The 130,945-nt window shown below is 66.7% G+C and overlaps 12 protein-coding genes and 2 long non-coding RNA genes across 14 annotated transcripts in view; 7 read left to right on the plus strand and 7 right to left on the minus strand.

Annotated features, from left to right (window-relative positions):
• Positions 1 to 1,980: 1,980 nt before the first annotated feature.
• Positions 1,981 to 9,232, plus strand: LOC120411224. Its single transcript, XR_005603608.1, has 2 exons — positions 1,981 to 2,579; positions 3,862 to 9,232. It is a non-coding gene; the product is annotated as an uncharacterized LOC120411224 (long non-coding RNA).
• A 14,879-nt stretch (positions 9,233 to 24,111) lies between these two features.
• On the plus strand, positions 24,112 to 25,815 carry LOC109143376. Its single transcript, XR_002043497.2, has 3 exons — positions 24,112 to 24,216; positions 24,830 to 24,916; positions 25,592 to 25,815. It is a non-coding gene; the product is annotated as an uncharacterized LOC109143376 (long non-coding RNA).
• Positions 25,816 to 34,036: 8,221 nt separating this feature from the next.
• On the plus strand, positions 34,037 to 37,384 carry DLX4 (distal-less homeobox 4). The gene is given in 4 exon segments (XM_039564507.1): positions 34,037 to 34,386; positions 35,299 to 35,492; positions 36,743 to 36,856; positions 36,858 to 37,384. Coding segments are annotated over 4 exon segments (726 nt in total). The 5' UTR covers positions 34,037 to 34,109; the 3' UTR covers positions 36,999 to 37,384.
• Positions 37,385 to 39,784: 2,400 nt separating this feature from the next.
• Positions 39,785 to 43,952, minus strand: DLX3 (distal-less homeobox 3). The gene is made up of 3 exons (XM_039564505.1): positions 43,480 to 43,952; positions 42,911 to 43,101; positions 39,785 to 41,115 (listed from the first exon to the last, which is right to left on the minus strand). Exons 1-3 carry the CDS (start codon positions 43,796 to 43,798, stop codon positions 40,789 to 40,791), a joined length of 837 nt encoding a protein of 278 aa, XP_039420439.1. The 5' UTR covers positions 43,799 to 43,952; the 3' UTR covers positions 39,785 to 40,788.
• Positions 43,953 to 47,730: 3,778 nt separating this feature from the next.
• Positions 47,731 to 60,777, plus strand: ITGA3 (integrin subunit alpha 3). The gene is given in 30 exon segments (XM_039564502.1): positions 47,731 to 47,962; positions 53,361 to 53,482; positions 53,567 to 53,649; positions 54,088 to 54,337; positions 54,541 to 54,624; positions 55,088 to 55,095; positions 55,097 to 55,296; positions 55,591 to 55,784; positions 56,073 to 56,161; positions 56,331 to 56,467; positions 56,566 to 56,652; positions 56,733 to 56,800; positions 56,890 to 57,026; positions 57,202 to 57,348; positions 57,426 to 57,523; positions 57,629 to 57,794; positions 57,881 to 57,949; positions 58,038 to 58,117; positions 58,195 to 58,272; positions 58,438 to 58,540; positions 58,617 to 58,787; positions 58,886 to 58,922; positions 58,925 to 58,998; positions 59,127 to 59,157; positions 59,160 to 59,239; positions 59,535 to 59,633; positions 59,729 to 59,854; positions 60,300 to 60,320; positions 60,322 to 60,456; positions 60,687 to 60,777. Coding segments are annotated over 29 exon segments (3,123 nt in total). The 5' UTR covers positions 47,731 to 47,768; the 3' UTR covers positions 60,412 to 60,456; positions 60,687 to 60,777.
• A 1,400-nt stretch (positions 60,778 to 62,177) lies between these two features.
• On the plus strand, positions 62,178 to 67,891 carry PDK2 (pyruvate dehydrogenase kinase 2). The gene is made up of 11 exons (XM_039564504.1): positions 62,178 to 62,343; positions 63,468 to 63,609; positions 64,415 to 64,486; positions 64,714 to 64,898; positions 65,350 to 65,439; positions 65,702 to 65,779; positions 66,116 to 66,192; positions 66,273 to 66,371; positions 66,457 to 66,564; positions 67,088 to 67,201; positions 67,275 to 67,891. Exons 1-11 carry the CDS (start codon positions 62,322 to 62,324, stop codon positions 67,413 to 67,415), a joined length of 1,128 nt encoding a protein of 375 aa, XP_039420438.1. The 5' UTR covers positions 62,178 to 62,321; the 3' UTR covers positions 67,416 to 67,891.
• Positions 67,892 to 67,967: 76 nt separating this feature from the next.
• On the minus strand, positions 67,968 to 73,063 carry SAMD14 (sterile alpha motif domain containing 14). The gene is given in 15 exon segments (XM_039564576.1): positions 67,968 to 67,985; positions 68,444 to 68,584; positions 68,982 to 69,137; positions 69,213 to 69,256; positions 69,259 to 69,420; positions 69,612 to 69,674; positions 69,677 to 69,745; positions 69,748 to 69,761; positions 69,840 to 69,914; positions 70,123 to 70,210; positions 70,282 to 70,446; positions 70,449 to 70,539; positions 70,728 to 70,885; positions 71,920 to 71,971; positions 72,966 to 73,063. Coding segments are annotated over 14 exon segments (1,284 nt in total). The 5' UTR covers positions 71,960 to 71,971; positions 72,966 to 73,063.
• A 1,046-nt stretch (positions 73,064 to 74,109) lies between these two features.
• On the minus strand, positions 74,110 to 82,700 carry PPP1R9B (protein phosphatase 1 regulatory subunit 9B). Its single transcript, XM_039564503.1, is given in 11 exon segments — positions 74,110 to 75,229; positions 76,528 to 76,624; positions 77,242 to 77,471; positions 77,674 to 77,727; positions 77,809 to 77,990; positions 77,993 to 78,180; positions 78,451 to 78,555; positions 78,666 to 78,786; positions 78,878 to 79,010; positions 81,008 to 81,495; positions 81,498 to 82,700. Coding segments are annotated over 11 exon segments (2,451 nt in total). The 5' UTR covers positions 82,297 to 82,700; the 3' UTR covers positions 74,110 to 75,175.
• Positions 82,701 to 83,887: 1,187 nt separating this feature from the next.
• On the plus strand, positions 83,888 to 87,785 carry SGCA (sarcoglycan alpha). The gene is given in 10 exon segments (XM_039564718.1): positions 83,888 to 84,352; positions 84,886 to 85,035; positions 85,346 to 85,485; positions 85,563 to 85,635; positions 85,719 to 85,819; positions 85,821 to 85,918; positions 86,089 to 86,251; positions 86,317 to 86,522; positions 86,677 to 86,703; positions 87,416 to 87,785. Coding segments are annotated over 10 exon segments (1,182 nt in total). The 5' UTR covers positions 83,888 to 84,312; the 3' UTR covers positions 87,600 to 87,785.
• A 1,183-nt stretch (positions 87,786 to 88,968) lies between these two features.
• On the minus strand, positions 88,969 to 104,735 carry COL1A1 (collagen type I alpha 1 chain). Its single transcript, XM_039564632.1, is given in 56 exon segments — positions 88,969 to 90,617; positions 90,695 to 90,937; positions 91,015 to 91,205; positions 91,727 to 92,009; positions 92,096 to 92,203; positions 92,371 to 92,424; positions 92,540 to 92,647; positions 92,774 to 92,827; positions 93,102 to 93,209; positions 93,296 to 93,349; positions 93,498 to 93,544; positions 93,547 to 93,604; positions 93,700 to 93,794; positions 93,797 to 93,806; positions 93,922 to 93,965; positions 93,968 to 94,082; positions 94,259 to 94,312; positions 94,631 to 94,684; positions 94,776 to 94,883; positions 94,984 to 95,037; positions 95,151 to 95,204; positions 95,305 to 95,412; positions 95,756 to 95,863; positions 96,021 to 96,119; positions 96,219 to 96,263; positions 96,517 to 96,570; positions 96,678 to 96,731; positions 96,835 to 96,888; positions 97,346 to 97,399; positions 97,517 to 97,587; positions 97,590 to 97,614; positions 97,695 to 97,748; positions 97,914 to 98,012; positions 98,200 to 98,253; positions 98,499 to 98,587; positions 98,590 to 98,605; positions 98,697 to 98,750; positions 99,007 to 99,105; positions 99,186 to 99,230; positions 99,318 to 99,416; positions 99,673 to 99,726; positions 99,875 to 99,919; positions 100,027 to 100,080; positions 100,330 to 100,374; positions 100,472 to 100,525; positions 100,630 to 100,683; positions 100,793 to 100,846; positions 100,971 to 101,024; positions 101,236 to 101,289; positions 101,519 to 101,563; positions 102,159 to 102,227; positions 102,309 to 102,401; positions 102,485 to 102,520; positions 102,620 to 102,654; positions 102,799 to 102,993; positions 104,524 to 104,735. Coding segments are annotated over 56 exon segments (4,347 nt in total). The 5' UTR covers positions 104,606 to 104,735; the 3' UTR covers positions 88,969 to 90,470.
• Positions 104,736 to 112,369: 7,634 nt separating this feature from the next.
• LOC120411204 (basic salivary proline-rich protein 1-like) lies at positions 112,370 to 117,426 on the plus strand. The gene is made up of 3 exons (XM_039564633.1): positions 112,370 to 112,706; positions 116,724 to 116,976; positions 117,209 to 117,426. The coding sequence occupies exons 1-3, from the start codon at positions 112,459 to 112,461 to the stop codon at positions 117,305 to 117,307; spliced, it is 600 nt and encodes a 199-aa protein (XP_039420567.1). The 5' UTR covers positions 112,370 to 112,458; the 3' UTR covers positions 117,308 to 117,426.
• A 333-nt stretch (positions 117,427 to 117,759) lies between these two features.
• On the minus strand, positions 117,760 to 121,882 carry LOC120411185 (all-trans-retinol 13,14-reductase-like). Its single transcript, XM_039564474.1, has 11 exons — positions 121,604 to 121,882; positions 121,311 to 121,493; positions 120,750 to 120,979; positions 120,369 to 120,564; positions 119,847 to 120,044; positions 119,634 to 119,759; positions 118,976 to 119,114; positions 118,785 to 118,894; positions 118,482 to 118,648; positions 118,207 to 118,366; positions 117,760 to 118,007 (listed from the first exon to the last, which is right to left on the minus strand). The coding sequence occupies exons 1-11, from the start codon at positions 121,767 to 121,769 to the stop codon at positions 117,862 to 117,864; spliced, it is 1,821 nt and encodes a 606-aa protein (XP_039420408.1). The 5' UTR covers positions 121,770 to 121,882; the 3' UTR covers positions 117,760 to 117,861.
• Positions 121,883 to 122,738: 856 nt separating this feature from the next.
• Positions 122,739 to 130,293, minus strand: MPP2 (membrane palmitoylated protein 2). The gene is given in 13 exon segments (XM_039564703.1): positions 122,739 to 123,747; positions 123,887 to 124,015; positions 124,095 to 124,297; positions 124,653 to 124,814; positions 124,919 to 124,987; positions 125,191 to 125,296; positions 125,699 to 125,830; positions 126,699 to 126,926; positions 127,297 to 127,400; positions 127,403 to 127,445; positions 127,612 to 127,770; positions 128,357 to 128,475; positions 130,191 to 130,293. Coding segments are annotated over 13 exon segments (1,662 nt in total). The 5' UTR covers positions 130,222 to 130,293; the 3' UTR covers positions 122,739 to 123,570.
• Positions 130,294 to 130,623: 330 nt separating this feature from the next.
• LOC120411217 (pancreatic hormone-like) overlaps positions 130,624 to 130,945 on the minus strand; it is an 879-nt gene continuing 557 nt past the window's right edge. Inside the window, exon 3 of the mRNA XM_039564704.1 lies at positions 130,624 to 130,752. The gene's annotated coding sequence lies outside the window, so the exon portion shown is untranslated. The remainder of the gene's footprint in view (positions 130,753 to 130,945) is intronic.

A 130,945-nucleotide genomic window follows, 5' to 3' on the forward strand; every position in this document is an offset into this window, starting at 1 on the left:
GCTGCTCTGCACAGACCCCCGCCGTGCTTTGGGCAGAGCAGGGCCTGGGCTGGACGCCGGGATTCTCCAGGGGAGTTCTCCCCGTGGATCCGGCTGGATCAGGAAGTTTTCCTGGTGATTCACCGGGAGCTGCTGCTCCCTGTGAGTCACTCCAGAGGGGGGAGGGATGGAGGGAGGGATGGATGGATCCATGGATGGATCCATGGATGGATCCAGGGATGGATGGATGGAGGTGCTGGGAATGCTCCCAGCCAGACCAGGTCCAAACCTGCTGGCTCCGGGCGTTCTGTGCTGGGACAGCTCAGGATCCTCACCCCAAACTGATCAGGGGAATCACTGCTGCGGCTCCTGGGCTCCATCCTGGGTTCGTGGGAGAAGGAAGGAATGGGAATTTGCAGACAGAAGGCCTCAGGATGAGTTTTTTCCAAAAAAAAAAGCACCTCCCAGGCCAGGCCAGGGGGGTTTGGCTGCCCAGGGCTCTCACAGGGCTCTCTCCTTTCCCTGACATCCCCAGGAATTCCCCGCAACCACTCCAGGGATTTTGGGGCTCAGGGCATCGAGGATCTTTCCCAAAATGTTCTGCCCTGCCCATCCCACAGGAGCAGAGCCTGGAGCCGCCGCTGCCCCAGCCGGGCCCGAGCCGGGCTCCAGCCCCTTCCCTGTAATTACGGGATATTTTTGGTGTCCCTTCCTCTCCCTGTTCCGGGCCCGCAGCCCCCGCAGGATGAGCCGGGGAAGGTGCCGGGTTCGGGAAGCGGCAAATCCCGGCTTCCAAAGGGCCGGGAGGAGCAGGAGCCGCTGGCAGCAAGCCCCTGGCCAGCGCCGACCGCAGCGATCCCAGTGCTCCCAGTGCCGCCAGCGCTCCCCAGGCTGGGAGGGACGGGGGGAGCTGGGCTGGGCCAGGCCGGGAGAACTGCGGGGTTTGGGGGGAGCGGGGGTGCCCGCCCTGTCCCTCTGGGATCGAACTCCCAGCTGCTTGTCCCTAAAACACTGGATTTGATACTGGAGGTGCTGCTGGGGGCTGTCCCTGTTCCCGGCGCTGCCCTGGGAATGGGATTTCTCCTGGATTAAAGCTGCTCTTTCCTGAAATCGTTTTTTCCAAGCCCCTCTTAATTTTAGTTTTGTATTCACAAAATTGGAGTTTTTCCATTGAACAAAACCTGGGATTTGCTGTCACCTGTGGGAGCTGCCTGTGGGATGACACCCATTCCCTCAGGAGCAGGGCTGGAACCTTGGATCCGGAGGTGGAAAAGCAGCGCGGAGGCTCCTGGCTCTGGGATGATCCCGCCGGGAACGCTCGGGCTGAGCCAGCCCCTCACTCCCAGACTGGATTCAAATCGTGGGATCGCCCCGGGTCATTCCCGGCTCCTCTAGGACGCGGCGGAGCCTCTGCCCCATCCCTGGGCCCATCCCAATCCCGCTCCCGTCTGTCCCAGGCCGCTGCCGGCTCCGGGAGCTCCGGGAGCCGCCTCTGGAGCAGAATTCCCGGCGCAGCTGCTTCCAGTTACGGCTCCGGCACATGAAAGGAGCGCGGGGTTAAATTTAGCCGGGCAGGAAAAGCCTTTTATCCTCCTGCTTCATCCCGGCCCCAAACCCATCCCGGGGCCCGGCAGCCACCGGGAAACCACAATTCCCTCTGGGAGCACCCCGCGGAGCCGCCGCCGCCGCCACCTCCGGGCTGGGCACGGGACAGGGACACAGGGACATGGGGACAGTGACAGGGACACAGGGACACAGGGACACAGGGACATGGGGGCAGGGACACAGGGACACAGGGACACAGGGACAGGGACAGGGACACGGGGACAGGGACACGGGGACACAGGGACACAGGACATGGGGCAGGGACACAGGGACACAGGGACACAGGGACACAGGGACAGGGACACGGGGACAGGGACACGGGGACACAGGGACACAGGGACACAGGGACAGGGACACAGAGACAGGGGCATGGGGACAGGGAAAGGGGCATGGGGACAGGGACATGAGGACAGTGTCACGGGGACAGGGACATGGGGACACCACCAGCGCAGGCAGCGGCGGGAGCCGGGAGCCCGCGGGATCCGGGGAGCGGCGGGGGAGCCGCCCCGGAATTTGTTTGGATCCCGCTCCGCGGTTTTCCAGAGGTGCCTCCAGGTCTGCGGGAGGAGCCTCGCGCCGGGCCCGGGGTGGTGGGAACGGAGCTGGGAGCGGCTGTGGGGTCGCTGCCACCCCTTGAGGCTCTCCCCAAAAACCCCAACACAACCCCGCGCCCAGCAGGGGCCTGGTCAGGACCAGGGGAGGCTCTCAACTTTCCCAGTAATTGTGAAATCCCGCGGGGAAAGTGGGAAGAGCGGGAATGGCCCGGGCTCCAGCACCACGGAAGTGTCAGGCCGTGTAAAGTCGGACTCGGTGATCCCAAATCCCGGGATCTGGGGCCGGGGGCCAGCGGTGGCACCCCCGGAGCGCGTTCCGCCCCTCCGGGGGGTTTGGGGGCTCCGCCACCCACGGCGCGAGCGGCATCGCCCAGGATCCCGCGGCAGCATTCCAAGGAATCCGGGGCTGGCTCCGCTCCCTGTGCCCGCTCCCGTCTGCAGGTAGGAGCAGGCTCGAGAGAGCGGGAGCGGGGCTTGGAATGAGCTCAGGGCCCCTCTGCCCATCCCAGATCCCGGGAAACTCGGGGAAGGCACAGCTCGGCCCCCGAGGGCTTGAAATTGGATTCTCGGCCTCATCAGCCGCACGAACTGGGAATTTTGTGGAAATGGGGGCTTAGGAATGAGAGTGGGACGCTGCAAAGGGAGGGATGGTCCCAGAGAAACCGGGATGCATCCCGGAATGCGGGAACTGCGCCAACAAAGCCCAGAGGGGGCAAACGGATTCTCCCAGGGCAGTGCAGGAAGCCCGGGAGGGATCCAGGGAATCCCATCCAGCCCCATCCCAGCTGTTCTCCGCATCTGGAGCATCCCTGCGTAGGGAGGAGCACCGGGGGCAGAGCCCTGACCCGGCTTTGCCCCTTTTCGCCCGGGAATGCCGCTGGAAGGAGGTTCCTGCCTGGAGCCCTCCCCGGCTCCACGCGAGGCTCCCGGGAGCCGAATTCCCATCTCCGAGCCCATCCCGGTGTGACCTCGGGGCCGGACCGGGGATGATCCACAGCCCATTCCCAAGCCACGGACTCATTTCCAGCCGTCCTGGCCGCCGTTCAAAGCCGGGCAGCGCAGAAACCTCTCCAGGCTCATTCCCATTCCCTTCTCCCAGCCGGGCCCGGGCTCCCGGAGCCTTCCCTGCCCGAGAGGAGCCCGGGCCCGGCTCCTTGTGGGATCTTCCCTCGTGCCAGGCCCGGCTCCGCTTTCATCCCGCCGTGCCCGCCCCCTCCTCGCCTTTGATTCCCGGCCCTGGAAGAGGCTGGAGCAGGGAATTTTCAGCTCCGGCCCCTCCCGCTGGCTCCGTGCGGTGCAGACGGAGCGGGAGATCAAAGCCCGGCGCCTTTTTTTTTAGCTGGAATGCGGCGGGCCGGGAGCTGCGGCCAATTCCAGCGGCGGTTCCTCTCCCGTAACTCGATCCCACATCCCTGGAGGCGGCCCCGGCTCTGACAGGTGACACTGGAGCCGCTCCGGGCGCGCCGCTCCTCGGGACAAGTCTGATTTTGCAGCGCACGGAGCTTTTCCGGCGGGATTTGGAGGCTGCGGTCGGGATGGGATGAGTTCGGCTTGGAAAGGACTCACCTGGATGGGATTAACCCTTTCCAGAGCTCCGGGATTCTTCCCTGCTCCGGTTCTGAGGGATGCACGGCCTCTCTGTGGGATTTGGGAGCGGCTTTCTGTGTCTTTTCCAGATGCAATTCCCACCGTCCCGGTGTCCCTGTTTTTCCACGCTCCCCAGGTTCGCTGCGGTGGCACCATCAGGAGGCAGCTCCAGCCGGGATTTTCCTCACTGGAAGCAGGAAAATCGCTCCAGCCTTTCCCACAGCAGCAGGAGGCTCCGGGAATCCCCTCTTGGAAAAGTTCCTGACCCAGTTTGACCTCGGGGGGGGACGATAAATCCCAATAAATCCCGCTCGGCTGGGAGAAGTGCCCGGGACACACCCGGGATCCTCTCTGGGATCACATCCAGGCGCGGGGGGATTTTTCCCAGCCCCAGCACCGGGGATGGCTGGGATCCTCTAGGGAGCGAGGATGGGATTCCCTAAACCCCGGAGCAGGTTTGGTGTCCCCGTTCCCGACGGGGAATCCTGGGAGCTGCCAGGAAAACGCCGATAAGGACTTCGCTCCGAGGGATTTAATGGAATAACTGAGCCCGGGATGGGGAGGATGGGAATTCTCGGCCCGGATCTCGCCCTGGGAGCGGAGGCCTCGGCCAGGGGAGGGGGAAGAGACACAATCCCAGGGTTTGGGATGTTCAGGGATATGGTCAGGGCGTTTTTCTTGGATTGCTGGGGTCAAACCACCCCTCTGGGATGTTCCCTTCAGGAAGTCAGGGAGTTCCCTCTTCTCCCCGGATCCCTGGGTCTGTTTGGGGTGGGGAGCTCTTGAGACAGGAAAAAATCGCTCCAGTGGGATCATTCCAGGATTTCCTCCAGGACGGGAGCTCTGGGCACATTCCGAGCCCGGCAGAGGGGCCCGGCACCATAAAACCCTGGAATGCCCGTGTTGAAGGCAGGGAATGAGTCCTGGAATGGGAACAGCTCCCATTCTCCACCCAAAGAAGCCTCCGGGGTGCTCGAGCCCCACACGGCAGATCCTCCTTCCAGAGGGGAAACCGAGGCCTGGAGCAGCATTCCAGGGCCGGCTCTGATCCCAGGGAATGCTCCCAAGGGCTCCTTTCCCTGCAGGGGCTGGGCTGGAGCTGCAGATCCCAATCCCAGCCCAGGGCCCCGGCCGGGTTCAAAGGGCTCCGCAGACAACGGAGCTTTGAACTCCTCCTCATCCCGGGGAGTGCAGGCGGGGCAGGAAACACCTTCCCGAACTTAGCCCCCAGCCAGGGAATATCCTGGGATTCCGTTCGATCGGGCCCGGGGAGCAGGAATCGGGGCTGAAGTTTGGAAAAGATCCTTTCCTCGCCAGTGGGGCTGAGGAGCAGGACAGGGATTGATCCCGGCTGCACCAAAGCTGGGCCTGGATCCTGCCCCATCCCAGCTCCTCCTGGGATTCCGAGATCCTCCTCTTCAGCGCTTCCCCGGCCTCCATCCCTGGGATTCCTCCGTGGGATGCACAGAAAGGGCAGGAACAGGGGAAAATGGGGCCACGGAATTTTGGGAGCTGTTGTTGTCCCAAAGGCACCCACCCGGGAGCAGGAAGGAGAGGATGGAGCCCATCGGGAATTCCAGCCCTTCCCGCCAAGCCCTGACAGGGTTTTCCCAGCCTGGAAGTCATCCCTCATCCACAGGCTTCCAAGGGACTCTGGGGAGCCCAAAAGTGCCGCCGGGGTGAGGTGACAGACGCAGGGACAGCACTGGTGGCGGTGGCAGGGCCGGGAAACGCTCTCCCGATATTTGTTCCCTGCTTTTCCCCGCCTGGCAGCCGAGGAAGGGGATTTGGGTGGGAAGCAGAGCCCGGCGCGTGCTCAGGGACGCTTTCCATGATCCCACTGTGGATTTTCCGAGCCAACACCCGCGGAGTGCCAGGTGCCATGGGACTGTTGGAGGGAGATCCTTGGGGAAGTGACGCTCCCAGACTCCCAGATGAGATAAGGGCTCCAGGGATGAGATAAGGGCTCCAGGAGGTGCCGGCGGAGTCTGGAGCGGTGTTTTCCTTCCCCACGGAGCGCTCCATAGGTGGCCTGGCTGGGAGCGGGATGGTGCCTGAGCAAACAGTTCCAAGGGGAGAGGAGCCGGGGCCAATTCCCTGCCGGCTGCGGGCTGAACCCTCATTAACAGCCGGCGCTAATTGCGCTCCCTGCGCGGGCCGGGCCGTGCCCGCCTTCCCCACGCGGAGCTGGCAGGAAAAGCTCCGGGCTCGGATCCCTGCGGAGATCCGGATCCCGATAAGGAGGTGATTTATCCCCCTCCACTTCCTTCCTCGTGGGCATGGACACATCCCGGAGGAGGCCTCGGCTTCCCGGCACGTTCCTGGGTGAGCTCATCCCGCGCTGGGCCGGCACCGGCAGCACCAGGGAGCTCCACGGGCGATCCCCGCTCTGGGAGCCGGGCCGGGAATGGGAGCTGTCCCTGCCTTAGCACGGGGCTGGACCTGGATGGAGTTTAAGGCCAATCCTTGCTGTGATTCCCTGATCTGTGGTGGTGGAGTCGCGGGAATGAGGTCACACAACGAGCGCTGAGCCAGGGTGAGCTCACGGAAAAGCTCCCTCCGGGATTTTCTCCGGCTCCGGATGAGCTGCCGGGACAAAGGGGAACCCGGCTGCTCCCTGGCTCTTCCCACACCGCGGAGCCGGGAGCAAGGAGCTCCTGGAGCTCCACTCAGGGCCGGGAAGTCGCGGCGGATTCGGCGCTTTGGGAATTCAGCTCCAGGCAGCACAGCTTGGAAAACCTTCCGTGACCTTCCCAGAGCCCCTCTGGAGCGGGGGTGCCGGGAATAACAACATTCCCTGTTCGGGAAGGCTCCCGAATCCCTGGGCTTATCCCGGCCCTGCCCTGCCAGGAGCGGAGGTGACACCCCAGGTCCCCCCGCTCCCCTCCCCTCTTTCCCAACCCCGTCCCGCAGCCCCGACCTGTTCTTCCGAAGTTCTCCCAACCCACAGCGCTCTGGCACCTCGGGATTGAGGAGCGGCCTGGCCCGGGGCATTCCCACTTCACAGGGCACCTCTGGAATGCGGCGGATCGGGAATGCTCCGAGCTGGGCCCTGCCCGGCCCTCCCAGGGAGCTGCAGGAGAGACCCCAAAACGGGGGCTGGGGGCAGACCGGACCCTCTTGGGGTCATTTCCAGGGAACGAGGCTCAGAGCTGGAGTTTCCTGGGATTCCTGGCCAGCCCGGTGCTCACCAGAGCAATTCCAGCCCAACCAGTGCCTCCCGTTCCCCGCGCTGCTCCCGCAGGAGAGGGGCAGCTGTACCCGGCTCGGGTGACACCGGGATGGATTCGCTGCTCCCGGCCAAGCGCCCCAGAGAAATTCCCGGCTGCTGATGCAAGGCTGGGCCATGGAAACCCGCGGGATTCATCCCGCTGGAATGAGGAGCAGCAGAACGGGTCCCCCTGGCCAGGGTGGACACGAGGAGCTGCTGGACACGAGGAGCTGGCCCAGCTCGGAGCGGCCAGACGGGATCCATGGGATGGGATCCATGGGATTGCCATGGACAACTTCCACTATCCCAGGGTGCTCCAAGCCCCGTCCAGCCCGGCCTGGACACTTCCAGAGATGGGGAATCCACAACCCTTGGGAAGCCCCAGCTCACAGTCTGGGATGGGGGAAGGTTTGTGGCAGGAATTCCGTGTGTATCCCAAGGAACTCCTGATCCCTGTGGGCTCCCGGAGCCCCTGCAAGGGGCATTTATGGAATCAGAGATCTTTAAGGGTGGAAAAGATCTCCAAAGTCACCAAATCCAGCGGGATGGGAGGAAAAGCTGGCTCAGGGTTGGAAACCCAGCCCGGAGCTGGATAACTCCTGGGAAGTTCTGACCTCACCGGGGCTCCAGTGCAGGTCAGAAACCGCCCCGGCACCTTCGTCCTGCTGGGATTCCTCCTGAAAGGGAAAGGGAACGGGATTGGAGGCAATTACCAGGAATGGGAGCCGTGATTTGTGTTTGGGGTGAGGACACAGCGCCACAGAATCGCTCCCGACCTCGGGACAGGGGAAGCTCCTCGACACCAAGCCCGGCTGAGGGAAGGGCCTGAGCCTGAAAAATGTCCCAGGAGAAGCCTCTGCTGCCCTTGGAAGTGTCCAGGGATGCCCGGGTGGTGCCTCTGGAGCAGCTGGAGGTCGGGATTCCCTGGAGAGCCCCACATCCCTCCCCTCCGGCTCCACATCCACCCCCCCGGGCTCGGGATTTTCAAAGAGCTCCTTCCTTAAGCTCGGGGCTCCCGGGATGTGCCCGGCCCCGCATTCCCGGGATCCCAGCCGGTGCTGAGCGGCGTTATCCCTGTAGATGGCATCCCAGGATCTCCGCTGGCCCCGCGGGGATGCTCCCGGATCCCTGCGCTGCCCCGGGGACAAACCCGCAGCGGGATCCAGCCGATCCCGACATCCCGAGGGTCCCCGGAATCCTGGATCCCGGCCGGGTGACAGCGCGGAGTTACCCGGGAGGGAGAATTGAACCAGGGCTCGGTCCCAGCCCGGATCCCAGCTCCAGGTGGGATTTCCCGGGGGATTTAAATCCCTTCCTCGGCAGGGTTTGTGTCCCTGGGGACATCCAGGGAAGTCGATCTGCGTTCCCTTTGAAAGGGGAGGAATGAAACCACATTAAACGCGTTTATTGGGAATTAACCCCGCTTTGATGTGGTCGGGGTTGATTCACCCCGGGAGTGCTGAACTCAATGGAATTAAACCCAATTCCAGGCCCAGATCTGAATCGGGAGCTGAACGGGCTTTAACTGAGCAGCTTCAAACCCGCACTTTTAATTAATCTGAGGTAATTTTCCGCAGTGGCTCCGTGTGGTCCAGCCTGGGAGGGAGAGAAAACCCCGGGACACGGCCGGGATCTGCGGGATCGCATTCCCTGTCCCGGGAACGGCCGGGGTCAGGCTCTGGAACGGGAGAGGGATGGAGCTGGGGGGGTTCGGAGGGTCTGGCTCGGCACCAGGAGCGGCTCGCCCGAGTTCTGCCCGCTGGAGCCCCGGGCCGGCTCCGGGGAAGCAAAACACAAACCCCTGGAGCGCGTCCAGGCCGCCGGGTTTGGGGGTTTGGATCTCCCCCAGGAAGTATTTCTGGAAGCGCCACCCTCTGCTCCTGGTGTGGGCAGGAGAGCGGCCCAAAGCCGCTGGCAGCGCATTTCGGGAGCCTTTCGGCTCTTTCGGAGGGTTTTTTTTTTAACTCTTTGTCCCTAAATCCAGAGGGTTCATCCCACTCTGGGGCCTCTGGACGCTGCTGCATTCCCGGCTCCAAGCGTGGCCACCACGTGTCCCCTGCGCCACATCCCAGCGGGTGGCACCGCGGAGGCTCCCAGTAAACAGCGCGTCCCGGGATTGCGACATCCCAGCCCCAGAAATGCAGGTCACGGAGCTGCGGACGTGGGCAGGGAGCGGGACAGCGACAGCGACAGGGACAGGCCACCAATCCTCGGGATCCAGCACTGTCGCGTTCCCCATCTCCAGAGGGAAGACGAGGCTTGGACGGCCATTAAAGGAATTAATTAATCAAATTAACATTTGATTAACGTCTGATCAGCGCTGTGGGGTTACACAGCCCCAGATAAACCACCGGGGCTCGTTACACCCCAGGCTCCCTGAGTGCTCCTCAGCACCCGGAGCTGAATCCTGTCAGGATTTGTTCTCTGGGTTTGTTCTGGATTTGTTCTGCGCTTCCCTGCAGGGAGCTCTGGGCAGAACCTGCTGCTCTGGGTGCTCTCCACGTCCCGAATTATCCCGTCCCGTGTCCAAACCTCCACCGGAGCTCCTCTGCCCCATCCCGGCGTTTCCGCTCCCCTCCCGCTTCCCCGCCCTCCTCCTCAGAGCTATTTCCTACAAAAAACTCCCGATTATCTTTATTTATTCATTGTCTCAATCCCTCCCATCCCTTTTGTCAGTCCCGGAGTTCTTCCTCTGCCTCCCTGGGATGACAAAACCCTTCCAGGCAGGAAATTTTCCTTAATCTCTCCCAAACCCCAAACCCTGCCGGCAACGCCAGATAAATGTTTAATGACAATAATTGAACTGCGAGGGAGCAGCGCTCAGCCGCACTCGCGTTTCCTCAGCCCTCTCCGACACGGGCTAATTAATTAACTGCAAATTTACCCGCGGGATAATTAAAGGATGCCCCGGCTGAGAGGGAAAAGGCGCTGGAAGCAGAGCAGGGATTTCGGAGGGATCCCCACAAATCCCGGCAGCCCCGGGCAGTGGGAGGTCCCAGGCCGTTCCCGACCTTTTGGAATCCAAACTGGATCCAGTTGGAGCTCCTGGGTCCCTCCATCCCTCCCTCCTGTCGCTGCCTCCCTTCCCTCCCTCCCCTCGGGGAGGCTCCATTAAAATCGCTGGGTTTGATTTCTTTTTATTTTCAGTTCTTTGAAAGTTCTTCTCTTTTCGTTTTCGGCCTTTGATTCGCCGGGGAAGTTGTGGGATCTGGGCAGGAAGAAATCCCTTCGTGCCCCTCTGGATGAGCAGAGTCCGAGCTCTGCCCCGGGCAGGGAATCCCAGCCCGGATCCCTTTATCCCAGCACGGCCCCGGCTCCCGGAGCTGCCCCCAGGAGAGTTCCTGTCCCAAATCAAACCCGGGATTCAGGAGCTCCCAGGCCCCGGGAATGGTGGGAAGGGGTCGGGCCACACCGAGAATTCCAATATTTCCCCGCAGCCTCTCCTCTCACTGCGAGGCTTTTCCTCCTTAATGTTTTTATCCCCATTTCCCTGAATTTTTGGGTGGGAAGACTCCTAGTCCGTGAGAGTCCCGTTCCTTTTCCCTACAGAACAGGAATGAGAGGGAACTCCGGGCCCCCGGGAATCCCTGGAACGTTTAAACCGATTTAAACTTTTAAACCGATTTAAACTTTTAAACCGAGCCCGTTCACGAACAGATCAGGGGATGAAAGGACCCCGAGCCCGGAGCTGCTGCGTTGTTGTTCCTCCGCGGGATCTGGACGTGGATCAGGAATTTATGCAGATGTTCCTCATCCCTGTTGTTTTCCCTCATTCCAAAGCCGCTCTCTGCCCGCTGGAAAATCCATTCCCGGAGCGGAACGGGGGAAAGCGGAGCCGGCCCAGGGCGGGCTCGGGGCGGGGGCAGGGCCGGGAGCCCCGCGCTGCCTCCCCTCTCCCGGGATTTAACCGCAGGATGATCTCCATGGATAACGAACCATGGAAACGCGGGGCTCGTCCCGGAGCGGGACTGGCGTGGAACCGAAGGGGGCCGGTGCCGCATCCCGCCCCGCGCGGTGCCTCCCCGGCAGGAGGGAGAGGGGATGGAGGATGGAGGATGGAGGATGGATTCCCTCCTCCCTCCTCCTCCTCTTCCCTGTCCCGGCTCCCCGGGACGAGCGGGCATTCATTATTATTTTTAAAATAATTTATTTTATTTTAAATGTTTCTATTTATTTTAAATTTTAAATTTTTTTTTATTCTTTATTTTTTATCGGTGTTTTGGCAGCCCCGGCGGGAGCGGGGTCAGGCTGCTCCAGGTGCCCTGAATCCCGCAGATATCCCGGAGAATTCCCGAGCAAGCGGGAGGGTGGCGACAGCCCCGGGACGTGGCAGCAGCTCCCGGGCCCCGCTCCAGCTCCCGCGTGGCACCGCCCGCGGCTCCCGGGGACTTTTGGCTCCCCATCACGGCCCTGCAGGGCCACCAGCGCTGTCCCTGTCCCCTCCGGCCACCCCGGGGCTCGCCAGGGCCGCGCCGGGCCGGGCCGCGGGTTTTTGGGAAGACAGAGGCAGGAGAGGGGAGGTCACGGGGCCGAAAGCGCCGGGCTGAATTCCCATCAGGACGAGGAGCTCGGGAAAGGCTCAGGGACAGCGAAAGGGGATGAGCCGGAGCCGGGGGGACTCCGGGAGCTGCCCTGGCTCCCCTCTCCCATCCCTCAGCAATCCCTGCAGCCCCTGGATCCGCCCGGGATCTTCTCCAGGTGCAGGAATTCCTGACTCCCGCGGCTGGAGCCAGCCCAGGGGCCGGCGGGGCCAGTCCCGGGTGGCACCCGTGTCACATCCCGCTCCGGCCGGGAACGGGCACACGCCAGCGCTGGGAGCCAGGGAGCCTTCCTGGGCTCTGGGACAGCTGGGATGAGGCATCCCGAGCTCTGCAGAGCCCACGGAAAATCCAGGCCAGGCCGGGGAATGTTTCCATGAGCGCTCACGGGTTTGGGGCCAAGCCTGTGATTCCGGAGAGAGCCTCGGACTTTTCCGGCTTTTCCAGGTGCTTGAGGAGGGAGTTTTGTTCCAGCTCCACTTCCAGCTGGATTTCCTTGGATTTCCCTGGAGATGGCCACCTGGACTCGCTCAGAGCTCCCCCCGGTCCTGGGGACACGTGGGGGCACCCCCAGCATCCCAATGGGAACAGATCCCCCGTGGGGATCCCCACCTCCGGATCCACTTCGCAGTGCCCAGCACGGAACATTTTTCCGTGGAAAAAGGAATCTCAGGCATTCTGGGACACTCTGAGCACAGCCTCCAGGTCTCCTTGGGTCCCTGAGGATGCTGATGATTCCAGAGGGGCTGGGGAACAACAGGGATTGAGGGAAGCCTGAGTCATGCTGAGGGCAGGAGCCGGGCAGGATCTGCCTGGATCCCAACACGTGAAGTTCCGTCCTCGTGGGACGCAGTGCCAGGGGTGTTTTCCTTCCCGGATCCATGACCTGGGCCAAAGGGATCTGTTCTGGTTCACGGCTGGGAGCTGGATTCCGTCATCCCTGTGGGTCCCTTCCAGCTGGGATATTCTGATCCTATGGAAAGGCAAAAGATCCCAAGGATCCCTCCCTGGTGCTGAGCTGTGCTCGGTGCATCCCCAGCTCCCTGATCCAACTAGAAATTCCCCCTTTTTGTGTTTACCCATGCCAGGGCCTGGATTCGAGGCTCTCCCAGGTGTTTTTGTCCCTCTGGAGCCAGAGGGGCTCAGGCTGGGAACGCTCCTCATGGTGGAGCTGAGGCTCCATCCTGGAAATCTGGGTGGTGACCACACTTCCCGGGACGTGCAGGTTCCTGCTGCATCCCGGGCCGGCAGGGAGGGGGCAGGGAGGCAGAATTTACCTGCAGGAACCTCTCAGCCTCTGCCTGGATGGAGGATCCGGCTGGAGCCAAGGATTCTGCAAGCTGGGCAAAGCTCCCGGCCCGGGACGGCTTCCTTGAAACTCCTGGAGCAGGCGGTGCCTCCCTTGGCTGCTGCCGTGGCCAGAATGTCCGGGGGCTGTTCCAGGGCAGGACTGGAGCCTCCCGTGTTTTCTGATGAAATCCTCCCACCCCAAACCTGCCAAGAAATCAAAGGCATCGCGCCTGTCCCAGGGCTACACACTCAGCACTCCCAGCGCCGCTCCAGCCCCGCGCCGCCGCTGCGGGAATTAAAGGCGCGGGCGGCTCTGCCTCCCCCCGGCCCAGCCCGGCCTCCCCCAGCCCAGCCCAGCCCAGCTCCCCGAATCCGCGGGATCGGAGCGAATCCAGAGCTTTTTTCCAGCCCGCACCCAAATCCCGGCCCCTGGAGCCACGGCTGGGATGGATTCCCTGGCGCCAGGTCCTGGGATGAGGTTCTCCCACACGAGCAGATTGAGGTTCTTCTCCCTCTCCAGGCTCGGGATTTGGGGCTTTTTTAAGGACCTTTGGCTTCTCCCTGAAAATTTCCATCATTCTCGGCATGGGGACACGAGGGAATTCCTCCCCAGTCCGCAGAATTCCGGCCTGATCCTCCCTGGAAAAGGGGTGCTGAGCATTCCCAGCGCTCCCGGGCCGGTTCCCACCTGGAGGGCTCCGGTGGCTGCGGTGGAGCAGGTGGAAAGCTGCCCTGAGCCAAGGGATTGGGAAAGAGGAGGGGAAATACCTGCATCGGGATTTTCACACCTCGGGCTCGCTGCCGCCCAGGTTCCCCCACGGGGAGCAGGGGCTGGATGGGGACGGCTCCTTCTGGAGGCTCCTTCCAGCATTCCCGGCCGGAAAAGGGCACCTCAGAGGGCGGCTCTGGATGCCAGAGGGAGCCTGGGGATCGCCTGTCCCTCTGCTGGGACAGATCCTGGCTCCCTTTTGGGGACTTTGGGCTGCCCTGTGCTGCTCCTGCCCCTTCCCGGGAGCCTGGGCCGTGTCCTTCCCTTCTTTTCCCACACTGGCCGGGATTCCCGACTTTTCCTGCCAGAGAAGCCTTCGAGGACGCGGCCGAGCTTTCCTCACGTGCTGGAATTGTTAATCCTGGGTAATGCTCCTTGGGATTCAGGGGAGGATCCAGCCGGGCCTCAGGGAGCGATTCCCACTTCAGGATTCACACATTCCCTTGGGATCCGCGTTTGCTGGACATCCCAAAACATCCCGAGCTGGGAGGGGCCCTCCAGGATCATCCTGGGCCCCCCAAAAATCCCACCCTGTGCCTGGGAGAGTTTAAAAGTTATAAACCAATGGAAAACTTGGAATTCTGCTCCAGAGGGACACCAGGGGTGACACTTCTGCCCTGTCTCGGCACAGCCCAGGAGGGTGACAACGATTCCCTGCTCCTGTTCCCAGCAGGGCCTCCAACAATTTGATAATTAACAACAAAAAAAAAAGGTAAAAAATAATTAAAGAGAGAAACCTGGGAGTGCCACGAGGGGGGAAGATCCTGGGAGAGCTGGGCTGGAATTCCGGCCTGCTCCTCATCAAAGGATGCCCCGAAACTTTACCTGGCCGGGGCCGCCCCCTCTGCCTGCTGAGGTGACCCGGGTGACCTCCGGGAATGTCCCGATGGTCCCGGGCAGCCCCGGGACAATCGGGATGGGAGCAGAGGGGAGGGCCGGGCAGGGGCACAACAAAGGGACCCTCAGTGGGGCCCGCGGGCTCGGGATTTGAACGGGGGGGCTTGAGGAGCTGAATTCCCAGGAAAAGGGGTGGGATTGTCCATCACAACGAAAGAAAAAAGAACTCAAAGCCACCCCCAGCAGGTGAACAGAGCCCCAGGGGGACAGCCCGGCCCCGGGGTGGCTTTCGGAGCGAATGTCCCTTCTGTCCCCTGGCTCCAGGTGACACCGGCACCACCCCGGCCTGGCAGCCCCCGATGTCCCCCAGCAGCAGCCCCGCGGCTTTAGGAGCCAATCCCGGCTTTTGAGCGGGAGGATCGCGGCGCTGCTGGGACGGGGATGGGGCAGAGCTGTCCCGTCCTGCCGCGCTCCGGCCCCGGGGCGTGCCCGGTGCCCCGGCGGGCGGCGCTGGCGCTGTGCCCGGGACGCGTGGCAGGACCGGCTCCGTGGGCCCGCGCTGATGTCACGGGGACACGGCGCTGTCACCTCCCCCGGGACCCGTCCTGCTGACACAGCGCGGTGTCCCCAGGGCCCCGCGCCGGGACGGGGCCGCTGCCAAGGAGTGGGAGATTCGCTGGATTTAGGGTTTTGGAACCCCCAAACGCAGCCGGGTTCACCCCAGGGGGCTCCGAGCTGTCCCCAAGTCCCCTGGGAGCTGAGCTCAAGGTCCCTCTCCCTCCCCTGATCCCTCATCTGGGATGCAGGAACACAATTTCTCCTCCCTGGGGTGGAACATCCTGAAGTTTTCCCAATATTTTCCAGGGAAACCTGGGTTTGGAAGTCCTTAAAACCGGGGCTGTGACCTGAGCTCGGCGGAGCGGGAAAGGATTTGGTTTTCCCGGGGTGCTGCCGTGACCTGGCACCGTAAGGCAACGACTTTGGAGCTGGGATTAGGGTTCCTTGTACAACGTTCCGGGCAATTATCTGCCAATAATTACGGCGCTGGGTAATTCCAGAAGGAGTTTATTTAATATCAACAATCTGGAAGGGAGAGAGGCTGGGATAAGACGGAGCCCAAGGGCTTGGGAATGCCGGCTTTGTTCCCATGGCAATTCCCAGATGTGGCTCCTGCAAAGAACTCGACTTTGGCCAAGCCAAACCAGGAAAAGGGTTGGGATTGGTTTGGGGAATTGCTGCTTTTACCTCCCGATCCCGCTCTTGGAGTCTCAGGAGGGTTTTGTTGACTGGGAATTTACAGGGATTTTACTGGGAATTTACTGGGAATTCATTGGGATCTCAACCCATCCCACACCAGCACTGAAGGTCCTGAGGGGCCCATCCCAGGCCCTGCTGGAGCCCTGACCCCCTTTCCCCCGGATTTCCGTGGCTGCTGCCGGAGTTATCCAGGTTAAACCCTGCCGAGGCTCTGTTCCCGAGGGGAATTAGGTCAGGAATGGGATCTGTGTCACCGGGGAGGCTCCGAACGTCCCCAGTGTCACCGGGCAGGAGCTGCCAGCGGCTGAGCCACGGCTGGGATTCCCCCACTCCTCACCGGGGTGAGGGCACAGAAGGGTTAAAAATGCCCGATCTTCCCCCAAAACCTTCCCGGGAATTCCCTTCAATCCCTGTGCCGATCCCAAGGGACAGAGGGGGCAGAGGGCTCCGTAGTTGGGTTTGACTCCCGGGGTTTGGTCTCTCCGGGATCCGGGCAGGGTTTGTTTCCTTGCTGGGCCTCCTGTCCTTGTGGGAATTCTGATGCCATGTGGGAATCTCCTGTTTTCCTCCTTCTTCCCCAAAGTAAATGTCAATTTTTGGGGTGAGAGGAGAAAGAATTGGTGTTTTTGTGCTTTCCCAGGCTGTTCTGGTTGCCAGTTTGAAACAGTCTTTCCCACAAAAAATCCCGGTTTTTTATTTAAAATCCAGAAACACAATGGAGTTTTCCCATTTTCCTTTTAAATTGAACTCCTGATAAAGCCTCTCTGCTGCTCCCCCTCTCCCGTCCCCATCCAAAAAAACCCAAACCAGGAAAAGACTCCTTAAAATCAGTGATTAAACCCGGGTTTAGATTGATTCAAACCAGGGATTAGGTCGGCTTTAAGCAGAAATTTCATCCCCAAAACAATCAATTCTGTTTTTCTTTTTCCCCAAATTTTTTCCCAGAGGTTTGGAAGCTGCCAGACATTCCAGGTGTCCTTCCCCAGGTGGTTCCCGACTCTCCCATTCCCACCCGGATCCGCAGGGCCTGTGCTGCTCCCGCTCTCCACACAGGGTCTCCCTCGCCCTGGACAAGGCAACCTTTAATTAATCCTAATTAAGATCCCATTCCCGGCCCTGCTTCTCCCACAATCCCTGGACGTTCTGCTCCCAGCCCTGGTTGTGAATTCCATAATAAACTGCAGGATTCCATTGGTGGAGTTTCCTCCTTCTGCAATCAGAGCTGTAAACCGGACACTGCTCCCTTTTCCATGGGATTGATGGGAATTTCTCCTCCTTCCCAAAATTCCACCTGGGCCTGGCAGCCAGAACCCAGAATGGGAAAGATTTGAACCGGAAATACCTCTGGAAAGCAGGAAAAGGAACAATAAAATCGGTTATCCCAGGGAATCCTGCCCGGACATGGAACCCTCTGCAGCCTCCAGGGATGGGATGTGGAGGATCCCAACCTTTCCCATCCATCCCAGGGATGCTCTGCCCCTTTTGACCCCTGTAGGGAATTATCCCAGGCCAGGAACTCCTCCAGTTCCTTTGGCCTCATGGTCTGGAGATGTCCCACATGTCCCAGATGCCTCCAAAGGTCCCTTCCCACTCAAACCGTTCCAGGATTTTACTTCTCTCCCGTTTATTTTCCCTGCTCTCCACAAGTCAGGACAATTCCCTGCTCTCTTTTCCAGCCTCGTCCTTGTCCCTCCAGCTGCCCCAGCTGTCCCAGCAGGGCCTTTTCCAGCGGGATGTGCCCGGCTCTGCAGTCAGGAGGGCCGGGAGGAGCCTGCTCCAGGTCCCTGCAGCTGCCGGCTGACTCCGGGCAGGGATCCAGGAGCTGACGCGGAAGACGAGAGGGCCGAGGAGAAACCTCGGGATGAGCCGGCAGGGACTCACCGGGCTGGAATTGCAGCTCCCGTGTCCCCGCGGAGTCTCCCTGTGCCCATCGCTCCCCGTGGCATTCCCACACCCCTTATCTGCCACCCGGGAATCGCTTTTTGGGTTTTTTCGGGATGGGCTTTGGCGGTGGAATCCCGGCCGGGAGACGCGGGGTCCAGACAGGCGGCAGCTGCCTCGTGGTGGCTTTGTGGGGACCAGATTTTCAGGAGATGGGAGCTGGTTTTTCCAGGTGGGACCAGGTTGTCTCGAGCACTTTGGGCCCCAGCAGTTCCCAGGGAGCTTTTCCAGCGGCACCCGAGGAGCTGCAGCTGCTCCGGTGGGAGCCAAAGGCCCTGGAATGGTTTGGGGGAGACTCCCCTTGGTCACGGGGGTGAAACCGGGATGGAAAATCCATGGAATGAGTCCCCAGCCCCCCCCAGGCAGGGATTTTGGGTGCTGCAGGTGGTTTGGGATCCCTGTGCAGGGCGCTGTGATTAACGACTGATTAACGAGATTAATTTGTACTTAATTAACCCGACATTGATGGGATTTGGTCCTTGGGCAGAGGCTCCCTCGGCTCTCCCGGGGTTGCGGCTCCCATGGTTTCTGTGGGATGAACCAGGGATCGAATCCAGGTCCTGATGCTCCGGAATCCGACCCCAGGGAGTTTCTCCCGCTCTTCCCAAACCCTTTGGGATTCTGTTTGATGAACTCAACGTGACTCCTCGATTTCCTGATTTCCAGGTTTCCCGATTTCCTCGGCTCGACTCAGAGAGGGCTTGGACGAAGCCAAGTCCGTACCCCTGAGCTCTCCAGGTGTTGGCAGCAGCAACCTCCGGCTTTTTCCAAGGACTCCGGACCCACCACCCTTTTCCCAATCCTCAGCTCCCTTTCTCCGAGGAGGAGGAGGATGTTGTGGATCAAACCGCAGGACCTGCTCCCCACACACCTCACCCACGCTGGGCCCTCTCCCAGAGGCCTCCCCGTGACTCCATGCCCAGGAATGCTGCACGGATCCAGCGGGAATTGCATCAGGAATTGCATCAGGAACTCGTTGTGCACAGGATGGGGCGGCGGTTGCAGTGACACCTGGGCAGTGCCACCTGCGGAGGTGACACCTTTGCAGTGGCACCTGTGGCAGTGCCACCTTTGCAGGGCCACCTGGGCAGTGACACCAGGGCAGTGCCACCTTTGCAGTGACACCTGCACAGTGGCACCCTTGCAGTGACACCAGGGCAGTGGCACCTTTGCAGCACCACCCTTGCAGTGCCACCCTTGCAGTGACACCTGGGCAGTGCCACCTTTGCAGTGCCACCCTTGCAGTGCCACCCTTGCAGTGACACCTTTGCAGTGACACCTGGGCAGTGACACCCATGGCAATGCCACCCTTGCAGTGACACCTGCACAGTGGCACCTGGGCACTGACACCAGGGCAGTGCCACCTTTGCAGTGCCACCTGTGGCAGCGCCACCCTTGCAGTGTCACCCTTGCAGTGACACCTGTGGCAGTGGCACTCATGGCAGTGCCACCTTTGCAGAGCCACCTTTGCAGAGCCACCTTTGCAGTGCCACCTTTGCAGTGACACCTTTGCAGTGCCACCTGTGGCAGTGACACCCATGGCAGCGTCACCTGTGGCAGTGCCACCCAGGCAGTGTCACCCTTGCAGTGCCACCTTCGCAGTGCCACCCAGGCAGTGCCACCCGGCCCTGTGCGATGTGGCCCTGCTGGGGGACAAGGGGGGGCCCCACATCCCCCTGGCACGGGCGGGGGGAGCAGTCCTGCCAGCCCCCGCCGGGATTTGGGATCTGTTCCCGCTCCTCCTGCGGGGCTGGGATGAGCCCTCCGCAGTCTCCAGGGAGTCTGGGATTTTTCCGGCCCTGCTGAGCTCATCCCACACAGCCCTGGGCCCTCGCGGACTCGCAGCTCCCAGCTTGCCCTGCTTGTCCTTAAAAAGCTGCTCCTGCTCAGCGTCCCCGGGCTCTGTCCTGACCTCGAGCTCCCAGTGAGGCTGATCCCAACGCAGGGATTGTCCCAGGGATATTTCCCAGCCGGACACGGGGGGTTTGTGCTGCTCCCTCTCACCCGGGCAGTGCCTGGGTGACCCCAAACCTCCCTTTTCACACATCCCTCGGTGTCTCCTACCTTTCCTTCGGAGCTCAGCCCTTCTGGGATGGCCGGGCTGGCCCAGGGAGGCGCCGGGGGAATTTGGGGAGCCCCATTGCAGGCCTGGAGCACAGACAGAGCCCCGGGAGCCGTCAGGGACAGACATTCCCTGCTGGAACATCTGAGGCCGGAGGAGCCCCGGCGATTCCCACATACATTAGAGCTTGATAAGGAACCTGCTCCATTCCCACCCCAATCCGAGAACGTCCCATTTATCCCAACCTTGTCCTGCACCTTTGTGCTGCTTCCCAGCCCCGGGTGCTTGGGCTGGGCCTCTCCTGGCACAGAGCAGGACAATTCCCTTTCATCTCGGGAACACAAGGCCTTCCAGCCTCTTCCTCGTCCCTGCTGCTCCCTCCGAGGCCTCCTTCACCCGTTCCTTCCTCAAGGGGAGCTCGCTCTGAGCCAGACCGAGGGAATTCTCCTCTATTTCTGCTGGAAACGTTGATCCCAGGATTTTATCCCCTGTCCCACCTGGATCGGGTTACCCTGGGGTTGGATCATGCATCCTGGAGTTTCTCCCCAGCTGCTGGAGGCAATTCCCATCTGCTCCAGCCTGGAGTGGTCAGGGTTTCTCCTGACCTCGGCTGGACATTTTATCTCCAGGTGGGAAAAGCGTTCCTCAGGAATTGCCCAAAACATGCGGAAAACCACCGGGACTCAGGCAGCTCTGGAGCTGCCTTTGAGAACCTCCCGATGCAAAAAATAAAACAAAAAATCAAAGAAGGAAGGGCTGAGAGGCTGAAAAGAAAATGTTTTTCAGACCCGTCTGACTTTTGGGAGGAAATAATTCCAGAAAGGAAAATTTATGGAATAGAAGGAACCAGGCCCTGAGTTTGGGCCAGACTTGGCTGGAATAAAGCCAAGAAAATCCTGTGCCAGCCCCTGGGTTGTGCTTGGCACTGGGACAGGGATTTGCCCTTTGCTGTTTATCCAGCTTTGGATTTTTGGGAAACGCCAACATCTTTTTTTTTTTTTTTTTTTTTTTTTTTTTTGGGTGGTTGTTGTTGTTTTCTTTCCGAAAGAGTCAGAAATTTCCAAATGCTGAAACTCTTCCCAAAAGGAACCAGCTGGGATTGCTCAACTCGCCGTTCCTGCCCCCGCCCTCCCGATGAGTTACGGAGGGTGTGACATCCCCGGGCCGGGTGTGACATCCTGGGATCGCTGATCCCAGCGGCTCCACGGGGCCCCTTCCAGCGGCTGCTGCTTAACGAGGGCTCCATCCCTGTGCCAGCCGGGAACCTGGCCCTGCCGGAGCGGGAACATCCCATTCCCTGGCTCCAGAGCCATTCCCAGCAGAAGCAGCTGCTCCCGGCCCCGCGGGATTCATCCACGTGGGATTTGTCCACGAGGGTTTGCTCCTCGTGGGGCCCGTGGAAGGCTTCCCCTGTGGAATGGGATGGGCTTTCAAATCCCTTCCAATCCCAGTAATTCCGTGATTTATCCCAGTGTCAACAAAGCCAAATCCAGCTACTGCTGCTGCCGCCTCACACCTGAGGCATCCCGGCTTTCCCCGCACTCCTAGAAAAGGCCGAGGTGATTCCCAAGAGCTGACAGGGGGATAATCAGGGATGTCCTGGGCTGGAGGGATTCCCTGTTCCAAGCCCAGCATCATTCCCTGGTGACTTTTCCCCAGAGCCTGGTGCCTTCCCAGCACTTATGGCAGATGATTATGGAAAATGCAGCAATTAGGGAAGAGCCAGGGAGGTTTGGCCTGGGAAAGGGGAAAATGGGATGGGGCAGGATGAGCTGTTCCAAACGGTGGAGGCTGATTGATTTCACTTTCTTCTCTGGAAAAGCGTCCAGGGATATCGGGAAGCAGGAGGAGGAGGAAGGTTCTCCCAGGGGAATTGATCCATGGATTGGAACCAATGGAAGCACCTGGAGTGTCCCAGGGACACGGAGCAGTCCCAGTTCGCAGGGCGGGATATATTGGGGATCCATAAATCACTTTCCAGATCCATGGAAAGCCACAGAGAGGCCTCGGATCTGGCTCCAGCAGCCGGGCACTGCTGCCTTTCCCTTTTTCCTGCTCCCCTGGCTGTGGAACAGCTGGAATTCCAGAGGAAAAGTCATTCTTGGGAACACCTGTTTGGGACATTTTTGTGAGGGGACCTCTCCAGTGGAAGTGGGGAATGTCCCTGCCCACGGAAGAGCTTTGGGATCCCTTCATCCCAGGCCATTCCCTGTTTTCTGGAGCCCTTCCCCCCGTGTTTTGCCTGCCCAGCTGCTCCCAGCAGAGCCCGGCCGGGCTGGCCCCGCTCCCGCCGCAGGACAACCCGCAATTATCCCGGCATCCTCGGGATGCCATCCCGGCCGGATTCCCTCTGCTGCCGCCCGTATCCAGGTAACCTGCTCCCAATCAAAGCGCCGGCAGCGCAGGGAAGGCGCTGGGGGCCGTTCCGGGGGATCCGGGGCCGCGGGGGGCAGCGCAAACAGGAAACGGGGCCGGAGCCCCGGAGCCGCCCCGCCCTGGCCCGGGGCGCTTGGGCAGAGCCGGGGCTGCTCCCGCTCCCGTGACGCGTTGTTGTTGTGGATGAGAAATTCCAGGAGCGTGGATGTCCCTCGGCTTCGGGGACGGAGTCACCGCCTGAGGTTTTTGGGGTTAAATCCACACAGGTGCCGACCTTTGAGGCCCGATGGGATTTGGGGCCAGGGTTTGTCCTACACGGGGACGCCAAAGGATGGGGATGGACGCCAGGGATGATGGAAGGAGCAGGAATTCCAAACCACGGGGAGAGCAGCAGGAATTTCAAACCGTGGGGAGAGGAGAGGGAATTCCAAATAATGGGAAGAGCAGCGCTCCCAAACCATGGGAGAGGAACAATCCCAAACCCCAAAAAAAGCAGAAGGAATCCCAACCCATGGGGAGAGGAACCATCCCAACCCATGGGGAGAGGAACCATCCCAACCCATGGGGAGAGCAGCAGCAATCCCAAGGCCTGAGTCACCTCCCGGTGCTCCCAGCCCGCAGAGGGAGCTGCTGGAGTTCGGATTCACCGGGCCGTGACAAATCAATAAACCCGGCCCTGGTGTTGCATAAGAGTGGGATGCTGGAATTCCTGCATGGAATGAGCTTTGGGAGCCTCCCGGGAGGCCTTTGGTCCCTCCTGGCCCCGTGGCTCCGGCAGCTCCCGGTGCTGCGGGGTGGGCCGAGGTGACCGGAGGTGTGGAACAGGTGACGCTCAGTGTCCCTCAGACCATCCCGGGGCTCCCGGCTCTCCCTGGGTTTCCTTCCCAATCCGGGGATGAATCCTTGACTGAATCCCTCGGCTCTGAGGAGAGGAGAGATCCCAGCTCCCGGGAATGGAGGGACGAGCGGACCCGTGCTTCCCGGCCCCGCGGAGCGTGACGGGATCCCCTGAGCCGTGTGGGAAACGCTCAGGTCCAGACTTGATCCAGCAATCCCGGGAACTCTCCCGGCTGATCCCTCCTGGGCCGTGGGGCAGGGAATGGAGAGAGGGGGAACGGAATGAGGGATGGAACGAGGGGATGGATCGGGAGCTGTGGGGCAGCAGCAGCTGAGCCAAACCAGCCCTGGCTGCTCCCGGGCTCTGCATCCCACCCGGGACCAGGGACAGTCCCTGGGATCCTGCTCCCCCAATCCCTTGGGATCGCTGCTCCAGCCCCTCTGCTGTGCCAGGAGGGAAGGGCCGCCATCCGAAGCCCCACGGGATCACCCCAAAGATCCCCTGGAGTGGGCAGACCTTTGGGATGGGAAGCTGGGGAGGCTTCCAGCTCTCCCATCCTGGCTCCCGACGCTGCCGGCTCCGGTCAGGGCCAGGCACGACCACAGGGAGCGGCTTTCTCATGGTGCTCTGGCACATTTCCTGCATCCTGCAGAAAACCGGGAGCACTTTTGAAGTCAGGAGGAGGTCGAGGCTTTGTGGCTCCTGATTGGAGCTGGGCACGGGCTCGGAGTGCTGGCAAATGGCTGGGAATTTGTTTTCCCGAATTTGTGCCACCAGCGACCCCCTCCCCTGCAGGAGAAGAGCCAATTCCACCCTCTGGAGAAATCCCGGGATGCTCCAGGAGCCCTGGATGGAGTTTTTTTCCAGTGCAAGCTGAAGTTTGTCTCTGTTTTCCCGGGATTGCTCCTGTCGGGACAAACATTTGTAACCAAATTAAATCCAGCCACAGCAAAAGGAGCCAACAGGAAACCCTTCGGCTCCAGTCACCCCAAATCCTCGGAGGATCCGGGGATGGGAGCCTGGGAAAGCGGCTTTTGGCTGAGAAAAGGGACAACAGGGACTCGCTGCCACCACGAGCGGCGACCTGAGTCCCTGCAGGCTTCCAGCCACATCCCTTCATCCCATCCCATGGATGTATCCCATCCCATGGATTCAGTCTGGGGTCTGTGGAGAACCCAGGAACCATTTCGGGGGTGTTTTGTTTGGGATTTGGATCCCCACGATCCAACACTTCCATTTATATTTATTTTTAATTTTTTTTAGGATTAAGAAGCTCTGCACCAGGGAAGTGTGAACATCCAGCTGGGACAGCCAGCAGGATCAAACCCATGATCCAGGCTGGGACTGCAGATCCTGGCCCTGTGGAGCACAGGTAGGGGTCCTTTTCCCTGGTTTATCTTCCCTGAGCCTTGGAGCTGCTGCAATTCCTGCCAGAGGCTGAGCCAGGGGAAATCCCCAGGTGGAAAAGTGTCTGGATCCAGGGAGGATTCCCACATCCCACCCTCCTCCCTGGAGGGACTTGGAGAAGCCAGAGCCCCACGTTCGACTCCGGCCGGGAATTGGGGTCCGTGTGGTCAAGGGTCCATTGGGGTGGGTGGAGAGGGCTTGGAAAGACCCCTGTCAGGGATGGCAGCGAGGGAGCTGTCCCTGATCCTGGGATGGGATGTGCGGCGTCATCTCCTGAACTCCCCTGCCAGCCCCATGTCGTGGTCCCGTCCCTCAGCTCTGACAGCGCCGGGATCTGATCCCTTCCCTGGGGATGGAATCCCACTGGTCCCTCGGGTGCCCCTCTCCAGGAGCCTCTCCTCAGCACTGGGACGAGCTGAGGGAACACGGCCCAGCCCCCCCAGCCCTGCCTGGAGCACATCCCAAATCCCGGGGGAAGTTTCCCGGGATGATCCTTTCCCGATCCTTTCTTCTCGCCGCCTTTTTCTTTGCTTTTCCTTTTTTTTTACTTTTAATTAAACGAAATTAAATTTCTGCAGCATCCCTGGTTTCATTATCCCAGCTCTCCACCGGAGGCATCGCTCGCAGTCCCTCGGGACGAGTTGGACAACGCCGGGAATGCTCAGGTTGAGGCTCTTCCCACTTTTCCTCCCTCCCTTCGCTCTCCCCGCTCCACTCCGGCCCCAGAGCGGCTCTGGAGTCTCAGCACTGCCCAAACCGCACTTCAAAGGCTCCGGGAGCTTCCCCGCGCTTCCCTGGCAGCTCCCGGCATTAATCACCCGGAGCCGGCGCGGCCCCGTCACCCCGGATTGTCCCGGGGCTTCTCCCGGGTCTCTCCCAGCGCAGGGAATGTGGGTCTGGTCCCCTGGGATGGGACATTTCCATTCCGGGGGGTTTTGGGTCCCCAGACACGGCTGGAGGTGATGAACAGGGACAGAGCAGAGCTGGGAATGTTCTCCTGGAGAGGAGAAGGCTCCAGGGGGAGCTCGGAGCCCCTTGCAGGGCCTGGAGGGGCTCCAGGAGAGCTGCAGAGGGACAGGGGACAGGGCATGGAGGGACAGGACACAGGGAATGGCTTCAAACTGGAATAGGGCAGGGATGGGTGGGACACTGGGGAGGAATTCCTGGCTAGGATGGAATTCCCAGGGAAGCTGTGGCTGCCCCTGGATCCCTGGAAGTGTCCCAGGCCAGGCTGGAGCACCCTGGGACGGTGGGAGGTGTCCCTGTCCAGGGCAGGGGTGGCACTGGATGGGCTTTAAGGTCCTTCCAACCCAAACCATTCTGGAATGCCTTTATTCCAGGAGGGCTCCTGGCAGCTCCAGGTGAAGCCAGGAGAGATCCTGCGGGATTCAGGGAGGATCCTGGCAGGTGACGCCACGTGGGATGATCCTGATCCTGAGCTGATTTCCAGCTCCAGATTCCAATCTCCTGCACTTCCTCTCTCTCTGGGGGAGATAAGGATCCTGGGCACGAAGGGCTGAGCTGCCTGGAATTGCATCCGCTCCCACAGCCCGGCCAAGGCGGGAGCGAGGCCTCTCCTGGGGAATGGGGAATGGGAGGGGATGGGGAAGGGGCAGGCGCCGCCTTCCTGTGGGTGTTTTCCAGAGAGAAACCAGGATGGAGCCGGCACCTGCCAGAGCAGGTGACTCGGGTGTGAGGAATGCGGGCCCGGGATGTGGGCTGGGATCAGGGAGGGCATGGAGGGAGCTGGAAATGCTCCTGAAAGGAGGCGGGGAAGGGTCAGTCCCGGCATCTCCGTCAGAGCAGGATCACCTGGAAGTGGTGCAGGACTCATCCCCACAGACCCTGGAGCTGCCATTGGCTCAGCAGGGATAGCAAAGCTTTTGGAGAGGCTTTGGGAATTCAGAAGTGGGAAAAGGATGAAGGGGTTGAGCACAGGGAAAATCCTCACCTGGGCTGGGAATGGTGGAGGAGGAAGGGCCAGGCAGGAGTTATTCCAGGTAATCCCCAAACCACTTCCTTTAGGGCCAGGAACTGGAGGAATCCCAGGGCACCCTGGAATGGTTCCCCTCCTCCCTGAGACTTTCCTGTGGGAATGTTGGGTTTGCTCTCCTGGACGGGGCAAGGATCCTCTCTCTGCTTCTCCAGGATGAAGCTTGGGTCATGACAAACAAAATTCCCTCTGGGATTGGGGAAAACCGCACATTTGAGCAGATCCTGCAGGAATTTGCTGTTGGGATGGCTCCCAATCCTGCAGGTCTGGCAAGGGCACAGCGAGGTCCCTTCCCTCTGGAAGCCAAACCAACGCTGTGTGCAGAGCCAGAGGGATGGGGCCTGCTGGGAATGACCCCGCTCCTCCCAAAGGGGGTTTGGAGCAGGAATTTTCCTTTTGGGGCATCAGGCAAGGCCTGGTCTGATTTTGGAGGAGAAGAGATGGGGATGGGGAGCAGGAGAGGGGATGGGGAGCAGGGTGCAGAACCCCCCCCAACATTCCCGGCCCTGCCCCTCCGCTCCGGCCGGTGGAACCGGGACAGCCCCACGTGAGCGGAGCTCACACATCCCTGTCCCACCGCCTTTGATCTCCAGCCCTGGCAGGGAAGGTGTCCCGGCAGGAATCCGGCCCGTCAGGTCCCATCGGAGCCGGTGGCACTCGGTGACCAAGCCCTGGCAGCTGAGGTGGCCCCGGTTGGAGCCAAGCTCCGCCTCTGCCCCGGGGCTGCGGGGAGGATCCTGCCCCGGGAGTTCGGGGGGCTCGGCTGCTCCCGAGGATCGGCACGGCCTGGAGGGGCTGTGCCGGCCGTCCCCGGCCCCGGGGGGCTGTGCAGGCCCTGACCCCGGTCCTGGCAGGGCACAGGAGCTGCTGCTGCTTCTGTGGCCTTTTGGCGCTGGAAAATAAAGGCGTAAAAAAGATGGAAATTTTTTCCATGGGCAGACAGTGATGGAACAAGAGAGAATCTTCCTCCTCCTCCTCCTCCTCCTCCTCCTCCTGCTGCTGCCCAGGGTGGCCCTGGGTGGCCCCGTCCCCGCTGGAGCGGCCGCTCCCGATTACTCACGGTGGGGGAAAAGCGGAGCCAATGGAAAAGATGGAAAGCGACTGGAAAAGATGGAAAGAGGGCACTGGGTCCTCCCGCGGCCGCAGCTGGAGCTGAGCTCAGCCAGAGGGACAGGGAGTGGGACATCCCGCCCTGGGTGACTGGGACACACTGGGGGGGGCTCTGGCACCACCGGGGAATGTCCTGGCACCGTTGTGGGGTCCCTGTCACCCCTGTTGAAAACCCAACCCAGCCCAACCCCACCCAACCCAACGCCCCCTCGGTGACCCTGCCCGGGGTGAGGCGGCAGCTGGACCCGAATCCACAGGGTGGGAACAAAGTGGGATGAAACGGGACCCCTGGGGAGCCCGGCCGCGTCCAGGTGCGATTTTCCAAAGCAAAGCAGACAAAAGCTCGGCCCGGGACGTTCAAAGGGAGCCGCGGCCGCGGGCCCCCCCTGCCCCGGCCAGGGAGGGGATCCGACCCCATTCCCGGGCGGCTTCCCGGCTTTGTGCCCGGCGGGATTGGGTTACGGGGCCGGCCTTGGGACCCTCCCCCGCGGGTCGCGGGTGGATTAAGGAATTCCAGCCCCTTTCAGTGCCCGCTGAACCACGAATAATTCGGGAGCTGCAAAGGGCGGGAGGGGCGGGAGGTGTTCAATGGGAAAGGCACCTGCCGGGCAGCTGGAATTCGGGGAGTGGGAGGAACCGTGGGATTTGCCTCCAAACCTGGGATTTTTGGCCTCAGCCTGGGATTTTTGGCCTGGGTGAGGGTGGCAGGGTGGCAGCGGGAGGTCCGTGTGTCACCTGTGCCACGGGGATGCTCCCAGGGACAGGAAAAGCCATCACCCGGTGCAGGTGGAGTTTGGGGATGGGTCACCCGCTCCCAGCATCTCTCGGGAGCCGGATGGGACAGGATGATCCTGCCTGGCTTTGGGAGGGGTGTCCCGGTGCCACAGCGCCCCTGATGATGTCGCATCCCTCGGGGCAAGTCCCCCGATCCCTCCCGGCCGTGCCCGGGGGGGACTTTGACACCCAGGAGCCGTCGGGGTGGCAGCGACTGCGCCCGCCCTGGTCCCCCGGGAGACTCCTGGGCGCCTCTTAATGGCACCTTAATTACACATTTACCGTCCCCGTTCGTCCCTCCCTCTCCTTCCCTCCTCCCTCCGTCCCTCCCGAGCTTCCCCAGGATGGAAATGCCCGGCGCGTGCTGCCGGGATTGTCACCGCCACTAATGACCCCCTGCGAGCCGGGGCGGAGCGCGGCGGCGTGGGGACACGGGAGGTGGCACTGCCCCGACCGGCTCGGCTGCGGCTGCCCGCGCTGGCCCCGGGGCCCGGCTTTGCCTCCGGCTCCGCAGGGAAGCGCTCGGTGGCTCTGGGATTTGGGGACACGGCTGTGGGGGTGTCCCTGTGCTCGCTGCGAGCTCCCGATGTCACCGTGCCAGCCCTCCCTGGAGCCATCCCTGCCGGTGTCTGTCACCCATTCGCGGGCAGGTGGCTTTTCCAGGCTTTCCCGTGCGGGGTTTTGCAGGGATCGAGCGCTCCTTTGCAGAGGGAACAGTCCGGGAAGAGCTCTGGGATGCTCTCATCCCCCGGGATCCGGGAATGGAGCGTCGGCCTCTCCCTTCCCGCTCCTGGGCGAGACCCCGGCTCCTTTATCCAGGGAAAATCCGCACGGAGAACTTTGCTGGAGCCCGGGAATTCGGCCCCAGAGGCTCCAAGAATTCCTCGTACCCGGCACACGCAGAGAACAAAAAAAAAAACAACAAAAAAAAACCCCAGCCAAAAAAACCAGAAACGGCACGAGGAGAGGAACAATTTCCTCCACCGCTAATTGTCCCTCTGTTAATTAACGCGAGTGTGGGGGCGCTGATTAGGATCTCCCCAAAGCCACAGGTCCTGGCTGGGGACAGAGCTGACCACACGGGGCTGAGCCGCGCCAGGCCCCGGGGGATGGGAGGGGGTCCTGGATTTAGGAAGCTCTGTGGGGCTGGATTTGGGAATTGAGATTTGGGATTTGAGATTTGGGATCTGGGATTTGGGATTTGGGAATCTGCCCTGCTGCCACCCCTCGTGGGTAAATCAGGGACTCGGAGGTGTTTCCTGTGGCTGGGGCATGGCTCGAGTGATCACAGAAGGATCCGGCTCCTTTCCAAGCTCTCCAGCTCCCAGAGTTTGGGGAGATGGGAATTAGGGTTCTAAAGCCTCTTTAAGTGGTGCCCTTGTCAAATTAGCGGGGCCAGGCCAGGGCTAATGAGCGGAATAATTGATTAAATCTGTCCCACTTCTGCCTCGCAGCCTCGCACCTTCCCCAAAGGTTTCCAGATGGGGAATAATTAATTATCCCCCAAAGTGGCTCTGCGCTGAGACAGGGATGTGGGGAATTCCCACAGCGCAAAATTGCCCCCGCAATTAATCCCAGGCTCTTAATGAACTCTGCAAAGAATGGCCGGGATGGGGAGAGACCCTCTTGGGGCTGGGCCTCAGCGCTGTTGGCCAGGAATGGCCGGGAATGGCTGGGAATGATGGAATGGTCCCCTCTGCATTTATGGGGCAGCAAAACCTCTTGAAACAGGAATTTGGGAATTCTCCCCTCTTCCCTGCTCCTCATCCACCCATGAAGTCCAGGAGACCATTTCCTCCCGGGCATTTCCTCGTCGTTCTTTCCACCAGGGCCCTTTGATGCCTTTGGTTTCCAGCCACGCGTCCCCGGGAAAATCAAACCCAGATCGGCGTCCTGGGAAAGATTTGGAGGTTCTGAACCAAAATATCGGCTCTGGGAGAGGGATGAGGCGGGGCCGAGGGGAGCAGCGCTTGGTTTGAGGATTTTGGTCGCATCTCAGTGGTTTCATCCAGCTCCAAGCGGGGATGGGGCAGGGAAGGGATCCTGGAAGTTGTGGGGTTCTGACCGCGGTTGTGGCAATGGGGAAATGCTGATTTACACCCCTGGGTGGGGGTTTGGTGGCACCAGGCTGCCCCACACGCTCTGGGTGCTGGAAATCGGGGCAGGAACTCCCAGTTGGAGCTGGGGTTCACCTTCCCAAGTCCATCGGGGCTCCAGAATCTGGGACAAGCCACTTTTTGAGCTTCTTTTAGCAGAAAATTTCAAATCCCGGACTTGTTGGAGCTTTGCAAATTAAACGGGGAGAAAAAATATCACTGCGAGCTTTCCCTTCCCGCGGGTCCCTCTGCAACTGTCCCAGACCCTGCTGTGACATCGCTGTCACCTCCCACGTCCGTGTGTCCCCTGGGGCCACCTCTTCGCCATCAGGTCACCTCCCCCCGAGGTGATTCATTCCGGGGGGAGCAGGCCCTGGGTGCTCTGGGGGTGTCTGGCACCATCCGGGGGACAAACCCCGAGTCACTGCAGCCCCTGGGACCGGGAATTTCCCCTCTCTGGATGTCCCCCCCTCCCAGAGGATGCTCCCCACCATTCCCTCACCCCCCTGCTCCCCCGGCCCAGCTTTTCCCGGTGCCGAGACGCCCCAAGAGCGGGGGGGCCGCCCGGGGCGGCGGGGGGGCCCAGCAGCGTCTCCCCGCGCTGCCCCGGGACCATTCCCGGCTGGAGATAGCGCGGCTGCTCGGCGGTGGCAGCGCGGGCGTGTGGGAGGGCAGACGCCAGGCTGTCTGCTCCCACTCCGCTCGGCTTGTTATTAACTTCTCCTTGGGCTGCCATTAACCCAGAATTCCTGCTCCTGGCTCCAGGCTTTCCCCGCGCCGCTCTATCTCCAGCCTAATTACAGCTGTTGGGATCTCCCTTTATCTCGGGGGATCTTTGGGGTTGGTTACCTGGCACACGCGTTCCCGGCCCCCCCTCCTCGCGCGCCCATCCCTGCTTTCCCCTTTAATCCTTCCTGCTTTCATCAGTCCCGGCGGACGGGAACAACCCCGAGCCTCCGCGGCTCTGCCCGGGTGGATCCGCATCCCGCGGATCCCGGGAGCATCCCCGGCCAGGTGACCGCCAGCGACGTTATCCCCGCGTGTCCCGGCGCGTTCCCGGGCACCGCGCGGGGCTCGGCGTGCGCCGGCACCTTCCAGCCCCGACACCGAGGCTCGGCCTTGGCTCCGAGCGCGGCCGTGATTTATTTTTTTAATTTAACACGGGTTGAGTCGGTGTGTTTGTCTTGGCAGCGCGGCCCCCTCCAACCCCAAACTCCGCCCCGACAGCCCCGTCCCGTCCCTGCCAGCCCCCGCTGACACCAACCGGGGCTGGCGCCCGCCCCGGCCGTGCCCCTTGCCCACAGCGCCGTCCTGGAACTGGGACCCTCCAAAACCAGCCCGGTGTGAGCTGGGGGCTCTGCACGGCCCGAGGGTTGGTGCCAGAGTTTTGTCCCCTCTCCCAAAGGGATTTGGAGCAGGCAGCGCTGTCCCTGTCCCTGTGCCCTTGGCACGGAACGGGGCTGAGATTGGCACCTTCAAACCCCGACCCAGAGGACGGAGGAGGAGGATGAGGATGAGGAGGACGAGGATGGTGTCACCATTGGCCCATTGATCCCCCTGGGCTGCCCCTTCTCCTGGGTCCCCCTTGGAGGGCCCCAAATGGGGGGGACCCCTCCCCAGTCGCTCTGCAGCCCCTAGGCTGGGTGGGATGAGGTGGGATGGGATGGGATGGGCTGGGATGGGATGGGATGGGATGGGATGGGGTGGGATGGGATGGGATGGGATGGGATGGGATAGGATAGGATGGGATGGGATGGGATGGGGTGGGATGGGATGGGATGGGATGGGATGGGGTGGGATGGGGTGGGGTGGGATGAGGTGGGATGAGGAGGGGAGGGGTCCCTCCTTCCACCCTGATGGAACAGAGCTGTGCCCCTTCACCCCAGCAGGGAACTGAACCCTGAGGGTCCCCCCTGGTCCTGCCATTTGGGCAAATATTGTCCCCAGAAACCCCTGGGGACACCGTCCTGCAGCAGCTCGCGCAGGGACCTCGGCTCCCCTGCTTTGGGGTGGACATTTTGGGGAACTTTTATTAATTATGGTCATCTCTTCCATCCACCTCTCAGCAGAGGGGTGGGAAAGCACAAGAGGCTGGGAAGGGGGTCTGCATCCCCCTGGATCCAGCTCTGGGACATTCCCGGGATCCCCCACGAGCAGCCTCTGTGGTGGGTGGGGGGATGCAGCCCCCAGCTCCAGCATCTCCCTTCTCCCCCCGAGCGCCGGGTGAGGAGCCCGGGAGGGAGCGGGGCCGGCGGGAGCTGATCCCGGCAAGCCGGCACCCGTCCGCAGCCGGTGGGGCTGAGTCACCCGCGGGGAAAGTGAGGAGCAGGATAAAAGCAGATCAGGGGAGCTTTCCCTCGGTCCTCGCCCTCGGCCGGGCTGGGCCGGGCCGGGCTCTCCGGGGATGCGGCGCGGGCAGGGCTGCGAACATCTGGAATTCTCCTCTCGCTGCTGCTTCGCCCCCGCTTGGGCCGGGGTGGGGTTGGGGGACTTTCCCTGTTGGTCCCCGGAGTTTGGTGGCCCCCACGGAGGCTTCGCCCCACACCCGAGTTTAAGGCTGGTGTGGGATTTTTGAGGATCATCCCAGGGACACAGCTCCGTGCTGGGACGGGGGGACACCACGGCACCCAGGGCACAGCCCGTGGGTCCGGCTGTGCTGGGAATGGCCCCCGGGGGTCATCGGGGAAGTTTCTGGGGTTGGGGTGGGGGCCGAGGGCAGGAGCGGAGGGCGAGGGTGAGGCGGGGCTGTCCCGGAGCGTGGGGCAGAGCTGGGTTATTTCTATGGAGCGCTGGCCCCGCGCGGGTGACTCAGAGCCGGTGGCCGCATGGAAACACGGCTGGGACACGGCCTAATGGGAGGGTGGGGACGGGGGCCCTCCCTGCCACCCCCCGGCCGCTGTCACCGCTCCCGCGGGGCTGCTCCCCCCGCCGTGTCAGCGGGGGTGGCGGCAGGGACAGACCTCGCGGTCCCTTCCCCGCTGCCTTGCCCGCTGTGCCACCCCGGTGTCCCCAAAGCCACCGCAGCCTCACAGACCCCGCCACCCGCACGGCCGGGGCTCCGCTGGCTGTCCCCAAAGGCGGTGGCAGCAGCTCCCAGCCCCAGACCGGGCGGATTTGTCCCCGTGGTGCCCTTGCTGGAGGCGCCCCCGGGCCCAGGGCCCCGCCGGGGTCACGGAGGGCGCGGCCGGGCAGGTTGTCACCCGCCGGGAGCGGGGCCCCGCGGGGACCGGGCGCTGCCGACGCCGGGAAGGGGCCCCGCGCCTGCCGGGGGTGGCTCGGGGGGTCCCACCCCCGTCTGGAATCCCGGGAGTGCCCCCAGCTCCCGGAGCGCGAGGATGGGACGCCCGTGTCCGTCCCGCCCGTGTCCCTCTGTCCCCCGTGGGTGCGCTGAGTGCGAGCGGCCTCAGCTGCCCCGTGCCTGCCCCCGGGGCTGCCCCGTGTCCCCCCCGGGGGTCTCCGTCCTCCCCCTTCGCCCCCAAGGGAGGGGGAACCCTGAAGAGGGTGGGGTTACCCCCCACACCCCCTGCACGACGGTCACCCCCGGGGGACACCGCCAGGACATGGCGGGGGGGGGCCGGGGTGTCCCCCCAGACCCAGGGAGGGGTCGCAGCTGCACAGGTGGGGGAGGGGGCCTCGAAGGGGGTCCCACACAGAAGGGGGGGGTGGGCACGGGGTGAAGGGGGTGCCCCGGGGCGTGACGTCACTGTGGGGGCGGGGCGGGGCGGGGCTCTCGGGGCATCCCGACCGCGGGGCCGCGGCAGCCGGAGCCGTCGGGGGGCGGCGGGGGCTCGGCTCGGCTCGGCTCGGCTCGGCTCGGCTCGGCTCGGCTCGGCTCGTCTCTGCCGCGGGCGCTGCGGGCGCTGCCCGGCCCGGTCCGGCCGCACCATGACCATGAGCTCGGTGGCCGAGACCCTGCTGGGCACCGACCCCTCCAAAGCCGCGTTCCTGGAGCTCTGCCCCCCCCAGCATTACCCCCTGCACGGCCTCCCCCCGGCCGGCCACCCCCAGCACGACCCCCCGCCCTTCTCCTCCTACGGCCGGCCCGGGCACTTCCCGTATCCCGGCGGGGCCCCCCCGCCGCCCCACGGGGGTCCCTACCTGCCCTACGCGCCCCCCGGCGCCCCGCCCGCCCCGGCCCCCGGGGCCCGGCTGCAGGACACAGGTAAGGGGGGCGCGGGGGGCGCGCACCCGCCCCGGGCCCCTCCCGGCCGGGAGAGCCGGGGCTGCGCCGGGAAGCGCCGGGACGGAGCCGTCGGAAGCGCTCCGGGGCGGCGGGGCTGGGCTGGGTTCGGTGCGGGGTCCTGGGGGGCAGCCGGCGGGGCCGGGGGTGATGGCCCCCCGCTCCCAGAGCGCCCCGACCCGCCGGGGGCACGTGGGTGGCTTCGGGGAGCCCCGGGCATGGGGAGCATCATCCCCCGCTGCCGGTACCTTCCAACCTGAGACCCCCGGCTGCACCCCGAGACCCCCAGGTGCCCCCTGGGACCCCCAGCTGCCCACACCCTCCAGCCTGTGCCCCCCAGGCCGGGCAGACTCTGCCCTCTCCCCACACCCCAATCCCAGCTCCCTGCCCTGCTCCACCCCTGTTCCCCACTGTTTCCCCCAAAAACTGAGGCAGGAACCTGCAGCCCGAGCCAGCCTGGGGGTCCCGAGCCCGGCTGAGCCCCCGGCCCTGGCGGTGGTTCCTGGGTGCCCCGGGCTCGCCCACGCCAGGCGGGCACTGCTGGGCCAGGGACCCCCAGCGTACCCCAGTGACCCCCCCCGGGGCAGGGGGGCCATCCCAGTGCCCCCCATCCCTGGGAGCCCTGCCTGGCCCCCCCAGCCGGGTGCAGGCCCAGGCCTGTGTCCCACGTGCTGTTGGACATTGGATGGACGATCCCGTCCTTCCCTTCCTCTCCTCTCCTCTTTTGCTTCGCCCGAGGTTTAAAGGGCCATGAGATGCAGCCCTCCCCTCATCCCCCCTCCCTTCCACAGACACCCCCGGCAGCCCCAGGGACGATTTGGGGTGGGTTTGGGGTGGTTTTTTTAACCTCTTGGTGCGTTTGATTGATTGTGGCTCCTCTCACCTCGTCCCCAGAGCCCGAGAAGCCCCTGGCCGTGTCCAACGGGGAGCTGCGGCTCGGCGGGAAGGGCAAGAAGCTGCGGAAGCCCCGGACCATCTACTCGAGCCTGCAGCTGCAGGCGCTGAACCAGCGCTTCCAGCAGACCCAGTACCTGGCACTGCCCGAGCGCGCCGAGCTGGCGGCACAGCTGGGGCTCACCCAGACCCAGGTACGGGGGACACTGCGGTGGCCATGGCCATCAGGGCTGTCCATTGCCACCGGGATGCACCATGTGCCACTTGGGATGCGCCATGTGCCACCAGGATGCGCCATGTGCCCCTTGGGATGCGCGATGTGCCCCTCGGGATGCACCATGTGCCACTGGGATGTGGCATGTGCCCCTTGGGATGCGCCATGTGCCCCTTGGGATGCGCCATGTGCCCCTCGGGATGCACCATGTGCCACCAGGACACACCATGTGCCACTGGGATGTGCCATGTGCCCCTTGGGATGTGCCATGTGCCACTGGGATGCGCCATGTGCCACCGGGATGTGCCATGTGCCACCAGGATGTGCCATGTGCCACCGGGATACGCCATGTGCCCCTCGGGATGTGCCATGTGCCACCGGGACGCACCATATGCCCACCAGGATGTGCCATGTGCCACCAGGACACACCATGTGCCACTGGGATGCGCCGTATGCCCACCAGGATGTGCCATGTGCCCACCAGGATGTGCCATGTGCCTCTGGGACACACCATGTGCCACCGGGCCGGCTCCGGCTGCGGCCGTGCCCGGCTGGAAGCGAGCCGAGCCGAGCCGGGCCGCGGCGGGGGAGCTGGCGCCGGTGGACCCGCAGGGCTCGTGTTTGGGGCGCCCCTGCCCGCACCTCCCAGCGGCAGCGGGACTTTCCCAGCCCCGGAGCCTGGCTGGCGGCCCGGCCGTGCCCGGCGCTGGGCGGCCCCGGGCCGCGGGACGGGGCGAGTGGGTTTTTGAAGGCGATGGGGAGAGACAGGCAGGCGGCAGCGGTGCAGCCCCGGAGCCAGGGGCGAAGCGAGCTCATAAAGCCGGGGAAGAGGAGACAAGTGGGAACCTGCCGGCAGCGCGGGGGGGACCGCGGGGAGGAATGAGCGGGGCCACCACCCCAGCGCGGCGGGCGCAGCCCGGGCCGGCCCCGGCACCGGCAGCGGCAGCGGCTGGGGCTGACACGGGCAGGGGGACACTCCTGGGGACACTCCTGGGGACACTCCTGGGGACACTGCCCCGCTCCCCGGCCTCCCGGTGCCTCTCCCCACATTCTCCCCCTGCCTCAGAGGGGCCGCTTGTGAAGGGTTGGGCTCCCGGCCTGGTTCATGCCCCAGAGCCCCACAGGGATGGGGTTCAAGGGGGGCCCCAGGGGGGCTGCAATTGTTAATTTTGAGGGTTTAGGGGGTGTTGGCCACTTCCTCCCCCCTCACCCCTCTCTCTCTGCCCCCAGGTGAAGATCTGGTTCCAGAACAAGCGCTCCAAGTACAAGAAGATCATGAAGCAGGTCCCGAGTGCCCCCGACGGGGAGCAGCCCCCCCACAGCACCCCCGCCGTGTCCCCCTGCCTCCCCCAGCCTCCCCCCGCTCTGGGACCTCCCCGGGCCCGGGAAGGGGCCCCCGCTGGCCCCCGGGGGTTACATCAACAGCTTCGGAGCCTGGTACCAGCCGCACCCGCAGGACGCCATCCCCAGGACCCCCATGATGTGACACTGCCAGCGCTCCGGAGGGACACTGAGGGACACTGAGGGACACTGAGGGGGACGCTCTGCCGCTGTCCCCCGAGGGACTGGGAGCCCAGCGAAGCCCTGGGGGATCCCAGCGAATGGAGGAAGAGGAAGAAGAAGAGGAGGAGGAGGAAGGTGACGAGGATCTGCAGGAACCCGAGGATGTCCTGCTCTGTCACACTCCGCAGTGACCCAGCGCCCTGTGCGCCGTCCCTGTGGGACAGGACTCGGCCCCGGGTCCCCCATTCATGGACAGGGGGCGGGGGGACCCTAGGAGGGGCTGGGGAGTCCCCAGACCCCCGGCCTGGATTAATTTATAAATTCTGTCGGTTATTGGTTTTGCTCCCGTCTATAAATCGGCTGAACATGGATTGGTTCCGCTCGTCCACGCTCACCGCGGCTCTGGGCTGTCCCTGCTCTGGGGGAGACACTTCCATCCCGACCCTCAGGCATCCCACTCCAGTGGGGTTTAACCTGCGGGACGGGAGAAATCCCACTGGGGGACCGGGATGGCCCTGGCCTTGTTCCTCCCTCCCCCTGCACAGGCTGGAAATCCGTCCCGGGCCGCGGGGGCAGCCGGAGTCACCTCCCTGTCCCCAGCCAGGACATCCCCAGCGTGATGGGGACAGAGACGCCCCGCAGGGACCGACGCTGTGCCATTTTGCGGGGCCATCCCGGACCCTGCTGGCGGCGGGGCCGTGACTCCGGCGTGGCTCCGGGTGAGCCGAGGGCTGGGCCGGGCCCGGCTCCAGGGCTGGGGCTGCCAGGCCGGGCCGTGGGCGGGCGCTGCCCCCGCTCCCGGGGCTTGGCACCGGGTGACGCAAGGGCTGCAGGTGTCGCAACGGGGCAGGAGCGCTGGGAGGGCTCTGCTGGGCCCGGGGGTGACAGCGGGGGGACCCGGGCACCGCCACCCCCGGCACTGCCACCCCCCGCGGGACCCACAAAACCCCGGTCCTGCCCAGAGCCAGCGGGCGCGTCCCCTCCGAGGGGACTGTCCCCAGTGTCGCCATCCTGGAGCTGTCCGAGGCCATCCCCGCTGCCATCAGGGGTAACTGGGATAACTGGGATAACGAGGGAAGGTCGTTCTGTGCCTGTGCCTGTGCCAGGGCAGGACAGGGATGCTGGGGACAGTGGGGGATGTCCCCACCCCTGTGAGGATCCTGCCCCTGGCTCCCATTCCCAATCCCAATCCCATTCCCATTCCCAGTTCCATCCCACTTTCGGGAAGGTGCCGGGACACCGAACCAGGCCCCAGGGAGGGATCTCGGGGTCCTGCAGCCACATTTTGGGAATTCTGGGGGATTCTTGGCTGGGAGGGCTGTGGGAGGTGCTGGTGGTGACCCCTCCGGAGAGCTGGACGTGGGAGAAAGGGGGACAGGAACCCGGGCGGACCCTCTGGAAAACGCCCCGAGGATGGGACAGGGGGCCGGGGGGAGCTCCACGATCCCAAGGCTTTTCCCGGCGCCCATTCCCGGGGCTGCCGGGGGAGCGTGATCCGCAGGCAGTGCTGGGAGGGAGCGGGGATCGCCCCTGGCCGTGGGCAATGCGGCACCCGGGATTTACATAATCCCTGGATACGTAACCCGCCGCCTTTTCGGGCTCGCTTTCCTCCTCCTCCTCCTCTAAAAGAAAGAAAAAAACCTAGGGTTTTTTTTGTTGTTTCTTTTTTTTTTAATAAATAAAAAATGAAACGAAACCTCCCCAGCTCACGGCACAGAGCTCCCGGCCCCAGGCAGCGCCGCTCCGACTGCTCCTCTTCCCATGGGATTGGGAATGGGGACTCGGGGTGCAGCTTCTGGGGGAGTTGGGTGCCAGGTGGGAGGCTGTCCCTGCGTGGATTTGGGAATGGGGGACGTGGGGACACATTTGGGGACGTGGGGACACATTTGGGGGGGCTGAGAGCCCGGAACATCCCGTGCTCCGGCCCTGGAGCCTCTCCCGGGGAATTGAGGCCGTGGGGGAGTTTGAGGTCCCCACGGACATGGGGGGTGATGAGGGGACAGCGCTCGGGGGGCGATGGGGTCCCCACACGTGTGACACGATGCGGGTGACACCGGGGACAGCAGGACAGGGCCACCACAGCCCTGGACACCCTGCTGGGTTATTTTGGGGTCAGTTGAGCGCCCCAACCTCACAGCGCTGCCGGGGATGGCGCCGTGTCTGCAGGGAATGCATCGATCCCGAGGGATTTGGGGATCCCGGGGGGGTTTTGTCCTGTCCCCCACCTCGTTGTCCCCAAAAGGGACATCGGGGCAGCGCAGCCGCCCTCCCAGTCTTCAGGGCTGGGAGTTCACTGGTCCCAGTAAGAGGAGCGGGAGGGAAGCTCCAGGTTCCCGCAGCTGTCTGGGGAATACTCTGAAAACCGGGGAAAAACTCCTTTTCCTGCCCCAGATTCCCTCTCAGTGGGACAAAGTGGGATTTGGGGTGAGCCAACATCACCCGGTGCCATCCCACCCCCAGCTGTCCCCCAAAAGCGGGGCCCGAGGGCCAGAGGGTTTAAATCCACATTTCCCAAGGTGGAAAAAACCCAAATGCTGCTCCCCAAACACCCCCAGAAACCGGGGGGGAAAAAGTGTTTGGAGCTTTAAATTCAGAGCTTTTATTAATGAACATTTCCAGCCCGGCTTTGGTTCCCTGGGGAAGCAGCAAAGGACACTCGGGGGCACCCCCTGTCCCGAGGGGGGGCTCCCATCAACCAGCGGGGGATTTTCCTTAAAAAAATACATATATATATATATATATATGTGGACAAAATAACCCAGACCGAAACCAGTTTGGTTTGGAACAACTTTATACAAACGAACCTTATGTACACTCCCTTTTTTTCCCCCCAAAACACCCCTATTTATAGAAGGCAACATAAATAATTCCCCGGGACTGTACAACACTATGAACACTCCTTAAAACGGCACTTTCTGCTTAAAAAAATAGCATTATTCTCTTAAAAAATAGGAAAGAGCTCGGTTATTTTTTTTCCTTTAAAATAAGTCGTCGATTTCCTTAAAAAAGAGGGATTTTCGCCGTTCCTTTCCCCACAGCTGGAGGCACTGCCAGAAGATGGAGGTGAACACGAGTTTTTCTCTCTAAAAAATAACTTAAAACCATTCCCAAACTGCTTAAATATTAAAATATTTCCCTCCCCACACCTCCCCCACCCCCCCCATAGTTTTTATTCAATTTTAAATCACCACCTTCTGGTCTGGGCATCATCCCGGGTGGTTCCCACTGGGATGAGGGTCCCACTTTGCTACCGTGGGGTGTCCATGACCCCCAAAATCGCTCCCACTCTGTGGATTTCGGAGCCAGGGCCGAGCACATCCCGCTCCTGTGGCGCCAGGCACCCCCGTGTCGTGGCAGCGGTGACACAGATCCTCCATCCCGACGGGATCCGGGCGCTCCGGCTGCGCCCCGCGCTCGGGGTCACCCAGCGGGGTCACCCCAACAGGCAAAGCTCCAGCGAGGGATTGGGATGAGGCTCTTCGGGGGCTGAATTTATCTGGGGGGGAGTTGACGGAAAAACTTCAAAAATTAAAGAGTAGCTGAAGGATTTTCCACCTTTTCCTGCGCTGGGAGCGGAGGGGTTGGAGCCTTTGCAGTCCTCTGGTTCCTGAGATGAGCGGGGCGAGGAGAGAGGGTTCTAGGGGTGCGCGGGGGTGTCCTTTCCTTTGGTTCTTTTTTTTTTTTTTAGGAAAAAAATGAGGAGACAAAACCAAAATAGGGGGGAAAAAAGGAGGCCAAGGAGCTGTGCAGCGTCTCTGAGCCCGCCGTGCCCGTCAGTACACGGCGCCCGTGCTGGGGGGCCCGGGGGACGGGTGGTGCATCGGGGGGGCCGCCTGCGCCTGGTGGGGTCCGTGGGGGCCGCTGAGGCTCTGGGGGTGGTACCAGGGGTTGTGCTCCTCCAGGAAGCCCGGCGAGGAGCTGTAGGGCAGCGGCTGCGGCAGCGGGGTCCGGGCACTGCCGCCGGGACTGTCCCAGACCGGCGACGGGGGCGAGTTGCAGGCCATGGAGTCGCTGTTGTTGGGGCTGTGCTCCAGGGGCACCTCGCCGTTCTTGTAGAGCTTCTTGAACTTGGAGCGCCGGTTCTGGAACCAGATCTTCACCTGCGGGATGGAGGGAAAAGGGTCAGAGCCCCGGAAAGGGAATGGAGGGGTGGGAGGGATATGGGGAGAGGGGAGGGGACAGGGGATGGGGTGGTTGGGATTGCAGGGACACCGGGCAGGGGGGTCACGGGGAGCCCAGAGACGCGGGAGGGACGTGGGGGTCACAGGGAACTGCCCTGCTCGCTGGAACCAACCTGGGACACGGGGGTGACAGTGACCCCAGAGACACGGAAGGGACAAGGGGGTCACGGGGACCCCAAAGACACGTGAAGGAGTAAGGGACATGGGGGTCACAGGGACCCCGGCCACACACTGGCGCACAGGAAGGGACAGGGGACGTGGGTGACGCGGGAAGGGACATCACAGGGACCCCACACGGCGCGTGGCAGGAAACCCCTGGGGACGGGGTTGTCGTGAGACACGTGGAAAGTCACCGCTGGTGTGGGTGTCACGGAGAACACGGACACACCGCGGCCACACCGCGGACACGGACACACCACGGACACACCACGGACATGGACACACCATGGACACACCACGGACATGGACACACCACGGACACGGACACACCGTGCACTGTGGACAGCACCCGTGTGACACTGGGTGTCTCGGGGACCCCCCTGGGGACACGGGCGTCACGAGGAGCCCCCCTGGGGACACACACGGGCGTCACGAGGAGCCCGTCACGCCACACGCCGGGCGTCGGGAGCGTCCCCGCGCTGGGCGAGGCGGCGCTGGACGCCTTTGGCCCTGGGCGAGGGGCGGGGGTGGCGGTGGTTGTCACCCAAACAGGATGTCCCTCTGGGAGCGGGTGACGCGCTCCGTCAGCCCTTTGCCGAGTGTCCCCGATTGCTTCATCGCCCAAGGGAGGAGGAGGAGGAAGGCCAAGGGCGGCACAAGGGCGCCGGCGCCGGCCCCGAGGCAGGGAGGGCACCGCGATGGGGCGCGGGGGAGTCGCACGCTGCGGGGACAGCGGGGACAGCCCGCTCCCCTCCCACCCCCAGATTTGTCCCCGCGCCAGGCACGACCCCAAGAGCGAGGGCTTCGCCCCAATTCCGGCGGCTCGCGGGGAGAAGCCCAACCCGCACGTCCCGGCTCTTCCAGTCCAGCCTGAAGGGCCACCCCAGCGCCGGGGACAGCGGGTGTGGAACCGGTCCCCAAATCCCTTCTCCCTGCCCGAACCAAGCGGGATGGGGCGGCCAGAGCCGGGGGAAACTTTGGGAAGTCCGGGCAGGAGGAGCAGGGTCCGGCCTCGGGTCCCCGTGTTCTGGCAGGATTTGGGATCGGGAGCTGCCGTCGGGACGGGGCGTCCCGAGCTCCCCCGAGCGCTCATCCCGAGCGTCCTGTGTCGCTGGCACTTGGTGCCCCACATTCCCGGGACACCGGGTGTGCCGTGACCCAGGACCCTCTCAGGTGCCGGATCCAGCTCCAAACCCCATGGCAGGGTGAGCTCTGGGATGGGGCCGGCTCCAGAGGGAGTGGGATAAACCCCAAAACTGCAGAGCGGGGCATGGCCGGGCTCCGTCCCCTCTCCCTGCTCTCTCCGTCCTCTCCACCTTTCTCTCGGCAGAGAGGATTTGCTCCAACGGGGAAACCCGGCCCTGGGGACCCTACAACCCACAGCAAGCGGGGAACTCCATCCCCGAGAGCCCCCAGACCCCTCCGGCTCCCCGGGAACAGAGCCCTTCCCAAATCCAGGATTTACAGGGGGGCTGCGGCTGCGGCTCCCCCTCTGCTGCTCGCTCGTGCCCGCGGCCGGGATTTGGGGTGTCGGGGGGGGTGGCTCAGCCCTTACCTGGGTCTGGGTGAGCCCCAGCTGTGCCGCCAGCTCGGCGCGCTCGGGCAGCGCCAGGTACTGCGCCTTCTGGAAGCGGCGCTGCAGGGCGGCCAGCTGGTAACTGGAGTAGATGGTCCGGGGCTTGCGGATCTTCTTGGGCTTCCCATTGACCATCCGCACCTCCGGCTCCGGCTCTTCCTTCACGGACACTGGGAGAGGGCGCGGGGTGAGGTGTGAAGGGCTCCCAGGGCAGCCACCTCCTCCCCAGCTCGGTGTCACCCCGCTCGGGGTGCTGGCACTGCCCCGTCCCCTGGGACAACCTCTGCGACACCCCTGGGACATGTCCCGGACTCTGTATCCAGCACGGATCCATCCCACGGATCCGTCCCGCTGCGTCCCCACGGGAACACCGGGAACGGCGGAGGCGGCTGAGCCCCAACAGCCGCCAGCAACCCCCTGTCCCCAGCCTGGGGACGCCCAGGGGGGCACAACCCCACAAATCCCACACAAATCCCACACAAAGCCCCCTCTGGAACCCCAGGGGAGCACCGGGATGGGCACGACCCCCGTCCCCCCGGCATCCCTACCTGCTTCCTGCGCCGGGAGCTGCTGCTCCCTGAAGTGGCCGTACTGGCGGTAGGAAGGGCTGTAGGAATACTCGGATTTGGGCGAGTAGGTGCCGGCGGCGCCGATGCCGTTGAGGTTGAACTGGGGGTAGGGGTAGTGGCCCACGGGCTGCCCGTAGGACTGGCCCGGGTAGTAGTCGTGCTGGCCCGTGTAGTAGCCCAGGTCGGTGACCGAGGACTCCGGCAGGGTGGGCGAGTCCTTGGAGGCTGCATGGCAGCTCAGCGAGCCCGAGAGGTCCGTCAGGATGCTGGAGAGCTTCTTATCGAAAGAGCCGCTCATCGCTGGGAGCGGGGAGGGGGCAGCTGCCTGCCCGGGCCGGGGACCCCCCAACCTGGCGGCTGCCGAGGCCTGGCGTGCCCCGAGCGGGATCCGGCGCTGCGGCTGCTTCGCGAGGAGCCACCGAGAGACTGTGCCCAAACCTCCGGCCCCGGCCGCCTGCTTAAAGCCTTTAATTAGGGAGCAGGGCAGGGTGGGTGCGCATTCCGATTGGCTCCAGAAATATTGCCTGGGAGGCAAAATAGGCTCCTGCCTCCTCCTGTGTGGGGTTTTTTTTTTTCTTTCTCTCTCTCTTTTTTTTTTTTTTTTCTTTCTCTCTCTCAGGAAACAACAAAGAGTGGGTGAAGGAGGGCGAGGGAGTAAATAAAGTGTGCAGGGTCCTGTCTGCAGGAGGGGGGCCCTGGGGACACAGGGGACACTGTGGGGGGCAGGAAAGGTCAGTTTACAAGGGGACCTTTGGGGCTGCGGGGGGATTATTTGGAGGAGGGTTTGTGGGGGGGCAGGGAAGGGGTTTGGGACTGGGATGGAGCCGGGCTTGGGGCTGGAGGGCTTTAGGGGTTGGTTTATGGCCCCCCCACACTTCTCCCAAGCTCCCACCTCCTCCCAGCAGCGGCTCCCAGTCCAATGCCACCCCCAGGCAGAGCCCCCCCGCCCCAGGGGACCCCCACGTACCCCCGACCCTGCCATGCTCCCCTCGCGCTGGGGGCACCTCGGGGCAGTGACGAGCCCCGATTTTGGGGGGGACACCCCCCGGGGGTCTGTGCCCCTCTCCCACCCCCACCCAGTGACCCTGATGCCTTTTCCTGGTTTTAAAATCAAGAGTCAAACACGGTTAGAAGGGGAAAAGGGATTTTACCTTGGTATTTATTTGAAGGATCCTTAGGTGCACACGCCCAGGTCAAATACACCCCAATGCACAGTGCAATGCCCACCCCAAAAGATCGGGTAGAACATTATAGGTGTTACTAATTAGCAGATCTATCAAAGATTCCCCAATGAGAGGCTCGAGTGAGCCCCCCGCTCCCCAAGGAGCCTTCCCTGGATGGTTCTATCTCAGTGTACAGAATGTGTTCTGGAGAGGACCTTGGGGTCTGGGGCACACTGATCCCTGGCTACGAAGCTTCTGAGATGTTGAGTCTCCTGGCTGAACAAACAAGGCCAAGAACGGAGGCAAAAAGCACTGAGAATACAGGAGTTGTAAAAAACTGTAACAGGCTATAAAAGAAAAGCAAGAAATCATCATGGCATCAACCCCTCTGCTGCCCTAAGGACCCCCAGCAGCCTCACCCAGCCGGGCCAGTCCCGGGCCAGCCCTGGTCCCCCCTGGCCGCTCGCACGGCTGTCCCCAGCCACCCCCAGCCCTCGGGGTTGCAAGAATATTTTGGGGTGGGGGTCTCTGAGAGGAGCCGGGGGCTGGGAGGGGGCTGGGTCCGTGACCCGGGCGGGGCTGTCCCCTCCTGTCCCCTGTGTGTGCCCCCCACCCACCCCCGGTGTTGTCCCCGCGGTGCCCCCCGGGTTCCCCCCCGCTCGTTCCGCGGCGCGGGGCAACGGCTCCGCCTGGCGGCCACGGCGGGAACTGCGCCGCCCCTCGGGGCGCGGGTTCGAGTCCCGGCAACGCCGGCACCGCCGGGCCGAGGGTTCGAGTCCCGGCAACGCCGGCACCACTGAGACGCGGGTTCGAGTCCCGGCAACGCCGCGGCTGCGGGGAAAGAGGGAGGAAAATGGGGAATGGGAAAGGGGCGGGAATAGGAAGGGGAACGGGAGTAGGAATAAAGAATAGGAATAGGAACAGGGATGAACAGGAATAGGAATGCATAGGAAGAAGAATAGGAATATGACTAGGAATAGGATTAGAAGTAGGAATAGGAATAGGAGTAAGAGCAAGAACAGGAAAAACACAATCAGAAATAGAAATAACAGAAATAGAAAGAAATAGAAATAATAGAAACAGAGACACAGAAATAAACAGAGCAGAGGTGGATCCCCAAGGGAAGCTGGAGGTTCTGTAGGAGGCCAAGCGTGACCCCGAGGCCTGGGGAATGGCACGGCCTCACTTCCCACATGGGAATTGTAGCTGGGGATTCGAGGAATTCATTCCGAGGGGACAGAAGTGTCCGGGACCAGCCCAGCCCTGGGAGCTGTGCCGGGATTCCCTGGGAGGGTTCCCAGGGTCCCCAGGAGCCACTGGGACATCCGCAGGTCCCCAGCCTGGCTGTCGCACTCCAGCCGGGCTGTCGCCAGGGCTGGCCCCTGCCGGGAGCGGGATGGGCGGCAGGAAAAGCCGGTTGTGGAGCTGGAGGCCGGGGAGGGCAGCGGGGGAGCGGGGCTGGAGCGCGGGGCGGGTCCGGCCAGTCCCCAACCAGTCTGAGACTGGGAGCTCTGGAGCTGCCGGGGGCTGCCAGGCCGGGCCGGGACCTGTGGAACCCCAAATCCGGGGGCGGATGGATTGGGGGGGACTGTGGGGGGCAGTTTGGGGGACTGGAGCAGTGGGGGGGGGGGGGGGGGGGGTGGGGCAGAAGTCGCTGTTCTGGGGCACCCGGGGATCTCTGGGGGAGTCCACCGGCAGCGCTGAGCACAGGGTCCAGTCAGCACCCCCCGACTCTCCCCTGTGTCCCCCACAGGGCTGGGAGGGTCCCCCCAAGGCTGAAGGGTTCCCCCCCACCTTCCCCAAAAAGGCTGGAGGGTCCCCCCGCGCCGCGCCCCCCCCAGCTGGGGGGGTCCCCCAGATGTCCCGCTCGGAAGCGCCCCCCGAGCCCGGCAGCGCCCTCGGGAGTCCCCGCGTGTCCCCCCAGCCCCGCCACAGCCGCGGGGGTTGGGCTTGGGGGGGGGGGCCCCGCCCATCGCCCCCAACCCCCCCGAGCATCTTTGGGTGGACGGCGTCACCTCGTGGCCTTCGGGGGTAACGACACCGCCCGGGCTGGTGCCGCTGCGGGGCGGGCACGGGGCGGGCACGGGGCGGGCACGGGGCGGGCACGGGGCGGGCACGGGGCGGGCACGGGGCGGGCGGGGCGGGCACGGGGGATAAGAGATGGGGACGGGGAACAGGCAGCGGGGTACAGGGCACGGGGGCCAAGGGACAGGAGGTCCCTGTTGCCAGGGCCGGGTGCCGCCGGCGGCAGCGCTGCCCGTGATGTGCCCTGTTGCCGTCACTCTTTCCAGCGACACGGCACGGGGGCACGGGGACATCGGGCGGGGGACACAGGACATCCCAGCCCAGCCCCGGATTTCCTGGCACGGGTGGGAGCGGCGCGGTGGCTCCCGGTGACCTTTGCCGAGGTCGGGACGGTGACAGCCACGGCGGGGAAGCGGCGATGCCTCTGCGGCTGAGGCCGCGTCCCCACGGCCACCGAACGGGACTGTCCCACGGCCACCGAACGGGACTGTCCCACGGCCACCGAACGGGACTGTCCCACGGCAGTGTCGCTCTCGGGGTCCCGGTGTGACCTCCTGCCATGGGGGAGCGATCTTATCCCATGGGGGATCCTAACTTGGGGGTCCCATCTCCTGGGGGGTCCTATCTCATGTTGGGGGTCTCACCACGGGGGGGTCCCATCCCAAAGAGATGCCAGGTAGGGGGGGTCCTATCCCGAGGGGAATTCGGGCGGGAAGAAGGGGGGGAATTGTCCCGTGAGGGCTGTGTGGGGAGGGGACTCTGGGGTGGGGGGCACACGGAGGGGTCTCGCGGGAGGAGGGGTCTCGCAGGGGGAGGGGTCTGCGGGGGGAGGCGATCCCCCGCTCGTGGGTGACACAGCCGCGGGAGGACGCGGCCGCGGTGCGCCCAGGTGCGCCCGCCCCTCCCTCCCCCGCACACCTGCGCACGCAGGTACCAGGGGTGCGGACCGGGGTGCGCGGCCCCTTTAAGGGGCGTGTCCGGAAGCGCCGCGGCCCCGCCCGGCCCCGCCCGGCCCCGCCCCCTCCCGCGCGCACCGGTCCCGGTGGGGCGGCAGGGCGGGTACGGCGGCCGGTGCGGGACATGGCGCGGAGCCGCCGGCTGCTGCCGCCGCCCCTGCCGGGGCTGCTGCTGGGGCTCGGCCCGGTGCTGCTCGGCGCCGCCGCCGCCTTCAACCTGGACCGCACCTTCCCCGTGCTCAAGGAGGGCCCCGCCGGAGCCTTGTTCGGGTTCTCGGTAGCGCTGCACCGGCAGACGGAGCGGCTGGAGCGGAGCCTGTGAGCGCGGGCGGGGAGCGGGGGGCGATCCCCGTGGAATGGGGGGGCCGTGGTTGCGGCCCCGTGCGATGCGGGAGAGAGAGCGGAGGTTCACCTGTGGCTGGGGGGGTTGGGATGGGGAAGAGTGGGGAGGGGTCCCCCGTGGGGGTGCGGGCGGTCCCCGTGAGGATCGGGGGGTCCCCCTTGGTTGGGACCCCCGTGAGGCGGAGGACAGTGAGACAGCGCTTTACCTGCGAACGGGGGTGTCCCCGTGAAGTGGGGGGTCCCCCGTGGGTGGGGGGTCCCCCGTGGGGTGCGGAGGAGCTGCGCGTGGTCCCCGGTAGGGTCGGGGTCGCCCATGGGGTGGGGAGAGATCCCCGCGGGGTGCGGATCCCCCGTGGGGTGGGGCAGAGCGCGGAGTGTCCCCCGTGGAGGTGAGGAGCCCCCCCTTGGGATGAGGGTCCCACATGGGGTGGGGGTCTCTGTGGAACGGAGAGGGGCGGGGGGTCCCCCGTGGGTGTTGGGGGTCCCCCGTGGGTGTTGGGGGTCGCCTGTGGGGTGACGGGCCCCTCCGGGGGAGGTCCCTGCGTCAGGGCAAAGGTCCCGAGCCCGCGGCGCTGCTGTGGGGGCGGGGGCGCACCGGGAGGAGTGTGGGGGTGCCGGGAGAGGGGCGCCCCGGGGCTCCGGGTGCTGGGCTGGGGGCGCGACAGCCCCTCCGGGAGGGGGGGATCCCTCCCCACCGGAGCGGCCCCGGCCGGCGCGGACCCTCCGCGGGGCGGTTTTGAAGCCCCTCGTGCCCCCCCGCGCCCCAGCCGGTCCCGGCGAGGCCCCGTGCCCGGCGAACCTGTTGGACTGTGGTTCCTGGCGCCGGGCAAAGCCCCAACAAAAGCCCTTTTCAGCCGGAGCATTCCCCGTGCCGTGCCACCGCTGTCACTCGCCGTGTCCCCCGCTGTCCCCCCGCTCCACCGGACGCCGCCAATCCCCGTCCCCGATCCCTCCCGGCTGGACATTCGCGGCCGTGCCGGGAGAAAGCTCCGCCGCAGGGGCTGGGCTGGGTTTGTCTCCCTCAAGGGCACAGGTTTTTGCTGGGTCACCCTCCCGCGACACTCACGGCTCCGGGGGGGTCCTTGGGGGACCCCCAGGGATCCCTTTTTTCCCGCGGGGGGCCTGGCAGCAGCTGCTGGATGCAGCCATGTGCCGCTCCGCATTCCAGGGATGCATTTGGGCCCCGCCGTGGGATGAGGAGTTGTTGTTGCTCCCGTGCAGGAGGGAGCGGAGCTGTTCCCTGCGGAGCAGCTGGTGGGGTGCGGGACCCCCCCGCCCTCGGGGACACGCGGGTCCCCACCCACAGCCGGGCCCTGCCCGCTCCGGTGGCATCGGAGCAGCTGCCGGGGAGCACCGGGCGGGGGGTCCCGCCTGGCACCGGGACAGATCGGTTCGTGTTTTCCCGGCAATGGCCCTGGGGGGGGATTTCGGGGGCTGTGACAGGGACCCACCAGCCCCACACCTGCGCCGCGTGTCCCAGCGTGTCCCAGCGTGATCCCTGCGGGGGAGAGGCTCCGGAGCCAGGACCCCCCCGGGAATTCGCTCCCCGTTCCCCGGGAGCCTCCGCTGCCCGTGCCCGTGGCTGGGGGCAGGGATAGCGCGGGGTTCTCTCCATCCATGGGGGGTGTCCCCAGTTTGCGGTGTCGGAGCCGCTCCGGGGCGGGACCGGTGCAGGGGGGCCCCCCGGACCCCCCCAGGGGCAGAGCAGGAGCCCCAGGGGTCGCACCCGCGCCCCGGTGCCGGACGGAGGCTCCGGTGCCTCCTGCTCACAGGTGCAGGGTGGGGACAGGAAAGGGACGCTTCCTGCCACCGTCATCCCCGATTTGACGCGCGGGAGGGGGTGTCCCGGGCCCCTTGCCCCGGCCGTGCCGCGCCTTTCGGGATGGCGGTGGGAGCGGAGGGATGCTCCAGGGCAGCGCCGGCATTCCCGAATTCCCGGCGGGGTGCGGGGAGCCGCTTCCCGGGCGGGCGCTGGCGGGGGGCCAGGCGGGCACGGCGCGGCCGGGGCGATGCCGGAGCCCCCCCGTTCCGCCCCCGCCGTGTTTTGCCGGGCCCGCGGAGCTGTGCCCATGCAAAGGTTTGTTTGTTCGCTCCTCCCCGGCCAGGTGACGGCGGGCTGGCAGCGGGGCTCTTATCAGCCCTCCCGAGATTAGGGAGCTCCTTGGGCTGCCCGCCTCCGGCCGCTCCCTCCGGCTCCGGCCGCTCCCACTGGGAGCCGCTCTGGCTCGGGGCCGTGGCGGGGGGAGCCGCTGAATCCAGCCCAGGTGGGTTCGGAGGTCCCTGGATGACCTGGGGAAACTGAGGCACGGCAGATCCGTGCCAGGAAGGCTGAAGACCCCCCCCAAATCTGCAGCCAGGGGGGAGGCAGCACCCACATCTGCAGCCCTGTGGGAATTGGGGCTCTGCCCGGGGCTCGGGGGTCTTCCTGATTCCAGCTGGCTGGTGAGGAGAGCGCTCTCCTGGCTGGCTTCCCGGTTTTCCCTCCCCCTCGGCGGGGTTTTTGCGGATTGCTGGAGCTGGCTGAGCTCCCCCTGCCTTGGCCCGGATCCGCCGGGGTCCTGCAGGGCTGCGGCTGCTCGGCAGGAGGAGGGGGACGAATGTGGGACCGACCGTCCGTCCGTCCGTCCGTCCATCCACCCGTCCGTCCGTCCGTCCGTCCATCCCTCCTGGCTTCCAGGAGCCGTCGCCCCTTCTCCCACCTCCTTTCCCGAGGGGGCACCGCTGGATTTGCCTGCTCAGGGGCCCCCATTGCAAACTCAGCGGCACTGGGGAGAAACTGGGGGGCGGGCTGTGGTCCGGAGCCCCCCATCCCGCCTGCTCCTCCCCTCCCGGCTCCGTCACCCCCAGAGCGCAGTGGGAGATGGATGAGGAGCTCCCCACGCTGCCCAGCTGCTTCCTGGGGAGGGGGCTCTGTGCCTGGGGGGCTCTGGGGGGAGCACGACCCCCCTATTCCAGACCCTACTGAGGTGTCCGGGTGGGATTCTCTGCCATCCTCGCCTCTCCCACCCCAGGGGTGGCCGCATTTTGGTGTCCTGGTGCCCGGACCCTCCCACACATCCCCCCCCCCCCGCTCAGCCAGCGCTGGCGAGAAGCCCCCCCCGCTTCCAGCCAACCCCCCCGGTTTGCCAGGGCGGATTAGGACGGAGCACGGCCTCACATTCCTGCTTCCCTCCCTTCCCGGCCTCCCCCTCGTGCCGCTATTTGACCATCGCGAGCCTAATCCCAGCTCCCCGTCCCCCCACCCCGTGGGACCAGGGCCACAAACGGGTCCCAGCCTCCCCAGAACCCCAACTCCGGTTCCGCTGGATCCCCGGGAAGCCGGGGGCTCGGGGCACCTTGGCTCACGCCCGGGTGGGGGACGCCCCTGGGTGTCCCCCCTGCTCTGGTGGGACTCGGCAGGCCTCGCACTCCCCCTTTTCCCAGGAGCAGAGCCTGCGGGTGGGCTGCCGTGCCGGGAATCTTGGCTGGAGGCAGCGGGATGCCGGAGCTGCTTGGCCTGGGTGGGCTCCCGCCCCCCGGGACCCGCCGGGAACGGCGGGGTCCGGCTGAGCCGGGACCACCGGGGGAGCCTGGGGACACCCCCGGCTGTTGCCCCCCCGGTCCCGGTGGGGTTCGGAGTGTGGGGGCAGAACCCCCCCCCCCCCCCAGCTCTGAGTCACAGCAGCTGCCCTGAGTCACTTCCCCCCCCAGGTAAGGGGGGCAGTGGTGCCCCTTGTGCCCCCCCCTTGGAACTGGGGGGCGGATTCCTTTGTGCCGAGCTGGCAGGAGCCAGGAGGCATCACCGCCCTCCTTCCCTTCCCAGCGGCTCCCGCTTTCCGGGGGGCTTCGGACGGTGCTGGCACCCCCATCCTGGCATTCCTGCGGGGAGCGGCCCCCCGGGGCCCCCCCCTTTGGGGTGAGCGATGCCAACCCCCCCCCACCTGCAGCCCCGGGCTGACTCAGCCGCCGCGGAGCCGCCCGGGGGGGGTCCCGGCGTGCCGGGGCGGGGGCTGCCCGGGGCCCCGCATTCCTCCTGCGCCTGGGCTTTGAGTCAGCGCCCGGCCCGCCCGGACGTGCCCGCGCTGCCGGCCCGCATTGCTCAGCTTCCCGGCACTCCCCTGCCCGCCGGGCTGCCCTGGGGACAGCGGGATTTGTCCCTGTCCTCGCTGGTGGCTGCGCTGAGAACTGGTCAGCTCGTTACAGCAGTGCCCTGTCGCCACCGGTGTCGCTGGGATGGGGACAGAGGGGTTTGTCCCCGCACTTGCTGGTGGTTCCTGCTGAGGACCGGCCAGCTCATTACCCCAGTGCCCCGCGATCAGCTCTGGGTGCCGTGTCCCCCCCCCGTGTCCCCTCCATGTCCTGGGTGCCGTGTCCCCCCCGTGTCCCGCCTGCCAGAGGGACGCACTTCCTCCCCCAGCACGGCCACCTCCACGCCATTGTCCTGGCGCTCCCCAAAGGACTTCCCGGCGGAAAGGCTGGCCCTTCCGGAACCCTCCGGCCATGCCAGCTCCCCCTGCCAGCACCCAGCCCCACACCAGGGCCACGGGGCCTTGCTTGGGGTCCCCAGCATCTTCCCTTGGGGCAGGGGGGTTCAGGTGGGTGGGGGGTCCCTTCAGCATCACCTGGGGAGCACATCCAGCCTGGAATGCCAGTGTCCCCCCATGGCACTGCCATCACTCAGCCGGGCCATCCCTGCCCTTCCTGGGGGGGTGTCACCTCCAGGAGGTGCTGCCTGTCCTGGGACACCCCAGTGTTGCCCAGGCCCCCCCAGGATGAGGGGTGTCTATCCTGGATGAGGGGTGTCCATCGCAGCTCCCCCTCCCTGCTCCCGGGGGGGGTCTGTCCCCTGTCCCCTGTTCCCTGTCCCGGCATTCCCTGTCCCGGGAGCTCGGCCCTGTCTGCCGGACACGCCGCAGCTGTGCCGGGGCTGCGATCAAAGGTTGGCTGGGAAGGGCCGGGGGTGTTTACACAGACGGGGCCCTGGGGCTGGGCTGGGGGTGCTGAGCAGCCCCCCCCTCTTGTTTTCCCCACCAGTACAGCGAGGTTTGGGGGGGTCACTGCGACCCCCTCTTTCCGCACCCCACATGTGCCGGGCCGGGGGCTCAGCCGGACTGAGGGGTCTGGGAAGGAGTGCAGGAGCAATGAATCCATCAGTCTGTCCTTGAGGCCTTTCAGGGTCGCTGTGTCCCCTTCCAGCTCCGGAGATGGGGCTGCCCCCGTTTTTTGGGGGTGTCTGGGTGTGACAAACTCCAGGCAAGCAGCTCCAGTTCCCCCCAAGCACCCCCTCCCCAGGGCACCCACCTGGCTGTGCACCCCAAAACGAGCTGAAGGGGTTTGGGGCGCTGCATCTGCTCCCCCCCATCACCCACCCACTTGCCCCCCTTTCTGCCCCCAGGCTGCTGGTGGGGGCCCCCCAGGACGCGGAGCCGGTGAACGGGACCCGGACGGGCGCCGTGTACGCCTGTCCCCTGAGTGCCACCACCCGCGACTGCCAGCGCCTGGCCATCGAGCTCAAGGGTGGGTGACCCCACTGGGGTGTGGGACCACCCCAAAATCCCCCAGGAGTGGGGTCCCCCTCTCAGGCCGGCTCTTCCCTCACAGATGAGCCGGACAAGGCCATCATCGAGGACATGTGGCTGGGGGTGACAGTGGCCAGCCAGCGGCAGCCGGCGGGGAGGGTGCTGGTGAGTCTGGGGGCACCGCGGGGCTTTGCACACCCAGATCCCAGCTCCTTGCACACCCAGCTCCCGGTGCTGTGCACACACACGCTCTTGGCGTGACCCTTCACCTTTGGGGTGTCCCCTGGCCCTCAGTGCCCCTGCTGTCCCCAGGCCTGTGCCCACCGCTGCCAGGGGTGCTGTGGTCAGTGCCTGAGCTGTCCCCAGGCCTGTGCCCACCGCTGCCAGGGGTGCTGTGGTCAGTGCCTGAGCTGTCCCCAGGCCTGTGCCCACCGCTGCCAGGGGTGCTGTGGTCAGTGCATGAGCTGTCCCCTGTCCCCAGGCCTGTGCCCACCGCTGCCAGGGGTGCTGTGGTCAGTGCCTGAGCTGTCCCCTGTCCCCAGGCCTGTGCCCACCGCTGCCAGGGGTGCTGTGGTCAGTGCCTGAGCTGTCCCCTGTCCCCAGGCCTGTGCCCACCGCTACACGCGGGTGCTGTGGTCGGGGGCGGAGGCGCAGCGGCGCATGGTGGGCCGGTGCTACATACGGGGCAATGACCTGCGGCTGGACCTGGGGGACGAGTGGCAGACGTACCACAACGAGATGTGCAACGCCAACACCGACACCGACGAGACCGGCATGTGCCAGATGGGCACCAGCGCCGGCTTCAGCGCCAACATCATCTACTTCGGGGCGCCTGGTGCCTACAACTGGCAGGGTGAGGGTTCCGGGGAGGGCAGGGCCACCGCCGGGGTCACCGGGCCTCTCTGGGCACCCCTTTACTGGGGGTTCCCCTTACCTTTGGGGGCACTTCCTCTGCCAGGGTGCCTGTACCCCCACGAGACCCCCATTCCCGAGGTGCCCATTCCCCTGTGGAACCCCCCGCCCCGCTGTGGGGTTGACCTGCCCTCCCCATTCCAGGGACCGACTACATGCTCCAGCGGGAGATGTGGGACCTGGACGACTTCTCCTACCCCAAGGAGAAGATCGGCAACATCTACATAGGTGGGGGCAGCAGGGGGGGGCGCCCCAGGGGGTTTTGGGGTGAGGAGGAGGAGGTTTGGGGGGGATGGATTTAGGGGGAATGTTGGCGGTGGATGTTAAAGGGGTGGGGGGCCTTAGGGAGGCTTGAAGACCCCGCTGGGATGGTGGGAGTGGGGGGCACTGGTGACATTAGGGTGACATCAGGGTGTGCAGGGGGATGGAGGGAGAATATGGGGTGGTGATTTGGGGTGAGGAGGAAGTTTGGGGGCTGTGGGTTTCGGGCGTGGACGTTAAAGGCTCGGGGGACACTTAGGGACACTCAGGGATGGTGTGAGCCATTCCCAGTGCTCCCCCCTCGATATCCCGGGAGCTGCAGGGGCCCAGGGCGGGGTTTTTGGGGCATGGGAGTATCGAGGGGCTCACGGGGGAGATGTGGGGACCTCGGGGGTCCCCGTGCCCCTCCCTGAGGCCGGGCCCCGCGCAGGGTACACGGGCCGAGGTGGGCAGCGCGGTGCTGCAGCGGGACGACGTGACGATGGTGACCGGGGCGCCGCGGTACGAGCACACCGGGGCCGTGCTGCTGCTGAGCCGCGGGGCCCAGCGCACGCTGAACCGGAGCCTCCTGCTCCCCGGGCCGCAGGTCGGCTCCTACTTCGGCAGCGCCCTCGCCCTGGCCGACCTCAACAACGACGGGTGAGGGGCCGCGACCCCCCGGCTGCGGGGATGGGGGCTCGGCTGGGGCTTCCCGAAGCTCACCTGGGCTGGGATCTGTCCCCTTCTGGGGGTGGGGGTCTCCCCTGGAGGCTCCTGCAGCTCCCGAGGGCGGGGGTCTCACCTGGGACACCGTGCAGCTGCCCTGGGGTCTCTGTGGGTCACAGCTCTGGGGCAGGGAGGTTTTTTGGGGTGTCACCTTTTCACAGCCACTTGGGGCGTGTGGGGTCGGGGCTGTGTCCAGCCCCAGCCTCGAGCACCCCGCTGTCCCTGCAGGTGGCAGGACCTGGTGGTGGGGGCCCCCTACTACTTTGAGCGGAAGCAGGAGGTGGGGGGCGCGGTGTTCGTGTACATGAACGAGGCCGGGGGCTTCCAGCAGCTCCACAGCCTGATCCTCACCGGCCCCAGCTACTCCGGGTTCGGCTTTGCCCTGGCCAGCATCGGGGATGTCAACCAGGACGGGTTCCAAGGTGAGCGGCCGGGGACAGCTCTGTGGGGAGCTCATCAGGAAAGGAGAGGCATGGGGGGTCTCTGGAAGGGTTTGGGGTGAAGAGGAGGAGATGGGGGAGAGTTTGGAGGTCCTGATTGTCCCCTTGTCCCTTCTTTCTATCCCTCCCTCCCTCCTGTGCTGACTTTGTGGGGTCTCACAGGAAGGGGAGACCCCAGACGTGGCTGGGGGCTGCCTGGCTGTGGCCGGAGCTGGATTTTGGGGTTCCAGGGAGGGGTCAGGGGGGCTGACCCTGCTTCTGTCCCCCCAGATATCGCCGTGGGGGCTCCTTTCGAGGGGCCTGGCAAGGTCTACATCTACCACAGCAGCGCCGAGGGGCTGCGGGACCGACCCCAGCAGGTAACGGCCCCGGGCAGCCCTCACTGGGGTTTCAGGGCCTGGATTCCTCTCCGGAGTGTCCAGGATATCCCCCCGAGCATCCCGCGCTCCAGGTGGGATGCAGGGGGTTGATCCTGGATCCATGGGGTGATGAGCACTGGGTGAGACCCCCCCACCCCCCCAAACGCAGGTGATCAGCGGGTCAGACCTGGGCCCCACCGAGATAAAAACCTTCGGGTACTCCCTGAGCGGGGGGCTGGACATGGACGGCAATTCCTACCCGGATCTGCTGGTGGGCAGCTTGAGCGAGCGGATCGTCCTGCTCAGGTACGGGAATGGGGACAGGGGACAGCTGTCCTGCCCCCCTGCCACCCCCGGGGTGGGCACGGAGCAGCGGGGCTCAGCCAGCCCCGATCCCTGCCCAGAGCCCGGCCCGTGATCAACATCCTGGACAAGACCTTCACGGTGACCCCCAGCAAAGTGGACCCTGCTCAGTGCACGCCCAAGTCCTGGTGAGCCCCCGGTGTCCCCAGTGTCCCCGCAGCTGCTGGTGGCACCCCCGGCTCGGCTCACGGCCCCTTTGTCCCCCCAGCATGACGGTGACCCTGTGCTTCTCCTACAACCAGAGCGCAGGGGACCCCAGCTACAAGGAGAGGATCAGTGAGTGGGGCTCGGGGGGCCTGGGGACACGGGGACAGGGACAGGGGGACACGGTGTGGGGGTGTTGGACAACTCGTGCTGTCCCCCAGCCCTGCAGTACACGCTGGAGGCCGACAAGGACCGGCACCCGCCCAGGGTCAGGTTCTCGGGGTCCCAATCCGCCACCTACACTGGGAGCTTCTCCATGCCCGCCACCCGCTGCCAGTCCCAGGAGCTCCTGCTGCTGGTGAGGGTCCTTCCCTCCCTCCATCCCTCTCTCCATCCCTCCCTCCTTCCCTCCCTCCATCCCTTTGGGCAGCAAAGGGGGACCCCAGACATGGCCGGGGGCTGCCTGGCAGTGCCTGGAGCTGGAGTATGGGGGTCGGGGAGGGCTCTCTGTGTGATTCCCACCCTCCCTGAAGGACAATGTCCGGGACAAGCTGCACCCCATCGTGCTCTCCATGAACTACTCGCTGCTGGAGAAGCCCAGAAAGTTCCAGCTGGGCCCCCACTCCCTGGATGCCTTCCCTGTCCTCAACCAGGACCAGTCCCACGAGAACGAGACCAAGGTGTGCCGGGCGGGGGGGAACACGCTGGGGTGCCCTGGGGGTCACAGGGACTCACGGGGACGTCCGTGTCCCCGCAGATCGAGTTCCAGAAGGAATGTGGCTCCGACAACCAGTGCTACAGCAACCTCCAGCTCCAGAGCAGCTGGGTCACTGAGCAGAGCCAGCCCCTGCCCAGGTGACAGCGGGGCCCTGCGTGTCCTCAGCCGCCCCGTGCCACCTCCTTGTCCCCCCAGGGTGTCTCTGTCCCGTGGGGGTGGCTGACCCCGCTCTCCCTGCGCAGGGTGAACGGGACCCAGGTGCTGCAGTACAGCCGGGACGTGCGGAAGCTGCACCTGAGCATCAACATCAGCAACGTCCCCACGACCCCCTGGAACGGCGAGGACGCCCACGAGGCCCTGCTGAACGTCACCGTGCCCCCCAGCCTGCTGCCCTCCTCCGTCCGCCCGGTACGGGGGGGACACCCTGGGCCCTGTGTCCCACCGGGGCTAGGTGGGCTCGGCCAGGATGTTCCTGACCCTCTTGCCCTCCCCAGAGCGGGGCCTGCACCTTTGGGGACACGGTGCTGTGCGAGCTGGGAAACCCCTTCAAGAGGAACCAAAGGGTGAGAGCTCCCCCCCAGCTGCCCCCCGGCCCTTCCTGGGGGGCTCAGCAGGTCCGGCTGAGCTGCTCCCCGTCCCCCCTGTGTGCAGGCAGAGCTGACCATCACCTTCGAAGCCATCGGGATCATGCTGGACACACGGGAGGTCGTGGTGTGGCTGGATCTGTCCACGTGAGTGGGAGGGGGCAGGACAGGGGTGGGGATGGTCCTGCTGGGATGGGGAGATGCCGATCCCGGTGCCCCGGCAGGCAGAGCACCCAGGAGGATCTGCAGCCCGTGCTGGCCAAGCTGCTGGTGGATTACAGCATCCAGTCCTCGCTGAGCATGTGAGTGTCCCCTCACCCCCTCTGTGTCCCCTCACCCCCTCCGTGTCCTCTCCATCCATCCCACCTGAGTCTGGCTGGGTCAGCCCTCGGTGTCCCAGGAATGGGGCAGGAATGGGATGTCCCCCGTGCCCCTCACGCCGTTCCCGTCCCCCATCCCGTTCCCAGAGCCTCCTCCCACATCCAGTCCTACTTCAGTGGGATCGTGGTGGGCGAGTCGGCCATGAAACAGGAGCAGGACGTGGGCAGCCCCCTCACCTTCGACTTCCAGGTGAGCTGGGCGCGGCCGGCGCCGGAGGGAGGCGGATTTGGGAATGCCGGACTCCACCTCCCGCCCTGCCCCGCAGGTGACCACCAAAGGCGAGTCCCTGGGCACGCTGGGCACCATCCTGCTGGGCTTTGAGTGGCCTTATGAGATCCCCAATGGCAAATGGCTCCTCTACCCCACCGAGATCCTGGTGAACGGCAACGACACGTGTCACCCCCCCGGGGGGGTCATCAACCCCCTCAACCTCACCGTGAGTCCCCCGCTCCCCGCAGGGCCCTGCCCCACCGCGGGGGTCCCTCAGCCCCCCGGCACAGCCCGGGGTCTGATGGGGCTCGTGTCCCCCCTCAGCTCCTGCAGGACCAGGCTCCATCCCGGCAGAGACGGGAGCTGGAGCCCCCGAGCTGGGGGAGCCCCCGGTCACCTTGGCCACTGGCCGGCGCCCGAGGTCCGAGGCGGTGCTGGTGAGTGGGGGCTGCAGGGGGTCAGGGGGGTCCAGCAGCTCATCCCCTCTCCCAGGATCACCGTCCCCGCTGTTTCCTGGCACCAGGGTGGTGCTTTGGGCCCCCCCTGAACCCGCCCTGTCCCCCAGAGCTGCTCGGCGGGCACCGCGCGCTGTGTGTGGTCGAGTGTCCCCTGCTGCACACGCAGCTCCCCTCCAGCTTCAGCCTCCGCGCCCGCGTCTGGAACAGCACCTTCATCGAGGTCAGTCCGGGGGCTGCGGGGGGTCAGCGCTGGCCGAGCCCTTGGGGTGGTGGTAAACGGGGCCCCGAGACTGCCAGGGCTCAGCTCAGGAGCTGGCACCTGCCCCTGTGTGTCCCCGTTGTCATCTGTGTCCCCCCTCCCTCCGTGTGTCCCCCATCACCCATGTGCCCATCGTCATCCGTGTCCTTCCCCTCCCTCATCCATGTGTCACCATCTGCGTGTCCCTCTCCATCATCCCCGTGTCCCTGAGCACCCATGTCCCCGTCCCTCACCCGTGTCCCCCCCGTGTCCCCAGGAGTTCCGGGACTTTGACCGGGTGAAGGTGACGGGCACAGCCACGCTGTTCCTGCGCTCGCAGGTCCCCACCATCACCATGAGGAACCACACGGTGCGGGTGAGCCATGCCAGAGCCCCTTACTGGGGCAGACTGGGAGGGACTGGGGCCGCTGGAGCTCTGTGCCCCAACGAGGCTCTTCCCACCCCCCCCAGTTCTCCGTGGACGTGGACTCGGAGCTGCAGGAGGAGCAGCCGGCCGAGATTGCACTCTGGCTGGTGCTGGTGTCGGTGGCAGCCGGGCTGCTGCTGCTGGGGCTCATCATCCTCCTCCTCTGGAAGGTGAGGGGGGTCCCAAATCCTCTTCCGGGGGAGGAGGGGGTGCAGGAGCTGCTCTGGGACCTTACGGGCTCGTGTCACCCGTGGCCGCCTCCTCCCTGCCTGGCGAGGGGCGCGAGGGACTCGCAGCTGGAAGATTGTCCCCACAGCTGGAAGGTGCCCCCCGTGGGTGGCAGGTGTCCCCCGGGTGGGCAGTGCCCCCCCGGGAGGAAGATTCCCAGCTGGAGAGGGATGAGGAAGAGGAGCAGAGACATTCCCAGCGCGTCTTGGGCTGCAAAGATTTTGGGATGTGCTCCCGAAGCGGGGCTGGACGGTGGCACCTCCTTCCCTGTGGCTGCACTGCAGGGTCTGGGGGCATCTCCCTGCCCCGCTCCTCCCACTTGCCGAGGGGTGCCCAGGACCCCCCAGCCCCTGTCCCGGCCCCCCTGACCCTGTCCCTTCCCTGCAGTGCGGGTTCTTCCGGCGGGCCAAACACCCGGGCCATGTACGAGGCCAAGGGGCAGAAGGCGGAGATGAGGATCCAGCCGTCGGAAACCGAGCGGCTCACAGACGACTACTAACGGGGGCACCCCCTGTGCCCCCCCGGGCGCCGCGGGCCCCGCCTGGTAATGCCCCGTGGGGCCGGGCTGCAGCGGCATCTTCCTCCTCTTCAGCCTCCTCTCCTCTTCCTCTGTCCTGTAGGGTCCCTCCAGGGCTCCGTGGGGTCTCTCCGAGCGGCTCCAGGATTGCTGCTCCCTTTGCCTCTGCTCTTCGCCGCCTCGGGGGTCTCTCTCCTTCTCCCTGACCCTCTCCGGCCCCTCACTGACCCCCTGTCCTCTCTGTCCCCCCCTCCCAGTGTGACTTTTTCCAGCGGACCCGCTACTACCGGATCATGCCCAAGTACCACGCGGTGCGGATCCGGCAGGAGCAGCGCTACCAACCCGGGGGGCTCCTGCCCCGCCGCCGCAAGAAGCTCTGGGTGACCAAGTGGCAGGAGCCGGACAAGTACTACTGACCCCCTGCCCCGCCCCCAGACCCCTGTGAGGGGGCTCTGACTTTGCACAAGTGCATCTCTCCCTGTCCCCATCCCCCTCGGACGCGGCCGCCTCCGGCCTTGGCTCCCGCAGCCTCTCCCCGCTCGCCCGGGGGGCTCTTGCACGCTCGTGCCTTGCACGCTTGTGGGGGCGACCCCCCCAAATGTGCCCCCCCCCCCCCCCCGCTCCCCGAAGTGCTGCTGGGCTCACCGAGTGCCTTCCCCCCGCGCAGACACTCCGCTCGCCACGTCCCTGTCCCCCGGGACACATCCCGGTACCGGGGACACGTCCCCGCTGTCCCCGCACGCCGGGACACGCTCGCCCCCCTCCCCTCGGCGCTGGGTGCGGGACCGCTCTGCTTTCCCCCGGGGAGGGGCTGGGGGAGCTCATTCCTTCCTCCACCCCCTCCTCCTCATCCCCGACCCCCGCGGGGGTCTCATCCCGGTGCTCTCCCCGTGCTCGGACGCTGCTTTGCCTTGGGGGGGGGGCAGCGCTTCAGGCCGTGTCCCCCCCCCCGCCCCGCCAGCCTCGCCCCCCGCCCCGGGGGTCCCTGTCCGTGTCTCTGGGGTTAAATTATTCCGTGTCTCTCCGTGTCGGTGTTTTGGTGTCCAGTCCCAGCGTCCGGTCGGTACTGGGGGGTGGCTGGGGAGGGGGTCCTACACCCCCAGCCGCTGCCCGGCCCCCAAACCTCCCCTCCCTTCCTCGCCGGGGCCCAATAAAGCCTCGCTCTGGGATTTGTAACCTGTTGCCCCCTCCGTGTCATGGTTGGCAGGTTGGGGGGGGGCGTGGCTGGGGGTTTTGGGGGCTTTTGGGGGTTGGGGGTCAAAAAGAGGAGGGGGGGATGATGTACCCGGGAGGGTAGGGGGTGACGGGGGGGATAATGCGGGTCCGGGGTGTGCTCAGATCGCCCCAAACCCTCGGGAAAGGCTCAGACCTCCCCCCCAAATTCCCCGGGAAGGGGTCTGGGAGCCCCGAGGGGCTGACGGGAGCCGAGGGGGGCGTGGTTATGCAAATCAGCGCCCGTGCCGCCGGGAGGGGCGGGGCCGAAAGCAAGGCAGGCGCTGATTGGCCCCGGTACGCGCGGTGATTGACAGCGGGGGGGGCAGGATAGGGCCCGATGAGGGGCGTGGCTCAGAGTGATTGACAGCGAGGCGTGCCCGGCGGCGAGGCCGGATTGGCACGGGAGAGGGGCGGGGTTTGAGGCAAGCCGGGCGCCGATTGGCCGCGGCGCGGTGATTGACAGCGGGTGTGTTGTTTGCGCGCGGCGCGGCGGGGGCAGGGCCGGGCCCGGGGTGCCGGGCCGGGCCGGGCCGGGGACACCGGGGGGACACCGGGGGGGGACCCGGGAACAGCGGGGCCATGCGGCTGCTGCGCTGCCTCGGGAAGCGCGCGGCGCTGGCCCGGCGTCCCCACCCTACATCGAGCACTTCAGCAAGTTCTCGCCGTCGCCGCTCTCCATGAAGCAGTTTCTGGACTTCGGTAAATAAACAACGCCCCCCCCTCCCCTCACCGGGACCCCGGGCCGTCACCGGCACCCCGGCCTGCCGCGGGACCGGGACACCCGGTGCGGGGGCGGTGCTCGGGGGAGGGAGCTCCGTGCGCAGCCCCGGGAATTCCTGCCCTCCCTTCCCGGGAATTCCTGCCCCCCCCTTCCCGGGAGTTCCTGCCCCCCTCCTTGGGAAATCCTTCTCACACCCGCCCCTGAAAATCCTGAAACCCTCCCCGGGAAATTTCTCCCCTCCCCACCCCCTAAATCTGAGGCTCTGGGGGCTGCCCCCCCTCAGTGCGTGTCTGGGCCTCTGACCCCCCCCAAATATCCCGTTGTTATTGGGGCGGGGGGATTTACCGACCGCCTCCCCCGGGTGAAGAAGTGGGGCTGGAACGTGGTTTCCTAATAGGCCTTTTGGGGGCGTCCCCTCTGCACCCCAGCCCTCAGGGGGCTACCCAAACCCCCTCATTTGGGGTGCATCCTGACCCCCGGCCCTGCACCGGCCTGGCCCCCCCAGGGTGGGCGACTGGGACTCCCCCAATCCAATCCAGTCCCCCCAGCAAGTACCGCAGGGGGTGAAGGTGTCCCCTCATTGCTGTCACCCAGCCTGGCGCTCTCTTGTCCCCTGTCCCCCGCACGGGGGCTGGTGGCTGCACCCTGGGGGCCCCCCCAGTTCTGCCCTGTCCCCCCAGCTCCATCCCAGTGTCTCCCGTCCCCAGGGCTTTAGGGTCAGCTGTGCCCCCCCTGCCTTGCTGGATGTCGGCTGCTGGTTGGGGACCCCTCACCGTGTCCCTGGGGACCCCTGGGTCTGCTTTAGGCTCTGGCGATGGCCCAGGTCCTGCTCCGCTCGGAATTGTGCTGTTCTGGGTGGCACTGGGCACCCAGCCTGTCCTCCCCAGTGGGCTGAGCCCACCTCAGCCCTCCCTGTCCCCCCAGGTGTCCCCCGGTGTCCCCCAGCCCTCTCCGGCCGGTTACAGGGACCTGCTGCTGCTGTCCCCTCTCCCCAGTGCCCCCCAGTCCCACCCAGCACAGGGGTGGCCATGCCACCAGTGCAGGCTCCGGGGGTCCTGTGGGGGCTCACCCCGTGTCCCCCGGTGTCCCCCGTTGTCCCCAGGCTCCAGCAATGCCTGCGAGAAGACGTCGTTCGCCTTCCTGCGCCAGGAGCTGCCCGTGCGCCTCTCCAACATCATGAAGGAGATCAACCTGCTCCCGGACCGGGTGCTGCGCACGCCCTCCGTGCAGCTGGTGCAGAGCTGGTCAGTCGGGCCTTGGGGACACGGGGACACCCACGTGGGAGGTGCCACCGCTGTCACCGGGCTGGGGCCTGCTGGCACCGTCATTGTGGCTCATGGGGGTCCCACCTCTGCCTCTTGCCTGGGGTCCCACTGCCACAGGTCCCGCTGTTGTCACCCCGCTGGGTCCCCCTGCTGTCACCTGCACAGCTCCCCTGTCTGCCACGGCTCCTGTCACCGCCCGGGGGGGTCCTGCTGTCACCGCAGGTGCCACCAGCACCATGTGTCCCACAGCTGTCACTGCCTGCCCTCCCCTGCGGGGTGCTGGCACGGGGGCACAGGGAGGGGTGACACGGGCTGCCGGTCCTCTGGGGACGCCCTGTGCCAGCGGGGGGGCCTCCAGTGCCACCTGCTCCCTGAAGGGGCCGGGTCACAGGGGATCGCTGTCCTGGGGGGTCTGAGTGTCCCTTTAAGTGCCGTGTCCCTGTGCCAGTGCCAGCAGCGTGACCCTTCTCCCAGTGCCACCGCGTGACGCGTTGTTTGTCCAGTGTCCTGGGCCGCTGCCAGCGGGATCCGGCCGTGCTGAGGGGTCAGACTGTGCCAGGGGGTCCGGCTGTGCCATCGCTCCCACAGCCACCCCCCAGCAGAGGGGCTGTGTCCCCATGGGCCCCCGTGCCAGCAGGGGGGTGGGACAGTGGCTGCTGGGGCAGCAGATTTTGGGGTGGGGGGCCTGGTTTGAGGGGGGCTGAACCCTGGCCGTTCGTGGTGTCACCTGGGGTGTCCCCTCTGTTTGGGGGTGCCAGCTGTGGGATGACTGTGTCCCCCCCAGGTACGTCCAGAGCCTGCTGGACATCATGGAATTCCACGACAGGGACCCCGAGGACCAAGCCACGCTGGGACAGTGAGTCAGGAGGTGACAGCGTGTGCTTGTCCCCAATCCCAGGGTGTCACCTCCTCCCAGAGCCGCGCTGGTGTCACCCGGGGTCTCCCCGAAGTGTCCCCACCCCCCGGTGCCACCGGACTCTGCTCCGGGTTTTCCCAGCGCCACCAGCTCCCAGGGAATCCCGGCCTGGATTGCGGCTGTGCCCGGACCGGGTGTCCCCAGCGCTGTCGCTGTCCCCTGGGCAGGTTCACGAACGCGCTGGTGACGATCCGGAACCGGCACAACGACGTCGTCCCCACCATGGCGCAAGGGGTCATCGAGTACAAGGAGACGTACGGGGACGACCCCGTGTCCAACCAGAACATCCAGTACTTCCTGGACCGCTTCTACCTGAGCCGCATCTCCATCCGCATGCTCATCAACCAGCACAGTGAGGGGGCGTGGGGGGCCCGGGAACCCCGTCCTGAGGGGTCCCCCTGTCCCGGGAACTCCATCCTGAGGGGTCCCCCTGCCCCGGGAACCCCGTCCTGAGGGGTCCTGGGTGTCCCTGAGAACACGGGGTGTCCCCAGAACCCCCTAGAGTGTCCCCAGGGGTCTGTCCTGAGGGTCCTCCCAGCTCCAGGGAACTCCCCAAGGTTCTCCCTGCCCCAAGGGTTCCCCCCTAACCCCAGGAGTCTGTGCCGGGGGTCCCCATCATCACTGGGTGTCCCCAGAGTGTCCCCCCAGCCTCAGGGGTCTGTCCCAAGTGTCCCCACCACCCCCAGGGATCGTGTCTTGGGCATCTCCCCCAGCCCCAAATGTCTCCCCCCACAGCCCTAGAGCACCCTGGGGCTGTCCCCGGGTGTCCCTGGGGTGCCCCCAGCTCGTTGTCCCTTTCCCAGCCCTGCTCTTCGATGGCAGCACCAACCCCGCGCACCCCAAACACATCGGGAGCATCGACCCCCACTGCAACGTGGCCAACGTGGTGAGAGGTTGGTGGGGTCTGGGGTCCCACCCCCACGGGGGAGGGGGAATTTGGGGGGTGGGGGTTGCTTGGAAGTCCCCCTGGGACCACTCGTGTCACAGGTGTGGGGTGGCCTCAGCCACGGTGTCCCCTGAGCTTTGCGGTGGCTGCAGAAGACCCCAAAAACTTCCCGGATCTGTAGGAATGGGGAATGTTTGGGAGTGGAGGGGACCCAGAGGCTGCCCCTGTTGGGCCTGGGGGTGCTGAGCCCTGTGTCCCCCCCTTCCCAGACGCCTACAACATGGCCAAGCTGCTGTGTGACAAATACTACATGGCCTCACCCGAGCTGGAGATCGAGGAGGTCAACGGTGAGGGGACAGCAGGGCCGAGGGGACAGCGGGGGCTGAGGACAGCGGGGGCTGAGGGACAGCGGGGGGGCCCAGGCAGGGTGTTATCAGGTGGCTCCTTTAGGGTTGGGGGTCCCTGGGGCAGGGGGACTTTTGTGTGGCTCTTTTAGGGTTGGGGGTCCCCATTTCAGGGGTTTCTCAGCTGGCTCCTTTAGGGTTTGGGTCCCCGTGGCAGGGGATACTTGGCTTATTTAGGTTTGGGGGTCCCTGTGATCGGGGGACTCTCAGGTGACTCATTTGGGGCTGGGGGAGGTTTGGGGTCAGGATTGCCCCCACCAATGCCAGTGTCCTCCCCAGCCAGCAACTCGGAGCAGCCCGTGAGCATCGTCTACGTCCCGTCCCACCTGTACCACATGCTCTTCGAGCTCTTCAAGGTACCCCAGCCCTAGTGGGGGGCTCCGGAGGGGCTGTGGGGGTCCCCCCTAACCCCCCCCCCGGGGCTCTGTGTCCCCAGAATGCCATGAGGGCCACCGTGGAGAGCCACGAGAACAGCCCGCGGCTCCCGGCCATCAAGGTGATGGTGGCCCTGGGCCAGGAGGACCTGTCCATCCGGGTGAGGGACCCCAGCCCCGCCCTGCAGGGGGGAGCTGTGGGGAGGGGGGACAGGAGCGGGCTTGTCACCGCTGCGGTGTCCCCAGATGAGTGACAGGGGCATGGGGGTGCCCCTGCGGAAGATCGAGCGGCTCTTCAGCTACATGTACTCCACAGCACCCACCCCCCAGCTGGGCTCCGGGGGGGCCCCCCTGGTACGGGACCCCCTCGTGGGGCCGGGGAGGGGGAGCTGAGGCTGGGGGGGGTTGAGGTGGGGCAGCTGAGGGGGCTTTGGGGGCGGCGTGGGAGGGTCTGGAGCTCGTTTGGGGGTGATTTGGGGACCTGGAGTGGCCTGGGGGTGCTTTGGGGGTGGCATGGGGAGGTTTTGGGGGTGGCTGGAATGGCCTGGGGGTGTTTTGGGGGTGGTCTGGGAGGTTTAGGGGGGGCTGGGGTGGCACGGGGAGGTTTGGGCCTGGCCTGGGACCTTTTGGGGACGTTCAGGGCGGGTGTGGGGACACTTTGGTGGCATGGGGACACATTGGTGGGGTCAGCTGTGACGTGGGGATCCTTTGGGGTGGCATGGGGCTACTTTAGGGTGGCATGGGGCCCTGTGACGGTGGCACAGTGACGGCTGGCAACGCCGTGGCCACTCCTGGCGCTACTCAGGGCGCTGTGGGGAGGCCGGGGGTGCCCCCCCCAGCCCTGGGAACCCCCCACCCCATTTCCCCATGCCCCCAGGCCGGGTTTGGCTACGGGCTGCCCATCTCCCGCCTCTACGCCAAGTACTTCCAGGGGGACCTGCAGCTCTTCTCCATGGAGGGCTTCGGCACCGACGCCGTCATCTACCTGAAGGTGGGTGTGTGTCCCCAAACCCGGGCCAGGGGGGGGCACAGGACCCTACCTGAGCCCCCCGTGTGCCCCCCAGGCGCTGTCCACAGACTCAGTGGAGCGGCTGCCCGTGTACAACAAGTCTGCGTGGCGGCACTACCAGGCCAGCCAGGAGGGCGGGGACTGGTGCGTCCCCAGCACCGAGCCCAAGAACACCTCCACCTACCGCGTCCCCTGAGACCCCCGCGCCGGCCAGGACCCCCCGGCCCCACCACGGGGTGTCCCCAAGTGCCCCACGGCGGGGTTTGGCGTCCCAGTTCTCCGGGCTCCTTGGGCAGTGTGGACGTGGGGGTGTCCCGGCATCCCCACCCTGGTGGCACTTAGGGATGGAGCTGGGGGGGGGTTGGGGCAGCCCCTGTTGCCCCCTCACCCCCTCCCCCCCAAACTCCCACCCACTCCAGGGGGTGCCCCCCATCCCAGCAAGGGACTGGTTCTTTCCCAGTAGGACCAGTAGCACTTCCCTGCCCCGCAGCCCTGACGGGGTGGCGGGCCAGGCCTGGGCCCCCTCCCTGTGTCCCTGTCCCTGTTCCCGCCCGTTGTTGCCACTACTGAGCTCTCCCCACCCCCCACTTGCTGTGACCTCCTCAAACCCCCCCACATTCCCCCTGACCCCCAGACCCCTCCCCACTGTCAATAAATTGGATGTTGACTGAACCCCTGTGGTGCTTTGGGGTCTCGGTGCCTCAGTTTACCCCATCCAGGCCTGGGGTACCCCATCCTGGCTGAGGGCTCAGTCCCGGGGTGGCACCTGGGGGCACGGGGGGCCTGGGGAGTTGCTCCGTGCCCCCCCAGTGAGGCCACACTGGTCACTCCGCTTTGCACTGGCCCTTGATACCCTTTTATTTCCTGGGGTGGCCTCTGGGGGGCCGCGTTCGGGGCTCGGGGGGCTGGGGGGGGGGCGGGGTTCACTCCCCGCCCCAGGTTTGGGGGTGCCCGTGTGTGGGGGGGGGGTCGGTCCCCCCCGTGCCAGGGAATGCCGGGGTGGGGGTGGGGGCTGCTGGGACCCCCTCGGGGGGCGGTGGCGGGCGGGGGTGACAGGGCGAGGTGGGGGTGTCCCCAGTGCCCTTTGCATCCGGAAAAGGGGCCCGGGGCGGGCGGGGAGGGGCCGGCTGGAGCTGGGGGGGGCGCAGGGGCTGCTCCAGGCGCGGCCCCGCCCGGCCCGCTGTCCCTCGGCCGCGCCCCGTGTCCCCCGGCTGTCCCGGACACCGGGGGCGGGCGTGTCCCGAGGTGTCCCCGGGGGTGTTCGGGGGGCTGTGGGTGGGGAGGGGGTGCGGGGTCCCCCCGTTCAGCTCCTCCCAGCCGCCGCTTCAGCACCGCGCGGTCCTGGGAGCTGCCCACGCCCAGCGCCTGCGGCACCGCGGGCTGGGCCACGGCGGACCCTCCCCGGACCCTCCCCGGAGCCCCCCGGACCCCCTCTGCCCTGCCCGGCCTCGCGGGCAGCCCCCCAGGGACCCCCCTGCACAGCAGCAGCTCCCTGGGGTTCCCAGAACCGCCCGCCCGTTCTTGGGATCCCCGGAGCCTCCTGCCCCATGGAGCCGCCGGCTCGGACAAGGGGGTTTGGGTACCCATGGAATACCCCTCTGGGGTACCCCGAGCCCTGCCAGACCTTCCTGCCCCATGGAATACCCCTCTGGGGTACCCCGAACCTTCCCAGACCTTCCTGCCCCATGGAATCCCCCACTGGAGCACCCAGATCCTCTCGCCCTCCATCTTTTGGGGCCCCTGGAGCCCCCCGGCCCCGCACCTTGAGCTTGGCCCCGTCGAGGTGCAGCAGGCGGGGCCCGTCCACGCCGTGAGCCGAGAAGTCCCGCACGTAGCGCTCCAGGCCCAGGCTCTGCAGCCACTGGCCCACCTGGCCGCACGTCCAGCCCGCGGCCGCGCCCGGCGGCTCCTCCAGCAGCTGGACACAGGGGTCAGCCGGGGGTCCCCGGGGCTCCTGGGGTGGGGACAACCGCGCCCCCCGCGCCCCCCTCACCTCGTCCGAGGACTGGGACAGGGTGTGGTAGGGGTACGAGCACTTGGGGAGCCGGGCAGGTGGGGGCTGGCGCTGGACGGCGGCGAATCCTCGCTCAGCGTCGAGTCCTGGGGCAGCGGGAGGGGCTGGACCCACAGCGGCCCCCCAGAGCCACCCCACAGTACCCCATTGCAGCTGGGCTGCCAGACCCCTCGGAACGATGATCCCCCTAAAGCCACCCCGGCCCCCCAGGGCTTTGACACCCCCACAGAGCCACCCGGACCCTACGGGGGGGCTTCGAGTCCACTCCCTGTTGTTACCTGACCCTATGGGGCTTTGTCCCCTGTTCCCAGAGCTGCTGTCACCTCCTCTCTCAGAACCCCTGAACTCCCTACAGGGCCCCCCGTCCCCGGCGCTCACCCTGGGATTTGGCGGGGCTGAGCCCCTCGTGCCGGGGGGAGCCCGCGGGGGACGCGGAGCCGGGGAGCCGCAGCCCCTGGCGCTGTCCGAGAACCAGGAGAAGGGCAGGAACGGCGACCCCGAGGGGCGGCCGGCCCCTCCGCCGCCTCCCTGGGGACAGGGCAGTGTCAGGGCATGGCGGCTGTCCCCGGGCTGTCCCCCTGTCCCGGGGGCTGGGGGGCCCCTCACCTGCTGCCCATGGACAGGCGGTTGCTGCTCTTCTCCTTGCGGCTCTTCACGGAGGACGCTCGGCGCAGGGTGACCCTGGGGACAGGGGTGGTGACCTGAAGACTGGGGCACCAGGACCTCTTCCATCCATCCGTCTGTCCATCCATCCATCCATCCGTGCCTCTACCTTCCCCCTGTCTCTCCATCTATTCTCCCATCTTTCCGTTGCACTTCTCCATCCCTCCATCCATCCCCCCCTCCATCCCCTCCCATCCCTCCTCCCCCGCCCAGGGCAGGCTCTCACCCCAAATCCAGGAACTTCCTCCGCGTTTTCTTATCGAGCCCCACGGTCGGGCTGGCGGGCTCGGGGGGGCTCATGTCCCGGCTGTCATCTGCGGGGGTGGGACCGGGGCTGTCACCCACTGTCCCCCACAGGTGTCCCCGGGGGCTCGGGGGGTCTCACCTTCGCTGTGCTGCCGGGGCCGGGGGTCGCGATGAGCGAAGCCGGGGGAGCTGTCGGAGCTGGGGCAGGACTGGGGCGCAGGGGGGCCCGACAGCCCCTCCTGGGACGGGGTGTTGGTGAGGGGCCGGTAGCGGCTGAGGGGGGGTGTGGGGGCCGGGGGTCCCCCAGGCCCGGCCGTGCCACCCCTGGCTCGAAGGAGAAGCCGTCGGTGCGGGAGAAGGGCGAGGGGGCCGGGGGGCTGCCCTCGCCCTCAGTGCCCTGCGGGGACATGGGCAGGGGGGGTCAGACCCCTGCAGCCCCCCGGGGCTGTCCCATGGACCCCCATCCCTGTCCCCAAACATGGCATCCCCCAACCCCATCCCTGGGGTCCCCAATCCCTGTGACCCCCCCAGCCTTGGCATCCCCCAGTGCCACCCCCGGTGTCCCCGGTGTCCCCCTCGTCTCACCGCGGCCTCGGGCCCCTCGTCCCCCTCGGTGGAGCTGGCGCTGTCGCGCAGGCGGGAGCGCGAGGGCCGCTGGCGGCGGCCGCGGGCCAGGAGCCGGGCGCGGGCCTTGTGCAGGCTGCTGTCCAAGCGCGGCGTCTCTGGAACCACAGCGGTAAAATCTGGGAGTGAAAGAGACACCGGGGCAGAGAGAGACGGACAGACGGACACCGGGATGGGATGGGATGGGATGGGATGGGATGGGATGGGATGGGATGGACGGGGAGAGAGCAGGGATGTGGAGATGGACAGAGGGATGGACAAGGAGGGAGATGGGGATGGATGGAGGGATGGATGGAGGGACAGGGAAGAGGAGAGAGATGGACAAATGGAGAGGTGGGAACAAGGAGATACAAGGGAGAGATGGATGGAAGGATGGATAGGAAGGATGGATGGATGGATGGACAGATGGATGGAGGGATGGGAGATGGAGGGAGGGATGAGCAGGGAGAAGGGCACAGGGAAGCATCACAGGCAGTGGACAGACGGTCAGGGAAGGCCAGCCCGGTGGAGAGGGGACAGAGCAGGGACAGAGGGACAGTAGGGACAGGGACAGGGCAGGAGAGTCAAAGGGCAAGTGGGGGATCCCAGGGAGACAGGAGGGGGGACAGGGAGAGGGGAGCATTGGGGACATGGATGGGGCACCCCAGTGGGGCGGGACAGGGGGACAGAGAGAAGTGTTCAAAGAGATGCCCTGGCATGGGGACAGAAGAGTGGGGTGACCCTGAGGACGGAGTGTCCCTGTCACCCAGGAGGGACACACTTTGCCCAGGTCCCACTGGGATCCCCCCAGTATCCCCACCCTGCTCTGACCCCTGTACCCCAACCCCGCCCGAGGGGTGGCTCTGGGCCATGTCCCCCGCTGTGTCCCCAGGTCCCAGTCACCCCACGCACACCCCTGTGCCTGTGTCCCCATTCCTGTGTGCCCTGGACGTGTCCCCATGTCCTTGTCACCTCTGCATCCCCGTGCGTGTCCCCACGTCCCCCTTCCCATGCTCGTCCCTGTGTCCCCAAGCACACATTGTCCCCAAGCCCAGCTCGGGGTCCCACCCTCAACACAGGAGGACACTGAGGGTGGGTGGGGACCCACGGGTGGCTCTGCACCCTCCGCACCCCACGGGGGGTTCTGCGCCCCAGGGCCCCCCCAGGAACTCACCAAAAACCTCGTCCGTGTCCTGCAGCTTGGAGACCGACATGGTGGGACAGGGCTGGGGACAGAGGGGACACTCAGGGAGGAGGGAGCAGCCCCTCTGTGCCTCCCGGTGTCCCGCGGTGGCGGGGGCTGGGGACCCTCTTTGCAGAGCAGCCGGGAAGGGGTTAAACCCCCCCCGCCCCCCGGTGGTCGGGGAGTCCTGGGGGGGAGGGCGGGGGCAGCGTCGGGAGGGGCCGGTACCGGCGGCGGTGCTGGAGCGGGAATGGTGTACCCGGGGTGGGGCTGTACCGGGAACGCTGTACCGGGAACGCTGATCGGGAATGAGTCTGTACCGGGAATATCGAACCGAGGGGATGGGGCTGTCCCGGGGGAGGGGCACTACCGGAGATGCTCTACCGAGGCTGTACCGGAGCTGTACCGGGATTGGGGCTGTAGCTGGGTTGTACCGGGGCTGTACCGGGGGCCGGGGCTGTACGGGATTGGGGCTGTAGCGGGGCCGGGGCTGTAGCGGGATTGGGGCTGTACCGGGGCTGTAGCGCGGCTGTAGCGGGATTGGGGCTGTACTGGGGCTGTAGCGAGGCTGTAGCGGGGCCGGGGCTGTACCGGGATTGGGGCTGTACCGAGGCTGTACCGGGGCTGGAGCGAGGCTGTAGCGGGGCCGGGGCTGTACCGGGATTGGGGCTGTACCGAGGCTGTACCGAGGCTGTAGCGGGGCTGTACCGGGATTGGGGCTGTACTGGGGCTGTAGCGGGGCTGTACCGGGCCGGGGCTGTACCGGGATTGGGGCTGTAGCGGGGCTGTACCGGGATTGGGGCTGTACCGGGATTGGGGCTGTAGCGGGGCTGTACCGGGATTGGGGCTGTAGCGGGGCTGTAGCGGGGCTGTACCGGGATTGGGGCTGTAGCGGGGCTGTACCGGGATTGGGGCTGTACCGGGATTGGGGCTGTAGCGGGGCTGTACCGGGATTGGGGCTGTAGCGGGGCTGTAGCGGGGCTGTACCGCGGCCGCTGTCTGGGGGTGACGCCCTGCCCGCCCCCCCCCCCACTCACCCGCGCTCCTCGGGCATCCTGATCGCCCCCGGTCGCCTCCCGCCGGGCCGGGCCGGGCCGGGGTCGAGCCGGGCCGGTGGGAGCGGAGGGCGCTGCCGAGCCGGGCCGGGCCGCCCCGCCGGGCCGGGGGCCGCGGGGGGGCACAGGAACCCGGAAACGGCGGGGGCGGCGGGGGCGGGGTCTGCCCCGCCCGGAGCGAGCCCGGTGCTGAACGGACACGGGGGGGGGGGGGACACGGGGACACCGAGGGACAGCGAACACACGCGGGGGTGCTGAACGGACAGCGCCGGGGGGCACCGAGGGTACGGGGACACCGGGCACGGAGGGACACGCGGGGGGTGCTGAAGGGACAGCGACCGGCGGGACACGGGCACGCCGGGCACCGGCACACCGGGGACACCCGCTCGTCACCGCGGCCCCACCCTGCCCAGTGCCCACCAGCCCAGCGGCTCCTCCCAGTGCCCCCCCAGCCCTGCCCATTTCCGCCAGTGCCCTCCAGCCCTTCCCAACCCTCCCAGCCCACCCAGTGTCCCCCATCCTGCCCACTTCTCCCCACGACCCCAAATCGCTCCCAGCCCTCCCTATTCCCCCCATCCTCCCCAGTCCCCCCCGTGCTCCCCCAGTCCTCTCCATCCTGGCCAATCCTCCCAGTACCCACATCCTCCCCAGTGCCCCCCAGCCTTCCCAGTAACCCCATCCTCCCCAGTACCCCCATCCTCCCCAGTACCCCCATCCTCCCCAGTGCCCCCCATCCTCCCCAGTGCCCCCCACACCTCTCGCCGTGACCCCAAATGACTCCCAGTCCTCCCTATTCCCCCCCCCCGACCCTTCCCAGTGCCCCCCAGTGCCCCCCGGCCCATCCGCCGGCAGAAGGAGGCGGGGGGGGGGAGGCCGAGGCCGCGTTAATGGGGCGGGGGGGCCGCGTTCGTGGGGCGGGGGCGCGGCGGGCGCTGCAGAGCGGGCGCGGTGCATACATAGGTACATTATATATAGTATATACACCCACAGGTACACGTGTGAGATTAAATAACCCCGGCCCCCCCCGGGGCCCGCGCCCCCCGGACCCCCCTTAATATCCCCCTCCCCCCTCCCCGAGTGGCTCCAATCCAGTCGGACCCCCCAGCCCCGCGCCCCGCCCCCCGCCCCGCGCGCCCCCCCGCCTCCCCTTCCCAGTATAACCAGCTCTGGCTTCCCAGTTGCCCCCACATCCAGTTACTGTCGGAGACTCGGGGGCGGGGGGGGCAAAATAGAAATGAAAAATAAAGGGGTTCCCCCCGGGCCGAGAGGGCGGACCCCCCGGGCCGGCTGGGGGTGGCCGGAGGTGGGGGGGGGGGTGTCCCAGCCCCAGAGAAATGCTGTGATTTTGGGGGGGGGGGGTATTTACAGGTGGAGGGTGGGAGCATCGCCCCCACCCCAGAGGGGACCCCGCGTGTCCCCCCCCGCCCAGGGAAGGCGAAAGCCCCGGGCTCAGGGGGGGCAGTGGGAGGCGGGGGGGCACCGGGGTGTCCCCACAGAGGGGTGCCGGGCAGCCCCCCATTCCCGGGGGGGGCAGTGGGGCTGGTGCCCCCCCGTCCCGCTGCGGGGGTTGGCAAAGGCTCAGGGGCCCCCCTGCCCGGCGACGGTGGCACTGAGGGGGAGGGGGGGACAGTCGGGGTCCCTCCCCCATGGCGATGGTCGCGGGAGGATCACCACGACGTGGGGCTGGGGGCGAGTCTGTGGGGGGGCAAAGGCCACCGGGCCCCCCCGGCCGCGCTCCAGTGAGTCCCAAGAGGAGCTGGGTCTGGGGGGGCTCCCATTGTCCCCCCCTCCGCTCCCCAGTATGGCTCACATTTGGGGTGGGGGGGACATTGTCCTGTGTGTCCCCCCCAGCGTCCAACCAGGTGCCAGCTGTGTCCGGGGCCGGGGGGGTCACGTCGGGGGGAGGGGGAGGCCTGGGGGGGGCGGGCGCCCCCCCCGCGGGTCCATCACGTCACCACGAGACTCACACTGGACACAGACACGAACGCGGGGTGTCCCCCCCGGACCCCCCCTCCGCGAGCCTCCCCGCTGTCTGTGCCCCCGTGGGGGGAGTGGGGGGCACCAGGAGGCCTTGGCGGGGTCTCGCCCCCTCCCCGCTGGGGGAGGGCTGGGGAAGGGGAGGGGCAGGGCCGGGGGGGGGGTGGGGGAAGAGGGGCCCCCCCAGCCCGGAATCGCTGCGGTTTGAGGGTGGTTTAGGTCGGGTTGGAATTTTTCAAAGTCTGCAGCTTGGCCTCCAGTTCGGAGATCTGAAAAACAGCAAAGGGACAGGTCTCAGCGGGGGGGCCGGGGGGGACACACCGGGGCGGGGGGGGACACGGGGACACGGGTGGGAACGTGAGATGGACCAGTGGACACGGGGTGAGGACACAGCGATGGGGACACGGAGATGGGGGGACAGGACGGGGGGGACAGACGGGACAAGGGGGGCAGGACATGGGGGAGACCGGGGGTGGCACAGGGGGGACAGGAGGGACAGACGGGACACGGGGGGCTGGGAACACAGGGAAGGGGCACAGAGACGGGGGTGGGGGACAGGGGTGACTGAGGGACACGTGGGGGGCACACAGGGGACACAGGGGTGACTGGGGGGGGCACACGGGGGGCACAGCGGTGACTGCGGGCACAGGGGGCACACAGGGGTGACTGGGGGGCACACAGGGGACACAGGGGTGACTGTGGGGCACAGGGGGACACAGGGGTGACTGGGACACAGGGGTGACTGGGGGGGCACAACAGGGGACACAGGGGTGACTGGGGGGCACACAGGGGGGCACAGGGATGGGCTGGGATGGGGAGGGGGCTGCAGGCAGGTGCTGGGTGAGTCTCTGTGGGATGCCAGGGGACATTTTGGGGGTGATGGAGGTGGCTGTATGGGGGGGGCTCTGCTGGGTGTTGGGGACCTCCCCGCTGTGCCCTGGTGCCCCCCGGCCGGGCAGGGCCGGCCCCTCCCCTGTGACCCCCTGGGTGGGATCCTTTGGGATCCGGTGACCCCGGGGGACCCGCTGTGCCCCCGCACGGCCCCGGCCCCACGCTGGGGCTGGCGCGGAATCCTGGGGCCCGTTGGGGGATCCAGCATGACCAGCATGGGATCCCGACGGGAGCGCGCCGGACCCCGCCTGGCGCCGGTCACCGGGATCCCCGCGGATCCCCCGCGCGCGGCCGGGATCCGCTGCCCCGGGAGATTTTCTCGCTCCGTTAGGGGATGTCAGGCCCCACAGCAGGACCCCGGGCGGATCCACTGCAATCCAGAGCGGGATCCAGGGCCGGGAGGAGGCTTGGGGTGCCCGAGCAGATCCCGAGCAGATCCCGGGCGATCCGGCGGCGGGAGCAGGGTCCGGTGGGAGCAGATCTCCCACGATCCGGCGTGGGATCCGCGGCTCAGTCCGGAGGGAGCCAGTGCCCGCACAGCTCCGGGGTCCGGCGGCCGAGCAGATCCCCGGGGTCCATCGCTGGCGCGGCGGAGCGGCGGGGCGGGGCCGGGCCGGGCCGGGCCGGGCGGGCGGGGGGCTCAGGGACATCCCGCGTCCCGGCGCCCCGTGCCCACCTTCTCCTGCAGCTTCTCCATCTCCTCCTTGTGCGCCAGCTCCGACTCCTCCAGCACCCGCCGCTGCGCCGTCTCCTTCTTCAGGAACTCGATCTCCCTGTGGGGACCCGCAGGGGTGGCTGCACGTCCCCGCAGCCAGGGGACATCCCGGGGACCCCGGGGCTGGGTGTCAGGGCAGGAGCCCGCTCGGCGGGGCTCTCCCAGAGAATGGGCCGTGCTCAGGAAGGAGCTGGTGCCCCGCGGATCACGGAACCAGGGAATGGTTTGGGTTGGAAGGAGCTTAAAGCTCCTTCCCTGTCCCAGGGTGCTCCAGGCCCCGTCCGACCTGGCCTTGATGGATCCAGGTCAAGGGGGAGGTGATGGTCCCTGCCCAGGGGAAGGTCCCTGCTGATGGGCAGAGGGTGCCCAGAAGGGTTTGGTGCCCCAGGGACGGGTCTGAGTCCAGGGGAAGGTCCCTTCCCAGGACGGAGCCGGCTCCCCAGGGATGAGCCCACACCCAGGGAAGGTCCAGGGCCAATGCCAGAGGGTGCCCAGGCTGGATTTGGCACTGCAGGGATGTGTCCCTGCCCAAAGGAGGGTCCGTGCCCAGGGGACAGAGGGGTCAGAGCCCCTCAAAGGGTTCCACACCACGGGGACAGGGACAGGGGCTGCCCAGGGGATGGGACACCCTGGGGACAGGTCCCTTCCCAAGGGGACACTGGGAGCTGCCCTCACTTCTGCTGGTACTCCTTGATGAGCCTCTTGGCCTTGCTGTACTTGCGCTCCAGGGTCTGGTACTGGGCCTGGGTCTCCTTGAGGTGCTCGTCCACGGCCTGGCACAGGTTCTGCGCCTCCATCCAGTAGCCCTCGAGCTTCTCCATGCGCTCCTTGTTCTCCTCCACGCTCTGCTCCAGCTGGGCCTTCTCGGCCCTCCAGCGTGCCTTCTCCTGCTCCAGGCACTGCAGCTGGGAACAGGGGTGTCACCACGGGGTGTGGCACAGACAGGGAACAGGGATGGGATATGGCATGGCACAGCATGGCACAGCCAGGTGACAGGCAGGAGGGCGTGGAATGGCCCGTGCAGGGCAGCTGGAGAAGGACATTCGGGGTACCAGGGCAGCTGTCAGGGTGTCCCCCCACCCCCAGGCAGCCGGGACCCCCCCTCACCTTCCTCTTGAGCTGCTGGATCTCAGCCTCGGTCACGGCGTGTTTGATCTGGAGCTGTGGGAGAGCCAGGGTGGGCACGGGGTGGGCACAGCCCCCCGGGCGGGCACCCCCTGCCCTCCCCCAGCCCCTCCTCACCTCCTTGAACTTGTGCACCAGCTTCTCGGGGTCCATCTCCACGGGGGACAGCGTGTCCTCGTTCTCGGCCAGCTCAAACACCTCGATGGCCATCTCCCCACTGGGGAACATGGGGCTCATCTCCTCCTCCTCGTCCGTGGCGTATTCCCCGGTCTGCGGTGGGCACGGGGCGGGGTTGGCACCTGCGGGTGCTGCCCCAGCCCCGTGTCCCCTCCCGGCTGGCGCTGTCCCCTCACCTCCTCGTCGTCCTCGGTGTACTGGGTGTAGCGCTGCTCCATCATCTCCCGCTGCCACCGCTCCTGCTCCAGCGTCTGCTGGATCAGCTGCGCCACCTCGCTCTGCTCGCCCGGCTTCTCCCGCCCGATCAGGAACCTGGGGGGCACCGCGGGTCAGGGGGCACGGGGGGCACCCAGGAGGCACAGCCAGGGGACGTGCCTGCAGTGCTCCCAGCAGCGGTGGGTTTAAGGGGTGCTGCGGGGGCTGGGGATGAATTGGGGGCACTTTGGGGAGCACCAGGGTGGCACTTTGGGGAGAGATGGGGGGCTCTGGGGACAGGCTGTGGGGCAGGGATCCCCAGGGGGCTCAGCACGGACTGGGGGTGTCTCGGGGCTCCCCAAATTCCGCCCAAGCCCCAGCTCGTACCGGACACGGCCCTTGGTGTTCCTGAGCACGGAGGCGGCGAAGCTCTGCGTGACCCCCACCAGGCTGGTGCCATCCACCTCCACGATCAGGTCGTTCACCTGGATCCTGGGGACAAGGACACCGTCACGGCCCCTCACCAGCTCCGGGGCACACCCGGAGCCCCTGGCAGCTCCCAGGCCAGCCCCAGCCACACCGGAGGCTGCTCCCGGCCGTACCTGCCGTCCCGGTGGGCTGCCCCCCCTTCCGTCACTGTCTTGACGAAGATTCCCAGCTTCTCCAGGCCCATGTCGGCCCCTGCGCCCATCCCGATGATGCTGATCCCGAGCCCTTCGGAGTCTGCGGGGACACAGAGCCGTGTCCTGGCGGGGTGGCACCTCCAGGGTGATGCCCCGCAGGGCTCCGGGGGTGGTTTGGGGGCAGGACCCACCTTTCTCCAGCTCCACGGGGAAGAGGTCGAGCCTCTCCACGCGCTTCTCCAGCTCGTACTCGGCCGAGGCCGCCATGGGATCCACGTCCTCATTGCGGCGGTCGTAATCCTCGTTGGAGTAAGTGCTGAACACCTGGGGGATGAGGGAGGGCTCAGCCAGGGGCAAACCCCACAGGAACCCCCCGGGAATACTGGGCTGGGACTGAGCCCACGAGGCACCGGAGAATCCCCATCCCAAATCATGGAACATGGAGCGAGGGGGAGCTGGGGGAGGACAAAGGGGTTGAGGATGGTTCTGGGAGAGGGCACAGTGCCTGGAAGGAAGGAAGGAAGGAAGGAAGGAAGGAAGGAAGGAAGGAAGGAAGGAAGGATAAAGAGAAAGATGGGGCACCTCAAATCCCTGGGGATGCTGACCCCCGTTGTGGGGCACCCCTAAACCCTCCCTGGCCGAGCTGGGATGTGCCACCAGGCCGCTGTCCCCAGGCTGGTGCCACGTCCCTCTCCCTGGGGGCTGCCGGGGAGGGGCTGGCTGGGCCTGGCAGATGTCCCTGGAGGGGCCCCGGCCCCGCGGTGCCACCGGAGCGAGTGGATTAGGGATAACACACGGGGATAAAGCCTGGCCACAAAGGGCATTAGGGATGAGTGTCAGGGGACAAAGCCCAGTGACACCCACGGACGGGCAGGACCCACTCGAGTGGCACCCAGGGGTGACAGGGAGGAGCAGGGCGGGGGACACACCAATGTCCCCTGTCCACAAGAAGTCCCTGGGGGGCTGTGGGGTTCCCTACTCATCCTGCTGTGCCCCCCACCCTGTCCCCATGTCCTGGGGGATTTGGGATGTGTGGGGGGCCTGGAGTGGGTTCCAGGGGAAGGGGCCGGGCTGTGTCCTCAGTGCTGGGCTGGGCGGGGGTCCCCAATGTCCCCACTCCCCCAGCGGGTTTGGGGGGCTCAGCATCACCCGGGCAGGGGTCTGGGGTGCTCGGACACCTGGGTGCCCACCCCACCCACCCCCTCTGGTGGCCCCTCTCCCCCATGCTGAAAGGCTTTGGGGTGAGCAGAGCACCCCAAAAAACCCATCCATAGGGTGAGCAGAGCACCCTAAAAACCCCTCCACGGCCAGGGCACCTTTCCCAGGGCCGGGCTGGCCGGATCCCACGGGACCACGGCTCCCCCCGGCGCGCAGCCCCCCAGCACACGGCCACCACTGTCCCCCGGCCGGGCCACGGCGGTGGCTGTCCCCGTCCCAGGTGGGGCCACCCACCCGCTCTGACTCAGAGCCAGAATATAGGCCGGGCTCTAAAAATAACCCGGCCCCGGCACAAAGCAACCGCTGCTCCTGCGGTCGGGGGGATCCGAGCGGGAGGGAACACCCCAAAATAGCTGCACGGCCCCTTTATCCCCCCCTCCCATCCCGGGTGCAGACCCCGAACCCCGCAGGATCCCTGCCGGGAGCGGGGGGTGCTGCCGCCCACCCGGCCACGCTGCCGAGGCACTTCCCCTTCCTTCCTCCCCTTCCTCCCCTTCCTCCTCTGCCTCCACTTCCCGAAACCGTCCTGGGCACCGCGTTGGGCACACGGGGGGGGCACATCGCCCCCATCGCCACCTTGTCCCCAGGGACCCCCGGGCTGGGAGGAGCCCCGGGCCCGAGGGATGCCCAGGACCGAGGGTGGCCCAGCCCCGGCCCCCAGCACCTCACACCGGGGTATTTCGGGCATCCCCACCCAAAATATCGAGCGGTTTTGGCCCGGCCTGGGCACCGCAGGGGGCTGGCAGCGTGTGCTGTGTCTGGCCCACCCCAGAGGGTCCCGGTGCCACCTGTCCCCATCACACCGGCCCTGGGGGTCCCTCATTTAGGGGGGACCCCCCATGCCCAGGCATGGCCCTTCATCAACCAGCTCATCAACCAGGCCCAGGCCCTGCTTCCCCCAGCACAGGGACAGGGACAGGGACAGGCAGGATTCCATGTCCCAGGGGGATGGGGACACAGAGCCCCAGCCCCCTTTTCTGTCCCCGTCAAAGGGGTGATTTTGTGGGGTCACATGCCCCAGTCTGAGCTGCCCCTCACCCTGGTACCCCTCACCCAGCTGCCCTCCCTCCCTCCCCAGCCGCCCCATGCCCCGCCAGTCTCACCTGGATGGGGGCCGTGCTGAACTGGATCTTGCGGTTGGGGACGGGCTCCTCTTCCTCGGACAGCCCCGGGATCTCTACACAGCCCGACTCAGGCTCGTACAGCCCTTCGGCCTCGTCCTCCTCCTCCAGCCCGCTGCCCCCCGAGTCCTCCCCGAGCCCGCTGTAGGCACTTATGTCCACCAGGTCCGCCTCGGAGAAGTCCTCCTTCTTGGCCTCCTCGGAGCCATCGCCCTCCTCCGCCCGCTCGCCCTTGACGCCCTCCTCGCCCGCGGCCACCCCCGAGCCCCCGTCCAGCCGGGGGGCTGCGGCCGCCGGACCCTCGTCCCCTTTGGCCGGCTGGGGCGCAGGCACCGCTTCACCCGCCACCGCCGCCTCCTCCTCCTCTTCGTCCTCCTCGCCCTCTCCGCTCTCCTCCACCTCCACGGGCTTGATCTTGCAGACCTCCTGCACCCTCGGCGCGGCCGCCGCCTCCTTCTCCGCCGGCCGCCCGCTCTTCCCGCCGCCTTCTCCTCGTCCGGTGGCCGGGCACGGGCCGGGGTGGTGTGGCCATCGCCCGGGCGTGCGGCCTCGGTGCCAGGCGCGAAGACCCTCGGCCGCTTGGCCACCACCTTGGCGTTGAGCGGCACGGCCGCCCTGCCCTGCGCCTTGTGCAGGTTGTTCCTCAGGTCGGCCTTCTCGAAGACGGCGCTGAGCTGGCTCACGGTGGGTGACACGGCATCGGCGTCCAGCTTGTCCAGGGACTCGGTGCTGCCATTGAACCTCACCACCACGTCCAGCTTGCGGTCCTGGAAGCCGGCGCGTTCCTTGCGCAGCAGCAGCTTGGTGGTGGTGGCCTTCTCCTGCGGGCTCCTCTCGAAGATCTTGCGGGTCTCCTGCAGCTTGGAGAAGGGTTTGTCAGGCTTGGAGTCGAAGCGGCTGACGCGCTCCGAGACGCTGGTGCCCAGCTTGAGGAGGCTGCCCTGGTCCACGGCGTCGCCGAGGCTGCCGGCGCGGGGCAGGGACAGGCGCACCGGCTTCTCCTTGGCCTTGGCCAGGTCGCAGGCGCCCTCGGGGCCGGGCGCCGTCCCCATCTGCAGGAACATGTTCTTGATCCGATGCACGTTGGAGCCATACTTCTTCCCGCGGCTCTTCTTGCCGTCCTCGCCATCGGCCTCCTTTGTGGGCGCCAGGGCCTGGATGGTGGCCTCGTAGGCGTTCCGGTGCGGGGACGCGCTGCGCAGCCCCCCGGCCCCCGCCGCGCCCCCGGCCGAGGGGGACCCCCCGGCCCCGCCGGCCTCGGTCCTCAGCATGGTCCCGGCGCCCGCATCGCTCGCCGCCACCGCCGCCGCTGCCCCCGGCCCCGCTACAGCGCCATGGGCGGGGGGCTGTGCCGGGGGGCTGTGCCGGGGGGCAGCGCTGCCCCGGCCCGGTCAGGCCATGGCCATCCCGCGGGCCCCTCCGCCGCGGCGCTTCTTCCTTCCTGCCTTCCTTCCTTCCTCCCTCCTCCTCCTCCTCTTCCCCTTTCTGCGCGCCGGTGATGGAGCCGCCGCCGCCGCCGCGCTCTGCCCGCCCCGCTGCCCGCAGAGCCCTCTGGGTCTGAGCAGCGCTCGCTCTTCCTCTTCCTCAGCCGCGCTTCGGCCTCAGCGCCGCCGCCGCCGCCGCAGCCCGGCCATGGGGACCCCCGCGTGTCCCCTGCGGTCCCCTCCCCACGCCCGCACCGGGGTCCCCTCCCTGCGGCGGGGCCCCCCCGGCAGCCGCGCTGTGCAGTGTGGGGCCCCCCCGCCGGCTCGGCCGCTGGTGCCACCCCCCAGCTCTGTCCCCGTGTGTCCCCCGTTCTGTCCCCGTGTGTCCCCCCCCAGTTCTGGCCCCACGTCCCCCTCCAGCTCTTGTCCCCATGTCCCCGTCCCCAGATCTGTCCCCCTGTGTTCCCCCAGCTCTGTTCCCGTGGCCCCCGAGCTCTGTCCCCATCTCCACCCCCCCCCCCCCCCCCCCCCCAACAGTTCTGTCCCCATCTCTCTCCCAGCTCTGTCCCCGTGTTCCCTTTTTTCCCCCGGGTTTGTACCCACCCCCCTGGATCTGTCCCTACATCCCCCCCATCCTGTCCCCACATCATCCCCCATCCTTCCCTCATATCCCCCCGAATTTGTACCCGTGTCCCCCCATCCTGTCCCCGTGTCCCCCCATCCTGTCCCCATGTCACCCCCAAGTTTGGACCCACATCCCTCCACGTTATCCCCGTGGCCCCCCACTTTGTACCCACGTCCCCCCCATCCTGTCCCTGTGCCCTTTCCGGGTCTGTCCCCGTGTTCCCCCCTGCTCCTGTCCCTGTGTCCCCTCAGTTTTATCCACATGTCCCCTGCTCCCCCTCCCCGGGACCGCCCCACACCCAAAGCCCCCCAAACTCCGGGTGTCCCGCGGTGTCCCCACAGGACCCCATTTACGCCCTGTCCCCTCAATCCCTCCCGGGGGTGCAGCACATCCCCTGCCACTGCCACTGCCGCTGCGTGGTGGCGGGAGGGGACACTGCGACAGGGGGGGCCGGAGGGGGGGGTACGGTGCTGCTCCCCGCTTTCTGCACGGCCGGGGGATATTCTGGGGATATTTTGGGGGGTTATTTGGGGTTTTTGTCTTCCCTCTGGGTGCCTGAGGGTGAGGGGGGCAGACCCGCCCCCCGTGGCCGTGTTGGGGGCCCCTGCTGTGCCGGGGGGGGGGGGGGGCAGGGTGGGGACACCCCTGTCCCCAGTGTGGGGAGCGCACGGGCAGCAGGACCCTGCGGCTGGGTGCGATTGTCCCCTCCCCGTGTCACCCAAGGCATCTCCCGGCCCTTTGTGCGTGACGAGGCGTGACGCGACACGGGGGGCGGCCCCCCACGACCACCCCCTCCCCTCCCCTTCCCCTTCCGCCGCTGCCATCGCCCCCCCGCAGGGCCCCGTCGCTGCCACCCCCCTCTGTCCCAGCCGCCCTCCCCTCGTGTCACTGTCCCCACGCAGCGCCGTGGCCGCCCCCGGCTGTGCACACGCGTGTTCCCGTCCCGCTGGTGGCCATGCCGGGGGGGGGCCTCAGATGTCCCCAGGTGTCCCCAAGCGTCCCCCCACTGCCTCCCCGCTACCCCTGAGTGGGGGCACTGGGACAAGCCCACCCTGGGACACCTCGGGACCCCTCCGGGGGACACGGGAGCCCCTCGGCAGCCCCGGAGCTCGGTGCCTCGGTGACAGGAGGTGGCGGTGGAGGGGTGTCTCCTGTGGGACCCCCCCGAGGGCCCCCCCAGCCCGGGCGGCCCTGCTGCCGCCGTCAGTCAGCGCTGGCCCCATTCCCGGCCCCGGAACATGGAGGGCCCCGAGCTGCTCCGGCTCTGGGTGCTGGCAGGCGAGTGACAGCCCTGTCACCCCCGGGGGACACGGTCCGGCCTGGGGGACCCCCAGCAGGGAGGGGAGGGGGACCCCGGAGTCGGGTGGGCACAGGGGGTGCAGGTGGGAGAGGGTGGGGGGGGGACGGGGCTGGGACGTGACAGAGCTAAAAAAAGCCACCCTGTCCCGGGTGCCAGCGCGGTTTGGGACAGGGTGGGGGACAATGAGTGGGACTTCCGTGTGACGGCCAGGGCGAGGGAAGGTGCTGGGCCCATCCTGTCCTTGTCCCCATCCTGTGTCTGTCCCCAGGCCTGGCCTGGTCTCATCCCTGTTCCCATTCCAGTCCTGTCCCTGTCCCCATCCCCTCCTAAACATGTCCTCCCCGTCTGCCTGGGGACACCTGGCACTGCAGGGACACGTTCCTGCCCCTCTGGGTGTCCCGGTGGTCTGTGGGCACCTGTGGCTCATCCCGGGGTCTCTGGGCACTGGGGAAACTGAGGCAGGGAGGGGCCGTGGTCCCAGCCCCGGCTCCAGCCCCGTGTGTGGCCACAGCCCTGGCCCTGGGGGGGTCCCAAGCCACTGTCCTCGACCACCACGTCCTCCCCGACCTCCGCCTCTCCGCTGAGACCGGAGCCATCTTCGTGCACGAGCTGGAGAGGGAGCTGTTCCTGGAGACCTTCCCAGGGAGCGAGGATGATGATGGTGAGGGCCAGGATGGGGGCCTGGGGATGCTAAACAGGGGCACTGGCCAATGGTCCCCACCAGGATCACCCCAGCTGGCCTGTCCATCCGTCTGTCCATCCATCCCTCAATCCATCCATTCCCCCCCCCCCACCACCCATTTGGGGTCCCCCCAGCACTGCCCATGAGGGGTCCCCTCCCTTTGGGGTCACAGCTCTAAAACAGGAGCAGCACCCCCAGGGACGATCCCCATTCCCTTGTGGGGACCAGCTGGACGGGGCTGGGCTTTCTGGGCGGGGTGTCCGTTCCCACCCCCCGCGTGTCCCCGCAGCCCCTGTGACCTTCCGAGCCCACCTGTGGGACCACCCGGACCTGCCGCGGTGGCTGCGCTTCGCCCAGCGGGACCCCGGCCAGCCCGGCTTCCTGTACGGCTGCCCCCTGGCCCCCGAGCTGGGCACCCACAGCATCCAGGTACAGCCGCCCCGCAGCCTTTGGGGTGACCCAGGAGCAGGGGTGGCCCACCCCAGGTGTCTCCGCTGTCCCTGCAGGTGCTGGCCTACAACCGTCACACCTTCGCCACCGTGTCCCAGCGCCTCCTCATCAGCGTCACCCCCGCCCCAGGTACGGCCTGAGCGCCCCGAACCAGCCAGAATTCCCCCGGGACGGCCGCGGGATGTCCCCACGGGTGCCACCTGTCCCCGCAGGTGGGGACGCCCTGTTCCAGGCCGAGTTCCTGGTGGGGAACAGGAACGTGGAGGAGCTGCTGCCGGAGGCGGCGCGGGAGATGTTCCTGCAGGCCTCGGCCGGGGGTCTGGGAGCGCGGGGACCTGCACATCATCAACGTCACCTCTGCCCTGGACCGCGGCGGCCGCGTCCCGCTGCCCATCGAGGGGCGCCGGGAGGGGTACGGGCAGGGCTGGGGGGCTGGGGGTGGTCCCGGGCACACCCTCGGCCTCCCTGCGGGGGTTCTGGGGTCACCTCCAGCCCCTGCCCACCAACGTCAAGCGTGGAGGCGAAGGTGGTTCCTGTGGGGTCTTCTCACCGTGGCTGGGTTTTGGGGTCACCTCCCCGCAGGGTGTACGTCCAGGTGGGCTCCCACAGCCCCTTCTCGCCGTGCCTGGCGTCGGCCGTGTCCCCGCAGAGCCGCTCCCGCTGTCACCGGGGCCAGCGTCCCCTCGCCTCCTGCTACGACACCTTCGCCCCCCACTTCTCCATCCGCTGGTGCAACCTCACCCTGGTGAGACCCCGTGGCCCCCACGCCCCGACCCCCCCAGCCCCTCCTAAACCCCCCTTCCCCTGCAGCTGCAGGTCTGGCCCAGCCCCACGACGCCGGGGCCGCTGTGGGGGTCCGGGGTGCTGGAGGACGGGGGGGGTTTCGAGCCCCCCACCGAGGTTGTCCCCCGGGAGCTGCTGCCCGGGTTCCTGGTGACGCTGCTGGTGCCGCTGGCGGTGGCCGCGCTGCTCTGCCTGCTCCTGGGCCACCTCATGTGCTGCCGCAGGGAGGGAGTGTGAGTCGGGGGGTCCCCCCAGCCTGCCAGGGCACGGGGACCCCGGGCTGGGTGTCCCTTCCCCGGGCCTTGTGACCCCGGGACAAGCCGGGGGTGGTGAGAGCCCTTCCCACCATAATTATGGGGTTTTTTCCCTTTTTGCTCTGTTTTGTAGGGAAAAACGGGACTTGCAGACATCTGAGTAAGTCCTGGTTGAGCTGTGGGGGTGCTGGGGGCTGCTTTGGGGGGGCTGCTTTGGGGGGGCTGCTTTGGGGGGCTGCTTGGGGGGCTTTGTTATGGCCGAGCGTGGGGACAGGGATGGGCAGGAAAAGGGGACGGGGAGCAATCGGCTCGTTGGGGCTGTCACGGAGCCTAAAGGTCCCCCCACCCCAAAGGGGTCCCCCCAGCCCCCTCCTGCCCTCCCCAGCCCTCAGTGCCCCCCAAACCCCCCTCAGACACGGGGTGGCGCACAAGGAGCTGCTTCACTTCTGTGACAGCCTCTGAGGGACCCAACAGCAGCGGGGAGACCCCGGGGATGGGGGGAGACACCGAGGGCGGGGGAAGACCCCAAAGATGAGGAGCAGACCCCAATAACGACACACAGACCCCAGTGATGGAGTTCAGGCCTCAGTTTTGGGGCTCAGACCCCAATGAAGGGTGGGAGGACCCCTTTGATGGGTGGGCAGACCCCAACAACGGGGTGCAGACCCCAATAACGGCATTCCGACCCGACTGAAGGGTAAGCAGACCCCAATGATGGGGAGCAGGCCCCGGTGATGGGGTGCAGCCCCTGATTTTGGGGCGAAGATCCCAGTTTTGGGGCGCAAACCCAAACGGTGGCTCTGCTGACCCCACCAACGGGACACGAACCCCAGTAAGGGGCCCCTAAGGGCGCGTCCCCCCTGCTCCCGCAGCATCCAGCTGGTCCATCACAGCTCCATCCACGGGGACACGCGCGAGCTGCGCCTCATGGCCGGGAGCCGGGACGTGCCCCGGCCCCTGTCCACCCTGCCCATGTTCAATGTCCGCACGGGCCAGCGCATCAACCCCATGCCCGGCCCCCGCGACGGGGCCCGCGTCCCGCTGCTGCCGCAGTGAGGGGACCCCCGGGGCGCGGGGACAGCCCCAGCGCTGGGAAAGGGGTGTCCGGGTGGCTTTGGGGGGGACAAAGCCCCGGCAGCGCCAGGAGGAGTTGCCCGCCCGGCTGGGCTCTGCCCGGAGGATTTGGGCTATCCTCGCTTTGGGGTGAATTTTGGTGAATAAATTGACTCTTTAGGGATGAAATGAGGCTTTGCTGCTTTATTTACGGGGTGGGGATTGGGGTGCTCAGCCACGACCCCCTATCAACCATATCAAACCCCCGTAAGGGCTGGGATGACTCCGAGTGGCCCCCCCAGCCCTGTGGGGGAACAGGGGAGCTGGATGGGGCCGGGGATTGGGACAAAGGGGGGGACACACTCCCAGACCCCGCGGCGGCCCCCCCAACCCGCCCCCGGCTCACCTGGGTGTCCGCGGCCGGCAGGATCCCGCCCGGAGCCCCCGAACGCTCCGCGCAGCCCCGGGCATCCCGCCCCGCGCCCCCCGGACCCCTCCCCGCCCCCCAGGGGTCCCCCAGCCCAGCCCCTCCGAAGAAAGAGGCCCTTTCACAGCCCCCCGGCCCGGGCGGGCGCCAGGTGGGGAAGAGGAAAGCGCGGGGGCCCCGCAGGAACAAGGGGAGCCATTGATGGGTCGGAGAGGGGCGGCTCTGAGGGGCTCGGCCCGCGGCCCCGGGGCCGGGAGGGGGGTCCCCGCGTGTCCCCCGCCACGGGGAGGGGGCACAGAGTGGGCACAGCCCCCCCGGGCACCCGCTGGAGGCGTGGGGGGCTCGTAGTGGGGCACCCGCACACTGGACCAGCCCCCCATCTCTCTGCCGCAATTTTGGGGCGTCTCTTCATGCCCACCCCATTCCCCAGCTCTCCCTTTTGGGGGTCACCCTGAGCTGAGCCCCCGCAAAGTCCCCAGCCTGGCACCGGCTGCCCCCCAGCCCTTCCTCCCCTCGACCCCTGCTCCCCATTTGGGGAGGGGACACAGACCCCCCCCCCAAATCCCTTCCACTGTGGGATCCCAGCGGCTCTACCCCCCAAACCCTCCCACTGGGGGGGCGGATCCCCCCCTTCTTCCCTCCCCCTCCTCATCCCTGGATGGGGGGGCTGGGAGAGGAGGAGGAGGAGAGGTGGGAGGACGGGCAGGGACCGGAGCGCAGAACTCGCTGGGAGCAGAGCGGGATGAGCCGGGACGAGAGCAGGATCAGGGACGAGGAACTCCCAACATCACCCACCCAGGACCCCCCGAGCCCCCCGAGAGCGGCGCAGAGCAGCCCGAGGTTGGTTGGATCATTTCACATGCCTTTATTTCAGCAGTCAGAAAAAAAAAATCCATTTAAAAAAAAAAAAAAAGAAGAAGAAGAAAACCCCAAAACCACTTAAAATTATTATTAATTAATTATTATTATTATACATTATACAAACTAGGTACAAGCCCCGGGAAAGGCCGGAGCACGGGCCCGGCAAAGGGAGTGGGTTCGTGCCCCTCCGTGCCCGGGGAGGATGCGGGGATGGAGGAGGGATGGAGGCGTGGATGGATGGATGGAGGGTGGGATGGATCAATGGATGGATGGATGGATGGATGGATGGAGAAAAAGCTGCTGGAAGATGAGAGCGGAGCTGAAGTTCCACCTGCTCAACCTGGAAACTCGATTTATCCCTTTTTCCCTTGGAATTTTATGGCTCTTGCTTTGCGGGATTTGCTTGTGGGGTGATGGAGGTGGCGGGGGGAGGGGAGAGTAGCACCTTTGGAAAATTCCCGAGTGGAGCTGAGCAGCAAAAAAAAAGGAGGGGAATAAACCATAAAATAGAGGGGAATTAAAACAGACCAAGCTGAGACCTCTTTGGAGGTTGTAGCACCAGGCGGTCCCGGGGTCGGGTGTTCCGGGGCCAAAATTAAAGAGAATATTTAAAAATAACAATTAAAAAAAAAACCAAAACCAGGATAAAAATCCTGAGGGAAAGAAACCTCCAAAGGAAAATCAAAATAAGAGAACGACAAAGAAACCGAAAAGAGGGGGAATACGAGGGGGAAAATTAGCACCTTTGCTCTGAACCTGGCAGGAAAGTCCCGGCACGGCTGAAAAGCTCCAAACGAAGCTAAAAAACAAAAAGAACCCCAAAAATTCAGACTCAAAAAGACGATGAAACACCCCGAGAGTGGTGAGGTAGCCATCCGGACAGGGGGGTCAGCGCAGGGCCGGAGCTGCTCCGCGGCGGGGGCTCCCCCGGTGGGCCTGGGAGTGAATTGGTTTTGCTGCCTGAATAAAAATAAAATGAACAACAAACAACAAACGAACAAAAAAAATCATAACAAAAACTAACCAGAAGGGAAGGAAATCGAGAGAACTCAAAATCAGCAATATCCAAATAAAAAATAAGGAAGAGAGGGGAGAGAAAGAGGCAGAACAAGGGGGGGAAAGCAAATTATAACCAGGAGTTCAACATCTTCCTCGCAGCAAAAATTAAAATTCTAATGAGATGCAAGAAGCGAAGGGGCTGGGGGGGGGCCTGGGGGTCCCAGGGGGCTCGGGGACCCTTCGGGGACTGAGCTTTGCCATCTCCGGGGCTGAGGAATGAGGGGGGGCAAGCAAGCGAACCCACTTCCTGGTGATTTTGTTTGAAAAAGTCATTTATTTGTATTTTTTATTTGTTTTTTTTTTGGTTGAATGCTTTTTTTTTGGGAGGGTTTTTGAGGTTTTTCTCTTACGGCAACACAACTGGAGTTGTTTCAGAGACGCTGGATAGAAACCGACACAAATTCAAGTCCATGTGAAATTTTCTCCTTTTTTTTTTTTGGCTGGTTTTTTTTTGTGGTTTTTTTTATTATTATTATTATTTTTATCATTATTATTACTCTCTCCTGTCACGCGTGGGGCGTCCGGGGTTACAAGAAGCAGACGGGGCCGATGTCGATGCCGAATTCCTGGTCCGGAGCGCCGACGTCCATAGGAGCCAAATCGATGATGGGCAGGCGCGAGGTCTTCGTCGTCTTGTACTCGATGACTGTCTTGCCCCAGGCGCCCGTGTGACTCTGCGGGGACACCACGGTCACCCCCCGTCCCCACGGCATGTCCCGCCTCCACCCCGCGGCCACGGCCCGGCACCCACCGTGCAGCCGTCCTCGGTGACGCCGTAGGTGAAGCGGCTGTTGCCCTCGGCGCGGATCTCGATCTCGTTGGCGCCCTGCAGCAGCAGGGCCTTCTTGAGGTTGCCGCTGGCCTGGTCCATGTAGGCCACGCTGTTCTTGCAGTGGTAGGTGACGTTCTGGGCGGCCTCGGTGGCCATGAGGCGCAGGAAGGTCAGCTGGATGGCCACGTCGGCCGGGTTGGAGCCCTCGCCGCCGTACTCGAACTGCGGGGAAGGGACGTCGGTCACTACGCAGCCGCTCCGGCCCCGCTGTCCCCGCACCCCTGCGGCCCCGGGCTCACCTGGAAGCCGTCGCTCATGGTCTCGCCGAACCAGACGTGTTTCTTCTCCTTGGGGTTCTTGCTCAGGTACCAGTTCTTGCGGGCGATGGACGCCTGGGTCGGGTACACGCACGTCTCGCCTGTCTCCAGGTTGCAGAAGACCTTGATGGCGTCCAGGTTGCAGCCTTGGTTGGGGTCGATCCAGTACTCGCCTGAGGGAACAGGGACGGGGTCAGGGACAGGGGAAGGAGGGGGATGGAGGGGAGGGACAGCCAGAGGGATGGGAGTGAGGAATAGCCAGGAGGGATGAAGGATGAGGGTGAGGAACAGACCCAGGGGATGGAGAATGGAGGCAAGGAGCAGAGGGATGGGTGAGGGATGGGAGCTGAGAGATGAAGGATGGGAGAGACCGAGGATGAAGGAAAGAAGGAGGAAGGTGAGGAGCAGCCATGGGAGATGAGGAGGGAGGTGAGGAGGGGAAAGGAGGGAGCCGGGGGAGGAGCATGGACCAGCCACAGGAAAAGAGGAAGAAGAAGAGGAGCAAACGGGAGAGGGAGGGATGGAGGATGGAGGATGGAGGATGGACGGGAGAGCAGACAGGAGAGACAGGACAGAGGAGGGGAGGTGAGGATGAACCTGGCGGTGGAAGAAGGACAGAGGTGAGGAGCAGTAAAGGGGACAGAGATGGAGGTGAGAGCCCCGAGGGGCCGGCGGGGACCGAGGGGACACTGACCACTCTTCCAGTCGCCGTGGCACATCTTCAGGTCACGGCAGGTGCGGGCGGGGTTCTTGCGGGTGCCCTCGGGGCTGCGGATGTTCTCGATCTGCTGGCTCAGGCTCTTGAGGGTGGTGTCCACCTCCAGGTCGCGGTCGCGCATCACGTTGGCGTCATCGGCCCGGTAGTAGCGGCCGCCGTCGTGGGCCTTCTCCTGGGGTGGCTGGGGCAGGAAGCTGAAGTCGAATCCGCCGCTGGGGGGTCCGGGAGGACCGGGGGGCCCGGGGGGGCCGGGGGGACCCTGCGGGAGGAGAGGAGAAGGATGATGATGGAGGAGCGGGCGGTGAAGGCGGGCGGCTCCGGAAGGGCGGAGGGGTCGGGACGTACGACGGGGCCGACGTCGCCGGTGCGGCCGCGGGGGCCGGGGGGGCCGATGGGGCCGGGCAGCCCATTCAGACCGTCCTTGCCAGCAGCACCAGCGGAGCCGGGAGGACCCTGCGGGACAGGAGGAAAAGGTGAGCGTGGCCGTGCAGCCCGGACAGAGCCGTCCCCTCCAGCCCCGACCCACGTCCCCACGGGAAACACGACGGCGATGGCGACCCCCCGCCCCCCCTGCGGTGCCACGGTCGTGGCTGGATGTCACAGCTCATCCCGGGACTCACTCGGGGACCGGCGGGACCAGAAGCACCAGAAGGACCTTGTTCACCAGGAGAGCCCTGTGACAATCGAGGAGGAAGAAGAAGAAGCGACATCAGAGGTGACATCAGCGCCTCGTGCTGCCTCCAGGACGTGCGGCAGCGCCTGCAGTCACCGTCACCCCACGGGACTTACGGGAGGACCAGGTGGGCCCTGGAGACCAGAGAAGCCTCTGTGACCCTTCATGCCTCTGTCACCCTGTTCACCGGTTTCACCTTTGTCACCACGGGGACCTTGTGGACCCTGCAGGAGAAGGAGGAGGAGGAGGAGGAGGAGGAAGATGAGTTGAGTGAGGTCCAGGCCAGTCACTGTCCCCACACCTGTGGGGACACAGAGGCATCGAGGAGGACGCAGCAGAACATCACTTACAGCAGGACCACGAGCACCAGCAGGACCAGGGGGGCCAGCGGGACCTTGGGGACCCTGGGACAGGAGACAAAGGGACAGGTTAGAGCGTCCTGCACCTCCTGCTGCTGCTGGCTTGGAGCAGAACCACCCTGAGATGCTCAGGGACCCCCGAGCAGGGTGGTGGCACCCCTGGCATTGCCCTTTGCAGGGTGGTGGCCCCTGTGGCTTCCTGGGGAAGCTCCTTCCAGCAGCAAGAGCTGAGCCCGGGGCCAGACCCCAGAACGGGGCCCGTTTGGGGTGTCCCCGGCCCGGGGGGTGCCAGGGGAGCTGTGGGAAGAGCATCACTTACGGTCTCACCGCGATCTCCGTTCTTGCCAGCAGGACCGACGGGGCCGGGGGCACCGGGGGCACCGGGAGCACCAGGGGGGCCGGCGGGGCCGGTCTCACCACGATCACCCTGCGAGGAGGAGGAGGAAGAGGAGAGGTCAGTGTGGTCCAGCACTGCCCCATCACCCCTCCCGTGCCCCGTTAGAGCCCACTCACCTTGGGACCAGCAGCACCGTCACGGCCGGGGGCACCTTCAGCACCGGGAGAGCCCTAAAGGGAGCAGAGACCCCCGTTAGGGGTGGGAGGTACCGGGGGTCTCACTGAGCCCCCCACGGGCAGCCCCCATCGGTGCCCTGAGCGGGCACGTCCTCAGCACGGGGCGGTCCGTGCCCCCCCGCCCCCAAGGTCACTCACTCACCTCTCGTCCGGCTTCTCCGGGGGGTCCGGCCAGGCCGGGGGGCCCATGGGACCGGGGGGGCCGCGCTCGCCGGGGGAGCCGGAGGGACCTTGTTTGCCGGGTTCACCCTGCGGGGGGACACAACGGGGGGGTCAGACACCGCCGGACACCCACCTCGGGGAGGGGACGGTGTCCTCGGTTCCCGGGAGCCCCCGGTACTCACGGAGGGGCCGGGCAGCCCAGGGAAGCCTCTCTCGCCTCTCTGTCCGGGGAGACCGACGACACCGCGCTGGCCGGCGATACCTTGGGGTCCGGGGTGCCGGGAGCGCCCTGCGGGGACGGACAGAGCCTCAGGGCGGGGGCAGCGGCGGGCGTCACCCCCGCGGCGGAGGGGACGGCGAGAGGGGGTGACCCGCAGAGGGGTCGGGGCAGGGCGGTCACTCACGATGGGGCCATCAGCGCCGGGGGCTCCCTTCTCGCCGGGGGGCCGGGGGGGCCGGCGGGTCCCGGCTCTCCGGGGCGGCCAGCGGGGCCGGTCTCACCGCGGGGTCCTTTGCCACCTTCCTTGCCGCTGGGGCCGGGCGGGCCGGGGAGGCCGATGTTGCCCTGCGAGGGGGGGAGGCGGTGCCGTCAGGCCGGGACCCCCTCGCTGCCGGCTGAGGGGCGGCCAGCGGTGTCCCGGTGCCAAGTGGGACAGGGCTCAGCACCTGGATGGTGCCCAGCACCTCCTGTCCTGTGCCCCCAGCACCACCCCCCCACATCTCCCCCCCAGGGGTACTCACAGAGGGGCCGGGGGGTCCAACGCGTCCAGCAGCACCAGGGAAACCAGTAGCACCCTGGAAGGGAGGAAAGCTGGAGTCAGTGGGGTTGGATCCAAAGGTCCAGGGGACAATCCCCTGGCCGGGGGTCACACAGGGAACCCCGGTGTCCAGGAGGAGAGTGCCCACCAGGGGGGCTGATTTTGGGGGTATAAAGGCAACCCCCCCCTTTTCCGCTCTATCTCCTGCTGGGATGAAGCCACCCCCCTCTGCTGCCATCCCCAGACGTTTTCGGGGGAGCAGAGCTAAAGAGCTAAAGCACCTTGGGGTTGTTCACATCCGTGGGGGGTCCCTGAACTCCCCCAAATGCCCCCTCCCCACAAGACCGGTACTTACAGGGGGTCCAGCGCTTCCGCGAGCACCTTTGGGACCGGGAGCACCAACAGCACCCTGTGGGGAGGAAGAGGAGGAAGAGGAGAGGGGTGAGCTGTGCTGTGGGGCTGCATCCCAGCCAGTGGAGGGGGTGAGGGGGGGCACTTACAGCAGGTCCAGGAGCACCAGTGGGGCCGGCAGGGCCGGGGGGACCGGCGTCACCCTTGGCTCCAGCATCCCCAGTTTCACCTTTAGCACCAGGCTGGCCATCAGCTCCCTGCAGGACAGGGGGACAGGGTCAGTCCGGGGGGCTCAGCAGCACCCTGGGGAGTGGGAGCGGACCCCCGAGAGAGGGGAGGCGAGGCCGTCACACTCACAGGGGGGCCAGCAAATCCAGCAGGACCGGGAGGGCCGGGCTCGCCGCGGTCACCCTGGGAAAGAGAGACGGGAGGGAACAGCGTGAGACAAGCAGGGGACAGCCACCACGGCCACCAAGGACCGGCCACCCATGGCAGGGCCATCTCCGAGGGCAGGGGACACTTACAGGAGCACCACGAGCACCAGTGGGACCAGCAGGACCGGGGGGACCGGCTTCACCCTGGCAAAGGGGAGGAAGAACAAAAGAAGAAGGATCAGGGCTGTGGCGAGGAGGTGGCGGTGGCTGCCTGGACACGCCTGTCCCTGCGGGACGTCCCTACCTTGTCACCGGGAGCACCAGCGGGGCCGGGGGGGCCGATGGGACCGGTCAGGCCTCGGAGACCGTCCTTGCCAGGAGCGCCATCAGCACCTTTGGGACCGGGGTCACCCTGGGGGAGGGACACGAGCGTGGGTTACAAGGACAGGTCCCTTGCAGGAGCTCGCCCCTCTCTGCACTGAGACATCCCCGGCTCTTCATCCTCGCTGGGACAGGCTGGGACCATCCTCCTCCTCCTCACGAGAGCTGGGCTCTCACTGAGGGATTGTCCCCAAGGGATGGGGACAGAGGTGACACAGAGCATCCCCTCCTCGGGACGCTGCTGCCCACCAGCCTTGGCTCGGGGACACATCCAGCCCCGAGGGGATGATGAGGGGGGCACAGGGATGGTGGGGAACAGGTGACCAAGGGGGACCCCAGGGGTTTGGGGACACAAGGGGTTCGGGGACACGTACTCTGTCACCCTTGGCGCCTGGCAGGCCGGCAGCACCACGTTCTCCGGGCATACCCTGCAGACCGGGGGGCCCTTGGTTTCCAGGGGCTCCGGGAGCACCAGCATCGCCCTGGGAAAGAGGAAAAACAGGGAACAGTGAGATGCCAGCACAGCAAATCCATCCCGGCCTCAGCCCCAGCCAAGGGGGTGAAGCCAAACCCAGCCACCTTCACAGCCATGCCCCACAAGCTGGGGACAGTCCCTGACACTCCCCGGCTGGCACCTACCTTAGCACCATCGTTACCGGGAGCACCGTTAGCACCACGAGGACCTTGGGGACCGGGGGGGCCTTGGACACCGCGTTCTCCAGGGAATCCTCTCTCACCCTGGGGAAGGGAGGCAGGAGAGGGCCCGAGGCCGTCAGGGGGGTTTGGGACACTTTGGGGTGCCGAGACTTCAGGGGGACACAGAGGGGTTCAGCTTACCCTGGCACCGGCGGGACCGGGGGCTCCGGCGTCTCCGGGGACACCCTGGGCAGGAGGGAGAGGGTGACGAGTCAGAGGGGAACGGGTGGCACTGGGGACACTGGGGACACTGGGGACAGGCAGAGGGGTCCCCGGGGCGCCCCCTGGGATCCCTCATTCCCTGGGTAGGGCTGGGATTCCCACTGCTCCCCCACTGCATGGAGGACATCACATGGAGGGACCCCACCAGCAGCCCTTGATGTGACCCGGAGAGGGGCGACGGGGAGGGGACAGGAGGGTCCCCAGTGCCCACACTCACCTGCTCACCAGGCTTGCCAGCCTCGCCAGGGGGGCCAGCAGGGCCGGGCAGACCCTGGGGAGGAAGAAGAGGAGCCATGAGCCACCACGGAGGGGACGAGGGAAATGTCACCCGTACCCTGGGGGCTTTGTCCCCCTGCTGGGGAAGGGGACACCCCTCACCTGGAAGCCAGGAGCACCAGCGGGACCTTGTTCACCTCTTTCTCCAGCGGGACCCTGGGGAACACAGGACAAGCATGGAGGGGGGCAGGTGGCTCCCGAGCCCCTTGTCCGGTGGCCGGGCGCGGCCGTGGGTGGCCGCGGGCTGGGGGATACTCACGGCGGGGCCGGGGGGACCTTGGGCACCGGTTTCACCGTCTTTGCCAGCAGCGCCCTGGGGAGGAGGGAGAGGAGGGTGCTCAGAGCGGCCCCCGCACGGCTCTGTGTCCCCCCCTCAGGCTGGGCGTGGGCCTGGACACGGCCACGGGATCCTTCGAAGGCCGGGAGACACCGCGGCGAGCTGCCCGCGGGCCACGTCACCCCGCTGTCCCCGCTCCAACACCGCCGGTAGCCACCGGGACGGGATCCCGAACACCTCATCCCGCTGCGGCCTCGGGCCTGGAGCCTTCCCTGCTCCGCTCGGCCACCTCACACCCCATTCACACCCCATTCACACCCCGTCCCGGCTGCCCCGTGCCAGGGTGTCCCTCCCCGCCACCCCATGCCCTGGGTGATGCTCCCTGCCACCCTCCCTGTCACCCCGCACCACGGTGACCCTCTCTGTCACCTCACACCGGGGTCACCCTCCCTGTCACCTCCCCCGCCCTGTCTGTGCCCCACCCCACACTCACCACGGCGCCGGGGGGACCGGGAGCTCCTCTCTCGCCAGGTTTGCCGGGTTCGCCCTAAAAGCAGATCGGGATGAGCCCCGTGACGACACCGGGGAGGGGGGACAGGTCCCCTGAGCTCCCGGCTGGTGGCGGTGGCGGCGGGCGGGGTCCCTCAGGGACGGTGGCACTCACCGCGGCGCCTTTGGGGCCGGGGAATCCCATCACGCCGGCCTGGCCTCTGGCTCCGGGGGGGCCGGGGGGCCGGGGCGTCCGTCTTGACCAGCGGGACCCTGTCGGGGGGAGCCAGCGCCCCGTTAGCTGGGCTCGTGGCGAGCCAGGGGAGGAGGGGACATCAGCGGGGACAACTTACAGGGGGGCCGGTCTTGCCGTCGGGACCGGGGCTCCCGGGGCTTCCAGTCAGACCCTGCGAGGCAGCGGGAGGGGGGCGTCAGGAGCTCAGGAATCCCAGGGGATGCTCCAGAGAACGGGAGCATCCTGGAAAGCGGCTCCTCCGTCGGCACAGAGAGCAGGACAGCCCAGTGCCCGTGCCGACATGGCTCCGTGTCACCGTGTCACCGCGCCCGCTCACCTTGGCACCGGGGAGTCCGGGTTCCCCGGGGCGTCCAGCTTCACCAGGAGATCCTTTGGGGCCAACAGGGCCGGGGGAGCCGCGCTCGCCGGGGGGACCCTGGGAAGAGGGGACAGGAGTGACCCAGCTGCAGGACAGCAGCCGGGGACCGGGACAGAGCCGTGTCACCGCAGGTGGCAGCGACACGGAGACGCTGTGGCCACTGCGTGGGCACAGGTGACAATGCCCAGAGTCCCCACGGCCCCGCTGACGCGACTTTGTCCCGCAGATGGACACGGGCACCCACCTTGGGACCAGCGATGCCATCACCACCAGGGAAACCGCGGCTGCCGGGAGCACCCTGCGGGGGACACGACAGGGTCAGTGTGGGGACACGGGGGGACCTCGGGGGGCCTGGGGGTGCAGGGGAGGGAGGTGCCAGAGTGGGACATGGCCACCAGTGGGAGCAGCCTGAAGGGGCTGGGGATGTCACCACGGTGTCCCCAAGCTCACGCAGGGTTCGGCCGCTGGACACGGGGAGATGGGAGGAGGACGGGGATGGGGACAGGGGCATGGCGGGGGTGGGACAGGGACGCTGCTACTCACACGTTCGCCAGCGGGGCCGGGAAGCCCAGCGGGGCCGGGCTCACCACGGGCTCCTCTCTTGCCTTCCTCGCCAGCGGGACCGGGGGGCCTTGGACACCAGCGGGACCCTGGAGAAGGAGGCGAAGGGATGAGGACCCCCAGGGGGGGCCGGAGCCAGGAGGGGCCGCGCCCCCAGGAACACCTTGGGGGGTCACTCACGGGTTCGCCTTTGGCACCGGTATCACCCTTGTTGCCTGGAGCACCGGGCTCACCCTGGAGGGGAGAGAAGAGGGAAAAGGTTTAACACCGGATTGAAGAGCAGAGGGATCCCCGAGTCACGTCCTGATGAACCCTGAGAGGGACAAGGGCCCCGCATCTGCCACCGCCAGCACCGCCCTGCCCTGGCAGGGCTGAAGGGACCATGGGACACCTCAGGAGGCACCTCCAGGTGCTCCAGGAGGAGCTCCAGGAACTTCCTGGAGCAGACGAGAGGACCCAAGCCCGGGAAGAGGAGCCCAGGGATACTCACGGTGTTGCCCTTGGGGCCGGGGGCACCGCTGGGACCCTGGGGTCCGGAGGGACCGCGGGCACCGGGGAAGCCGGGAGCGCCAGCAATGCCAGGAGCGCCCTGCAAGAGGCACAGGAGGCCGTGAGGAAGCAGCACAGGTCCTCCTACCCCAGCCGGGGGGGGACAAGAGGGACACTCACGGTCGCGCCCTTGGCACCAGGTTGGCCGTCAGCACCGGGGTTGCCCTGCGGAGAGAAGGAAGAAGAGGAGGGTCACGGCGGGGCTGGCAGGACGCGAGGCCAAAGGACAGGGAGCCCTCGGATGTCACTTACAGCTGGACCGGCAGCGCCAGCAGGGCCGGGGGGACCGGGCTCACCGCGGGCACCCTGAGGACCTTCGCTGCCACGAGCTCCCTGGGGACCTGTCTCACCCTGGGGAGGAAGAGGAGGAGGAGGAAGAGCCGTGAGCACCAGGGGCGATTCCTTCTGCAGCTCCTTCCCGTGCAGGCACAGCCGGGAGAGGTGCCCGGCACACGGCTGGCGATGTCCCCAAGTGTCCCCCTGCCCCAGACAGTGCCAGTCCACGGCACTTCGGCCTCGGAGCCCCTTCCCTGCCAAGTCCTTCCCCACCCCACGCTCCCAGCGCCCCCCAGTCCCTCCCAGCCCAGCAGAGTCCGGCAGGCCCTACCTTAGCACCAGCGGCACCGGGGAAGCCGGGGGGACCAGCGGGACCAGTGGGACCCTAAATGGGAGAGAGGGAGTGAGTCAGAGGGGGGATCCCACCCCACACCTGGCGTGGGTGGGATCCCCAGGCGGCAGAGCCCTGGCTCCCGGCCAGGATTCCCCATCCGGGAAGCTGCAGGAGGGTGGACGGGGTCGGGGGTACTTACGGGGGGACCGGCAGCACCGGGAGCACCGTCATTGCCACGAGCACCCTGGGGGAGAGGGGACACCGTGAGTGACGCCCACGGGTGGGACAGGTGACCCCCAGCCCCCTGTGCCCCAGGCAGGGGTCTCAGCCCTGCCCATCCCAAATACTCACAGCGGGGCCAGATGGGCCAGGACGGCCTCTCTCGCCAGGAAGACCACGAGGACCCTGGGGAGGGGACAGGACACGTTTAGGACACGTTTGGGTCACCTGGATGGACACTTCCCGCTTTCTGAGCCTCCTCCCATCCCTGTGCCCCCCCTGCTGCTGCCCACGGTGACGTTTCCAAGGGGTTGAACCCCTCCCGCCCCATTCCCTGGTGGATCCCTGAGGAGGAGCTGGATCCCCATCAGGTGTCACCCCCATCCCTGTCCCCTCTTGCCCAGAACCCCCCACCCCCCCGGGTCCAGCACTCACCATCTGCCCAGGAGCTCCGTTCTCTCCAGGGCTGCCGGGCTCTCCCTGAGGAGGAAGGACACCATGAGGGACCTGCTCCTTGGGGAGGAGGGGACAGCAGGGACATTGCCAGGACAGGGGTGACACTGCCACCACTCCTCACCTTGGGGCCAGCAGGTCCAGGCTCACCCTTGGCACCATCCAGACCACTGAAACCCTGGGGGGCAGGAGGGAGAAGAGGTGGGGGGTCAGGAGGGGACCCTTGGTGAGGTCAGGGGTCCCCCGCCCCTGAATGTCACCAGCACGGGGGGGGGGACTCACTCTGTGTCCCTTCATGCCTGGCAGGCCGGCGGTTCCGGGGAGACCTCGAGCACCCTGGGGGAAACGAGAGGTGGTGATGGAGGCGCTGGGGGGGCTGTCCCCATGCCACAGCACCCTGTCCCCAAGGGGGGGACAGCTGGGGGTGTCTCCTCGTGTGTCTTACCTGGGGGCCGGGGGGACCCCGCTCTCCGGGGCGGCCGGGCTTGCCAGCTTCACCCTGAGGACAAGGACACCGCGTTGGTGGCACGTCCCCAAGCCAGGCAGCTCCTGCTCGCCTGGGGGGGCTGGCAGGGCCACCAGGCCCCAAACTGGAGAGGGGACCCCATGGACAGGCCACTTACATCATCTCCGTTCTTGCCAGGGGGGCCAGCGGGACCTCGGGGACCCATGGGACCCTAGGAGAGAGGGAGGGCAGGGATGAGGGTGCTGGGGGTGACAACTGCCCCCTGTCACCCTGCCACCCGCCCTGGGCAGTGCCAGGCCCTGCCAGCCCCACTCCCATGGATCCCAGAGCATGGACAGTGTGGCCACAGCCAGATCTGGGAACAGCAACACTGTCCCCAACCCCAGGGGACATCAGCTGGAGCAGCAGGTGACAGCACTCACAGAAGCACCGGGCTCTCCGGGTTCACCAGGGGGGCCTTGGAAACCTTGAGGACCCTGTGGGGAAAAAATAAAGAGAAAAAAATGGGTCAGAAAGTGTGAAGTTTGGGTCTGGATCCCCCAGTGGCAGTGGCGGTGTCCTTGTAGCAACAGGATGTTGTCCCCACGTGCTTCTGTAGCTGGCAGGAAGGGTGGGACATCCCCCGACCTGTCCCACCACCACCCAGAGGGGCCCTGGGGGTTGTTTGTCCCCAAACCCAAGTGGACAGGAAGAGGTGACACTCACAGGAGCACCGGGAGGGCCGGGGAGACCACGGGGACCAGCTGGGCCCTGGGGAGAACAGAAAGAGAAGAGGAGTCAGTGCCTTGTCACGTTGTCCCTGTCCCTGTCCCCATCACCACCCCACTGATGGATCCACTGGGCCCTGTTGCCACCTCACCCCCAGGCCACTGCTGTCCTCACTTCCACCCCATCACTGTCCCAAAACCACCTCCTCCCTGTCCCCATCACCTCCTTTCCTTGTCCTCATCACCAACCACTCCCTGTCATCACTGCCACCCCATTCCTGCCCCTACTGCCATGTCCCCATTGCCCCTATTGCATTGTCCCTATTGCCTGTCCCCATTGCCACCCCAACACCACGTCCCCATCCCTGTTCCCACCTCCACCCATCCCTTGTCCCCATTTCTACCCCATCCCTGTCCCTATCCCCACTCATTCCCTGTCCCCATCCCTGTCCCCATCCCTTTCCCCTCCAGGCCCAGCATCCTCCCCGTCCCTGCCATGTCCTGGTGCCCAGTGACATCACCGGCACAGGGAGGGCTCCTGTCTCCTTGCCCAGCTTCACCCCCACCCACCCCCTGCGCCCCTCTTGTCCTCCCATGTCCCCCGTGTCCCCTGGTGTCCCCCATGTCGCCGGGCTCACCATGGGCCCGGGCACGGCCATGCCTCCGGCCTTCTCGTCGTAGCCGTAGGACATTTGGGGCGCGAAGTTCTGCGGGAGAGGGAGAGCAGGGGGTGAGCGGGGCACGGGACCCCCGGGGAGCTGCGCCACCAGGGACCCCCCCACACTCACTCCGCCGAGGCCTGGGGGACCGGGAGGGCCGGGGGGTCCTGGGAGTCCGGGCTGTCCTGGGATTCCATCTCTGCCGGGGGGGCCGGGGAGTCCCTGCGGAGAGAAGAGGGAGTGAGCTCCAGTGGGGTGAGGGGGTCCCTGCAGAGCGGGGGGCTCTGGGGGCAGGAAACACCCACCCTGTCTCCTTTGGGGCCGGTGTCTCCTTTAGGACCCTGTGGGGCAGAGACAGAACAGGTTAGAAAAGGGGGGCTCCAAATATGGGGGCAGGGCTGGTGTGAAATTTGGGGGGCTGCGTTTTGGGGAGCCCTTACCTCTACTCCAGCACTCTCTGGGTAGGCAGGGGAGGCTGTGGGGGGAAAAAGGGGGTTCAGAGCAGCGCAGCATCACCCACCCCACACCCATCCCACAGCCCAGACACCCGTGGGGGGAGAACACTGGGCCCGCCGGTCCCCGGGGGCGCTGGGACATCGCTGGGGGGGTGTCGCGGTACCGTCGGTGTCGGGACAGATGGGGCAGCACTCTCCGAAGGGGATCTCGGCGTTGGGGCAGTCGGAGGTGTCCTCGCAGATCACCTCGTCGCACAGGATGTTGCCGCTGTCGCAGACGCAGATCTGGCACGGTTCTGGTTTCCACACGTCCTTGTCGTTGTACGTGAGCCCATCCTGGATGCAGCTCCCGGTTTGGACTGGGACGGGGCGGGAGCGGCGTCAGGAGGGGCGGAACGGAGCCTGCCCGGCTCTCCCCCCTCCCCTCAGCCCCCTCCCCGCTCCCGCGGCGCTTCTCCCTTCATCTGGTTCTCATCAGCCCAGCGCGGTGACACGGGAAAAGCTCCACAATAAACTCTTCCCACATACGCTGGAATTTAAACAAAAAATCCCTCCAGCCACTCGCTCCGTGCGGTTGGGGCCAAGGCAAACAGCCCCCAGGGCAGGGGGGTCCCCGTCACCCGTGGGGGGCGCGACAGGGACGGGGCGGGGTGGGCTGGGGTGGGATGGGTGGGATGGGACGGGGCGGGCTGGCCCCAAAGTCTGGGCTGAAATTAGATCCAGGCGGCTGCGGGATGCGGCTGGATCGGGCCAGATGGGATCGGGGAACGGGAGGCCAGAGAGTGGAGGCGGGCGGGGGCTGCGTGGGGAGGGGAGCGCAGGGCGAGCAGCCAGGCCCGGGGGTGGCCCCACGGTGGGGAAGGGTCCTGGGGTGGGGAGCGGGCGAGGGGCTGCACCAGCTCGTGGAAACCCCACACCAAAAAAAAAAAAAAAATGCAAAGAGATAAAAAAGGAAAAGGGAGCAAAAAAGGCAAAGAAAAAGGAAAAAAAAGAAAAAAAGATGTAAAAAAAAAAAAAAGAGCAACTGGAAAATGTAAAATTCTTCTGGAAAAAGAAAATGCAAAATGCAGAATGGGAAATGCAGGACGGAGAACGGGAAATGGAGAAGGGGAAATGCGGGATGGGCATTGTCAGTGCAAAATGCATAATAATAATAACAATAATCATAACAACAATAATAATATTCATAATTTTTTTTTTAAGCACCAAAGAAGTTCCCCAAAAAAAGGACAAAATCGGGCAAAAAGCGATGGGCGCCGGGCCCAGGGTCCCCCCGTGTCCCCTGGCGCAGGTGGCAGCGGGGCACGGGGGCCGTGGCGTGGGGGTGACCCCGGCCGTGCCCCCGGCCCGCGCCGCTGGCAGCCCCCGCTCCCCCGGCTGCCGAAACATTTTGCTTATGAATCATCCGAGACTTTTCTAATTCTTTCCTGATGGCTTTCGCAGATCCCGGGGCTGGGCCCCCCCCTCTCCCTCCTCTCCCCCCTCTCCTCTCTCCCGCGCTCTTTCCCCCCTTTCCTTTCCCTTCCCGGCCTTCTCCTCCTCCTCCCCTCCGTCCCGGCTCCCTCCTTCCCCGCCGGATCCTCTCCACCCTTCCTTCCATCCCCGCTCTTGGCAGGGCGCCCCGACTCCTCACCCCCACAGCTCCCCTAAACCCCTTTTCCCCCAACCCCAAATCCCCCGAACCCTCTTCTCTTTTCTTTTTGAATTTTCCCCTCATTTCTCTGCTTTCCCCCTAATTCCCCTTCTCCGCTCCGCACGCCCACCCCGAGTTCCTCCTTGCCCACCCCAGGGCAGCCGGACCGGGCGTTGCCGGTGCCGCCGGACCCCGTCCCACCCCGTTCCCCGCGTCCCACCGGGGTGAGGAGCATCACCCAGCGCCCACTACTCACTGTCTTCCTCTCCTTGCCCGCGGGTGAGTAGGACAGTCGCTGCTATCAACAGCAGTGACCGAGAATCCACAAAGCTGAACATGTCTAAATATTAGACATGTAGACTCTTTGGGGTCTCTTTTGTTCTTAGCTTGGGGTCATACGGGGCCGATCCAACCCTGGAGCTCCAAATCCAGACCCCAGCAGAAACTTCCTACTGCCCTTTGCCCACTTCTCCGCCGGCCCTTTTATACGATGCTCCGCCGGCGAGAGGTGGGACCCGGCGCGAGCAGCGGATTTTGGACGGCCCCCTCGGCCAATCAGAGGCACCCAGCGAGTCGGGGGGCACCCCCTGCCCCCCCCGGGCCGTGTGTCCGTGCACACGCAAACACAGGCGAGCACACGCACACACGGCCGAGCACACGCGTGTGCTCCGCAGCGGGGCAGGGGCCGGGATGGCCGGGCCGGGGGTTACGGGGGGTTTGGGGTGCGGATTTTGGCGGGGGTTGTGATTTTTGGGGGGTTTTCCACACTCGGAGGTTCGGCAGGGCTGGGTGGGTGGGGACAGACGATGTGGCACGCGGCGCTTTGGGGACCCCGGTGCCACGCGACGCCAGGAGCTGCAGCAGGGCCCTGGAATCCCCCCCCCCCCCAAACAGCCACCCTGCATCTGGGGCACCCCAAAAACCCACCCACGGCTCCCCACGGGAACCCTCCTCCAGCGGACCAAACCCCAGCACGGTGCAGGGCCAAGGCCACCCGTCCCCAGAGCATCCCTTGGACGGTCCCCAAGAGCATCCCCTGAGGGACCCCAACCCTGCAGCCCCTCCAAGAACCACAGACACCCCAAACCCCTCCCCCAAACCCACTCACTTCGTGGTTTTAGCCCTTTCTTTCCCTCTTTTCCCTTCCTTTCCCTCGCTGCTCTCGCTCCCCTCGCTCCCCCCCTGGCACGGCTCCATGGCCGTTTCCACATTTGAAGGAGCCACGTTGGTTGGAAAAAGCAAAAGCTCCTGGACAATGATCCACAACCTACCGTGCAATTTGGGGAGGGTGTAATTACAGCCAAAAAAATCCACGTCTGTACCAGGGCCGGGAGCTCGGGAGCGGAGCGGGGAGGGACACGGCCAATGTGGCACCCGCAGGAGGGGGAGCTCCCGCTTTCCAGGGGGGCTTTTTAGGGAACGGGGTGGGAAATGGGGCTGGGGGGGGAGAGAAAAGGTGGGTTCAGCCCTTGTGCCCCCCACGCTGTGCTGAGGGGCCGTGGGCTCACGGGATACTGGGAATACTGGGAGCACTGGGAGCACTGGGAGTGCTCTGCTTGTCCCTCCTGTCACTGTGCTGAGGGATTGAAGGCTTGGTGGAATACTGGGAGTACTGGGAACACTGGGCTCACTCTGTTCCCCACCACTGTGCTGAGGGCTTAAAGGCTCATTGGAATGCTGGGAATACTGGGAGAACTGGGAACACTGGGCTCAGCCTTCACACCTCCATTTGTCCCCCCCAGCAGGGTACTGAGGGCTTGGAGCTTCATTGGATTACTGGGAATACTGGGAGAACTGGGCAAACTGGGCTTACTCAGCCTCTGTCCACCCTGTCGCTGGGATTAAGGCTCATTGGAGTACTGGGAGCACTGGGAGCACTGGGAGCACTGGGAGCACTCTGCTTGTCCCTCTCGCCACTGCGCTGAGGGCTCTCAGTCTGGTTGGAATTCCGGGAATTCTGGGAGCGCTGGGATAGCTGGGCTCAGCCCTCACACCTCTGCCTGCCCTCCCGCCACCGTGCTGAGGATCAGTGCAAGACTGGGAATACTGGGAATACTGGGAGCACTCCGCTAGTCCCTCCTGCCACTGTGCTGCCCATTCAGAGGCTCAGTGGAATACTGAGAATACTGGGAATACTGGGAGCACTGGGAGCACTGCAGAGTGAACCCACTAAGACATTCTTTGATTTTCCCCCAGGAAAACCCCAAATCTGTGCAATTTAACAAGGAAATAACGGGGAGGGGGGGACACAGGACACGTCACCCCCCCCTTGGTGCCACCGGGAGATTTTGTTTTCTTGCCATTAAATTTAAATATTAAATAAAACACGCTGGAGGAGGGCTGGGGGGGGTCACACGTGTGCCCACGCCGGTGTCCCAGCCCTGTCCCCAGCCCCATATCCAGCCCCGATTCCACTCTCCAGCCCCGATTCCATTCTCCAGCCCTGTATCCATGCATCCGAGACACGTTGCAGGCGAAGCCTCCTCCAATCCTGCCCTGGCGACTCGAAAAGCCCTGGCCGGGCTCCAGGCTGAAGATGTGTCTTTAATTTTTGCAGCATGACAGAAAAGAAAAGAATGTCATCGGCCTGGGTGTTTTTTTTCCTTTTTTTTTTTTTTTTTATGTATATATGGAGAGGGAGGGGAAAAAAAAGAAAAAGGGGGGAAGGACGGGATGATGCCACCTCATCAACCCCCGGCCGCCCGCCCCAGGAATGCGGGACAAGGGGTTGGGGGCTGGGAAAAGGGAAGAATTCCCACTTTGAATTTAAAAAAATAATAAAGAAGAAGAAGAAGATGATGAAAAAAAAAAAGGCTGGAAAAGTCATTAGGATCCTCAGAAACGGGATGGGAGACGCTGAGCGCAGGCCTGGGCTCCTGCAGGATTTTGGGTGCTCGGGGCGGGGGCACCTACCCGGGACCCTCCCGTTCCTTGGGGGTGTCGGGGACGGGGGTGCCCCACTCAGCCCCCCCCTCAGCTTTTGGGGGAATCCCAGAGCTTTTCCCGCATGTTCCAGACTGGTTTTTACTGGTGCAAACTGGGCATGTGGCCCAAGGGGTGGGAATGGAGGCGGCCACCCCAAAAAGATGGGGGTCACCCCAAAAACTTGGCCGTCACCCCAAAAACTGGGGGATCACCCCAGAAAATTAGCGGTCGCGCCAAAAAGCTGAGGGATGCCCAAAAATGCAGTGGGTGCCCCAAAAGTTTATGGGTGCCCCAAAAGTTTATGGATGCCCCAAAAAGCCGGCGGGTGCCCCAAAAACCCTTTGGCCACCTCCGGGTCAGGGGTCGCCCCGAGGGTGGGGGGCGAGGATGAAGGGGGGAAGCCCCCCCACTCCTTTTGGGTAGGACGGACGGAAAAAGGGGGTGCGGGGGGGTTTGGGGGGAGGGCGCGGGGTTTGTTTGCCGAGGAGCTGGAGCAGACAGCGGCATCTGGAGCGAGTTAACTCCCCCCGGCAGCCCGGACACATGGATCGGATTAATTCCCTTTTTTCTCCCCCCGCGCTTCCCTCGGCAGCCCCGGGAGCCGCTCCCGGGCCCTGTGTCCCCCCGGCGCCCCCTCCCCATCCCGCACCCACAGGACCCCACTGGGGCGTGTCCCCCCCCCCCCTTGGTGGCCGTCCCGGTGAGGGTGAGGGCGGTGCCCTGCCGGGGGGTGACACGCAGGTGTTTGACCCCACAGAGGGGGGTCCCCACGCTGATGTCCCCAAGGGAGCGCGGTGTCCCCCCAAACCCACCGTGCCACCATCAGGAAGCCCCTTTTGGGGGGGGGTTTCTCGAGACCCCCCCTGCTCAGACCCGATCCACGCGACCCCCCCCCACTTGTCACCTCCCCATGGGGACGTGGTGGGCGACGCGGTGCCTCAGTTTCCCCCTCCGCGGCCGCAGCCCGGCACCGCCCCGGCTATTCCTGGTGGCCTCCGGCCCTGGGCGCCCTCAATTGCGGCGTCAGGGCAGAACCCCGTAATCACGGCCGCGACTCCCGGCTATTTCCAGGGAAAATTGCTTAAATTGGCCTCCGGGATGCCAACGCCGCTCCTCCCTCGGCGGGGGCACCGCCAGCCCGGGGGGCTGCAGCGGGGTGGTCGTGTCCCCACCCAGGACCCCGGGCTGAGGAGGGGACCTGGTTCTGCTCGGCAGCCTGGGATGGGTCCCGCGGGATGGGGAGTCAGGGTGTGACCCCTCCCAGGGGCTGGGCCCCTCCTGGGGGGCTCATCCCCCCCTGCACCCCCTCACCCCAGGACCTGGGTCTGGAGCAGAGCTGGGGGTGGCTGGGGGGGGTTTGGGTGTCGGGGGGCTCTGGAGGGTGTCCCAGGCCGGGAGCAGCCGCCCAGCCCAGGCCCCACCGCCTGGGCTCGCAGAGCCGGGATGGAAACTCTGAGGGACGAGCTCCACGCCGAACATTTTCCGTTCCCGACTCCCTTTTTTTTCCTTTTTTTTCCCCTTTTTATTCCTCTTTTTTTTTTTTTTTTTCCCTTCTCCTCCTCCTCCTCAGTTTCATTGAAGAATTCGCTGCCCCCACCCCCAGCCCGGGGGCAATCCAGGGAGGGGGCGATGCTCCCCAGCCCGACCCCGGCCGGGCCGTGAGCCTGGGGGGATGTGGGGGTATCTCGGGCACCCCAAAGTCCCCCGGGGAGGGAATTCCTCATCCCTGAACCCCAGGAAAAACATCCCCGGGATGTGCTGGGCTCATTCCTTGTGGGGATGGGGACAGGGATGGAGACAGGGAGGGGCATGAGGTGCGGTGGGACAGGGATGGGGACAGTGCTGAAGACGGGATGGGCACAGGGATGGGCACGGGGAGAGGCTGGGGCTGGGGACAGGAATGGGAACGCGAGCGCTCCCGCGCTGCCGGCGGCTCCGGAGCCTGGCTGGGAGCTCTCCCGGTGACCTCATCGGCCGTGGCTGGACCGGCGCCCGCAGCCCGGCGGGGACGGTGGCTCCGGTGCCACGTGGCCGCGCCGTGGCGCTGCCAGCACCCGCCTCGCACCCTCCGCCGCCCCCATCGCCGCCCCCGCGAGGCAGGGGGGTCCCGGGGGTCCCCTTGGGGAGGGCTGTACCCCAAAACCTTGGTGCAAGGGGCTGAAAACCCCAAGAGCCCCGCAGGGGGGAGGGGGTGAAGGTTTGGTGGCTTTGGGTGGGGGCAGAGCTGTGGAGCGTCCCCTGGATCCCAAAGGGCTGAACCGGCACCAACCTCCCCCCAAAAGCTGCCGGGTTGAGGGGGGTCTGACTGCCAGCGGGGAGCCAGGCCTTGGCTGGGGCTCCTGGATTGGGGTTGGGGTATTTGGGTTGGTGGGAGGAGCTGTCGGGGTGGGGTCCTCAGGTGGTTTGGGTGCTTGGGTTGGTGCTTGGGGTCGATGGGTTGGGTTGGGGTCCTCGGGTTCCTGGGGCTGTTTGGGCTGGGCGGTTACTTGGGGTAGAGTATTTGGAGTTTGGGGTTTAGGGGTGTTGGGTTGGGGTATCTGGGTTGGTGGGTTGGACGTGGTTGGGGTTCACGGGTTGGGGTATTTGGGTTATTGGGCGTTTTGAGTTGGGGCTCTCAGTTGTTGGGGTTGGGGGATTGGTGGTTGGGGTTGGTTGGGGTATTTGGGTGGTTGGGGTTCATGGATTGGGGTATTTGGGTGGTTGGGGTTGTTGGGTTGAGGGGCTCTCGGGTGGGGGCCTGAGCCCAGGAAGAGCTGGGGCCGGGCAGGGGGCGCGGGGCTGGTGCCCCCTCAGCGAGGGTCCCTCCAGCTGGAGCTCGGCCCAGCAGCAGCGATGCTCCAGCTCCAGCTCTTCCGCCTCCTCCTCCTCCTCCTTCTCCCCGGCCCCACGTCAGCACCTTCCTCCCGGCCCTCCCTGCCTGCTCCCCCAGTTCATCCCAGTTCCCTGCCAGGGGATGGGACCGGCACAGCCGGGGGGGTTAACTCTTCCCTCACAGCCTGGGAGTGTCCCCCCGTCCCTCCCGGGTCCCCCCCAGCCCCACGGAATCCCCCAAACTGAGGGGGCTCCCCCAGCGCCACCGTTATGCCCTCGTCCCCACGGGGGCCCCATTCCTGATGGGATGTCCCACATTCCTGCAGTGTCCCCCGATCCCCACAGCGTCCCCCCATCTGCACCGGATCCCCATTTCTGGTGGGGTCCCCTCATCCTTTCCATGTGCCCCCCATTCCCACGGTGTCCTCCCCATCCCCACGGTGTCCCCCCCACCCCCGCCACGTCCCTTTGGCAGCGGGATTCGGCCGTCGTGGAAATAGAGCGGGGGGGGGGGCTGGAAGGGGGGGAATTGGGGCGAAAGGGGCGTGGCGTGACCGCGTGGGCGTGTCCTGCTCGGGAGGGGGCGTGGCCCCCCAACAAAAGGTTTTCGGAGCGATGAAACTGGGGCAAAGCCAAAAAACTTTAAAAGTCTTCCCTGCCCCCCTTCCAAAAAAAACCCCGCCACCCACACCCGCCGGGCTCGTCCCTGGCCCTGCACACGTGTGAGGGGAAACTGAGGCACGGCGGGGCCGGGGGTGTCCACGGTGTCCCCACGTCACGGGCGGGGCCGGGGACCCCCCCGCGGTGAGAGGCAGCAGAGGGGCCAAGGGGGGCTCCCGCTCCCCATCCCCCCCCGCCCCACGGGGGAGCCCCGCGGGGAGCGGCCGTGACCCCCCCACACGGGGACAGCGGCGGTGGCGGCCCGCGGGGACCCGGCCGGTGCCGGGACATTCCTCCGGCCGCTGCCCCTCCCTTGGCGGGGCGGCTCTGCCGAATCGTGGGGCAGGCGCAGGCGATGCCCTTGGCTCCCACCCCACCCCTGACACGTCTCCGGCACAGCCTCCACGTCGGCAGCGGGAGGGGGGCCCGGGAGCCGTGCCGGGAGCCGGGGGGGCCGGGGGGCCGCGGGGGATCCCCCGCCTTGTGCCGGGCCGGGCCCCACCCTGCTCACCCCGGGGGGGGCTCAGCTCAGGGACCACCCGCCCGGACAGCGGCCCGAGGGGCTGGCAGGGGACCGGGCAGGGCTGGGGACACCGCCACTGGCAAGGCGGGGACGTGCCACGCTGTGCCATGGGCAGGGCTGCGGACAGTGCCACCGGCAGGCCTGGGATGTGCCACGCTGTGCCACAGGAAGGGCTGGGCCCTGGGCAGGGCTGGGGACAAGCCACGCTGTGCCATGGACAGGGCTGGGGACACTGTGCCGTGGGACAGAAAAGGGACGTGCCGCACTGTGCCACAGGCAGGGCTGGGATGTGCCGCTGGCAGCCCTTGGGGACACACCGCGGGCAGCGCTGGAGCCGTGCCAGGGCCGGCACTGCGGGGCTGCACCCCAGCGGTGTCACCGCCAGAGCCCCCGTGCCCTGCCCGGTGCTGGCACAGGCGGTGCCGCGGGCAGGACACGCCGGGGCAGCCGCGCCCGAGCCTGGGTAGGTCAGGGTCAGGAAAAGGCGCGTCCCCCACCCCTGCCCGTGGGCACAGCGCATCCCGTGGGCACCGGCAGGCCCGGCACACGGGGCTGTGCCATGGGGACACGCTGGGTGCCACCCCCAAGGGCTTCGGGACACCACTGACACCTGGATAAAACTCAAGGCTTTTAGGGGCTGATGCTGTCACACCATGAAGTGTCCCTTGGCCATGTCGCTGTCCCCTGTGCCAGCTGCCTGTCTGTCCCTTCTCTCATGTAACCTGTCATCCCTCCATCCATCCGTCCCTCCATCCATCCATCTATCCATCCATCCCCATCCATCCATCCATCCATCCATCCCTCCATCCCTCCATCCCTCCCTCCATCCATCCCCATCCATCCATCCATCCATCCATCCCTCCATCCATCCATCCATCCATCCCTCCATCCCTCCCTCCATCCATCCCTCCATCCATCCATCCATCCATCCCTCCATCCCTCCCTCCATCCATCCCTCCATCCCTCCCTCCATCCATCATCCATCCATCATCCATCCATCCATCCATCCATCCATCCCTCTATTCACCCATCCCACCACCCACCCCTCTGACTACTTACACCCTTTTTACTTATTTATCCCACATCCCTCTGGCCCTCTGTCCCTTCTCCACCCCCACACAAGTCGGGTGCAGCCCCGTGGGTGTGACCCCTGCGTGTGCAAAGGTGTGTCAGGCATGTGCAGCCCCTGCGTGTGCAGCCACACGCCGGTGTCACGCGTGTGCTCTCAGGGACAGACCCCCAAGGGACACCTCGACCCCACCCGACGCCGCCATGGCCGCGGTGGCACCCGGAGCCCGTTCCCGTTCCCGGTCCCAGTGGCCGGTGGGACGCCGGCTGTCCCGCAGCGGTGCCGGGTGGCCGCGCTGCCGGCGGTGTCCGGCTCCAGCCCCGCGGCCGGGAGCCAAATTCCTCCGCCTCCGCAGGAAGCCGTCGGCGCTGGCGGCGCAGCGGGGCCGAGCCCGGCCGGAGGGATGCCGGAGGGATGCCGGAGCGGGAGAGGGCTGGAGGAGAGAAAGCAGGTCAGCCCCGAGCCGCCAGCGTCACCCTGGCAGCGGCAGCGGCGGCTCCTTCGAGGAAGCAGGGCGAGGATCCGGCCCCGTGACGTCCCTCCGGCACGGCCTGGCCGAGGCGCGCTCGCTCGAGGAACCTGCCCGGCCCCGGGGCCCGGGGGAGCCCCAGACAGGCGGGTTTGCTCCCCACACCCTGGGCATGGAGGAGGGGGCGTCTCCTGACGTGGGGTTGGCTCGGCCGTCGCTGTCCCGGGAGCCTCAGGGGTGGGATGAGGGAATGTTCAACTCAAGCGCTGCCGGCTCTGTGTCCCTGTGATTTCCATCCCCGGGTAACGCTCCCGTTCCCGGATGCTGCTCCCACCCCGCTGTTGTCCCTTCGAGCCCGGTGATGTCCCCGTCCCTGGGTACCGCTCCGTCTCCAGGCGCTGAGCTCGCCCCGCTCCGTGCTCCCGTTCCCGGGTGCTGCTCCCACCCTCGGTACCAATCCCACCCCTGGCCAGCCCTCTCTCCCCGGGCCGGAATCCCTCTCCCATCTCCTCCTCCACAAACCTTTCCCCCACCCTGGCCCCCTCCCCGCGGTGAGAATCGGGGGGTCCCTGCCCTTCTCCAGTTCCCTCCCCTCCTCCCGGCGCTGCTCAAACACAAACATGGCTCAGTGGAAAATGTGACCGGCCGATAACTGGGGCCGGGCCGGGGGCCAACTGGAACAGCACGGGCTTGGCTGCGGCCCCGGCTGAGCCCGGGCGGGCGGGGACCGGGGACCCGGCGGGGGGACAGCTCGGGACTCCCTCACACCTCGCTCCACCCGCCCCCGGCACCTCTCTGGCACCCCGCCTGGTCACGGGCACGGGACACCGGGGAGCAGGGGACACGGAGGTGCTGGGAGGCTGGTGGCGCCTGGCCTTGGCCCAGCCCTGCCCTGCAGCAGGGTGGAGACCCCAGGGATGGTGGCAGGATGGAAATGCCCTGGGATGGTGACAAGTGGAGAGGATGAGATGCCCAGGGATGGTGGCACTTGGGCAGCACAGCGATGCCCAGGGACAGTGGCACATGGACAGGACAGAGGTGCCCATGGGAGATGCTGGGTGGGCAGGATGGAGATGCCCAGGGATGGTGCTGGATGGGGAGGTTGGTGACACCCTGCGATGGTTACACATGGGGACAGTTAAGATGCTCAGGGATGGTGGCACATGGGCAGGACAGAGACACCCGGCGATGGTGGCACGCCGGTGGATGGAGATGCCCAGGGACGGTGCCGGACAGGGAGGATGGAGGTGCTCAGGGACGGTGCTGACGGCGAGGACGGAGGTGCCAGATGGGCGCGATGCAGATGCCCGGTGCCGGTGCCAGATGGGGAGGATGCAGGTGCCCGGGGCCGCTGCCAGGAGGGCACCGGGAGGTGCAGCCCCAGCCCCTCGGCCGGAGGTGTGTGGGCCGGGAGCAGCCGCGGCCGAGGAGCCCGTTTGTTTCTCATTAGCGGCTCTTGGCAGGAGCTGTGGAAAAAATAGCTTCAAACAGGGAGCTGGAAGGGAAAAGGCTGGGCCGAGGGAGGGGAGAGGGCCGCGGGTGGGGAAGGGGGACAACGGGGCCAGCGGGGGCGGGTAGGGGGCCGGGGGAACGGTGGCCTGGATGGGGTGTGGGGATGGGACAGGGGGACACATGGGGTCCCCTCTGAAGCATCGCAGAGGTCCGTGTGGGGATCTCGGTGTGTGCGTGCCTGTGCACACCTGGACACGGTTGCACACGCGTGTGTGCACAGGGCAGAGAGCACGGAGCGTGTGTGTGCACACACCATGGCCCGAGCGGCCCTGGGGAGGGGACAGGGACACAAGGCTGGGCACCTCCATCCGCACGGGCATCCCGGCCCCCGCCCTCGCAGGGAAACTGAGGCACACCGGGAGCGCTGCGGGGCACCGGCCCCGCCCCGCCACGGGGCTCCCGCCGCAGCCACCGCCCGTTGTCACGTTTTTTGGGGGGCCCCCGTCACCGCCACTTACGCAACCGCGTGTCTGCGAGCGCCGGCAGCGCGGCCAAGGCAGCCCGGAGCGGGCAGGGGCAGCGCGGGACCCGGGGTCCTCCCTGCCTCGTGCCGCGACGAGGATTTGGCGGTGACAGCGGCGCGTCCCACCCCGGATCGGCTGTGCTTGGGTGGCACCGGTGCCCGGCTGTCCCGTGTGTCCCCTCCCGGGACGCCGCCTGGGAAACGGGAGAGCGGCGAGACGGGGTCACCTGGGGACACGGCTGGGGATGGCGCTTGTCCCTGCGCCGGGGCTGGTGGCACCCGTGGCAGCCTTGGCAGCGGGCACGGGGTTGGCACAGCCATCCCTGCAGGCACAGGGTCCGTGTGCCAGGACACGAGTGCGTGTCCATGTGTGTGTCCGTGTTTGTGTTCATTGTGTCCATGCGTGTGTCCACGCGTGTGTCCACGCGTGTGTCCATGTGTGTCCGTGTGTGTGTCCGTGTGTGTCCGTGTGTGTGTCCCTGTGTGTCCATGTGTGTGTCCGTGCGTGTCCATTGTGTCCATGTGTGTGCCCAGGTGTGTGCACCCCCGTTCCCGTTCCCGTTCCCAGGTTCCCGTTCCCGTTCCCGTTCCCGTTCCCGTTCCCGTTCCCGTTCCCGTTCCCGCTCGGTTCGGCCCCCAGCCCTCACCTGGCGCCGCAGATATTTCTGCCTCCAGCCGGGATTCAATTCCACCCTTCCCCGCGGCTGGTGTGGAATCAGGATCCCAAACGGAGCCCCGGGCGCCCTCTCACCCCCTGGGGGACACGGGGGAGCACCCACCCAGCGCCCCGGGCTGGGCTCAGGGGCAGCACCCGGTCCCGGGAGTGAAGGAGCCCCGTGTCCGGCAGCAGAGACCCGGCAAACTCAGTTCAGCCGGGACCGAGGGGGGCCTCGCCTGCTCGAGGGGGGGCTCTGCCTCACCAGGAGGCCGATTCTGGGGGGTCCCCACCAGGGACATATGGTGGCAAATCCTTCGCTAAGTCCTTGAGCCAATTACGCGGCTGGAGCTGCCTGACCCGTGCGGCCAAGCCCCGGTGCCCCGGGCAGCCCTAAACCCCTTAGGGGGATGATCCTGCTTAGGGCATCCCGCGGCCCGATTCCCCCGACCCTCCGTGGCTCCAGCTCCTCCTCCCAAACCCTTGGCCCCCACCAGCCTTGTCCCCTCTGCCACCGCCTCCTCGCCTGCCCTTGGGCCACTCACCCGCTTTGTCACCCGCTGCCGCGGGGCCGGGGGCACGGTGTGGGGCACCCCTGGATCACCCCCCGGCTCGCCCCCCAGATCACCCCCGGATCAACCCCGGCGCGGGGCTGAGGGCGCTGATGAGATTTGGGAGCTTACGGTGCTGAGCCCGCGGCTCTTCACACCCACGGGGGGATCCTGCTCCTTTGGCCTCGCCGCCGGCTCCTCGCCCTCCCCTGGGCCCGGGCACAACTCCCGGCAGGGCCAGGGGTTCTCTGTGCCGCCCTGAGCACCCTCTGTGCCGCCCCGAACACCCTCTGTGCCACCCCAAGTACCCCTTGTGTCACCCTGAGCACGCTCTGCGCCACCCAGGCCACCCTCTCATCCTCCCCCAGTTTGGGGGCGGCTCTCAGCGAACTGCCAGCACCCCTTGGCACGGTTCCACCCTTTAAAAAGTCTCCAAAGTGCCCCAAATCACCCCAAACTGCCCCACCGCGGGGTGTCCCGAGCCCCCCCCACCCAGGGCAAGGTCCGCAGTGGGGCAGGGAGGGTGCAAAGGGCGGCGGGTGTGGGGTGCTGGGCGCGGGCAGTGGGGTGCCCCCGGGTCCAGAGTGCGGCTGTGGCACGGAGGTGACGCGGCAGTGCGGGGGGACACCTGGTTCGTTGGCGGGGGGCCAGGGGCCCATGCCCGGGAGGGGTCCCTGGGGATGGAGGCGGCGGGATGGGGACATGGAGAGACCCCGGGAGCTCTGCGGGTGTGGGGACAGGGCTGGGGGGGGCAGACACCGCGGGGTGCCGGGCGGGGGACATGCCAGCCCCCAGCACGCACCTCTTGGTGTCCCCAGGGCCATGTTCTTCATCATCGTCATCACCTTCATAGCCATCACCTTCCTCCTCCTCATCTTCCACCTCTTCCGCAAGCTCTGCCAGGACCCCGTGCCCCCCCCCGCCTACAGGAGCCCGCAGGGCCCCATGCCCGCCTCGCCCTCCAGAGATCCCCAGGGCCCCGTGCCGCCCCCGCTGACCCTGATGCCCACGCTGCCCAGTCTGCCCAGTGGGGCCATTCCCGTGGGGCTGGAGCCCCCGCCCTACAGCGAGGTGGGTCCCGCCCAGCGGGGGGGCTGGGCTGAGCCCGGAATGGGGGTCGGGGTGGGGTGTGGGGTTGTGGGTGATGGGATGTGGGGCGCTGGGGCTGTGGGTGGGGGCTGCTGGGTGCTGGGGTTATGGGGTGCTGGGCTGCCTTGCCCACAAAGGGGGACACGCCCCCCTCCGTGGGGAACCCCCTGGGGCGGCCACATGTCCCCCCACACTGACTCCCCCCTCTCCTCAGGTGACAGCGAAGCCCTTCCTGTACCCCCTGCCCCAGGGGCCGTGCCCCGAATGTGGCCACATGCCCACAGCTCAGCCCCCCTTGACCACCCGGACCTAGAGGTGACCTCCTCCAAGGACAGCTGGTGACAACTCTCCCCTTCACTCAGGGGGACATGGACCCTTCGGGACCACCCAGATGGCCTGGGCCCATGTCCCCCCCCCCCGAGCCATCCCACTGGGAATTCCCCTATTTATTATATTTAAAAGTGTAAAAGAATTCTAGGCTCTGCTGGTTTGCGGGGGCTGGGGAGGCTCAGGGACGACAGAGGGAGAAGGGGGGAAGTTTAACGGGGGTTCTGCACCCCACATTCACCCCCAGCTGTGGGTGCTCCCTGTGCCCATCACTGTGTCCATCCCATCCCAATCCCCATCCCAGCCTCCATCCATCATCCTAACCCTCTCTCCATTCCAGTCCCACTCCTATCCCTATTCTCATCCCACCCCTGTCCCCGTTCCTGTTCCAGCCCCTATCCCCATCTCCATCCCCTCCCCAAAGACAGGTGCAGGCCGGTGGGACGTCGGGATTTATTGAGCTGGGAGCCACTCCCAGCCCGGGGCCATCCCCGAGGACAGGTGTCCCCAAAGCCCGCTGCCCCCAGCCCCGCTGTCCCCTCACGCCGTGTGCCGGCCCTGGCGCCGCTTGATTTTCCTCTTGAGGAGCAGCAGGTCCAGGTAGAGCAGGCGGCCCAGGATGGCCGAGGCGCAGAGCAGCCCCCCGTGCACGGCCCCCGCCAGCCCACAGGAGAACACATCCTGCCCTGGGGACAGCCGCCGTGGGACAGGGACACCCCTGGGGAGCACACAGCCACCCCCGGGGCGGAACAGAGCCACCGCCATGGGGAATGAGGCCACGACAATGAGGGGACACCACCCACTGCAGGGAGCCCCTGGGGCCACCATCCACAGCTCGGAGCTGGTCATGGGGACAGCAGGACAGAGGGACACGGGGACACTCACCTGTCAGGTAGAGGTTCCTCACGGGCGTGTCGGGTCTCAGGGCGGCCACCACGGCGGGGCTGAAGCGGAGCAGGTCGTGCTCGGTGCCGTACATCTCCCCCCGCGCAGCCCCCAGGTAGTGCTGGTTGGTGAGTGGGGACGCCGCCTCCACGAACTCCACCTGCACGGGACGGGGCGTCGGGGCATGCCGGGGTCACAGGGGGCACGGGGGCACGGGCGGACCCCCCTGGGGCACCCCGACCCTGAGGTACACCCCAGCCCATCCCGTGGGGCACCTTGTCCCGCAGGTGCGGGAAGCGGAGCAGGGCCCGCTCCAGCAGCCGCTGGGCGATGTCCATCTTGTACCGCTGGTATTCGGGGCCGCGGTGCCGGGGGCGGCTCCCGGCCCACTCCTCGAACCACTCGTACCGTGCCATGGTCAGGATGGTCATGCAGGACTTGCCTGCGGGGCGGGGACAGTCGGTGACACCCCCGTGGGGGTGACGGTGGCAGTGCCCATCCCGTGCCGGTGGGACTGGGGAGCCTCTGAGCCCGCAAAGGGGACCTGGGGAGACACGGGGTTCCCTCTGGAGCGGTACCTGGGTGCCGCTGCTCGTACGTGGGGTCCTTGGCGGCGGGGAAGGTGATGAACATCATGGCCAGGTTCTCGGGGACGTCATCGCGGCTCAGGGCAGCGTACTGGGTCATCCTGTGGGAAAACAGGGATGCGATGCCCCACCGTGCCCCCACCTACCCACCGTGCCCCCCCCGGCGTGCCAGGACCCCTCACATGGCGTCCAGGTCGTTGTGGGGGTAGATCCAGAAGTTGGTGGGGGGCAGGCCCAGCTCGGCCGCGCTGCCCCGCAGCCCCACGAACACCAGGAAGGAGCCCATGCCCGGCCGCACCATGTCCAGGAGGGAGCGGACACCTGCGGGGACACAGCGGTGACACCCGGCCCTGCCTGTGCAGGGGACACGGCGGTGACACCCGGCCCTGCCTGTGCAGGAGACACGGGGGGTGACACCCGGCCCTGCCTGTGCAGGGGACACGGGGGGGACACCCGGCCCTGCCTGTGCAGGGGACATGGGGGTGACACCCGGCCCTGTCTGTGCAGGGACACGGGGGTGACACCCGGCCCTGCCTATGCAGGGGAGATGGGGGCGGTGACACCCGGCCCTGCCTGTGCAGGGGACACGGCGGTGACACCGCGGCCCTGCTATGCAGGGGACATGGGGGCGGTGACACCCGGCCCTGTCTGTGCAGGGGACACGGGGGTGACACCCGGCCCTGTCTGTGCAGGGGACACGGGGGTGACACCCGGCCCTGCCTGTGCAGGGGACACGGGGAGTGACACCCGGCCCTGACGGGGCTGTCAGGAATGATGGAGCTGTGGGGATGCCGGGGACACAGAGGACACGACGGCCCCGGGGACACGGTGCCGCGATACCGGGGTGGCTGCGGACGTGGCGGGGCAGCAGCTTCCCGAAGGTGTTGAAGACCCCGGCGTCGGAGATGACGATGGGGGCGCGGATCTCCAGCTCCTCCTCCGCGGGCCCCGCCCGCACCGCCACCCCTGGGGACCGAGGCGGGGGTGGGGGATCAGGGGACACGCGGGGAGCTGCCACCGCGTCCCCATCCCTCGGGGGGTCCCGTCGCTCACCCACGGCGGTGCCGGCGGCGCTGACGAGCACGCGCGTGACGGGGGCGCGCACGAGCACGGCCCCCCCGGCGCGCTCGATGACGGGCACGGCGTGAAAGGCGACCTCGCTCGCCCCCCCCCGCGGGTACCAGGCCCCGCGCTGGTAGTGGTGAACCATCAGCGCGTTCACCAAGAAGCTCGAGTCCCGCGGGGCCGTGCCTGCGGCGACAGGGGGGACACGGGCACGGCTGGCCCGCGCTGCAGGGCGGGGCAGCCCTCCCGTGTCGCGACATGGTGGTCCTCATCACGATATCGCCCTCCCTTATTGCGACACAGCCCTCCCCCAGTGTAACGTGGCCCTCCTCTATCGCGACACGGCCCTTCCCACCGCGATACAGTCCCGACAGAGCACTGCCCATACCGTGATCGTGACACCCCCCCCGTCATGACACAACCTCCGCCACTGCAGTACCCCTTTCCTCCTCCTCCTCCGTGGTGCCCTCCCTATCGCAACAGCCCGTCCCTATCGCGACAGCCCCTGACCGTAGAAGAGGTAGCCGAGCAGGGCACGCAGGTCGGGGTCAGAGGTGAGCTGGGCCACGGCCTGGCTGTGGCTGGTGGTGGCCATGCGGAACACAGGGGACAGGCGGGGCAGGAGGCCCAAGCGGAGCAGGAGGGCGACGAGCCAGCGCGGGGACAGCTTCAGCACGGCCAGCAGTGCCACGTGCCGCGAGGCCACCTGCGAGACAGCCACAGTGTCACTGTCACCACCCACATCAGCGTGGGGACTGCTTGAGCACGGCCAGCAGCACCACGCGCCGCAAGGCCACCTGTGCGACATCACCATGTGCCACCACCAACACTGCCCTGCCTGGCCACCACCGCGTCCTCAGGACTGTCACTGCTGTGACCCCAGGGCCGCACCTTGGAGAGCTTCATGAACTCCCTGATGGCCGCCTTCTCAGCGGGGAACTGCTCCTCCAGCGCGGTGACAAAGGCCACCTTGCCGGAGCGCAGCTGGTAGCGCTGGGGTCCCAGGGTGACCTCGTCGTAGGGGTCAGGCAGGCGGTGCCAGCAGAGCTGCCCGTCCGTCAGCTGGTCCAGGAGCACCCGCAGGAGGCTCCCCTCGTGCAGCTGCCCCACGTAGTGGATGCCTGCAGGACGGGGACAGGGGACACAGCAGGGGGACACTGGGGACATCACACGGACATGTGGCAGGAGCAGCCGGGGAGGGCAGGGTTTGGCTTTGTCTGGTGTTGGTCACGCTAAGGGGCAGGGGTCGGATGGGATCTTGGCATGGCAGGGGCACGGCAGGGATATGGCACGGACATGGCAGGGACATGGCAGGGACAAGGCACAGACACGGCACGGACATGGCACACATGCACTGCACACACCAGGGCTGGCAGCGGGTTCACAGTGGGGCTGTGGGGACAGGCTGTGACGGGAGGTGACAGGGAGTGACAGGGGTCAGGGTGTCCTTACCCACGTCGAACTCGATGCCGTGCTGCTCGAAGGTGTGGCAGCACCCCCCGGCCTGGTCGTGCTGCTCCAGCACCAGCACCCGCCGGCCCGCCTTGGCCAGGGTGGCGGCCACCGCCAGGCCCCCTACGCCACTGCCGATGACCACGGCATCCAGCTGGTCCGGCACGCGCTGGGCACTGAACCCTGTGCACACCCGTGTGACAGTGACCGGCAGGGGACACTGAGCCCTGCATAACCAGTATTCCACAGGACGGATGGGCACATGGACACACAGACACAGGACAGACACTCACCCCGCTTCAGGACCCTGTCCCGGGTGCGTTGGTCAGTCACCAGTGGCCGCGGTGGCTCCAGGGGTGGTCCTGCAAATGGGTTGCCAGATGGGCCCAGCAGCCGATGGGCCACCCGGCCCAGGGCCAGCACGGCCAGGGCCACCAGCAGCAGCAGCGCGGGCCACATGGCTGTCACCGCGTGCGGCTCTGTACAGACACAGCACGGACACGGCACGGACACAGCACGGACACAGCACGGACACGGCACGGACGCGGCACGGACGCGGCACAGCCCGATGTGTTCTGCTCCAGACCTTATAGCCACAGCAGCTTAGGGACACGGGGATTATGGATGGGCCAACGCAGAGGCTTTAGAGACAGCGCTGCTTAAAGACACAGAGCTGCCCGGCACAGCACCCAGGGACACGGCACCACGCGGACACGGCACCCACGGACACGGCACCACACGGACACTGCACCCACGGACACGGCACCCATGGACACGGCACTGCAAGGACACGGCACCACATGGACACGGCACTGCGAGGACACAGCACCCACGGACATCGCATGCACGGACATGGCACCCTACAGCATCCTATGGCTCCTATGCCACCCCATGGCACCCCATGGCACCCTGTGACGTCCGAGGACACCCCACGGCCATGGCAGCCCGTGGGAAGCACACGCGTGTGTGCAGAAGGTGGGGACGTGGGCGCCGCACACACACGGGCACACCCACAGGCCGTGCGAACCCCCTTGCACGCCCACACACACCCACACACACCCACACACACCCTTGCACGCCCACACACACCCACACACACCCACACACCCCCTTGCACGCCCATAGCCCCCCCCCGTGCCTGCAGCTCTGCTGACCCCTCCCGGCAGCACCAAGGAAGGGCCCCCTGCGTGTGTGCAAGGTGACACACGTGTGACACACTCACTCACTCACTCACTCACTCACTCACACCCCCCAGCCCTCCCAACGCCCTCCCAGCCCCAAACTGGTGGGAAGCGGCGGTTTGTAGATAAAAAACCATCAGCACCCGGCGGGACAGGGCTGGGGGTGAGGCGGAGGGTGTGACACAGCTGACACAGGTGACACCAGCCCCCAGCTCCCCCCCCCCCCGCATTCACCACAAGGGACAAACCCATTTTTCTCTCCTTTAATAAAATTCACAGCAAAGTACCAAAAAGGAGAAACTGGGGGCAGGGACTGGGGGGGCCCAGGGGGGGAGCCGGGGCAGGAGAGACACGGGGCACACCCTGCACCCCTGTGTCCCTGTCCCTTGGGGACACCCCATGTCGCCACCCCAGACACCCCCAGAGAGTCCCCAGCCACAGCCTCCCACTGGGTTAATTACAAGGCCAATTAAGGGTTAATTAAGGGTTAATTACAGGGCGTGGGGAGGGGGTTATTGCTACCTAGGAAGGGGTGACAGGGGACACAAGGGACAGTGAGGGACCCCCGCCCTGGCAAGGGGAGAAGGGGGTCCCCGCGGGGGGGTTGTGGCCGGGCCACGGCAGCTTCTGGGTGTGACCCCCCAAAACCCTGCATCTCCCCATCCCCAATCCTGGGGGTCCCCACCTGGGACAGGGGGGGCTTCCCCACGGGGAAACTGAGTCAGGGGGCTGCAAGGGACGGGGGGACCCCGTTTTCCCCACGTCCCCCACGTGGTGGGGGGGCAGAGCCCCCTGGGGTAATTCGGGGAGGGGGCGAGGTTCTGGCAGTGACTCAGCTGTGTGGGGGCTGTGCCCCCCATGGAACCCCACTGGCTGCTTCTGCCCCCCCCCGAAAATTTGGGGTGGTGTAGGGGGGACAGAAGAGTCAGGTTCGGGGGGGCCTGCAGAAAGTCCCCCCCGGCCCCCGCGGGGCTGAGCACGGTGAGCTCATCACACCGGTGGGTGAGACACAACCCCCCTTCGCACCCCCCAGGCCTCCTGGGTGAGCTGGGGGGGTTGAGGGGAGGGTTTGGGGGTCCCTAATAGACCCAGGTGACGGGGACCCACTGAGGCTGCACGCGCAGGTGGTCCATGGCCTCCCGCAGCCGCCCGAAGGTGCGCTCCAGGTCGTCGTTGGTCAGGCTCAGGTCGAAGTAGTGCCCGTACCCGCGCTGGATGCGGCTGCTCTCCTCCACCGTGCGCTGGGCGTCTGCCTCCTGCACCCCAAAACCTGCCTCAGTTTCCCCATCACTCCACGGGGATGGGAGGGGGACACCCATCGCGGGCTGTGTCCTCCTCCTGCTCCCCAAACCTGCCTCAGTTTCCCCGTCCCCCCGGGCCCCCTCGGGCCCCCACCGTCAGCTGTTTGGTGGCCACGCCACTCTCCAGGGCCGCCCGGTTCATGGCTCGCAGCCTCTCGGGGCCGGGGGCTTCGATGAACACCACGTAGGGCACGAACTCCGCCGTTCTCAGCACCTTCACGGCCTGGGCGGGGGGGACAGAGCTCAGCCCCGCGGCCGGGGGGGGTCCGGGCTGTCGCTGTCCCCCTCGCCGTGTCCCCAACCTGCGGGTTGACGTCCAGGATGCACATCTTGCCCGCCTCCACCACGGCGCGGATGGAGTCGATCCTGGTGCCGTACAGGTTCCCCTCGTACTCGCCGTGCTCCAGGTACCGCCCCGCCTTGATGTCGGCCTCCATCTCGCCCCGCGACACGAAGCGATAGCCCTGCCCGTCCCGCTCGCTCTCCTTCGGCTTCCGGGACGTGTCTGCAGTGGGGGCGACCTGAGTGACACCCGCCCGCCCGGAGTCCCGTCCCGGGGACGATCACGGGAGACCCGGATGCGGACGGGGATGACCACAGGGGACAGGGATGGCCGCAGGGGCGGAAATGCTGGCGAGGATAGGGCCGCTGGCAGGGACAAGGACGCTGGCGGGGGACAAGGATGATCGCAGGGACAGGGAGGCCATCAGGGGACAGGAATGCTCTCAGGGGACAGGAGTGGTCGCAGGGGACAGGAATGCTCTCAGGGGACAGGAGTGGTCGCAGGGGACCGCGATGCTCAGGGGACGGGGATGTTGGCAGGGGACAGGGATGATGCCGGCGGGGACAGGGACGCTCACAGGGGATGGTGGTGCCGTAGCGCGCCTGGTCGGACATGATGAGCTTGTTCTTGAGGCTGCGGCGCCCCACGCCCTGAGCCCCGATCAGCACCAGCGTTTTCCGGCGGAACGGCGGCATCCGCGCCACCTCCTCGTAGATCAGCAGCTCGTGCCGGTCGAACTCTGGGCGAGCGACAGAGCTGGCACCCCTCCCTGGGGACCCCAGGACACCCTGTCCCAGCGGGTGCCACCCCCGCCTCCCCGCGGGAATGCCCTGGGCCACTCACCGGCGTTCTTGGTCGTCAGGTACATCATCCTCTTCTTCCTCTTCCCGCTGAGGCTGCCACACAGGGCCCCTGCGAGGGCAAGGGGCTGGCTGAGCTGGGGACAGGGACAGCACCGTGGCACGGGGACAGGGGCAGGGGAGCTGGGACCTTCCGCAAGGGCAGGGCCATGGGGGACATCACCCTGGGAACTGTCACAGGGCACAGGGGACCCGCCTGTGTCCCCCGCGGGACACAGGGCCGTGTCCCCCGCGGCCAGGCCGATGTCCCCGTACCCGATGTGGGGGCCACCTCCCCGTCCCGCTTGACGAAGGCCTTGCGCTTCTCCTCCAGCAGCTGGCTGGGCACCAGCCCCGCACTGCCGCCCTCCACGTGGCACGCCTGGGGACACAGAGCCACGCGTGGGGACCCCTCAGCCCCACGGGGACCCCCCTGAGCTCCAGAGACCCCTCCGACCCCACAGGGAACACCCCCAGCTCCGGGGGCCCCCCAAGCTCCACAAGGAACCTCCCCTGCTCCAGGGAATCCCCCAGCTTTCAGGGATCCCCCAATCCACACAGGGACCCTCCCCTGCTCCAGGGATTTCCCCAGTTCCCACGTAGCCCCCCCAGCTCCAGGGACCCCCCAGCTGTAGGGATTCTCCCACGCACACCCCAAGCCCACAGGGACCCCTTGATCTCCCCCAGAACCTCCCAGCCCCAACACCCCCTCAATCTCCATGGCCCCGGAGGGGGTCAAAGTGCCACGACCCCCCCCAGAACGCCCCTCTAGGTCCCCCCTAACCTGCCACCAGTTGGGGTCATCCTGGTTGACGATCTGCAGCAGGTCCCCGGCCATGAACTTGAGCCCGGCCTCCTTGCAGGGGATGAGGCTGTCGGTGGCCGGGTCGTAGTCGAAGTGACACTTGACAAACACCTGGGGACCGGTGGGGTCAGCAGAGAGGACCCCCGCACGCCCGGGATCCCCCCTCCACCCCGCCTGTGCCGCCGCCCCGTGCCTCAGTGTCCCCAGCGTGCGGGGGGACACGCGGGACCCGTGTCACACGCGTGTGCCCCCGCTAGGAGTCCCCCCCGCCGGGGTGTCCCCCCCGCGCCCGGCGCAGCCAGGCCCGCACGGCCCCGGCGCACACACAGAGGGCCCCGGCCGCCGCCGCCGCGCCCCACGCGACCACCACGGCGACCCCCAGGCACAGCCCCACGGCCACGGACAGGCACACGAGGGTGCCCAGCGCCGCCAGCGCCGCGCCCGCGATGGCGCACATGGGGACGTGCAGGGGCACACGCCCGTGTGGCACACGGGACACGGCGCTGGCGGCGGCGGGGCAGCGTGGGGACAGCCCTCGCGGGGACAGCCCACGCGGGGACAGCGCTGCTTTGTCCCCTCGGAGACGGGGGTGGCTGGCACGGGGTGGGGAGGGGCAGCACAGGGCACCCTTTGCCAGCCGGCGCCCAGGTCCTGTGTGGAGACGGGGACGGTGGCAGGGCAGGGAGCACCAGTGCCCGGCAGAGAGGGCACGGGGGGGGGACACACGGGGGTGCCACCAGCCAAGGGGCACATGGCACGGACAGGGGGACAGGGGCTCGTGGGACGACACGGGGATGGGGACACAGAGCGGGGGGGCACAGGGCAGGGGGAGCTGTGGGCAGGGCGGTGAGTGCGGGATGCGGGGCGGGATGCGGGGCGCGGTACCTGGCGGGGCGGGAGGCAGGGCCGGATGAAGAGAGGGATGCAGGATGGGATGCGGGGTTGGATGAGGGGTGGGATGCGGGGTGGGGCGCGGTACCTGGCGGGGCGGGTGCGGCTCCTGGTAGCTGGGCAGGATCTTGAGCACGACGCTGCCGCTGGCGTGGCGCAGGCTGTCCTGCAGCGCCCGCGGGTCGCTGCCCACCTCGCGCCCGTTCACCTCGCGGATCACGTCCCCCACGTGCAGCAGCCCCTGCTGGGCCACCATCCCCCCGTGCAGGATGCGGGCGATGACCAGCTCCCCCCGCTCCACCCGGAACGTCACCCCCTGAGGGGACAGCGCCGCTCAGCCCCCGGCGGGGACAGACCGCAGCCCCCGTGACACCCGCCCGGCACCCAACAGACAGCCCGCTATGACCCCAGCACCCCAAAATGCTCCCAGTCACCCCACAAAGCCCCCAGTACCCTGCAATGCCCACAGCACCCCAAAATGCCCACAGCACCTCAAAATGCTCCATCACCCCACAAAGCCCCCAGTACTCCATAATGCTGCCAATGTCTCCACCTCCCTGCAATGCCCCAGCACTCCCCAAGCACCCCGCAACGCCCCAGCACCCCAGAATGTCCCAGCATCACCATCACCCCCCTGCAGCACCCCTTGACCCCCGCAATATCCCAGCCCCCCCGGCCGGGCTCACCAGATTCTCGCCGGCTGCCTTGCGGATGCCCACCATGCGCACGGCGTCGGGGGGCACGGGCTGGGACCCCAGGGAGGGCTCCGGGCCGGGGCTGCTCGGGGGGGGTCGTAACTCTTGGCAGCCACCGAGTCGTGGGTCTCCAGCAGCGACTGGGACACGCGGGGTGGGGAGGTCACCCGTGTGTCCCACACAGCGGGCACACGCACGTGGCACACCGCCGGGCACACGCGTGCCACGCGTCTGACACAGGACAGGCGGTCCCGCCCGTGTCCCACAGCCCCGGCACAGGAGGGGTCCCAGGCGCGTCCCACGCACCTGGAAGTGCGGTTCCCGCAGGATCCGAGCCAGCTCCGCCGCCGCTCCCTGCACGTCGGGCCGCGCCAGGCGCCCGATGTCCCGCAGGATCTCCTGCACCAGCGCCAGGTTGTCCCCGCGCACTGCCTCCAGCTTCCGCTCCTCCAGCCGCTCGTGCGCCTGGGGACACGGGGGGGACCCCCGGGGACAGGCGGGTGAGGGCGGAGACCCCCAGGTGCTGGGGGAATCAGGGATCCCCGGGGGGATTAGGGACCTCCAGGAGCTGAGGATATCAGGGACTCCCAGGTGGGACAGCGTGGCAAGGACGCCTGGAGGGGGTTAGGGACCCCCGGATGCAGGGACGGGGGCATGAGGGACCTCAGAAGGGAAGGGGGGATTAGGGACACTTGAAAGGGCCAATGGGATTACGGACCCGGGGACCTGGGCTTAGGGACAACAGAGTTGTTAGGAACCCTCAGGGCCAGGGAGTTTAGGGACCCCCGGGGGTAGAGGGGATTTGGGATCTGGGGGTGCTGGGGGGGATTAGGGACCCCCAGGAACTGAGGGGATTTGGGACCCTTGGGTTTTGGGGACAGGGACCCCCGGAGGTGACACGCGCGCACACACATAAACACTGGAGCCTCCCTGCACACGCGCGCGTGCAAGCGCCCATCCACACCCGCGTGCGCGCGCACACACGCGCGTCACCCCCCACGCGTCCCGGGGGTCCCGGGGGGGGACACACGCGGCCCCCGTGCCGCCGTACCTTGGCCAGGGAGCGGACGATGGGGCTCTCCATGATGCCCCGGAGGAAGATGAGGTCAAGGTCGGCCACCCCCGGGGTCCCCGGGAGCCCCATCAGGTTGTCCAGGACCTGCTGCATGGCTGGGGGGGGGGGCACGGGGGGACGAGACACACGCACAGAGGGACACGGCGGGGGAGGGGCAGCAACGTGGGTGAAAGTGCAGCCGGGGGTGCTCGTGCCCCCCCCCCCCCCCCCCATTCCCGTCACAGCCACCCCTGAACCCCTCCATCATGGGGACAAGTGTCGGGGTCCTCCGGGAGCACGGAAATGCCCCCTCCTCGCCCAACCGGAGGGACAAGGGGATGGACCCCCCCCAAATTGTCACCCTGGAGTCAAAAGCCCCCCGGAGCGCGGTGTAAGGGGAGGGGGCTGCAAGAGCGGGGTGATGCGGGGAGGGGGCGATGCAAAGGGGGGGAAGGAAGGGGGAGCGATGCAATGGGGGGGCGATGAGGGGCGCGATGGGGGGGGCGATGCAATTGAGGGGGGCCGCATCCGGGGCCGCGGGGGCGGGAGCGGCTGCGCGGCTGCGCTGCAATGGCGGGGGACGATCGCGATGAGGCCGGGGGGGCGGAGGGGGGGACATCCATCAGCCCCCCCATCTGAGGGGGGGCCACAGCATCACCCGAACCCCCCCAAGCCCATCTCCCTCCGCCCATCCCATCCCCACCGCATCCCCGCCCCACGCCGCCCCCCGAGCGGCATCACCCCCCGCGTGGCATCACCCCGGCCCCTCGCAGCCCCCCCGTACCTGGGGGTGCCGGGGGGTCGCGGGCGGGGGCCGGGGCGGGCGGCGGGGACCCTCGGCCGGGGCGGCTCATGGCTGCGGGGCCGGGCTCCCCCGCCCCAGATCCGGGTACCGCCGCCCCCCCCGCAACCCCCCGGCTCCGCGTGGGGCCCCCACCCGCGCCGGCCCCGCGCCCCCCGCCTGGCACACGCGTGTGCACCGGGCACGCTCCGGCCGCTTTGCACAGCCGGCGGCGGGGAGGGGGCCGGGGGGGCCGCGGCGCGAGCTCACACGCGCGGGCACGGCTCGTGCACGCGCATCTCCCGCGTGTGCACGCGCACACGAGCACCCACGCGTGCAAACCACCTGAGCGCGCGAGCGCGCGAGCGCGGACCCGCGCATCCCCCCCCCAACAGCGCTGCGCGCCCGCTCGGCGCACACGCGTGTGCGCGCCCAGGCTGACAGGCGCGCCCCCGTGCACGCGCGCCCCCGTGGGCGCCCACGCGCGTCCCCACGCGCGCTCCCGCTCGTGTGCAAACCCGCGGGCGCGCTCCCCGCGGCCCCCGCCCCGCGCGTGCGCTGCCCCCCCGTGCCCGCTCACCCGCGCTTGCACACCCGTGCTTGCACACCCACCCCGCTCACGGGTGGGACCCCCCCGCAGCGTCCCGCGGCGTGGGGAGGGGGCCGGCGGGGGCTCGGCCCCTTTAAGGGGGCGGTGGGGCGGGGGGGCGGGAGCGCGGATTTAAAGGGGCCGCCCGGCGTCCGTGTGCAAGGCACGCGCACCCGCAGCTGCAGCCCCGCACACGGACCCGCACACCCACACGCGCCCGCACCCACGCACACGGACGGACACGCGCAGGCGGCCGCCCACTCGCGCAGCGCCCACCCCCGCAGGAGCGAGCCCCCCCTTGCACACGCGTGTGCCAGGCCTGGGTGTGCCCCGTGCCCACGCGCGTGCCCGACCGGCGCCCACAGCCCCGCGCTCTCGCTCCCTGTGCCCCCCGCCGCCCCTGCACGGGGGGTGTTCGCAGGCGCGTGTGCGCGTGCAAGCCCCGCCCGGTGCACACTCACCCGTGACAGAGGCGGGGGCGGCCGCCGGCATCGCGGCGGAGCTGCGGGACACGCGCGACTGGCACCGACCGGACGGGGCCAGGGACGGGGACGGCCGCGTAGGCGTGTCCACAGTGCCAGCACCCCCAGTATCCCCAGCAGCGCCACTCGGTGTCCCCAGAGTCCCCAGTCACAGCACCCTCAGTGTCCCCAGCACAGCCAGCACCGGCGCCCCCGACATTGTCAGTGCCCAGTGTCCCCAGTGTCCCCAGTCCCAGTGTCCCGTGGCCCCAGCACCCCCAGGGCCACCAGCAACCCCTCTGTTCCCAACATCACCACGGTCCCCAGACTCAGGGTCCACAACACCCCCAGTGCCCCCAGTACTCCCGGTGCCCCCCAGCCCCAGCGTCCCCAGTGTCCCCGAGCAGGCAGAGGCAGGACAGGCGGTGGCTGCATGGGGGGTTTATTGCTGAGGGGGTCTGTTCCGGCCCCACGGTGCCGGCTCTGGGGGGTCCGGGGGTGCAGCAGGGGCGGGAGGATGCAGCCCCCGGGCTCCTTCACCCACTCGGCCCTGGCGGTGTCCCTGCAACAAAAGCGGGGGGTCACACAGGATCCCCCAGCCCCGTGTCCCCTTCCCCACAGAGCACCCCCCGGACCCCCCCGGTCCCATGTCCCCCAACCTGCACCCTGTAGGGCCTCCCCCTGAATTCCCCCAGCCCCGTGCACCGTCCAGAGCTCCCCTTCCCCCCAGGTTGTCCCCGATGGCGACACTGAGG

The sequence above is a fragment of the Corvus cornix genome, chromosome 23 (genome assembly GCF_000738735.6).
Source record: "Corvus cornix cornix isolate S_Up_H32 chromosome 23, ASM73873v5, whole genome shotgun sequence".
Taxonomy (NCBI): domain Eukaryota; kingdom Metazoa; phylum Chordata; class Aves; order Passeriformes; family Corvidae; genus Corvus; species Corvus cornix.

Excerpts from the sequence above, each read along its gene's own strand:
- LOC120411204 (XM_039564633.1), top strand. The coding sequence starts at position 112,459 with ATGGCCGCGGTGGCACCCGGAGCCCGTTCCCGTTCCCGGTCCCAGTGG. Across the intron at positions 112,707-116,723 it reads GGCTGGAGGAGAGAAAGCAG|GGCCATGTTCTTCATCATCG; the intron begins GTCAGCCCCGAG and ends TGGTGTCCCCAG. Across the intron at positions 116,977-117,208 it reads AGCCCCCGCCCTACAGCGAG|GTGACAGCGAAGCCCTTCCT; the intron begins GTGGGTCCCGCC and ends CCCTCTCCTCAG.
- DLX3 (XM_039564505.1), bottom strand. The coding sequence starts at position 43,798 with ATGAGCGGCTCTTTCGATAAGAAGCTCTCCAGCATCCTGACGGACCTC. Across the intron at positions 43,102-43,479 it reads GCTCCCGGCGCAGGAAGCAG|TGTCCGTGAAGGAAGAGCCG; the intron begins GTAGGGATGCCG and ends GCCCTCTCCCAG. Across the intron at positions 41,116-42,910 it reads TGGGGCTCACCCAGACCCAG|GTGAAGATCTGGTTCCAGAA; the intron begins GTAAGGGCTGAG and ends TCCATCCCGCAG.
- PDK2 (XM_039564504.1), top strand. The coding sequence starts at position 62,322 with ATGAAGCAGTTTCTGGACTTCG. Across the intron at positions 62,344-63,467 it reads GAAGCAGTTTCTGGACTTCG|GCTCCAGCAATGCCTGCGAG; the intron begins GTAAATAAACAA and ends CGTTGTCCCCAG. Across the intron at positions 65,440-65,701 it reads CGTGGCCAACGTGGTGAGAG|ACGCCTACAACATGGCCAAG; the intron begins GTTGGTGGGGTC and ends CCCCCTTCCCAG.
- LOC120411185 (XM_039564474.1), bottom strand. The coding sequence starts at position 121,769 with ATGTGGCCCGCGCTGCTGCTGCTGGTGGCCCTGGCCGTGCTGGCCCTG. Across the intron at positions 118,649-118,784 it reads GTACGAGCAGCGGCACCCAG|GCAAGTCCTGCATGACCATC; the intron begins GTACCGCTCCAG and ends CCCGCCCCGCAG. Across the intron at positions 118,008-118,206 it reads GAGGAACCTCTACCTGACAG|GGCAGGATGTGTTCTCCTGT; the intron begins GTGAGTGTCCCC and ends GGCTGTCCCCAG.